This window comes from Mesoplodon densirostris, chromosome 9, assembly GCF_025265405.1.
Source record: "Mesoplodon densirostris isolate mMesDen1 chromosome 9, mMesDen1 primary haplotype, whole genome shotgun sequence".
NCBI classification, from domain to species: domain Eukaryota; kingdom Metazoa; phylum Chordata; class Mammalia; order Artiodactyla; family Ziphiidae; genus Mesoplodon; species Mesoplodon densirostris.
Genome location: NC_082669.1, coordinates 63,870,658 through 64,014,836, shown reverse-complemented (window position 1 = coordinate 64,014,836; position 144,179 = coordinate 63,870,658). Strand labels below are relative to the sequence as shown.

The following is a 144,179-nucleotide window of genomic DNA, read 5'->3' as shown; positions in this document are numbered from 1 at the left end:
AAGCAACTCTATGCCAATAAAATGGACAACCTGGAAGAAATGGACAAATTCTTAGAGAGGTATAACCTTCCAAGACTGAACGAGAAAGAAATAGAAAATATGAACAGACCAATCACAAGTAATTAAATTGAAACTGTGATTAAAAATCTTCTAACAAACAAAATCCAGGACCAGATGACTTCACAGGTGAATTCTATCAAACATTTAGAGAAGAGCTAACACCCATCCTTCTCAGACTCCTCCAAAAAATTGCACAGGAAGGAACACTGCCAAAATCATTCTACAAGGCCACCATCACCCTGATACCAAAACCAGACAAAGATACTACAAAAAAAGAAAACTACCAACCAATATCACTGATGAATATAGATGCAAAAATCCTCAACAAAATATTAGCAAACAGAATCCAACAACACATTACAAGGGTCATACACCATGATCAAGTGGGATTTATCCCAGGGATGCAAGGATTCTTCAATAAAGGCAAATCAATCAATGTGATACACCATATTAACAAACTGAAGAATAAAAACCATATGATCATCTCAATAGATGCAGAAAAAGCTTTTGACAAAGTTCAATGCCCATTTATGATAAAAACTCTCCAGAAAGTGGGCATAGAGGGAACCTGCCTCAACATAATAAAGGCCATATACGACAAACCCACAGCCAACATTATTCTCAATGGTGAAAAACTGAAAGCATTTCCTCTAAGGTCAGGAACAAGACAAGGATGTTCACTCTCACCACTGTTATTCAACATAGTTTTGGAAGTCCTAGCCACGGCCATCAGAGAAGAAAAAGAAATAAAAGGAATACAAATTGGAAAGGAAGAAGTAAAACTGTCACTGTTTGCAGATGACATGATACTATACATAGAGAATCCTAAAGATGTCACCAGAAAACTACTAGAGCTAATCAATGAATTTGGTAAAGTTGCAGGGCACAAAATTAATGCACAGAAATCTCTTGCATTCCTATATACTAATGATGAAAAATCTGAAAGAGAAATTAAGGAAACACTCCCATTTACCACTGCAACAAAAAGAATAAAATACCTAGGAATAAACCTACCTAAGGAGACAAAAGACCTGTATGCAGAAAACTATAAAACACTGATGAAAAAAATTAAAGATGATACTAACAGATGGAGAGATATACCATGTGCTTGGATTGGAAGAATCAATATTGTGAAAATGACTACACTACCCAAAGCAATCTACAGATTCAATGCAATCCCTATCAAATTACCAATGGCATTTTTTATGGAACTAGAACAAAAAATCTTAAAATCTGTATGGAGACAAAAGACCCCAAATAGCCAAAGCAGTCTTGAGGGGAAAAAACAGAGCTGGAGGAATCAGACTCCCTGACTTCAGACTATATTGCTAAGCTACAGTAATCAAGACAATATGGTACTGGCACAAAAACAGAAATATAGATCAGCGGAACAAGATAGAAAGCCCAGAGATAAACCCATGCACCTATGGTCAACTAATCTATGACAAAGGAGGCAAGGATATACAATGGAGAAAAGACAGTCTCTTCAGTAAGTGGTACTGGGAAAACTGGACAGCTACATGTAAAAGAATGAAATTAGAACACTCCCTAACACCATACATAAAAATAAACTCAAAATGGATTAGAGACCTAAATGTAAGACAGGACACTATAAAACTCTTACAGGAAAACATAGGAAGAACACTCTGACATAAATCACAGCAAGATCTTTTTTGATCCACCTCCTAGAGTAATGGAAATATAAACATATGGGACCTAATGAAACTTAGCTTTTGCACAGCAAAGGAAACTATAAACAAGACAAAAAGACAACCCTCAAAATGGGAGAAAATATTTGCAAACGAATCAATGGACAAAGGATTAATCTCCAAAATACATAAACAGCTCATGCAGCTCAATATTAAAAAAACAAAAACCCAATCCAAAAATGGGCAGAAGACCTAAACAGACATTTCTCCAAAGAAGACATACAGATGGCCAAGAAGCACATGAAATCTGCTCAACATCACTATTAGAGAAATGTAAATCAAAACTACAATGAGGTATCATCTCACACCAGTTAGAATGGGCATCATCAGAAAATCTACAAACAACAAATGCTGGAGAGGGTGTGGAGAAAAGGGAACCCTCTTGTACTGTTGTTGGGAATGTAAATTGATACAGCCACTGTGGAGAACAGTATGGAGTTTCCTTAAAAAAGTAAAAATAGGGGCTTCCCTGGTGGCGCAGTGGTTGAGAGTCCACCTGCCGATGCAGGGGACACGGGTTCGTGCCCCGGTCCGGGAGGATCCCACATGCCGTGTAGCAGCTGGGCCCGTGAGCCATGGCTGCTGAGCCTGCACGTCCGGAGCCTGTGCTCCGCAACGGGAGAGGCCACAACTGTGAGAGGCCCACATACTGCAAAAAAAAAAAAAAAAAAAAAAAAACTAAAAATAGAATTACTATATGATCCAGCAATCCCACTACTGGGCATATACCCAGAGAAAACCATAATTCAAAAAGACACATGCACCCCAATATTCATTGCAGCAGTATTTACAATAGCCAGGTCATGGAAGCAACCTAAATGCCCATCGACAGACGAATGGATAAAGAAGATGTGGTACATATATACAATGGAATATTACTTAGCCACAGAAAGGAACGAAATTGGGTCATTTGTTGAGATGTGGATGGATCTAGAGTCTGTCATACAGAGTGACGTAAGTCAGAAAGAGAAAAACAAATATTGTATATTAACGCATATATGTGGAATATAGAAAAATGGTACAGATGAACCAGTTTTGCAGGGCAGAAATTGAGACACAGATGTAGAGAACAAACGTATGGACACTAAGGGGGGAAAGCGGCGGGGGATGGGGTGGTGGTGGGATGAATTGGGCGATTGGGATTGACATGTATACACTGATGTGTATAAAACTGATGACTAATAAGGACCTGCTGTATAAAAAAATAAATAAAATTAAATTTAAAATTTTTAAAAATTATTTTATGTTCTGTTTAAAGCTACATCATAATGTTATAATTGAAGAGAATTCTACAATCCCTTAAGGAAAAAAGATTGGTAATAATTGTGCACACAAACTGAAATCATGCATTAAAAAAAAGTAAAATCCCTATAATTTAAAAAAGACAAATGAGAAACAGAAAAAATTTGCAACAAATACAACTTTTAGAGTTAATATCACTTATCTTAAAAGAGTGTATAAAATACTCTGTTTTCCAACATTGCTTAATTTATTACAATGAGCATACACCATTTTTTCTAGTGAAGAAAATAACAAAGCTATTTTTATTTTTAAAAGAAGTACTTGTTTAACCATGCCTATTTCCTCCATTGTATAACTTCCAATATTTAAAGGAACCACCCAATAACTTTAGATCACACCATTGCAACTCTAACCACAGGGGGTCTCAAAGCTGGATGTTCTTAAGAATCACCCAGGGGCTTCCCTGGTGGCGCAGTGGTTAAGAAGCTGCCTGCCAATGCAGGGGACATGGGTTCGATCCCTGGTCTGGGAAGATCCCACATGCCACGGAGCAACTAAGCCCATGTGCCACAACTACTGAGCCTGCGCTCTAGAGCCTGCAAGCCACACTACTGAGCCTGTGTGCCCGAACTACTGAAGCCCGTGCACCTAGAGTGCATGCTCCGCAACAAGAGAAGCCACTGCAATGAGAAGCCTGAGCACCGCAACAAAGAGTAGCCCCCACTCACTGCAACTATAGAAAGCCCGTGCGCAGCAACGAAGACCCAACGCAGCCAAAAATAAATAAATTAAATAAATAAATTTATTTTAAAAGAAAAAGAATCACCCAGGAAGGTTTTATTGCTGATTTCAGGGGTAGAGGAATTTGCCTTTAAAATTTAACAAGTATCTTAATGTGTCTCGCCTGCTAACCTCACTTTGAAAACTATAATAGCATATCCAGTCACACAACATTTTAACCTGAAAAAAAGTACACTGAGAGACTATCTCCATATTTACTAGGAGATGTAAAAATATCCAGAGCTTCTTAAAACAGCTACATTGGCCATTGAAGAATTGCTTTCTGTCTTGTAGCTTTGGTGGTCCCTTAAGACCTGATGTTAAAATGCTGGTGCCAAATGAAACTTATTGTCTAGGTTTTATCCTCAAGACAGCTTACATTTTATGCCAGGAAAACAATTCTGGGGTATGACACTAAATTCTCTGCAGCTCCATGGTGTGAAGTATGCGAGGTCTGTCTTCCCCCAGTTAAATGCCTCTTACAGGAATTCAATCTTCTGTGTGCAGTATGAATTTCACTTAGTGGAGATGCTACACATATTTTCTAAGGTGAAAAAATTCTGCTTCTTTATTGGAACTTTCCTGCTTCATCTTGACAATCCTATTTTTTCATAAACTTGGAATGACCTTTATAAGGTTCTATTGGCTCCTCTTTCCCTCCTCAGTTTTCACTTCAATATTAGGAGCTTCACAGGCTTGAAGTATTGAGACACTAGTACAGTTAGCTAGTTATGTGTGATTTATTCAAAACTATCTTGTTATATTAGAAACTTAAGATTTCAAGTCAATTGATGACATGTCTAGAATTAAATGTAGTCTACTTTGAGACAGCTTCCTGTAATTGGTTTTTCAAAGGATGTGAAGGCCTTAAAAATGGATTGTTTTTTCTAATTGTTTTTTCTCTTCTTTTAACTTTTAGTGAGAAGTAGTTGGGTCCTATAACCCACATGTTTAAGCTTGCAGTCATTTCTCTCCTCATACATACATATTATTGTACCAGATAAAAACAACTGTTACCGTTTTATTGTTTATCTAACATTAGATCATTCCTTCCTTCCTTCTTCAATCATTGTTTGATCAGTTCTTATTGAGCACCAAGATTCAGTCTAATTACCTTGCTAGATCATAAGCACATACGAATTTTGGAAACTAATTGTGAGTGATATAATTTTGTTCTTCCCTATGCTTCCCCAGAGAGCAGCCAAACTCCACAATCACAACATAGCTCCAGAAATATCAGCTCTACAACTACCATGAGGTTAGGCTCAATAATCCTGCTAAATGGCCATGAAAAAATTTTAGCGTGATGTCTTACCAGTCAGGGACTAACAACTAGCATTACTTTCATCTGGTGCTCATGGCCCCCAGTCGGGTACTTCTGGATCTCCTGGTCTTCACTGGTATAGAAATACCTAAGCATCCTACCACCCGATGATATATATGACATGCTCTGCCAGTTGCTCTCCTTCATACTGGTTGAGGGACATATTCTTTTACAATTACCATTCTTCCAAAACAATCTTTACCCGTTATCTTGAATCTGGGAGTGGATCATTGATAAAACACTGCTGTCTGAACAGGGACTGCTTGTCTCCAAAGTCCTGATAATGATTTGGGATTGGCACCTGCTCACCCAGGCAGTAAAAATTTCTCTCTTCATGTCTCAACAACCTTGTACTGCTGTTTGATTTCTGAGAAAATTAAAAATTTACTCTCAGTGCCCAGGCCTCGCTCCATGCCAAAGAAAGCATCAAATTGGGATCAGTCAGGAGTCTCCCTTGGAAGTCATTGCCATGGATTCCACACATAAGATGATCTCACAGGAAGCTATTTTGGAAATCCCCAATATCAACGTGTGGGGCAGAGGCTTTGACTCTGTGAGGTTTCAGCAAAGCCTCTCTGATCTCTTGCTTGCATTTGTAGAGTTCAAGACTCTGAACAGTGCCCAATAGGACTGGCAAAACATCCTTCTTTAATAATTCAATAATTTCACCAAACTCCCATATCTTAGACAAGCCACTGGTCACAAGAGTTGTTATCATGCCATGTGTTTGGTCCCATGGGCAGTCTGCTTGTGTTTATTTTATTTGCTTCTAGATAGCCTCCAATACAACTTGGAAAACCCTGAGCCTAAAAATTGGGGGAATTACGCAAAGTTCATCTGGAAGTCAGCACAGACTTTAAGCAAGTCCCTCGTTCTTTGGTGCAAGATGGGCTGGGTAATAATTCTCAAGGTGTCAGCTTGGAGGAAGGTCTCTAATCAATAGGTCACAGCGTTCTTTCTGTCCTTAGACATTGTCTCAATCAAAATGCTTCCCTCTGCCACAGACAAGGACATGGATGGCATGCTTATCAAATCCAATGAAATTCATGCAGCATATGAATCCCAAGAAACAGGACACTTGACATCTAATTCTGCAATACACTTCAGAGAAACCTTTTAAGCAGTGTCTGTTCAATTTTCAGTGAAGATAGGATTTAGTGGCATATGAAGAGTAATTATCAAAGGACTTATACTGCCTGCTATTGTTTTGTTTTCTTCTTCATTCTCATTAGTAACCCTTTTTTGGGGTGGGGGCAAAACTGTATGCAGACTTTGAGATCACGGTACGTGTCCATGGTAGTTAGTTCCAGCAAATTACAGCCAGCCATTTACTACCATCTTAAAGGAACACCCCAAGATATCACACACAGAAGATAAAAGTCCTTGCAGGCAAGTTCAAGTCCTATAGCTCAAAGGCCACTGGATTTTAGAGCTGATAAAAATATTAGAAATTATCTAGCCTGTATGTCCCATATTACAAATGAGGCACTTTAAAGCTACAGGATTCTCAGGACTTCCAAATGCCCCACTACAATTCAGAGATAAAGCCTGAATGAGAAGCCCACTCCCTCTCTCTATGTCATTCCCCTGATGCTCCAGGATGCCTGACTCAATGCTTCCTTGTAAGTAGGTGGTGCCTCCCTTCAGGTCCCCTTCTTCCCAACACATGCCCTGTGAGCCATTCACACCAGCAATCCCACAAAGCTCCATCCCTTTATTGTGACTTCCTCTGTCTAGAAGTCCTTCCTGGTTGGTCTGGAAACCATTGCCTAATCATCTTCCAGGACCCCGCTCAAATATCAGATTTCGGGGAAACTATTTACTCCACCACAGTTTGCTGCTCATGTTCACTTTGTCCATACTATGTGAATTTTCAGACTGGTTTACATCCCGCTGTCTCTTCCACTGTGAGCTGCTGGGAGCAAGGATAAAATGTCAGCCATCTTGAAAATCCAACTTCAGGTAGAGCAGGTATATGGTGACAATAAATGGCCAAATTAAAACAAGCAAATCAATAACAACAGCGATTTAAAAAAAATTTAGGCCCGGCCCCATTCCATAATTCTGTTGAAGCCACAGAGATTAAAAAGACAACAGTTTTGCTCTCAAGGGGCTTACAATCCAATGGAGAATTCACTTATAACTTCTCAACAAATATCTGCTGAATGATGAATTAACGTGATCTAATTCCAATTCTCCCATGTTGATAAGCTATTACCAAAATTCAACTGATCTCAGTGTGTTTTGTGGAGCCATCGTTTTTTATCTTGATTAACGAGACTTCCTACTTTGTGGTCCTGATTTCCTCACTTCATTGCATTTATCACAGTCCCCAATGCTGGGCTCTCACCATAAAGCTGTACAGAGAACACAGTGGGAAAATTCATTCACTAACATTAGAAGTGTCTCCCATGAAAAAACTATGCGTTGACCTGGAGTGGGGAAATAGGCACACATACTGCTAGTTTCAGTATAAAGCAGTACAATCATTCTGGTTATCGACTTGGTGATATTTATCACCATTTTAAATGTACATCTCTTAGTCCCAGCATTTCCACTGCTAAAGTATCCCGTGAACATGTTTCCACAAATCTGCAAATGTATAAGGATATTCACTGCAGTGATGGTTGAAGTAGCATAAATTTTTAAATTGTTACATCCATATCCTGGAATTCCATGCAATCATTACAAAGGATGCAACAGATCTAAAGGCACTGAGAAGGAGAGATGTTAAATATATTATTAGTTCAAAACAAGGCACTGGAGAGTTAAGGTTTGGTAATACCCCACTTGTGTAAACAAAGAATAGATACACTTATTTGTATATGTATAAAAATTACTAAAAAATATACAAAAATATTAACAGAGATTGTAACAGTGGATGGTATCGAAGAAAGGAAGGGAGAGGAGGACAATTTTTTTATCTGATACACTTCTGCAGTGTTTGAATTATTTTTCTATTGAATATATTTTATGATTTCTTCCATCTTCCATCGTCTGATCACCTCCTTGTTTTATCTATTTCAGTTTAAGCAACTAGGTTTTCTCAAGACTAGGTTATTTATTTCATATTAACCCTCTCAAACTCATACATATCTCCCAAACTTATTCTCTCTAAACTACTTTTTCTGCTTTAAATACGACCTTTCCAAGATCTTTAGCTTATGATTGACCAGGTGAAACCATCAGTACATGGACCCCCAATCCAGGTACTGAATTACAGAAAGTACTATTGGAAAAAAAAATGCTAACTCAATTGAGTCAGCTAAAACATCCGCAAACATTAGCAATGCCACAGTGTCATGACGCAGGAGGTCAAAGGTCCATGCACCTCACACAGAGAGTCACAGCAGGGCTTAACTGGGGCAGTTCTGGTTCTGCCATCAGGACCACGCACACTCCAATCTCAGTGAAAGTACGTAACACCGCAATTATCCCCGGATCATCGGCACGGTAGACCCAAACAACTCCAGTCTACCATGTCAATGTATATTCCGGGAGTCTTTAATGCACAGATCATTGGCAAGCTGCGCCATAAAAGCCCTGTAGGCGCCGTGGCCGTGTGTGGAGTCGATGCACACTGAGGGACTCCCCCAGGCCCGCATCACTGGCAGCGCACCGTGTCAATGCATACTTCGGAAGCCCTGTGCGTGCTGAGGAAAAATGTACACCAAAAATACTTATGAAATAGTTGTTACAGTGCATACACAGTATTCACTCTTCTAAATGTCATGTCAGCAAGTTTAGTGTGCGACAAATAACTCCTAAAAGGCACAAAGCACTCCTAGAGGCCCAACTTTGCACACGGATGGTTAGTCCAGGGAATCACGGTTAGTCCAGGGAATCGCGGCAAGACTGTGGCGGGAGCGTGGGTCTTTCTTTACAGTGAACAAAGGGAAAGGAACAGCCAGTTGATGCAACCTAAGCCACTGCTTCTACTCTGTGTTGTTAAGGTTTTCAATAATCTGATTACTTCCTAATTATCGGCCTGGGCATTTGATGCTTAAGATCCAAGAACCTTCTCTCTCTCCCTGCCCTGTTCCAAAGAACCTGAAGAGTAAGGTGAGAGGGTTAGAGGGAAAGGTCTTGGGTCTTAATTAAGCCTCTAGACCAGCACTGTCCAATAGAAATATAATGTGAGCCACGTATGTCATTTTAAGTGTTCTTTGTGGCCACATTTTTTAAAAGGTAAAAAGAAACAGACAATAGATTTTAATAATATATCTTATTTCACCCAATATATCCAAAACATTATCATTTCAATAACCCATCAATATTTTAAAATGATTAATGAGACAGTTTATATTCTTTTTTTCAGTCTTCGCAATCCAGTCTGTATTTCACACTTACAGCACATCTCCATTTGGATCAGCCAAATTTCAAGTGCTCAATAGCCACACGTGTCCAGTGGCTGCCCCAGGGGACCGCACAGCTGCAGAGGCCTAGGAAAACGAATCCCAGCAGCTTAAACATTCACTGTGCCCCGTCAACTACCTGTCTCAAAGCAGGCGTGTGTCTAGCTTGCCGTCTCATCTCCTGACAGCGCTGCACCTGCCGAACCGCCTTTTCTCAGCCGCCTCAGCCGGTAGATCTGTCTGGGGCTTTGTAATCCTAAAAAGGACCACAAATATGCCTTCAGAAAGGGAAGAGAACGACTTTAGGCCAAAGTGATACTGTCAGTGTCAAGTCCTCTTTCTTGGAGATGGAGTTGAAGAGGAGAGCGAGGGGCTGCTGGGGGGAGGGAAAAGGAGCGGGGACGGCGCCCAGTGTGAGGGTGGCGGCCTCCCTGCCACTAACCCCCCCCAAACGTGCTGTCAGCCGGGCTTGCGGGGTCACGGGGGGTCAGCCCAGGTGGGGTGGCTGGGGTCTGAGGCTGAGTCTTCCCAGGGACACAAAGGGGGCGGGGGTGCAATGAGAGGGAGAAGACAGGGAGAGTGAAAGCGGGCGCGGGTGCGGGCCGAGCCACAGACAAAGCCGGCGGCTGGCAGGGGAGACGCGGCGCCGCGCTCATCCGGGTACTCGCGGGACGCAGGGGGCGGAGGAAGGGCGAAGGCCGGGGCCCGGCTGGCCTATTTGAATATCAGGCTCTGCCACGCTCGGGGCGCCGCTGACAACTTCATTACCTCCGCGGATAAAAATGACTGCGGGCGAATGCAAACGGCTCATCCGTCTCGCCGCCTGCCTCCGCGGCAGCCGGCTTCAGGCGGGGCCCCGCCCAGCACCGCCTCCTCCGCACACCCCGCGCAGCGGCCCCCTTCCCCCGGGCACCGCGCAGTGCCGCCCCCTCTCCGCGCCGCCGCCGCCCCGCCGGCGAGCCCGGCTAGGGACGCCACGGGGTGTGGGCGACTGAGAATTGCTAATCTACTAAGATTTGCTCGTGAATGTTAAGAAAATGCCCTGCCTCTTAACTGTCATCGAATTAACGTATGGAAATGCCAGAAAAAGGGAGTACTCTGTGCGTAGGATTCCTAATCTTGAACCCTGATAGAAGAGGTTGGACCCCACTGGTTCCCAACTACCATTGCCCTGGTGATTAAGTTGGACGAAAGCATCCCCAGCGCCCCATCTTCACCCACTGAGCAAGCAGGTGAGGGGGTGTGCTACTCGCTGTTCCCCAGACCTTAGGGTCCTGCCACCACCAGGATGTTGCTGCGTAACCGTGCAGAACCCCTTCCCAAACCCCCGGCCTAGTTGAGCAGTCCATATGGGAATGGGGGCAAGTCGTGTGCAGAAGGAAAAGCTGTGTTTCCAGAGCCTCTCTCCTTCCTTTGGCATAAAGAAAAAGGGGAGGACTGACTCCTGGCAAGAAGTCACCTCCTGCCTTGCGACAGCTGCGGTTATTCCGTGTGGACTCCTTGTGAACTTCTGGGGAGCAGGAGCGAGGTCATTTTTATTAATGATAAAAACAGCAGCAGCAATAACAATAATAGTAAACATCTACTGAAGGCTTATTATGCACAAAACATTATGCCCACTGCTTTACCGAGATTATTTTATTTTTGCCACAATGACCCTAGTGCTCTCCTGGAAACCGGGGTTTAGCCAAGCCTTGCAAGGAGCCCAGGGTAAGCCAGCTAGGAAGGCGTGGAGCACAGGTGAGAAAGCAGGCCTCCCTCCCTCCAGAGCCTGTGTTCTCAACCACTGCGCAATTTTCTGGGCTTTTCTTGCAGCTCAGACTGCTGTCCCATGTCCTCTTCCTTCTCCCTTACGTCCCCCAGCCCCCCAAGCCATTCCTCCCTTGTGACTGAAGGGTGAATCCTAAATAGTATAAATCAATCAGATCAACCCAGGACTTTTTCTTTTGTCCAGGGCTTGGTTCAGAAAAGAGCACATGACCAGTCCTGGCCAACACCAGGTAGGGGGGACATCTGCGGGGGCATTCTGGGAAATGCTTCCTTGCCACATGGTATCTTAGAGCTGTGTGTATTTGGGCGGTGTCCACCACCTGGTAACCAGCAGCAAAGCTACTCTACGGAGACAGATTTGCAAGATTTAGTACGATTCATGCGAGGGCTGAAGTTTAGGAAAGTGGCTTTCTAGTCCCATCTCTACCAGCAGTGAAATCATGCTGCTTCATGATTATTCAGGATTATATTTAAGGTTGATTCCTTTTTGGAACAAGAGAAAATATAAAGAAGTTAACAAATGAAAACTTGAGAAATTTCGTTATGTCTCTTCCCCACTCTGTTTCCGTTTCTTCATTAGTAAAATGACTGAAGAGCTTCTGCTCCTGGGCAAAGGGAACCTCACAATTCCAACTTCTCTTACTGGGCACCAACCTCATTCAGTCTCAAGGCTCTAAGCAGCTTTTCCCCGACTCCCTTTTCCATCAAGACATCTCTTTGCCTACACAGGCAAGGCATCCCTTCCCTCCCAGAGCATCACACCCTCTATCTAACTGTCCTGCATGTGCACATCCAGGTGTCTGAGCTTGACTGCCTTTGAAATGTTGTTTACTGGCTTTCTAGTAGTCTCTCTGGAGAACTTGTGTCTGGTTTTGAACGTTTGGAAAACAATGGCTACTTAACCAGTCACTTACTTGTTTCCCTTGGCAATTGCTTTAAAACACAGAATCCAAATTAGAATGGAAAATTGACTTTTATTGTTTCATTAAAGTCATGCACACTTATTAAGATATGCCCAAAAACCTATGTAAAATATTAATATATACTATATGCTTTAACAATTCATCCAGAATCAATAAGTGGTGACCAGCTCAAACATCTCTAATGTTTCCCACCACCGAGGAAAGGAAACCCAAACTCCTTAGCAAGACATCCAGGACAACCCACAATCTGTACCTAACCAGCTCCAGCCTTACCTGTCTACCGTTATATACCCCCAAATCATACTGATGCACTTCCTCTCCCATGACATACAGTTCAGCAGGTTGGGGGCCCACATTGTCTAGAATGCCCTTGAACCTCACCTCCAACTTTTCCAAGTCCAGATTAAATACCACCTTTTGCAAGAAGCCTTTCCCATTCCTCACATTTAGTGACACAAAATATTGAGTTGTCTAGTATTTGTTCTCAGTAATATTTGGCATATGTTTTGTGTTTATTGATACCTGGTATTCTAGAAATAATGCACATGTCCAAATAGCAGAGGACTTAAATATTATTATTCAAACAAGTAAAATGGGTTATAAATATTATCAGCAGGGCTTCCCTGGTGGCGCAGTGGTTGAGAGTCCGCCTACCGATGCAGGGGACACGGGTTCGTGCCCCGGTCCGGGAAGATCCCACATGCCGTGGAGCGGCTAGGCCAGGCCCGTGAGCCATGGCCACTGAGCCTGCGCGTCCGGAGCCTGTGCTCCGCAATGGGAGAGGCCACAACAGTGAGAGACCCGCAAAAAAATATATATATATATATATTATCAGCAGAATGTATATACAGCTCACTCCCAGCTTAAGGATGAGCTGTTCTCTTAAAGGCAATAAAATAAAGCTTCTTTCACCTCTTGTTTTTGACAGAATAGCTTTGATGTAAATAAAATAGGAAACCTGTCTCTACTAGCTTAAACAACAAGGAAAATGTAATATCTCCTGTAGGAAGTCTCAGGTAGCAGGTACTGAGGTTGATTAATTCATGTTTAATATTGTCAAGGACCCAGGTTCTTCTCATCTTTCCACTCCTCCATCCTCAGCTTATTGACCTTGTCCTTAGCTAGTTCTCCTCAGGGTCTCAAAATGGCTGCCATAGTTCCAGGCATCACTTTAAGAAATGGTAAAGTCCAGCCAAAAAAGTGGGACTAGTCTTACTTTAAATTTCTTCTTAAGAGTGGGGAAGTTGGGGGCAGGGCAGTGGCAGGAGTGGGAGCAGCTGGGAGCCCAGGTGGCGACAAAGCCCCAGTCGGGCAGAGGATGAGGGCTAGTGCAGGGCTCAGTGCTGCCCCAGCTCCTGCACCACCCTCCTGCCCACCCTGCGGCCCGCAGCGGGCAGAGTCCACGAGAGTTTGCCCCGGAGCTCGGGGAAGTTTCCCACAGAAGCTCCCCTCACATGAAAGCAGTACCTGCTGGTGCCCTCCGTTACCCTGGCCACTGTTGAGAAGGTATTGTGGAGAGGGACCTTCAAGATGGTGAAGGAGTAAAACGTGGAGATCACCTTCCTTCCCACAAATACATCAAAAATACATCTACGTGTGGAACAACTCCTACAGAACACCTACTGAAGGCTGGCAGAAGACCTCAGACTTCCCAAAAGACACTCTCAGGTGACCTACACACAGTGGGGGGGGGGGGGCAAATCCAAAGCTGAACCCCAGGAACTGTGCGAACAAAGAAGAGAAAGGGAAATCTCTCCCAGCAGCCTCAGGAGCAGCGGATTAAATCTCCACAATCAACTTGATGTACCCTGCATCTGTGGAATACCTGAATAAACAACGAATCATCCCAAAACTGAGGTGGTGGACTTTGGGAGCAACTGTAGACTTGGGGTTTGCTTTCTGCATCTAATTTGTTTCTGGTTGTATGTTTATCTTAGTTTAGTATTTAGAGGTTATTATCATTGGTAGATTTGTTTATTGATTTGGTTGCTCTCTTGCTTTTTTATATATATATTTTTTCCTTTTTCTCTTTTTGTGAGTGTGTATGTATATGCTTCGTTGTGTGATTTTGTCTGTATAGCTTTGCTTTTACCATTTGTTCTAGGGTTTTCTCTGTCTGGGGTTTTTTTGGGGTTTTTTTTGATAGTTTTTAGTGCTTGTTTTCATTGGTGGATTTGTATTTTGGTTTGGTTGTTCTTTCTTTCCTTTTTTATTTTTAATAATATTTTTTTATTTTTTATTATAATAGCTTTTTATTTTATTTATTTTTTCTTTCTTTCTTTCTATTTTTTTCTCCCTTTTCTTCTGAGCTGAGTGACTGACAGGGTCTTGGTGCTCTGCCAGGTGTCCGGCCTGAGCCTCTGAGGTGGGAGAGCCAAGTTCAGGACATTAGTCCACCAGAGACCTCCCGGCCCCACATAATATCAAACGGCGAAAGCTCTCCCAGAGATCTCCATCTCAATGCTAAGACCCAGCTCCACTCAACGACCAGCAAGCTACAGTGCTGGACACCCTATACCAAACAAGTAGCAAGACAGGAACACAAACCCACCCATTAGCAGCGAGGCTGCCTAAAATCATCATAAGGTCACAGACACCCCAAAACACACCACTGGACGCAGTCATGCCCACCAGAAAGACAAGATCCAGTCTCATCCACCAGAACACAGGCACCAGTCCACTCCACCAGGAAGCCTACATAACCCACTGAACCAACCTTACCCACTGGGGCAGACACCAAAAACAACGGGAACTACGAACCTGCAGCCTGCAAAAAGAAGCCCCCAAACACAGTAAGTTAAACAAACTGAGAAGACAGAGAAATACACAGACGATAAGGGGCAAGGTAAAAACCCACCAGACCAAACAAATGAAGAGGAAATAGGCAGCGGACCTGAAAAAGAATTCAGAGTAATGATAGTAAAGATGATCCAAAATCTTGGAAATAGAATGCAGAAAATACAAGAAACGTTTAACAAGGACCTAGAAGAACTAAAGAGCAAACAAACAACAATGAACAACCCAATAAATGAAATAAAAATTCTCTAGAAGGAATCAATAGCAGAATAACTGAGGCAGAAGAACAGAAAAGTGACCTGGAAGATAAAATAGTGGAAATAACTACCACAGAGCACAATAAAGAAAAAAGAATGAAAAGAATTGAGGGTAGTCTCAGAGACCTCTGGGACAACATTAAGCGCACCAACATTCAAATTATAGGGGTCCCAGAAGAAGAAGAGAAAAAAAAAAGGGTCTGAGAAACTATTTAAAGAGATTATAGTTGAACACTTCCCTAATATGGGAAAGGAAATAGTCAATCAAGCCCAGGAAGCACAGAGAGTCCCATACAGGATAAATCCAAGGAGAAACACACCAAGACACACATTAATCAAACTATGAAAAATTAAATACAAAGGGAAAATATTAACAGCAACAAGGGAAAAGCAACAAATAACATACAAGGGAATCCCCATAAGGTTGACAGCTGATCTTTCAGTATAAACTCTGAAAGCCAGAAGGGAGTGGCAGGACACATTTAAAGTGATGAAAGGGAAAAACCTACAACCAAGATTACTCTACCCAGGAAGGATCTCATTCAGATTCAATGGAGAAATTAAAACCTTTACAGACAAGCAAAAGCTAAGAGAATTCAGCACCACCAAACCAGCTTTACAACAAGTGCTAAAGGAACTTCTTTAGGCAGGAAACACAAGAGAAGGAAAAGACCTACAATAACAAACCCAAAACAATTAAGAAAATGGTAATAGGAACATGCATATCTATAACTACCTTAAACGTAAATGCATTAAATGCTCCAACCAAAAGATATCGACTGGCTGAATGGATACAAAAACAAGACCCCTATATATGCTGTCTAAAAGAGACCCAAGTCAGACCTAGGGACACATACAGACTGAAAGTGAGGGGATGGAAAAAGATATTCCATGCAAATGGAAATCAAAAGAAAGCTGGTATAGCAATTCTCATATCAGACAAAATAGACTTTAAAATAAAGACTATTACAAGAGACAAAGAAGGACAGTACATAATGATCAAGGGATCAATCCAAGAAGAAGATATAACAATTGTAAATATTTATGCACCCAACATAGGAGCACCTCAACATATAAGGCAAATGTTAACAATCAAAAAAGGGGAAATCGACAGTAACACAATAATAGTAGGGGACTTTAACGCCCCACCTTCACCAATGGACAGATCATCCAAAATGAAAATAAATAAGGAAACACAAGCTTTAAATGATACATTAAGCAAGATGGACTTAAATGATATTTATAGGACATTCCAGCCAAACACAACAGAATACACTTTCTTCTCAAGTGCTCATGGAACGTCTCCACTATAGATCATATCTTGGGTCACAAATCAAGCCCTGGTAGATTTAAGAAAATTAAAATCATATCAAGTATCTTTTCTGACCACAATGCCATGGGACTAGATATCAATTACAGGAAAAAATCTGTCAAAACTACAAATACATGGAGGCTAAATAATACACTACTAAATAACCAAGAGATCACTGAAGAAATCAAAGAGGAAATCAAAACATACCTAGAAACAAATGACAATGAAAACACGATGACCCAAACCTATGGGATGCAGCAAAAGCAGTTCTAAGAGGGAAGTTTATAGCAATACAATCCTACCGCAAGAACAAGAAACATCTCAGACAAACAACCTAACCTTACACCTAAAGCAATTAGAGAAAGAATAACAAAAAATCCCCAAAGTTAGCAGAAGGAAAGTAATCATAAAGATCGGATCAGAAATAAATGAAAAACAAATGAAGGAAAAAATAGCAAAGATCAATAAAACTAAAAGCTGGTTCTTTGAGAAGATAAACAAAATTGATAAACCATTAGCCAGACTCATCAAGAAAAAAAGGGAGAAGACTCAAATCAATAGAATTAGAAATGAAAAAGGAGAAGGAACAACCAACACTGCAGAAATACAAAAGATCATGAGAGATTACTACAAACAACTCTATGCCAATAAAATGGACAACCTGGAAGAAATGGACAAATTCTTAGAAAAGCACAACCTTCCAAGACTGAACCAGGAAGAAATAGAAAATATAAACAGACCAATCACAAGTACTGAAATCGAAACTGTGATTAAAAATCTTCCAACAAACAAAAGCCCAGGACCAGAAGGCTTCACAGGCGAATTCTATCAAACATTTAGAGAAGAGCTAACACCTACCCTTCTCAAACTCTTCCAAAATATAGCAGAGGGAGGAACACTCCCCAACTCATTCTACGAGGCCACCATCACCCTGATACCAAAACCAGACAGTGATGTCACAAAAAAACTACAGGCCAATATCACTGATGAACATAGATGCAAAAATCCTCAAAAAAATACAAGCAAACAGAATCCAACAGCACATTAAAGGGATCATACACCATGATCAAGTGGGGTTTATCCCAGGAATGCAAGGTTTCTTCAATATATGCAAATCAAGCAATGTGATACACCATATTAACAAACTGAAGGATAAAAACCATATGATCATCTCAATAGATGCAGAAAAAGCTTTCAACAAAATTCAACACCCATTTATGATAAAAACCCTCCAGAAAGTAGGCATGGAGGGAACTTACCTCAACATAATAAAGGCCATATATGACAAACCCACAGCCAACATCATTCTCAATGGTGAATAACTGAAAGCATTTCCACGAAGATCAGGAACAAGACAAGGTTGCCCACTCTCACCACTATTACTCAACATAGTTTTGGAAGTTTTATCCACAGCAATCAGAGAAGAAAAAGTAATAAAAGGAATCCAAATCAGAAAAGAAAAAGTAAAACTGTCACTGTTTGCAGATATGATACCATACATAGAGAATCCTAAAGATGCTACCAGAAAACTACTAGAGCTAATCAATGAATTTGGTAAAGTAACAGGATACAAAGTTAATGCACAGAAGTCACTTGCATTCCTATACACTAATGATGAAAAATCTGAAAGAGAAATTAAGGAAACACTCCCATTTACCACTGCAACAAAAGAATAAAATACCCAGGAATAAACCTATCTAAGGAGACAAAAGACCTGTATGCAGAAAACTATAAGACACTGATGAAAGAAATTAAAGATGATACAAACAGATGGAGAGATATACCATGTTCTTGGATTGGAAGAATCAATATTGTGAAAATGACTATTATATCCCACCCCATTATATCCTCAGGGGCAGAGAGCTTGTCCTCTACCTCCAGCCCATAATATCCAGAGATCCCACCTAGCACTATGTACCATCAAGCCCCACTCACAGGTAAGATCTCCTCAAGATCTCCTAAGATCTCCTCAAATCTCTGTTTTATTACATGTCCCAGCAGCCCAGGCAAAACCAGGGTACAAGAAACGTACTTGATAAGGTGCTTCTCTCTTCCACGCCTGTTTAGCTAGTGAGGAAAGGGGAAAATGGAAGAATGCAGTTGATGATGCATTGCTCTCCATCTTCTCACCATCACAGTGAATTTAAAGCCAAATTTTAAGATTAGAATCTGACAGCTCAATCATATAATAGGTTTTTCGTTCTCAAATGTTAGTTGAATTTTCCCCCTTAAATAATTATCTGGATTTAGGAACCCTGGTGCCTGTATTTTTCCAATATGGAATTATTCCATTTGCATCATTTATTTAAACCCACAACTCATTTGTTCAAATCGTATACTTCTAAACAGGAGAAAGGAAAACGCGCTCTAGTTCTCTAATATCTTTAACAATTAAAGCACAACTAGAGGATGAAGCCTCTTCACCCCGCCTCCTTCTCCTCCTCTTCTTCTCTGACCAGCAGTTGCTAAAATCCACAGTAATGAGGTAGACTGTGCAAAGAATTTTCTTCACTTAACATTTCTCATTATTAATAAATTTTACACTGACAACTATAAAGTGAACACTTAGGATTTATGCACCTAACCTAATTACATATGCTATATGTACGCATTTCATTATTTACTTGACAGATTCATTCCTTGATATTATAAATAATTGAACAAGAATCAAATATTAACAATCAGATACATGTTAATTCTCCTCAAATCTGTAGAAACAAACTATATTTTTATTTTCAGTTCAACAAGCACTGATTAAAATGTCTTCATTAGGCAAATTTCATAAGCAAAATTCTTGATCTACTTTTCATACTTTCACTGAAAATTAAACCTGGACCAAATTATTCCAGGATTACTTCATGGGAAAAAAGGAATACAACAGTATTTCTAACAAGCCATTGGATTCATAATCTTTCTCAAGCACTGCTGTATCTTATATATGAAACTAAATCTGTGTGTTTTAAAAGAATTTGAAAAGGAATTTTCAAATATAGCTTTTATTATAAGCTAGGAACCAGCACCATATTGGTTCCTAGTAGTATATTACCAGAGCTTCTTGTCTTATGGGATGATGGGTTTAACCACACAATAATTATATAACTTGTTTAAAGAAAAATTTCTAGGCATTCCGGATAATAGTAGAACTAAATTTATTGTGGCTGAAAATTTACCCTGAGATCAAAGTATAGCTGTTATTTTTTCTGCTTTAATGAGCTAGGTTTAAATTTTTTAATTCATGTATATCAACATCTTCACTGATCAAACTATTCTCACATTTTATCAGATTTGCTTTGGTAGAGCATACCATACAGTTTCATCATTTAAAAAATATTAAAGATTCATAGATAGCCACATTATTCATAATACAAGATTAATGCCAGGCTGACAGGTTTTTGTAAAGATCTGACTCTTTTTTTCTAAGTGCATATACCATATCTGTGTGAAATGTACCTCTGATGTTGCATATTGATTACTCCCTTCTCTTTTCTTCTAATGCTAAAGAGAGAATATTATAGAATGATTGTCAGGGTTAGTGTGTCTCTGACCTACACATGTACTATTAATAATTTATGAGCTGACTTGAAATACAGCACCAAGAAACCAACTGAGGACCACTGCCGCTGCCTGGAATGATATATACTCGGTTTTGACAGCACGTGCACCCGGATTTTGAGGTTCTGTTGTTAAAATACATAGAGAGACACGAGTGCTCTAAGTGCCAGAGCTAACTGAATGGAAGGAAGCCATGCTTCTTTGTTAGAAATCTCAAGTAGCTACATTTATCTCTTTTCATCCTATCCTTTACATGCCATGAAATTTCTTTTTTAAATTATTTAATCAGATTTCCAAGTGAACTCATGGTGTCTATAAACATTAGAGAATCTACATTCAAGCAATATGGAGGTGTAGAAAGCAAAAGATCAAGTCTTCTTATTTCCCACATTCCTTCACACTCAGAGTTTGTCTGGTGTGGATCCTTCCAGACTGTGTTCTATGCTCACACAAAGATCATGGAGGTAGGGATAGAGTTTCCCCTACCCTCAAAAATGGTATCACACTCTACATACTGCACTGCAATTTGCTTTTTTCACTCAACAATATATCAAAGACATTCCCCATATCAGCACATACATCTGTAGTTCAGTTTTTAAACAACAATATAGTGTTCTATTTTATAGAGGTACCATGGCTCATTTATCCATCCCCTTATTAATAGATTGTTGATTTTTCACAATTAAAGAACAATGCCACATACATTGAACATACTATGCACTTGCTTAACTATTTCACTAAGACAGCGTCCTGGAAGTGGAATTGCTAGGTCAGTAACTGATTGTTTAAATCCCTTTAACCAGTCAGTTAGGAGAGAATCAATAACTATTACCATTTAGGATTTAAATATTATAACATTTCATTAATAGATGTGCTCATAATATTTAAGTGTATTTTTTAAAAACATACTTTTAAAACTTTAAGAATAGGGAGTAATTTAGGAAAAAGATTATGTAAGGTTTTAGTTACATTAATTTCATATGTGAGTAGCTTTCTACAAAAGCAGACTAAAGCCGAAGTTGTTTCTAATGGTTTAGCAATATGTCATCAAGCCACCTGTCTGTATATACTATTTTTAACATCCATGTCCAAAGCAGCCAGTCTTCATTCTAATAGTGCTACCCATAACTAAGGATGTTTATAGAGATTGACAACTGTTAAACCACTGAATGTTTTTCAAAATATATTCAAAGAATTTTATGTTTGAAAACATTTCATCTAGGAAATCTAATTAAAAACAAGGTTATAGTTATTTGAAACCACCACAAGTAAGTATAATTTATAAAATTTTCTGCTTTTCACCTAAAGTGTTTGAAGCCTTCTACAAACAGTGTAATGGTTACCTAGTGTGTCTGTCAAGTTCTATTATGTGAACTAGAATATGCTTTCAGAAAGATGCCTTGCATCCAATGACAGGCACTTCCTATCTGCTAGGATTCATAAAAAATGGAACATTGATCATTTCATGTAGAGATTTTCCTTAGGAAGAAGATAAAGGGAAAGTTTACTATGCTAAATGACTTACTAGTCAAAAGTAGCCAGGACACTGAAATCTAGAAACTAGTTAATGGTTTGTAACAAGTCAGAAATATAAAGATGTTCAACCAAGAAAATGACATCAAGCAGCACTGGCTACAAGAGAAAAGAGCAGCCTGTCAGAATCACGCGAGAAGACTGTGGTGACAGGTAGACAATAAGATGGGATGACACCGGTTCCTCTCACCGGGGGTGTTTTCAACAGCTTTCTCTTGCGAGTTTCCATGCACTTCCTTTGTAGGAAACCTTCCCTCTAAAAATGGCAGCAGACCCCTTGGAGGTCTTGTTAAAATTCTTGTTCTGTGTTATGAAGTGTGTTGTTTAAGGCAGGTGGCAGTACACGAACAGTTCATTCTTTGTTGTATAAAGGAAAGTGGGAACAACAGTCACACCAGTAAGGTAGCTCATGGCTGACATATCCCAGTAATATTGCACAGTAGGCATCGTGAAACAGGAAATGAGTCAAAGGGGAAAATCGGTCCACAATTCCACCTAAGATGGCAGACAGCATGAATCCAAACAGAAGCAATATGGTACATAATGAATATTTCATATTCAGATTGGTATCCATTATATCTGCAAACAAATTTCATACACCAGCTGAAACCTCCACATCACCATTAGGATGAACACTGCTTTTAGTTTTAAGAGAAATTTTCTTTCATTCCCTCTCCGCTACAAAACTGCAGCTATAACAGTGTACCTCTACCTACCTCATTATGGACTATAAAGGCTATGCCCCGAAAGAATTGAAAGAAAGCAAGGAGCCCAACTATTGCCCAATGACTTTTTTAATACCAGTAATTTTAAGGAATCCATCTACTTTATCTAAAATAATGCATCTCTGTTTTTTACTTAACCCTGTTCTAATGTAAAGTTATATCATTTCCTATATGTCTACTTAAAGTGTTATAATACCACTAAACTATTTCCAATAGGGTAATAGCTGTTAAAACAGTCTTCTAAACTATTTCTCTCTTTTTTATTTTATTCCCAACATATTTTAAGCTGTATGACAAAATAAACATTTCATAACCTTTTTCAGCTGAATTTTTTTTCTATTAATGTCATTTCAACCAGTGGGAGATCTATATTTTCCGCACTGCAGTTCTACATCTAAAATTATTTCTGATATAGATTAGCTGTCCCTTAGTGAGCCATGAAAGACAAAATCTTAGCCTCTTTAAGCCCATCTTGTTTGACAGCATGCAAGCATTTACATGAAATATAAAGCAAATATTTGTTCTTTTCATACAAGCTGTCAGCACAAACTTGGGTTGTTTAGAAACCTGTTCAGACAAACAGAATTGGCATTTACTACATGACATACAGTAAAAGGTCAACAATAGGTAAAATCAAAGATTACTGAAAAAGAAATAAAGAGTTGACATGCATTTGTGGAACAAAAGTTGATCACATTATGCCATAACTTATATAGTAAATTGACAATTAAAATTTCATTGTTTATTCATTTGATTGTTTAAGAAAATGTGGGGCTTGATTTTAGTTGCTTACTTACCAGATATTAACTTTTGGTTCACTGCAGGGATAGGTATAAGAAAAGTCTTATTACCCTGAAAAGTTCCCAATTAAAGTTGCTTTTTGGCTTTTTTCTCCATGGAACTTTCTAATAGCTAATAGGAATGTATTCTGGAGATTTCTTGATATTACTGCCACCTAATCAGGGCCACTGAGCCACCACCTCCAATTGCCCAGCAAAGTCAGGCTTCTGCTTTAAGGAACTTGTGATTCCTGAGTGTGCAGGAGCAGTGGTTTACCAAAAGATGCAAATTTGCTTTCCTCGTGCCTCTAGGATTTGCACTATAATGGCTTCCCTGGGGAGTACCTCCATCGTGGAGGCACATTTCATCTGCCCCTAGACCCGCTCTGTTCTGAAGCCACAAGCATGGAACTTGTCCTGCTTCCTGTGGACAGCGTCCCATCTGCTGAACACACATTTTAATAAGGAAACTCTATTTCCAGGGAAATACCTATTGGTATTAACAAGAAAATAGCATCTCTACAAGATTCTCTGAAAAGAAATCGTGTCAGTGCCACTCATTCTGCTTTCAAAGACAAGTCCCTGTAATTACTTTCTCCCCTTCATTTCCTTGTGTGGATAAAGCAACAAGATCAAGAGAATCTATCCATTTTCCCCAGATACCTTCCAAAATGTGCATCCACTTTGCAAGCTGGGATCAGAAATTTCATCATCTGTATTTGTATTAGTAATTCACTGCACAAAGAGAACAGGGGGCAGAGGAGGAGAGCAAGCATGCAAGCAAACATAAGAGAGACAATTGTATATATGCAAATGCTTGCAAATTTCTGCCTGCATCTCCCTATCTATAACTACGCAACATGGAAGCCTATTCATCCCTCAGCTTCTTCACTGCCAAATATGGTTGTGGATTTGGAGGAAGATACTCAGGAAACATTGAACTTTCAGCCACTGGGACTAAATCTAACTCAAAACCTACTATATAAAAAGCTAATGCATAAATATAATCAATGATTTTCTAGAAAGACACAAGATATGCAACCTCCTGGCTACAGAGGGCAGAAGAACAAGATGCCCTGCGAGCAGGCAAGGGAAGGGAACGGTTGCAAGCGGCTCTCCAGCCCAACTGACAGAGGACTGAAGGGTAGCCTCCTGGCTTCAGGGCGGTGCATGTGCATAAACAGCCTGGGCAAGAAGGGGCATGGGAAACCAGAAAGAGGCAGGATGCAGAAAATGCCCCAAATTCAAATTCGTAAATACAGAGTGTTCACTTTCAAATGAATATATACATGGTGATTGAAAATGACAGCAAAAATCATCCTATATTTTGTTTTGTCTTGAAATTAATTATTCCCAAACAATATCGGTAATAGAAAATTTCATGACTTTCTTTATTCTTATATATTTATTTTACTCACTGCAAATCAGAAATAATGGTAATAACTCATATATACATGCTTTTCACAGACAGTAATTCCATTCATCCTCAAAATTATGCTTCGAGGTAGGGTCAGTATACCCATTTTACAGGGTAAAGAAACCTGGACATGGAGGTTGAATCAGCTCCACTGTGAACTGAGAGTGAAAGGGGCAGCCCAAAGAAAACCAAGAGACTTGTGAGAAGAGAAGGGACAGTGGACAGGTGAAACAACGGATGTTTACTATGTCTACTAGTTGTCCCTCAGCTACCGCCCCTGATTCATTCTGTCTGGCGTTATGGTTAGATGTTTTCATGTGTATCTGCCCTCGGATTGAGAGCCCCTGAGAACTATGTATCTGGACTATGTATTTGTTATCATTGTATCTCCTGGAGGACCCAGGACAATCCTCCGAATATAGTATATGCTCAGTAAATATTTCTTGACATTATTGTTTCATTAAACTAGTTTAAACCAGTTCATCTTTTGCTCATTTTAAGTTCTGTGGTGCCTTGTTCTTTTTACTACATGGATATATATAAAATCTCACACACACATACACCTTTTAACACCATCAGAGACAGGATTTCAACAGCAGAAGCAAATATCCTATGTTCATAATTTACACATATATTGACTGTCCTGTAAAATCATTCCCTCAGCTAACTTTACACAGGTGAGAAAAAGCAAGCTTCTGTGGTGCCTTTCTAAATCATTTCATTTTGCTGTTCTGTTTTTGTTCAGCAAGTGCTGTATTTGCTGAAAATTCAAGTGCCTACAACTCTGTGTCCTTTCACAAGGTGTTAGTATGCAGTTGTCATCATTTGGATTTTACTGCGGTGTAGAAATGTCCTTACTCTTTCCTTGAGTCATTTAATTTCCATCTCTCTGGCCTTTCTCAAGGACTTCCCTCAAAGCCTATAATCTCAAGTACGGCCCTCTTTCCTTCTTCCTGGGTTTACAGCTGCCCAGCTAGAGACTCTGCCCAGCCTTGCTTGTAGCTAGACGTGGCCATGTGACTGAGTTCCTACCAAGTGATATAGCGATATGTACAACTTCCAGATCATCTGCTTAAAGATGTCTGGGATTTGATTTCAAATAATCCAGCAAAGGAGAACATATCTGGGGGATATAATGGTACAAGTCTGACCATGTGAAGATAACTTGAAGCTGAGTGATGGGCACATGGGGATGTATTATACTACATTATCCCTACCTTTATATGGATATGTTTGGAATTTTCTATTGAAAAATAAATTCAAAGGTGCTTGCACCAGATGTGTTGTCCCCTTTCCTTCTTACTGGCTGGAAATAGAAATGACTGTAGTGACCTTGGAAAGCACCTGTGGAGGATGGCAGAGCCACCCCACCAGACTGGGTCCCTGACTGACTTCCTGGAGCAGGGTTTACCCACCTGCCTTGGAGACTTACTGAAAGAGAAATTGATATCTCGCTCATTTGAGCCATTGCATTGTGGGGTCCCTTTGTTACAGCTACAGAGTTCTCTACATAACCCAGCTCCCTATTTACTTATATTCTGTTTCAAAAGTCTCCTTTACTCTAACAGAAAGTAGAATCTCACCTGCTTTCCCCATTCCTTTACTTTTCTCTGGCTTTCTTATAGGTTGGCAGAGTGTTAGAACTCAATCAACCTTTACTATGGTTACATTTTTTGTTCCTCTGGAGATCAGGCAGAACCACAAACACCTAGATTGCACTAAGACCAACTTAAATTAAATTGCTCACAATCCAACTCACTGTCGAAACCCTTACAAAAATATCACTTTTGAGTTTGAAAGTCTACTATTTAATATAGCTATTGACAAACTTTATTCAAAAAAAGAACCCTACATTATTACAGCAAAACTTAGGATGAAATAGTAATGTTGAAAACGTTTCAACTAGACAATAAAAGATTAAGAAAAAATTTAATTTTCTCCACACAAAATATGGTTGTATTCTAAGCCACCATTTAGGCTGCATCTGACCCATCAGTGTTTTGTCTCTCCCTCTCCAGGGCTGGCACAGTCCAGCACAGTGCTTTCAGGACTTTTAAATTTCAGTGTGTGTACAGGGAAGATGCTCTCCAGTCCAGAAGGGTTTCTGCCCTTCCCTGTGGCCTCACAGCAGCCTCTCCCACACTGACCCTGGCCATAGATTGGGCTTAACATGTAGCATGAGGCGTGTGGGTTAAAATAATTTTCTAAAAGGAGTCGTTAATCCTTGTAATAAATTGCCTAAGAAGGTCACAGACTCTTTCTCCAATAGTCCTTAGAAATAAGGTAGATTTTCACACAATGGCTTTTAGGGGAGGTCCTGTGAAGGTCAGAGGGTGAACTTCGTAGGCAAACCAACAAAGAGGAAAGCAAAAATGAGATGCAAACTAATGTTTGTTATTCACTGAAACTAAACAAAATGAGGAGTTTCGGGAAGTTCTCTTTGCAGGGCTAGACTGCAGGTTTCATTTTGCCCACTTTTGCTCACAGGAAAAAAAAAAAATCGGCTGTGAGTATAGCTGACCTGTTCCCACCCTCTGCCCCCCAGCACACTCCACACTCCACTCTCAGCCCTCCTGCCCCCACCCTTCAGGAGAATTCTGTCTTTGCCAGACTAGTTCCTGAGCTATGGCTGCACAGGTTGGAATTAGTGTGGGCAGGAATCGAGAGGATTGGGTTTATACCAAGGGCTACTGGGAGAAGTGCAAAGAAGGTTAGAGAAAAGGAGGAGAAAGACAAGAGCCAGTGTGGGCTGGGATCTGGAAGTTTGGGATCTACAGTTGTCAGGAGTTTGAAAAAAGCTGACAAGGAATGTGAGGTGTACATAGATAGATAGACCATCTATCTAGAGATAGAGAGGGAAGAGGGACTGGGGCTTTTAAGAAAGTTTTGGATGTTAAAATTAGAATCCTTCAGTGTTTTTTAAGGAGAACTTAGTAAAGCTTTAAATTATTTTTCAATTGCTTTTTGAAAGCCAGACTGGGTTTCAGCTTTATGGGCTTATATGACATAGCAGCATACATTTGGAGAACATGCTAGCCTGTCCATATAATCAAGTATTTCAACTTAATCATCAATCATTTATTGAACATCAATCTAGTATGTACACACTGCGCTAGGCACGATGCCTTAGAAACAAGGTGACCAAATGAAATATTTCACCAAAGTATTTCATCAAATGGTCTCTTTGATCAAAGAAAAGAGGAATCTTGAGCAAAGCATTGACTGACTGCCACGTAGACCTCATGAATGGACAACTACATCACCATTTCAAGGTCTACTGCTGGAGAGAAATGGAAATGAGGCACTGTAACAGAGGGTTCTCCTACACCCTCAGGACGACCAACATTTTCAAGTTCAAGGAGGCAGACATCTCTGAATTGCCTACTACCATTCCTGAAGTTCGTCTTCTACTACTTTTGCTCGTTCTGCCACAGGAAACGGGCTTTAAGAAGGGTCCTACGTAGAGGAGACCTTCAAGATGGTGGAGGAGTAAGATGTGGAGATCACCTTCCTCCCCACAGATACACCAGAAATACATCTACACGTGGAACAACTCCTACAGAACACCTACTGAACGCTGGCAGACCTCAGACCTCCCAAAAGGCAAGAAACTCCCCACGTACCTGGGTAGGGCAAAAGAAAAAAGAAAAAACAGAGACAAAAGAATAGGGACGGGACCTGCACCAGTGGGAGGGAGCTGTGAAGGAGGAAAGGTTTCCACACACTAGGAGCCCCTTCGCGGGCGGAGACTGCGGGTGGCGGAGGGGGGAGCTTCGAAGCCGCGGAGGAGAGCACAGCAACAGGGGTGCGGAGGGCAAAGCGGAGAGATTCCCGCACAGAGGGTCGGTGCCGACCGGCACTCACCAGCCCGAGAGGCTTGTCTGCTCACCCACCGGGACGGGTCGGGGCTGGGAACTGAGGCTCGGGCTTCAGAGGTCAGATCCCAGGGAGAGGACTGGGGTTGGCTGCATGAACACAGCCTGAAGGGGCTAATGCGCCACGGCTAGCCGGGAGGGAGTCCAGGAAAAAGTCTGCAGCTGCCTAGGAGGCAAGAGACCATTGTTTTCGGGTGCGCAAGGAGAGGGGATTCAGAGCACTGCCTAAACAAGCTACGGATATGGGCGCGAGCCGTGGCTATCAGTGCAGACACCAGAGACGGGCATGAAACGCTTAGGCTGCTGCTGCAGCCACCAATAGGCCTGTGTGCAAGCACAGGTCACCATCCACACCTCCCCTCCCAGGAGCCTGTGCAGCCTGCCACTGCCAGGGTCACGTGGTCCAGGGACAACTTACCCGGAAGAACACACGGCACGCCTCAGGCTGGTGCAACGTCATGCCAGCCTCTTCGCCCCGCATTCCGTACCCTACCCTCCACCCAGCCTGAGTGAGGCAGAGCCCCCTAATAAGCCGCTCCTTTAACCCCGTGCTGTCTGAGCGAAGAACAGACACACTTAGGTGACCTACACGCAGAGGCGGGGCCAAATGCAAAGCTGAACCCCAGGAGCTGTGCGAAAAAAGAAGAGAAAGGGAAATCACTCCCAGCAGCCTCAGGAGCAGCGGATTAAATCTCCACAATCAACTTGATGTACCCTGCATCTGTGGAATACCTGAATAGACAACGAATCATCCCAAAATTGAGGTAGTGGACTTTGGGAGCAGTTATAGACTTGGGGTTTGCTTTCTGTATCTAATTTGTTTCTGGTCTTATGTTTATCTTAGTTTAGTATGTAGAGTTTATTATCATTAGATTTGTTTATTGATTTGGTTGCTCTCTTCCTTTTTTATTTATATATATATAGATGGATATATTTTTTTCCTTTTTCTCTTTTTGTGAGTGTGTATGTGTATGCTTCTTTGTGTGATTTTGCCTGTATGGCTTAGCTTTTACCATTTGTTCTAGGGAACTGTCTGTCCTTTTTTTTTTTTTTAGTATAGTTTTTAGCACTTGTTATCATTGGTGCATTTGTTTTTCGGCTTGGTTGATATTTCTTTCTTTTTTCTTTTAGTATAGGTTTTAGCACTTGTTATCATTGGTGGATTTGTTTTTAGGTTTGGTTGCTCTCTACTTTATATTTTTTTCCTTTTTCTATTACTTTTTAAATTTTTAAATTTTTTATTTTAATAACTTTATTTTATTTCCTTCCTTCCTTCCTTTCTTTCTTTTTTTCTCGCTTTACTTCTGAGATGGGTGGCTGACAGGGTCTTTGTGCTCCAACCAGGTGCCAGGCCTGTACCTCTGAGGTGGGAGAGCCGAGTTCAGGACAATGGGCCACCAGAGACCTCCCGGCTCCATGTAATATCAAATAGCAAAAATCTCCCAGAGATCTCCATCTCAATGCTAAGACCCAGCTCCACTCAACGACCAGCAAGCTACAGTGCTGGACACCCTATGCCAAACAACTAGCAAGACAGGAACACAACCCCACACATTAGCAGAGAGGCTGCCTAAAATCATAATAAGGTCACAGACACCCCAAAACACACCACTGGATGCAGTCCTGCCCACCAGAAAACAAGATCCAGTCTCATCCACCAGAACACAGGCACCAGTCCACTCCACCAGGAAGCCTACACAATCCGCTGAACCAACCTTAGCCACTGGGGGCAGACACCAAAAACAACGGGAACTACCAACCTGCAGCCTGTGAAAAGGAGCCCCCAAACACAGTAAGTTAAGGAAAATGAAAAGGCAGAGAAAAACACAGCAGACGAAGGAGCAAGGTAAAAACCCACCAGATCAAACAAATGAAGAGGAAATAGGAAGGCTACCTGAAAAAGAATTCAGAGTAATGATAGTAAAGGTGATCCAGAATCTTGGAAATAGAATGGAGAAATACAAGAAACGTTTAACAAGGACCTAGAAGAACTAAAGAGCAAACAAATGATGAACAACCCAATAAATGAAATTAAAAACTCTCTAGAAAGAATCAATAACAGAATAACTGAGGCAGAAAAACAGTTAAGTGACCTGGAAGATAAAACAGTGGAAATAACTACCACAGAGCACAATAAAGAAAAAAGAACGAAAAGAATTGAGGGCAGTCTCAGAGACCTCTGGGACAACATTAAGCGCACCAACATTATAGGGGTCCCAGAAGAAGAAGAGAAAAAAAAGAGGACTGAGAAAATATTTGAAGAGCTTATAGTTGAACACTTCCCTAACATGGGAAAGGAAATAGTCAATCAAGTCCAGGAAGCACAGAGAGTCCCATACAGGATAAATCCAAGGAGAAACATGCCAAGACACATATTAATCAAACTATCAAAAATTAAATACAAAGAAAAAATATTAAAAGCAGCAAGGGAAAAACAACAAATAACATGTAAGGGAATCCCCATAAGGTTAACAGCTGATCTTTCAGCAGAAACTCTGAAAGCCAGAAGGGAGTGGCAGGACATATTTAAAGTGATGAAAGGGGAAAACCTACATCCAAGATTACTCTACCCAGCAAGGATCTCATTCAGATTCCACGGAGAAATTAAAACCTTTACAGATAAGCAAAAGCTAAGAGAGTTCAGCACCACCAAACCAGCTTTACAACAAATGCTAAAGGAACTTCTTTAGGCAGGAAACACAAGAGAAGGAAAAGACCTACAATAACAAACCCGAAACAATTAAGAAAATGGTAATAGGAATATACATATCGATTACTACCTTAAATGTAAATGGATTAAATACTCCAACCAAAGACATCAACTGGCTGAATGGATGCAAAAACAAGACCTGTATATATTCTGTCTACAAGAGATGCACTTCAGACCTAGGGACACATACAGACTGAAAGTGAGGGGATAGAAAAAGATACTCCATGCAAATGGAAATCGAAAGCTGGAATAGCAATTCTCATATCAGACAAAATACACTTTAAAATAAAGACTACTACAAGAGACAGAGAAGGACACTACATAATGATCAAGGGATCAATCCAAGAAGAAGATACAACAATTGTAAATATTTATATAACCAACAAAGGAGCACCTCAATACATAAGGCAAATGCTAACATCCATAAAAGGGGAAATCAACAGTAACACAATCATAGTAGAGGACTTTAACACCCCACTTTCACCAATGGACAGATCATCCAAAATGAAAATAAATAAGGAAACACAAGCTTTAAATGATACATTAAGCAGGACGGACTTAATGATATTTATAGGACATTCCAGCCAAACACAACAGAATACAGTTTCTTCTCAAGTGCTCATGGAACATTCTCCAGGATAGACCATATCTTGGGTCACAAATCAAGCCTTGGTAAATTTAAGAAGATTGAAATCATATCAAGTATCTTTTCTGACCACAATGCTATGAGACTAAATATCAATTACAGGAAAAAATCTGTAAAAAATACATATACATGGAGGCTAAACAATACACTACTAAATAACCAAGAGATCACTGAAGAAAACAAAAGAGGAAATCAAACAACACCTAAAAACAAATGACAATGAAAACACGATGACCAAAAACCTATGGGATGCAGCAAAAGCAGTTCTAAGAGGGAAGTTCATAGCAATAAAATCCTACCTCAAGAAACAAGAAATATCTCAAATAAACAACCTAACCTTACACCTAAAGCAATTAGAGAAAGAAGAATTAAAAAAAACCCAAAGTTAGCACAAGGAAAGAAATCATAAAGATCACATCAGAAATAAATGAAAAAGAAATGAAGGAAACAATAGCAAAGATCAATAAAACTAAAAACTAGTTCTTTGAGAAGATAAACAAAATTGATAAGCCATTAGCCAGACTCATCAAGAAAAAAAGGGAGAAGACTCAAATCAATAGAATTAGAAATGAAAAAGGAGAAGGAACGGGCCTCCCTGGTGGCGCAAGTGGTTGAGAGTCTGCCTGCCGATGCAGGGGATACGGGTTCGTGCCCCGGTCTGGGAGGATCCCATATGCCGTGGAGCGGCTGGGCCCGTGAGCCATGGCCGCTGAGCCTGCGCGTCCGGAGCCTGTGCTCCGCAACGGGGGAGGCCACAACAGTGAGAGGCCCGCATACCGCAAAAAAAAAAAAAAAAAAAAAAAAGGAGATGGAACAACCGACACTGCAGAAATACAAAGGATCATGAGAGATGACTACAAACAACTCTGTGCCAATAAAATGGACAACCTGGAAGAAATGGACAAATTCTTAGAAATGCACAACCTTCTGAGACTGAACCAGGAAGAAATAGAAAATATAAACAGACCAATCACAAGCACTGAAATTGAAACTGTGATTAAAAATCTTCCAACAAACAAAAGTCCCGGACCAGATGGCTTCACAGGCAAATTCTATAAAACATTAAGAGAAGAGCTAACAACTATCCTTCTAAAACTCTTCCAAAATATAGCAGAGGGAGGAACACTCCCAAACTCATTCTACGAGGCCACCATCACCCTGATACCAAACCAGACAAAGATGTCACAAAGAAAGAAAACTAGAGGCCAATATCACTGATGAACATAGATGCAAAAATCCTCAAAAAAATACTAGCAAACAGAATCCAAGAGCACATTAAAAGGATCATACACCATGATCAAGTGGGGTTTATCCCAGGAATGCAAGGATTCTTCAATATATGCAAATCAAGCAATGTGATAAAACATATTAACATATTGAAGGACAAAAACCATATGATCATCGCAATAGATTCAGAAAAAGCTTTTGACAAAATTCAACACCCATTTATGATGAAAACCCTCCAGAAAGTAGGAATGGAGGGAACTTACCTCAACATAATAAAGGCCATATATGACAAACCCACAGCCAACATTGTTCTCAATGGTGAAAAACTGAAACCATTTCCTCTAAGATCAGGAACAAGACAAGGCTGTCCACTCTCACCTCTATTATTCAACATAGTTTTGGAAGTTTTAGCCACAGCAATCAGAGAATAAAAAGAAATAAAAGGAATCCAAATCAGAAAAGAGAAAGTAAAATTGTCACTGTTTGCAGATGACATGATACCATACATAGAGAATCCTAAAGATGCTACCAGAAAACTACTAGAGCTAATCAATGAATTGGATAGAGTAGCAGGATACAAAATTAATGCACAGAAATCTCTTGAATTCCTATACACTAATGATGAAAACTCTGAAAGAGAAATTAAGGAAACACTCCCATTTACCATTGCAAGAAAAAGAAGTAAATACCTAGGAATAAACCTACCTTAGGAAACAAAAGACCTGTATGCAGAAAACTATAAAACACTAACGAAAGAAATTAAAGACAATACTAACAGATGGAGAGATATACCATGTTCTTGGATTGGAAGAATCAACATTGTGAAAATGACTATACTACCCAAGGCAATGTACAGATTCAGTGCAATCCTTATCAAACTACCAATGGCATTTTTCACAGATCTAGAAAAAAATTTCAATTTGTATGGAAACACAAAAGACCCCGAATAGACAAAGCAATATTGAGAAAGAAAAACAGAGCTGGAGAAATCAGGCTCCCTGACTTCAGACTATACTACGAAGCTACAGTAATCAAGACAGTATGGTACTGGCACAAAAACAGAAATACAGATCAATGGAACAGGATAGAAAGCCCAGAGATAAACCCACGCACGTATGGTCACCTTATTTTTGGTAAAGGAAGCAAGAATATAAAATTGAGAAAAGACAGCCTCTTCAATAAGTGGTGCTGGGAAAACTGGACAGCTACATGTAAAAGAATGAAATTAGAACACTCCCTAATGCCATACACAAAAATAAACTCAAAATGGATTAAAGACCTAAATGTAAGGCCAGACACTATAAAACTCTTAGAGGAAAACACAGGCAGAACACTCTGTGACATAAATCACAGCAAGATCCTTTTTGACCCACCTCCTAGAGAAATGGAAATAAAAACAAAAATAAACAAATGGGACCTAATGAAACTTAAAAGCTTTTGCACAGTAAAGGAAAACATAAACAAGATGAAAAGACAACCCTCAGAAAGGGAGAAAATATTTGCAAATGAAGCAACTGACAAAGAAGTAATCTCTAAAATTTACAAGCAGCTCATGAAGCTCAATATCAAAAAAAAAAAAAACCAACCCAATCCAAAAATGGGCAAAAGACTTAAGTAGACATTTCTCCAATGCAGATACACAGATTGCCAACAAACACATGAAAGGATGCTCAACATCACTAATCATTAGAGAAATGCAAATCAAAACTACAATCACCTCACACCAGTCAGAATGGCCATCATCAAAAAATCTACGAACAATAAATGCTGGAGAGGGTGTGGAGAAAAGGGAACCCTCGTGCACTGTTGGTGGGAATGTAAATCGATACAGCCACTATGGAGAACAGTATGAAGGTTCCTTAAAAAACTAAAAACAGAACTACCATACGACCCAGCAATCCCACTACTGGGCATATACCCTGAGAAAACCATAATTCAAAAAGAGTCATGTACCACAATGTTCACTGCAGCTCTATTTACAATAGCCAGGACATGGAAGCAACCTAAGTGTCCATGAACAGATGAATGGATAAAGAAGATGTGGCACATATACACAATGGAATATTGCTCAGCCAGAAAAAGAAACAAAACTGAGTTATTGTAGTGAGGTGGATGGTGGACCTAGAAACTGTCATACAGAGTGAAGTAAGTCATAAAGAGAAAAACAAATACCGTATGCAGAAAAAAAATGGTTCTGAAGAACCTAGGGGCAGGACAGGACAGGTATAAAGACGCAGACACAGAGAATGGACTTGAGGACATGGGGAGGGGGAAGGGTAAGCTGGGACGAAGTGAGAGAGTGGCATGGACATATATACACTACCAAATGTAAAACAGATAGCTAGTGGGAAGCAGCTGCATGGCACAGGGAGATCAGCTTGGTGCTTTGTGACCACCTAGAGGGGTGGGATAGGGAGGGTGGGAGGGAGGGAGACGCCAGAGGGAAGAGATATGGGAACATAGGTATATGTATAACTGATTCACTTTGTTATAAAGCAGAAACTAACACACCATTGTAAAGCAATTATACTCCAATAAAGATGTAATAAACAAATAAATAAATAAACTTAATTAAAAAAATAAAAGAAGAAGGGTCCTACGTAGGACAGTAATGCACCCCTGACTCTGGAAGTGCTTCTTATTAAACTGTGGCTGGCACTGGGAGGGCGGGGCGAGTCAGAGATAAAATGCAGTCCTCGCCCTCCGGGGGCTACTGCCTGAAGGGAAGATGAGTGAACAACGATGCAGCACAGGGGGATGGGTGCTGCCAGAAAGGCATGTGCGAATGTGAGGCAGGTCCTGCCCAGAAAACACTGCAAGCGTCCCTGCCCTGTAGAGGGTGTGGTCAGAGTGGGCATCTGCACCGGGAGGCATTTCATCAGAGTCCTGAAAAGGAGAAATTAGCCAAGCAAGAAGGCAAAGGAGGGGAAATGAAAAGACTCTTCCAAGTACCGGGGACACGCAGTGATTTCATCAGCACCTCACACCTGCCCTCAGGTTGTATTATTATCTTCATGTGGTAAATGAAGAAACAAACTCCAAAAGGTTGAGGGACCTGCCCCAAGTCACTCATCTTTAGGCAGTGAACCTAAGATTAAACTTAGCACCATACTCCCTGCCTCTTTACAGAACCTAGTCTCAGAACGGGATTCCTTCTCATTTGGTGATGTCCACACATCCCTCACACCTTGGCCTCAGGAACACTTAGGATGAACACAAGTGTCCCTTAACCATTCTGGGAAGGAATCCAAAGTATTATAGATTCAAAAGATCATAAAATTTTTATTGTCTTCTTGCATACGGTTTTTAAAAACAGTATCACACACACACACACACACACTCTCTCTCTCTCTCTCTCTCTCACTCACTCACTGTATATCAACATATGAAAGGCACTGAGAAGTCCTGCAGAAATAATGTAATAGACCATGAAAACCTCCACCCTCTCTCTTTCTTCCTTCCGTCCTTCTTCCCTCTTTCTTTTTTCTTTTCTTTCTTTCTTTCTTTCTTTCTTTCTATAACCCTTATTAACACCTTTAAAGACATTCTGTATTGTCTTCTTATTGTACTGATGAGGAAACCCCAGTCTACAGAGGGTGGGAGCTGCCTTTGGGTATATGTTAGTGGCAGAGCCAGAACCCCATTCACTAGACTTCCTTCCTGTCAACACCCTCTTGGCTAAATCACACTTCAAAGTGTCCATTCCATACCTCCAATATATAAACAGTACATACAGCACATGAGCTGATAACCTTGTAATTGTCAACTTACAAATTACCCTTTTAAAAAAATACAAAGAAATCCCTAGGTGAGAGCTGAGATGGTGTATACAAATTTGAAGTGTGTTTATATACACTATTAATCGCCCTTGTCCAGGTTTATACGAGTTATCCAAGTCTTGCTGATATCAATTGTTTATCTTCACAGACTTCCCACTGAAATAATAATACCAATAACAACTACTAGCTCTTTTTTTGCTCTCAACGTGAAGGATAACATTAATATGCTGATGCAAATTTCCAGTGTTTATGCATGCACTTAAATGGAACCAAAGCTGAAGAAACCACACCTTAACAAGATAATCACAAAACAAATCTTTGTACCAAGCACTTCATTGCTAAATCATATCCCATTATCACTAAATAAAAAAAAAAATTCTTTACTTTGGAATTTGGTTGGAATCAAGACAGCAAAAAAAGTGGGAGAGGAGATTGGAAATCCTTTCATTTTTGCAAAGATTCACATTGTAACAATATTTCTTATATTAAAATTAAAGTTGTTTGGAAAATTTTTTAAGTAATATACAAAGTTAAAAACATATTTCAAGAGCAGTCAGTATCCAACTTTGAAGAGTATTTATGAATATTCTAGTATGAATAACATACTAGAAAAGGTCAACTGGGCTTTATGTCTAAAAAGTTAAATATGCAGTGCTTGTATTCTGCATTAGCAGAAGGAGGCAAATGATACCCTGAAAATGTTTTAAACGTGCAACTTTGCTTATCTTCCTGTATTAATGATCCTTACGGCAGTTGTTATATTAACCTTATCACGTTGCACAGTAATTGGGGAAACCCATTGTGAAAGAAAGGAAAAGAAAAAGCATTTAGTTTAATCTTGGAACTTTTTCCCAACCTAGCATTTTTCTGATTATCAAAGAGGGTGAAAATGAAAGTTAGATTTTTACTGGATTTTCTTAAAATCTCAAAGAAGAAACTAGAGAGTTCCAAATGGGTGATTCATTAAACATCGTATTCTGTGAAAAGGACACAAATTAGATTATCGACGAACTGCTCATTATGTGAATTCTGGGTTTCATGAGGTCCACGAAGGAGCTCTGACTAGGAGACAGTCAGTGGCTCCTTAGAAAGCCAGTTTCTCCTTCAGGGCTCTGAATCGCTCATTTGTGGATATGATATTCAGAAAATGCCATTTGCCCCTCGTAAGACTTCTATGTCCTTCTTCATACATTTCTGTGTGCACATAGAGGAAATTCAAAGCCTCCATCTTTTAATCCCTTCTAACTTTGACAACTATACTAAACCTGACCCTGAGACCCTTCTACCTTCACGTGCTCTCAAGGTGCTTGAGAAACCAGCTAACTTTATGATTGAAATTAATGTTTTCAACTGCAGATGCTTGAGCTCAATACACATACCAGCAGTGTGAGCACCAGCCCCTTCCGCTCCTTTAGCCAGGTAATATGCTTTTTCCTTTTTTTTTCTTACTTTTTTTTCCCCCCCATTATCCTTTTAATACAGAGCAGGGCTACTGATTACAAAGAGGCAGTTTGACTCCAGCAATAGGTCTTCTTCACTAATCCTCACTGTCATGAAAATTCCAGCTGCTACAAGAATAAGAGGCTCAATCCATATTTGCCAGCTCTAATATGAAATCTGTCAGAACCCAAATTAATGAGTTCCAAATTCCTTACATCACGATAACAGGTTAAGACTGGTCAATTAATTACATAAATCCTTCCCGATTCATTGTGCATTTGCAGCCCAGATTGTGTCTTACATTACTCCATGACACAAGGCCTTTTGGCTCCTGTTGTTCTGCAGAAAGGCCCCATTTAAGTGGAGGCTGCCTGCCACAGCAAAATGTTAAATGTCACACGTTAAATTTGCACTTTTCTGTAATTGCTTTTGTTAAAAAAAAAAAAAAATTAAACTACAGCACAGGGCTCCCAGTACACCACTATGCAGAGGGCTGGGATTGTACTGAATGGATCCCAGGGCAGGCAAGCTATCTTTTATAGTTTACACAGGTCTGAGAGTTTACAGTCTCCTTTGTACCTGGTGCCCAGTAGGCAGCAGAGCCCAGAATGTGCACGTCTGTGAAAATAAACCAAGTTTCCCTAAGATCTGTGGCAACAAAAGCATATATTCAGAAGATTCTTTTCCTTATGAAAGGATTAAAATAGGATTCTTTAGCCAGTTTCCCTTTTGTTTACCAGTAAAAGTATTAGATATATAAAACACTGTTGATCTACTCACCTTTTCAGGACCATATATTGTACAAATATATGTTATACTTGTGCAGGTCTTTGTGTAGGCTTTGCTATTTGTATTTGTAACTGGCACACACCTACAGAGGGAGAATAATTGAGGATTAAGATCTCAAAGGACAAAGACACAGACCTACTAGAGAATGGACTTGAGGATATGGGGAGCGGGAAGGGTAAGCTGTGACAAAGCGAGAGAGTGGCATGGACATATATACACTACCAAATGTAAGGTAGATAGCTAGTGGGAAGCAGCCGCATAGCACAGGGAGATCAGCTCGGTGCTTTGTGACCGCCTGGAGGGGTAGGATAGGGAGGGTGGGAGGGAGGGAGACGCAAGAGGGAAGAGATATGGGAACATAGGTATATGTATAACTGATTCACTTTGTTATAAAGCAGAAACTAAAACACCATTGTAAAGCAATTATACTCCAATAAAGATGTAAAAAAAAAAAAAAAGAAAAAGAAAAAGAATCTCAAAGGACTTCAAAAATTATCCGGGCCTTATCCTTCTTAAAACATCAAAATGCACCTGGAATCACAACTAGTTAGATGTATACCTAGAACTATAGGCGTCCAGTGCCATCTCTCTTCACCACACTACATTTCCTGATGGAGTGGACTTTTTAAGTACCTAGGTACTCTGTATCCAATGGAACCTGTTCCGGTTGTTTCCTGCTTCATCCTTTTGAGGGCTGGGTGTTCTGCGAATACACAAGCGAGCAGATGATGCTCCCAAGCACCGACGGAAAGCTGTGTGAGGCGTGGGTTCTTTCCACTTGGGAGCCCTAACACCACGCCACCACACAGACAGCTGGCCAGACCCCAGGCGGCGCGTTCTGCCGCGGACCGCCGGGCCACCGCGCTGGCCCGGCAGCGCCCCCCTCTGTCCTCCCGCAGCCTTGCATCGGGTCGCCGCTGGCCGCGCGCTTTTTTCCAGGGTAAAGGAAGCTCGGCCTCTGGGCTCCGGGCCTGATGGGGTGAGGGACTTGTCCCTCCCTATACGTCCCCCACCCTCCCACATACACACATTAAACCCTGACCCAGGGCCGTTTCTGGACCCAGAGGCACGCGCTTCTTCCCCGGCGAGCCAGTCCCGCCACCAAGCGTCGTCGGTCCCCTCCCTTCCCAGACAGATTAACGGATTAACGCGACGGCGCGCTTACCCGCAGGTTTTATTTAGGGTTCTGGGGAGACTAGAAGAGAAAGGGGTCGACTAATGTGTGTGGTGCGTGCGCAGATAAAACTTTCGCAACGCCTGGGCTTGGCCCCAGCCCCGCCGCGACCCCGGGACGCTCCGGGGCCGCTCTAGGCCTGAACCACACCCGCGCCGGCGGCGCGTCGTCGCCCCTTCTCGGGCCGGGCGGCGGGGCGGAGGCCGCAGTGCCGCGCGAGCATCTGCAGAACAAAGACTCGGGTCCAGCCCTAGACTGAGAACGGCCGCCGCCGTCTCCCCGGCCCGGCCGTCCTGACCCAGCCAAGCCCGAAACCCACCCGAGCGGCGGGGGCCGGCTCCACGCGCGCTGCCAAACCAGCGGGGACCCGGAGACGACTGAACCAGGAGGCCCCAGGGGGTCATCGGTATTCAAAGCTCCCTCCTGCACCAAACCCACTACCCCAGGCCCCTCTGCATTATTTTATTTTTTTTTTCAAGCCGCCAAGCTGTCACTCTAACTCTGGGAAGGGGACCTCGCGGTGCCCACGTTCGAGGCAGGTGGGCAGGGGAGGGGGCGCTGCAGGTCGGTGCTGTAAATCCTGTCTCTTTGCGGTTGTTGTTCCCACTCACCACCCGCCGTCCCCCTCCACCCGGGTTTCTCCCCCCCTTTCTTTCCGCCGCGCAGTTGCTATGGGTTACCAGGGCGGTTGCCATGGGTTACCGGACCGAGGCCGACTGGCTCGCTACCTGCCACGCAGTCGCCGCCGCCGCCGGAGGCTGAGCGGCCAGGGCGGGAGGCAGCGGGAGCGCGCGTGTGCGGGCCGCAGCGCGGGGAGTGTGCGCGAGCCGGCCGGGCGCTGCAGCCAACAGGCGGCCCGGGTGCAGCCGCGGGAGCGCCGCCGCCGGTGGGGTGGGGGGCAGAGCTATAAAGAAGGCCCAGAGGTAAGAAACAAGCAAAAACAACCGCAAGTTATGCCCGTGCTGTGCCTCTAGCGGCAAAGACAAGCGGTGTGGGGCTTTGGATGGGTCTACACTTCTCGTCGGGGGAGAAAGGGTATTTTCCTCTTTAGCATAAACCATTTGCATAGTGTCTTTAGACCAGAGTTTAAATTCCTTAGAAAACTGTAGCTTAATTTTTTTTTCTCGTTTCCTATCTTTTGAAAACAAGTCTTTGGAATTTTGGAGAAAGAGAAAAGGGTCACTACCAGAGTTTGCGCAGCTAAAATAAATTAGTGTCCAATGCACTGTTCATAACAACGATCTAGAAAAGTTTCCAGCAAGAGTGAAGAGCAATTGTGCCTGACTTAAAGGAACAATGGTGACTCGTTTGTGAGCTGCATCATATGGCAAAGAATAGAGCCAAAATCCTTTGTAAATACTTCAAACTTAAAGAGATTGTTGCTTATTTACGTCCTAAACTTTTTGAACTCCATTCTACTAAAATGTATTAATTTTTTATGACCTTTATGTGCAAAGGAAACTGTATCTATGCTTTGACTGTCAAACTGCAATAACTAATTTCAGACAGCTTTGTGTATTTGAAAATATGTGTATATATATTATATATGTAATAAAGGTCTATATTCCAAACAAAAGCAGAAAATTGTATTGAAATAAATTGTTCCTACATTGAAAAGATGCTGCATTGTATTCATAGGATACCAACTAAGTGATTTAAATATTAAGAGGAAAACTATTTAGAAATAGAATAAACTTTTGTTATTTTTATCTTAAAATTTTAGAGGACTTTCATGGAAAAGGGTCTTCCTTTATAGCTGAAATACTGAAAACCTTATTTGTACCACAGTAGCTCAATAATGATGACTCCTTAAGGCACCAAAAAACATAAACTGAGTTCAAAACAACATTCAGTTTACTGTTGGGATATAATGGTAATTGTGGCTAGGATAAATGAATTTGTTTAGATTCTTAGTAGCCATAAAAGAAATTTTATTTTTTTTACCAGACTATAGTAAGGTTATTGCGTATCACTTGTTTGTATTTAATTACTTAGTAAAATGTGAACTAGGCTTAAAAAGCTCCTGCAATGTATTTAATATCTTAAGGGACATAACTACTTAAAGATTAACATTTCTGTTTTTCCTTAGTAATTTTTAAAACTTGAAATTTTGACTAGAATTTAAATCACTTTCTTCCAAGCGAGACTTTAAAAGAAGCCCTAAGTAACAGGTTATTGACTTTCATTGTTGACACCTTTGGGTTATATATAAAACCAGTTCTCAAACAGAACACATAAACTATCTTTATAGGTGAATAAGTGTGCCCTTTAAGAATTAGCCAGGGAAATACAGTTTTTCTGTATGTAAATCATAAAGCAACCAGGATTAGAATTCTTTAAATTTGTTACATTTAAAATAGTTTTAAATAAACATCTATGCTATTTAGTTATTTAAGTAATTGTTTTCTTTTTCTAAAGAAAGCTTTATAAAAATATGGCGGAGAAAAATAAGAGACTTGAACAAAACAAGAAAGCCATTGGGGGCTGAAGTGCATTTAAATATTTCAGCTGCAGGAAATCAGTTTAAAGAAGCCAGTGCTTAGATATCAAAACAACCAAACCAAGGCTAAACCTTAAATGTACACAACTACAGTGAATATGAAACCAAATTTTACCAAAATTATTCATTAAAAATTACTAATCATTCAGAAACACACTGAATTTAGATCTAAGACAGAAGAAATAATATTCTCGTATAAAATAAGCGATCCAACAAACTGGAGTTGATTTTTTCATGTTTAATGTGAAAATGAAGATCTCATGAAGTTTACATATCACAGTATTAGGCATTACTTAATATCAATTTTGATAGCTATAGTTACATCATCTAAAAATCACATGACGATTGATGGCACGTTATATGCTTTTCAAAATTGCAGTAAAACAGAAATAACGTGAATGCAAATACGTATTGCCAAGGACCTAGGGATCACACTCAAATGACTGGATGGCAAACATTACATGTTAGCAAGATAAAAAGAAATTGCTAAATCTTTTTTCCCCCTGTATTAAAATAATGAGTCTTAGATGACAAAGTAACAAGATCCAAGATACCTTAAATCAAAATATTTATGAAAAGTTCAATAATGTTTTAGAGCAAACAAAAAGGCGAAATTAAGGAGATCATTCATATTCTAAATTTAACTTTTTCTGTTGGTTCTTAGTTACAAGCATTTCAAAGACTCTTTAAATAATACTTTTAAACTCCTAGTTAAAATAAAATGAGGTGAGGTAATATTTAATTAAAGCAACAAGTTATACCAGTTATATAAAAATATCCTCCTGTTAATTTCAGAGATATTTTGTACCATTCAACAAGGAAGAAACTTGAACAATTATCTCAAGAAAATGCTGCTTTATCTGAAATTTGAAGTTCAGTATACTTTATCTAAGACATTTAATCTTTGGGCCACTAAAAAAAGAAAAAAAGACATTTAATTACTGCTTTATAAAATAAGCATTTATAGATGCTCAGGCAAATGCCTTAAAAGAAAGGACTTTTTAAAAATGAATAATTCTGAAATTAGCAAGTTCATATCCTTTTCTAAATTATGGGAATATTTATTGGCAAAATTTATTAACTTTCATAAGATCCTACTTTTAACTTAAAAAAGTAACAAGCAACTGTCACTGACACTGAAAGTTATCTAGTGATAAGAAATTGCACATAAAGTCAGAAAATAAATCATGAACCTATAATTCTAATTACACACAGATAATGAAAACAAATGGTTTGTTTCCAGAAACCATGTGTTAAAGCTGATTTTGGACAATGAAAATGTATTTCTGAATCTATATATTGCAAATATAAGCAAAATGACTAGTGCTATTTCTAGGCTTTTTCTCTAAGATGTAAACATTCTTTTAACATGTCTCTCTATTCATAAGATACATTTTCCATTTACGTGTGAAATAGAATACTGGAAAGGTTAAACACTCTTAAAACATTTCAATCAACCACCCCAAAAGTGTTTTCCCAGTGCAGGGGAGGTACCCACAGAATTCCAGCCTCCTGTCTGAGAGAGGCATTCTGGTCTGTGCCGAAAGCCTTCGTAGCGGCTATGACCATACCTGCTGTGTTTATGCTAACACTGCCCCAGTGATACAAGAAGGAATGCTCTATCTGGATTTCAAATGCTACCTATTTACCTATCTTTTAAAATACAATAAAGCCAACTAGTTTTTTTTAAACATATAAGTCATTTCATTTGAGGGCAGGATCTTGTTTTACCAATAGCGTGCGCCTATCAAGGAGAATACTGCATTCACTGGCTTTTAGCTTTTTACAGAAGCTTAGCCAAAACAGGACAACATAAAAAGACCACTAATAAACAACACAACATCTTTACGAATTTAAATACTTAATATGACAGTGAGCTTTAGGTAAGAATATATTATTAGCAAGCTTTCTGCTCTACGACTGGACACAGTTTGCTATTCCTAAAATGGTAACATTAGAATTATTTTTCAGGATTCCTGCAGAGCTGTGCTCATTTTACATCCGTGTGAACTGCTGTCATCACTACTATGTCCAAACCCAGAGGATGAACTGGAAAAGAAGAGAGGGGGAAAATAATAAAAAGAGGAAATTGGTTTTCACAACACACTCAAAGCCTGAGTAACAGAGGAGAACTTTAATTATCTCCAGTCACAGAGGGAGACAGGAAATTTGGACTTTTAATTAGCCATTTGGAGTGCAGTTGGATATTTTTTTAGCTAGATAATTTAAACGCGAATAATTCAAGTCTGACTAAATGAAAGTCACATAATCAGAATGCAGATAATTGAATTTCTACTGCATTCATTAATTCAGTGTGGAGGTGTGTGTGAAGACTACTATGATGAGCTGTCACAGCTCAATAAAATCTCAGTCAATTAATTTTTTCATTATCTTAGTATTACATCAACAAAAATGTGGAGTGTGTGTATATATCTATAGACACACATATGTGCACGATGTGTTATGTAAATACGTATACATTAAATCAAAATGCAAGGAAATACCTTTCTGAATCATAATCTATATCATTTTCTTTTTTTCCTTCTTCTTCTTCTTCAGGGAAACGTCTGTTCATCAAGGCAAACTTGTGAATTGCTTCTTCTACAGAGTACTTAGTCTGCCCGGAAACACATGCCTCGATGTCTTCTGAATTCAGATGGCTTTGCAGGAAGAGGTGAAGGCTGCTATCTGAAAGCAGAAGTGCATTCTGTAGGACCCTATGTAAAAGAAAAAAGGAGACATGACCAGTGGACGGGGATGGACAGTTATAGGGTGGGAAAGAAAAAAACATTAGAAATGTGCCACTGAAGTAATTTCTCTACTATGGCAAACTTGGCATCAATTACGACTCTGCCTATTAAAGGGATGAAAGCATATGTTAACTTTTATTCCATTATTTGGAGATTTAGGTGAGTAAAAACATGAAGCTAATAGTTAAGAACATCTGTTAAAAGAATAACTTCAAGGACATTTCTTCAATTTAACCATCTGTTATGACCATGTGGATTAATTATGGAAATATTTTGCTTAGATAGTCACAGAATTTTATTCTGCTTTTAAAAAATTTACTGCCAACCAGCATGTCAATTCTGTGATCTTTATTGGCTCGGCTGTCATAAAACATCAAAACTTTCAACAGCTATTAAAAACTATATTGAAAAGTCAATAGATTTCTCAGCATGTCTTACATTTTCAAACTTTACAAGGAGGCTTATATACGTGTTCACAAGGGCTCAGTTGAGAGGTGGCTTTTTTGAATACTTAAGATTGACTAGAAATTTCTACAAAATCTTCAGCAGCACTACTTATCTATTTTTAAATGAGTCCCTAAATAAAATTGCTCCCAGACAATTTTACCATATACGTAATTAAAGTATGATAATTTTGTAATAAGTACATACTAGCCTTCCCACATGCAAGATCAAAGTTTACAAAGAGAATACAAATTTCAGCAGGTGCATCAGAACTACATGGAGAATGAAAAACTGCCCTGTAGCAAAATCTGCACGTGCTCAAATTCATATTAGCAGTGAATGTGTCTTTTTCTGAAATGCATGTCAAAGAATACCCTTATATTTAAATAAAAACTGGTTTTCTCTTTTTAGCAAAGATTTTGATGTAGGATAATTTAGTCTCTATTAATAGCTTGATAATGATATAACACAGACACTAAGACCAGATATAGGGGACAAAACTGAAACACTGAAACCCAAGTATAATTCTGTCCAACATGGGATTTTTCATATGGAGATCTATGAAAAATAGAGTATGTATTTCATACCAAACGAAACTTACTTTATATTCTGCATTTTTAAAACAAGTAATTAGATAAGTAAATCTCTTTTGGCCATTCATATCAATTTACTTAAAATCCAGGGTCACTGGAATATTTCCTTCTCTTCCATATAAAACAATTATTTCTTCAAGAAGGCAAGCGTCTAAAAATGTACAGTATCAAAACCAAAATCTAGCTGTCCTCTTTGCTTCAAATAGGCTTACAAATGTAGTTTGAGAAATATTCTTTACTGACCTACTAAAAGGAAAAGGAAAACCTTTGTGCCTTTTTAAAAGGCAAAGTCTCAAGCAAAGCAGTTAAATATTTACACTCCCTCCATGTCCTCTGCCCTGGATGCCCTCAGAAGATGACCATATCACATGACAAAGATTAATTTACCAAGTATAAGGAGTAAAGTAGTAAATCCCTTTTACTACTCTTTGAGATTTATTTTCTACCTTTATAAATGTTTACCACTCTTGTTTTAAATGCTTCAAATCAAGAGAAGATTTATATAGCAACGACCCATTAATATTACCCTGCATTTGCTGTGAAGTTTGAACGGAGTGTTTCCTGTGTCCTTTGTCAGTGGTTTCCTGCCAGTGATGTTACAAGTAACTGTTCATAGGATTATACTTACTGCTTTGTTTCTGCTGGAAATGTATTTTCTTTATAAAATAATGGGTAATCTTTAAAACTGATTTTAGATGGTTTGAGGCATTACACCACAAAAGTAATGAGCACTAATGCCAATGATATTGGACACAAATTCATTTTAGCTTTATTTCATGTCTAAAGCAATTCTACTGAGCCTTGAACTGGTCACACACTGTTATTAACTTGCTAGTAACCTAACACGTGGGTACAGCAAACAAAAGTGATCAGAGTCCAGGTTGATCGGGACCTCAAGGCTACTGTCTTTTTTCTTGAGCTATAATTCAATTTCCAATTTTACTGTGCATTAGACTCATTTCCCAGTGTTTTCTTTTCTGCTTAATACTGCCATCTGGAGGACACACAGGTGAACAGCCAGAGGGAGCCCGGCACACCCAGCTCATGATCCTGAACTGGGAGAAGGATGTTCAGGGAACATCTGAACACCCACACAGGCCCTGAGTTCAAAAACATGTGCCAGGCACAGTTTAGGTTTTTTGAATTGCTTCTGTCTGATTGGCTAAATTTATGCCACCGTACTCCATGGGTATGAGTTTTAAATAAGCAAAAATACTTTTTTATTGTATTTAGGATTTTTATTTTCAGTCCAGTATTTCATTCCAAAATTAAAAATACAAAATTTTTAGAGTGTTTTCCCATCTGGTTCAGTGAGCATAATTAGTTCATTTTAAGTAATATCTGGTTTATTATATATCAGAGAGTGTTGTGACTGCCATAATATTAAACCTTATTTTTACCTTAGTCATACTTGTGCCACATTTTCCACCAACAAATCTAACAGCAGAAAATCAACTTCAAACTTAATATAAAGAGTACTTTGTAAAACAGGCAATAAAATGTCATCTTTATAAGCCTCCATAAAAATAAATGTAACAAGCCTTTATAAAAGGAACAAAAAATAGCCTCTAGAATTTTAAAGGAATTTCTGAAAGGATATTTACAACACAAGTAAAAAGTTATTCCTTTCTCCATACCAACTTTTAAATTAAACAAAGCAAAACCTGTTTTTCCTTGAATTAAACACAGCTGAAAATCTGGTTTTCCTCAACGTGATTTTATTAGGTGTATTATATATTGGTTCAGCTGAGAATATATATAGCTATGCAAAACCATGTAATCCTAACTAAGGATGCCCTGAGTCTACTGAACCCAATATAATGATATGTATACACATCTGTATAGCGTGTGGAAGGTTAGCAGTTTGATATAGGAAAAAAAATTAATTCAGCCTGTTTACCTCTTACCATGAGAAAAATAAAACCTACAAATCTTCATTGAAGACACTCATGATCTGTGCTGTGGTGCCCTCTATTGAACACAAAGACATAAAAATTGTGTGTGTGTGTGTGTGTGTGTGTATAAAACTAGCTGTAGTGTTTCCATGTTATCCTTTTGCAAAAAAAAATTTTTTATTCAATTCCTTAAATTTTTAAGAAATACAAAACTGTAATACAAAAGTCTACATTGTAAGATACATGTAGTTATATTAATGGGGGTGGATTCAGTAAAGAAGGAAAGCTGGCTCCCATTTGTGATAGCAATCAAATGTAAAAAATTAGTAGGAATGCCAATTTCATAGTTAGAAACTTACCAACAGAGTTTAGCATTTAGTCTATAACTTCTTTTTTCATAACTATTAGTAAAAGTGACTTACAATTTGAAAGTAACTGGGGGTGGGGGGAGACCCCAAAGGGAGAGTATAGCCAAGATTGAGGAAAAATGAATATATTTGAAAAATCTCACAATCATACTGACCAAATTTAGCTAGCATTTAAGAGTTCTAATTATACACCTGCCAGTTCCTGGGATTAATATAGTGCCTCTACCTTTCTTATAATTTCCTTGTCTATAAAACTGAGATGAAACCTGACTCCTAACGTTGTAAGTATTGAGATAAAACATGTAAAAAGCTAAACATAGCCAGTGTTCAATAAAATAGTATAAATTACTCTTATTTGATATCCTGGCAAAGAAACAACTTTCTAATTCCTCTATGAAGAGTGGCCTGGATATGTACTTTGCTATTAATTATGTATTACTTCACAAATGACCTTAAAATGGAAAATATATATATTTGTATTACAGACACACGCCTATGCACAGGGACAGCAGCATTTTGGTTTCAAAGGGCTTGAACATATATAGTGCTCTTAGTTCATAACTTCAAAACTTACCTAAAAACCAAGTTTTAAAAACACCTGCTAAAAATCTACAGCACAGGCATGTTTCACATTTTAATGCTGTGGTGTTTCCCTCTCAAGTTCCGAAAGTGCTCGACAAACAAGGTACAGACTGCTAACGGTGGCCCTACTTAATGGGTAACCAACAGGGCCTCAGAGGACAGCAAGGTGGGGTCAGGACACAGATGGCTGGCAGAGTTGCATGTCACATCCAGTTTCCCAAAGTGGGCTTAGGCTGGGGTGACAGAGGGGGTGTACCCGGGGCAAAGAGATGCGAGGTTGCTATTTCTACACAAACTAGACAAAGAACATGAAGGCTATGCATCAGAATCGGAGGGGCACAGGAAAGACGGTGGCGAGGATTGGAAGGGCCACAGTATTCAGGGCATTTAGGTCAGGACTGAATCCAACCATGTGGTATTAGACTCCTTACTTCCTTCAGGTTCAAACCACGTAGAAGCACCAGCTTTCATTTTTAATGTGAAACTCATCGCTTGGAGACTAATGTTCACAGACCATAATGGAACAAATAACATCACAAGAGAACTTGGTGTCCGTTTCATGATTTGACTTCTGGATGGTAATCCAGATCCAGTTTTAATGAATCTGGCCATCCCTGCTATGTATATAGTTGCTTCCCACTAGAATGGAAGCTTCAAGAGGTCAAGGATATGTGTCCATCTTGTGCAGTCCTATATCCCCAGTACCCAGCCTGGTCCAAAGCAGTCACTTAATAAATAGGTTTGCAGAGTCCTTTCCAAGCCATCCTCTGAATGACTTAACTACCCATGAGGTTGGCAATACATGTGTTACATTATTGCATTCTTTCTAGCAAACCAAGGCTCACAGGAATGAAGTGACTTTTCCAAGGTCGAAGAGCCAGAAAACAATCAGAAGCCAAGATTCACAGGAGACCTGGAACCCAGTTCCTCAAGCCCCTGACCCACGACACTTTCCATTATGACCTCTGCATCAAATTCAACCAGAAAACTGCCAAACGACACAGCATGCCCAAACAACCTCGAGTAACTAAGCACAACCCCTCTGCAGCCAGTGACCCTCACTCTGGCATGAATCTGGTTGACCAACTGTGCAAGGAAAGGTCATGTTTAAAACAATGAAGTGATTCCTGGTCGAAAAACACATGCCCTGCACTTAACCAGCAACATAAATATAGAGACACAGGCTGTCCTTTGATCTCAAATAAGGAGATTCCTCTACCAAAAACATGTAGCTCCCTGACGCTTGTGGGGACTGCAGGATTTGACTGGCTCTGTCCAGGCCTCACTGGCCATGGCCAGTCTGCAGCTTCCCTGAGCAGCATCTGGAGCGACAAGCCACTCTGCAAACTTGGCTGTGGGGACCACGTCTTAAGGGAGAGGCCATTAGCCACCTGGGTCCCATACAGACAATTAAAATTGGAGCTATCCCCAAAGGGAAAGGGCAGAAGAAACTTGACGGGGTCTTTGTCATGCCTATGATACCCCAAAGAACACCACTGTGAGGTTTTCCGAGAACCTGGCTCGGTTAATCAATTCTTCTGGTCTCTTGTCATTTTTATTCCTCTGCCTTCTTTTTCTCTACCAACCCTCCCTCAATTTATAATCTTGGATGTTTCTGTATGTCTCCATGACCCCCTCAAAGGAAAAGCATGATATCAATCTAATAGAAATAAATGTTAATATTCATGTGGATACTTAACACCCAAACCCTTGATGAGTGAGCCATATGGGGAGAGGGCAGTATATTATTTCAGGCTAGCTCAAAGTTACCGTGTAGGAAACTCAAAAGGGGACGGCTTCAGATCCCGAAGCTAGTAGAAAAAGACAGTTCAGGAGACTGGGCCCTGCCACTAACTAGGGGTCATAGGACTCATCCTATTTCCTTATCTACAAAACAGGAAGATAGAAAAATTAGCTCAAAGCTATTTCATTTAAGTGCATTAAAATAATGGCCAATACTTGGATAACACACATTATATGTCAGTCTGTTGTGAGTGCTTTACATTCGTTAACTGATTTAATCCTCTAGACAACCTTATGAAGTAGATACTATTATTACCCCATTTTATAGATGGGCAAACACAGGCACAGAGGAGGTAAAAGACTTGCCCAAGTCCCCAGCTAATAAGTAGCAGAAGCAGGATTTGAACCCAGGCAGTCTGGCCTTAGGGTCTGTGTGCAAACCACTGTGTTGTCCCGTGGGATAGGTAGGTATTCCAGCATTCCAGAGCGGAAAAAAAGGGGAATTATAGCAGTGTGAATTCAAGTCACTTTCACTGCAGTACCAACCATCACCAAGTACCCCAGAGTTAATAACCCACTGAGACTATTCAAACACCAATTAATACTCCCTTATAAACATTCTCTCCAAAGAGTATCACTAAGGTATTCACTTAGAGGAGCTCAGAAGGGTATTAGCAGCCCATCGTAGAGCTGATTTTGGTCTGTCGATCCTAAATGTTGTAAATAAAGAGAATTTCTAAGAAGTGCCTTTTTAATAAGGCACATTTGTTTCCTGGCAAATTTTACTTTTGTCAGCTAAACTCCCAAGCAATTTGGCTCTGCTTTATAGCTTAAGGGAGTATATATTTATTATCTGATTCAATTAGTTTATTGTTTTCTTTCTGGAAAGTTTGGTCCCGAATATGCACTGTGTGATGTGAGCCACAAGATGGCGCTCTAATATAGGAAATGAACTACTGAGAGTCCCTCCAGAGCAGATTACTAGTGTTTTAGAAACAGAAACATTCTCCCCGACTTGATCACAGGACGCTCAACTCTTGCAAAGCACTGTGCTCATATCTCCCATCTGGCTGCAAAAGTTTCTGCATACTTACTTTCTGAGGAAATCTTCCAAACCCTGACGGCGTTGATCTACATGCTGGCGATTGTTCATGTTGAAAAATAGGTTTTTAGATGGAAGTTCTGGCAGTTGTCTTATGAGAAAGAAAAAAAATGTTTTTAATCATCAAATTAAGGTGGTTTAGTTACAGAAATCCCTCAAAATGAAAGCAAATTGTGCATGATAATTATCACACAACTATTATATACATATTATATGGTTATATTATATAATAAGGGTGTGAGAAAATCAATTAACTTAAACCAAAAAAAACATTTAAAAACATTTTTGAGGACTTTCATGGTCAATACTCATACAAGTTGGTATAATCCAAGTGATAAATTTTGAATTCAGATGCAGTAGCCAAAAAAAACTAACTAAAGCTATATATTGCGATCAAGAAGAAAGCCTACAAAATCCTTCATATTTTATATATCTTAATACATGTCAATTTTTTTTTTTTTTTTTTTTTTGTGGTATGCGGGCCTCTCACTGCTGTGGCCTCCCCCGCTGCGGAGCACAGGCTCCGGATGCGCAGGCCCAGCGGCCATGGCTCACGGGCCCAGCCGCTCCGCGGCATATGGGATCCTCCCAGATCGGGGCACGAACCCGTATCCCCTGCATCGGCAGGCGGACTCTCAACCACTGCGCCACCAGGGAGGCCCATGTCAATTTTTTAATTGAAGTATAGTTGATTTACAATACTGTGTTAGTTTCAGGTGTTTTCTATTGTTTTTCAGATTGTCTTCCATTATAGGTTATTACAAGATATTGAATATAGTTCCCTGTGCTATACAGTAAATCACTGTTGTTTATTTTATATATAGTGGCATGTCAAATTTTAAAATATTGAATATAATAATAAGGTCTCCTCAATATACTCTTTAAATCACTTACACCAGTAATGCATTACTTTGGAGTCTCTGCCTCAGCCACACAAATTCTCTATATCTTCTTCGTACACAGGATGTTTTCATTGTAAAACACATGCTATTGGTCTGTTTAAAGAAAACAAAAAATATAAGCCTCACTTGAGGAAAAAATGCTTTTCTTATATCTATAACTCCCTATATGCCCCCAATATTCATCTAAAGTAGGATTTTAAAAATCAAAAATACATTTGCATTTATGCCAGACTCAAATAGTGCACATAACCCACCAATATAGCATCCATGAAGACAGCTGGGGTGACATAAATGAGCAGTGTTGTCCTGGGGCAAGGCATGACCCTGCACTTCCCTGAGTCCTGAAGTAGCTTCCCGCTCACCTATTAGTACTCCCTTCAGAGACAAATCATAAACATTAAATAAATCCTGAAGAATAAATGACCAATAAGAGCTCAGGGTCATCCACTGCATTCAACCCCATCCATCCATCTGTGGAGAAGCCTTTGGGGATTAGAAACACCTTCTCCTTGTCCTTCACATGACATCAAAGAAGCTGTTGTGTCCTTGATATGGCCATCGCCACAGATCACACAAATCACCCAGAATCCTGAAATCACTTTTAAACAAGAGATCAGCATTTCCCTTCTCTACTTAGATGTGCAAGGAAGCGTGATCAAGTAAAAAGAGACATGTGGTACACAGGATGAGTATGTGCATGGAGGACCCAAATTCCAGTCCTGGCTCTGCTGTAAGGCAAGTCACTTAAACTCCAGTTCCCTGAATGGTAAAATGGGGATGAAATAGTACATCCCAATTTCACAGGGTTGTTGTTATTAGGATTGATAATATGCACATGGCAAATGTTATCTCTTAATAGTATTATTAGTGACTAGACATTGGTTTCCTTCCAGCTACCTTAAGGCAAACTTAGAAAAAGCCACCCTCAGAGTCCCTACCCAAAGCAAAACAGCAATGCTTCTCCTCTGGGTAAACACAAGGCTGGTAAATATGTGTGTTCCTCCTTTCTGTAAAACAAGAGACTGGCTTATTTGTCTGTTGGTTTTGTAAGAAGATCTCTATTCTGCCTATTAATTTCAAAATTCTATTTCATAATCTTTACACTGCCAAATGGGAAATTTTTTTGCCCCCAAGATTTATATCATTTCAAAAACTGTTATCAACCTACCACTTAATAAGCACACAGCCGCTGTTTTCCTTGGAAAGTGTCAGGGATGGTGTACATTATTTCCTAACCGTTCCCATGAAATGTATGGCACAGTTCCTGGTATTCCTGAACTTCCTAAAATTCAAAGAACCTCAGGATACAGAGAGGTTAAGAGACTTGCCCCCAGAATACTTATTGGCCTAAATCCCGTCATGGACGATATGGCAGCAAACGCACTGGATGGAGTCTGTGGCACAATAATAACATTGTGGGACTTCCCTGGTTGCGCAGTGGTTGAGAATCCGCCTGCCAGTGCAGGGGACACGGGTTTGAGCCCTGGTCTGGGAAGATCCCACATGCTGCGGAGCAACTAAGCCCGTGCGCCACAACTACTGAGCCTGTGCTCTAGAGCCCACGAGCCACAACTACTGAGCCCACGTGCCACAACTACCAAAGCCCGCGTGCCTAGAGCCCATGCTCTGCAACAAGAGAAGCCACGGCAATGAGAAGCCCACGCACCGCAACGAAGAGTAGGCCCCGCTCCCCGCAACCAGGGAAAGCCTGTGCACAGCAACGAAGACCCAATGCAGCCATAAATAAATAAATAAAATAAATTTATATATATAAAAAAAATAATAATGTTGTGTGTGTGGATTTAAAAGCACACCAGGGTCTCCCTCTAACGTGACCCTTAGGGACTCAGGCAGCAGGCCGTTTACTCCAGAATTCATGCCCTAACAAGGGCTGGGTGAGTATCCTCTCAGTGCTCTCTCCCCAGAGAGAACCAGGCCACTGCAGGGCCTCTTGAACCTCAGGCAGAGGTGGAGTTCAGTTCAACTGCTTTTCATTTCTCTGCTCAGAATCACTGTGCATGCAATAACTGGAGATCCATCTGGTGCCTACACCAGACAAAGGTCTACTTATAAGTCGTTCATTTGCAGGACAAGCTCAGGAGAGGATATATGAAGGACTACCCACCTCGACAGTCCACTAGCTTAAAATTCCAAGTAAATGCTACAACTTCGGAGTTGCCTGGTATCATTTCCCCTGAGGTTAATTTAAGTGTGTTTAACACCAGCTTCTCTACCTGCAAAGCTCTATGGGTACAGCATCTAAGTGAGGGTAACAAGAACTCTCCAGTCTCCCCACCCATTCCTAATCGTACAACAATACGTAGAAGCCTCTTAAGGATCAGGCTACACTGAGATCACTAATTTATTAAGTTCCTCTAAATCTAGTTGCTTGTTTCTGCTATCTATCAAGCCAAGAACATTTATTCATTGTCAATTTATTAGCATCTCAGAGAAACACCAGAGCCGCCACCAAATAACATGTGTCGAACCCATTATGGTTCTGGTTTTAGATGGACATTTCTGAATTCAAGTCATGTTATTTATGTAGAAGAGAAGGATCTATACTTTCATTAACTCCCTGTAGATAATTAAATTTCATGCCTACTATAAAGTGTGTCATAAGGACCCACAAATTTTTTAGAGGAGGTCAAAAGGCAACTAAAGAATTTCATTTCATTTTCAAATGCTTAGTCTTACATACTTGTATTATAATTTTCCACACAGAATGCATATCTGGTGTGACCTCATGAGTAAAACCAAAACAAAATCTAAATACAAGGCATACCCTGGCAATGGGCTTCAACACAATCATCAAAAGAAGTAGTTCTGAGTTTTTACTTTATTTTCTAAGTTGGGGAACTTTGAAAGAAAAAAGGGAAGAAAGGAGAAAAAAGAGAAGTTTTGTGGGTGGTATCTGGTTACCCAATATACCAATGTAGCTATTAACAATGTGAAGATCAAAGGATGGCTAAATTTTATCTCACCTGTTTATACAGTCACAGATAAAATCTGAGCCCATTTCTATGCTCTCAAGAAAAGTCTGGACTAAATTAGACAAAAGAAGTGACTATCTTCATGATCAAGGGCCAATAAACTATAAACACCTGTGGGCCAAATCCAGCCGCCACCTGTCTTCACTAATAAATTTTTATTGGAACACAATTATACTCATTCATTTATATATTGTTTATGGCTACTTTCACCCTACAACAACAGAACTGAGTAATTTTGAGAGTCTGTATGGCCCCCAAAGCTAAAGGTATTTACTACCTGGCCTTTTACAGAAAAAGATTGCTGACCCTCATTCAAGATAATCAGAGGAGGCGACACACCACACAACACTGTTCAAGAGATGATGATACAGTACTATTTCCAAGTAAAGTAAATCATTTCTAGTTATTTACTTATCTTAATTACTCAGAATTGAGACTAAGGCAAAATAATTCCATATATTCATTTCCTACTTTCCTGTTCTACATATAAAACACTGCACATCTCTTTTCCAGAGAACTCTACATCCTCTCAAAACCTAAGATTTATCAGGCAATATAGTCTCCAGAAATATGCTATAACAGATCATAAAGAAATACCATTAATGAGCTATAAAAACTCTTTCTGAATTTTAGATGTATTCACATCTTCATACATGAAGGCAATAAACATTAAAATATTAACAAAGGTACAATAAGGAATTCAAATAAAGAACTTTAGGAACCATTGTACTACTTCATTTAAGAGACAAGCACTAATTGTAATCATTCAAATTCAGTTCTTTGAATTCGAAAAATTTTTATAAATTTCAATTATAAGTATATCATAGTATCCCATCAAATGTATGCTACCTAAAAATTACTATGATTTCTATGGACTATTGACAGCATACTTACATGAATACATATCTCATAGTCAATATAAGAATGCCAGAAGTCCTCCTTCTGAATCCTAGGATCTCGAACCCAAACACTTACAAATTCCTGTAAGGGCATCACAAGCAAAGAAATAGGTTTCAGAATTGCAAGTAGGGCTAAGAAGGGCTGAGAGAAATGACTGTACAAGAAGAAAACTGAAATGAGCTTTAACCGATGTGGTTGTAATCCTTTAAAAAACAAGAAGTTAATGAATCAAGCACCACAGGAAGTCTAAAAAACGCTGTTGCCACAGATGGAATTTTTACAATAACACAAAACCGAGCTGGGTGCACTTTTGGATAGTTTTACAGGTTATGTGAAGACAATAAGAACAGATACTCTAAAACTGACTTTTAATTTTGCATCATGAAAAATAGGTTCACATTTTTATCAAGTTTTAAAAGTGGTCATTTCTTACTTTCTTCATTTCTCTGAATTAAAACTATAGGCCCTGCCTGATAAATCACTTGCTAGAACCCAAGTAAGAAAGAGTGACAAAGGTCATGTGAAAAGCAAGCAAGGAGAGCTGAAAATGACTTTGTGTGTGCACCCCGACTTCCTGAGAATAAGCACTACTAACTTAGTAATAGAAAGATGAGCACCTTTGACACACTCTTCTATTTTTAAAATATACCTTCCCATGTAGTCAATCATTTCATCTTCATAACAACCTCATGTTATAGATAAGAGTTAGAAAAGTTAAAAAAAATACAAAGTAGATCATTTTGTTCCTTTTTAAAGATAGTAAGAACAGGAAATGGGGGTAAAATTTAAAATACAATATTTTTTTTAAAAAGTGCTCTTTATTAAATCAGCTTAATTTTAAAATATGAAAACATACAACAAAAAAAGTGTTATGTTTGGCACAACAATTCATTGCTAACTGAATTTCATTTTAAATATTTTAACTTTTTGTTTTGAAAAAAAGGACTTCAGGGCTGAAATTTTAGGCATTTCTTACTGCTTTGCTTTGGCACGTCTGAAAAGCGGGCCGTCAGCGCTCTAGAGCAGCAGAAGAAAAAAGGTTATGAGGTTTTCTGGACGGAGCACCTCCATTCTGTTATGCAGATAATAAGATGAGAATTTTTCAGGACAGAGGATTAAGAGAGGAGGAGAGAAATAGTCCACATTCCCTTAAATCGCTTTTGCCACCTATCAAGTTCACCATTTGGCCATTTTTTCTTAAAAGCATATTCTAAATTATAAGAGGGTCTATAAAGACAATTGTTAGTAAGAAGGCCTCTTACATATAGTGTGATTGGGTCAGGGTAAAGTAGATCCTGCCCAGAGGTGGAAATGAAACAGAACCCAGGCACCCTGCCCTTAGTGCATGTGTGTACGTGCGTGTGTGTGTGTGTGTAACTCATTTTCCCAGAGTGCTTTTCACACATCCATAGTTCTTAGAAGGAGTGAATCAATCACCAATGAATCAATGAACAGAAGGACAGACAGGTCAGGAATAGGAGAGAAGACCAGAATCCAGGGTAGACCACAGCTAACCCTCCAAATGCCCCCAACACACTCAGGGCAAGGCAGAATGTTGACAAGGGCTGACAAGGTTATCCTACCCCCGTGAAGCCAGCCTAAGGGAGAAGGCTGCTAGTCATCAGGTCACATGTAAGCCACACTCCCTCACAGGGTGCTGGCAGCTCCACTTTTCCACTGGAGAGGCAGAAGTTCTTGAATATCTCACAGGGGAAATTAAATATTTCCAACAGCTCAGTGTTCCATATTAACAGTAGAAGATATGCACCTGTTACTGAAATAGTGGGCCTCCACTCAGGTTAAACAAAAATGAAAAGACAAAGAAATGCATCTGTCAATTTTCTACAAACCTGTCATTTAAAAAAAGGTTTCTGAACTAAAATTATAAAATCCACAGTTACCACAGCATCACAGACCCCTTGAACACTCAACATGTTATTAATTGAAGAGGGTAGTAATGACAAATAGTTCTCAAAAAAATCCCTGTATTTGTTCACTACTGTCCAACTACTGACATCTACACTTTGAGTAACATGCCCCTTTTCATGGAAAGAGCACTGAAATTGTGGTCACAAGACCAGGGGTAAATTCTGGTTCACTTACTTCCTAAATTATGAACTTATTCACTGAGCCTCCATTTCTACATCAGGAAAATAGGAATGATGCCTGTCCGGCTTATCTCAGCTGTTGGTTAGGAGGATCATATAAAAAATACCTGTGAAAGCACTGGGAAAATTTTCATTAAGTGCTACATGACAGTCAACTATTATTATGTAGAAAGGAAAACGCTTATAAACCCAAAGCACAGAGGTCTTCCCATAGACCTTGGCAATAAGCAATTCAGAAAAGCTAATCCAGATATATATCTTTTTTTAAGTAAAAATTTATTAATTTAAGAATCGAGTTGCAAACACTTTAATACTGTAATTTTTCAGTGAAAGGCAGAGTGACCTAAAGATTTCACAGAAATTGCTTGGAGCAGGCCCCTCATAATATTTGTAAAAGGAATGAACATCATAATGAATACTGTAGATTCTAAAGTAAAGAATCTACTTTCCTCATCTTAGTGGATTGTAATTCTTGGATTGTACCATTATTATTACTCATTATGACTAATCTTTATGTAGGAAAGATATGTTGAAAACATATTCTAAAGTCATGCTGGAAAAAGAATCTCCTAAGAACATAGCAATGCACTTTAAATGAACACTCAAAATTAACTGTGGTGCTAAGGCTCCAAATGCTTTTTCAATCCTGAAAATCTTTAACTTGGTTGAAGTGCTAAATGGCGAACTTTCTTCCTTCTCGTTCCCTTCAACGTTGCTGTTGCCCTGAGAGCCATCCCAGGCTGCTGTTCTTCACACCCTGTTAGGACTCCAGGATGACTTCATCCAAACATATGGTTTCAAGTGCTCAGCGTGAGCTGATGATTCTCTCTCCATCCCAATCCAGGCATCTCCCCACATATCCAGCGTCCTGCCTAGACAGCTCACTGGGAAATCCCACGAGCACAGAGAGTCCACACCCTTCCCACATCCTCCTCCTCATCTCATCCCCAGCAACCCCAGCCAGAAACCCAGAGTCCCCGGACTTCTCTATTTGACTCACTGACCGCATCCTCCAGATTCACCCTTCTTGATCCACCCACAACTCTATTCCCTCTGTGAGTGCTTTGACCCAAGGACTGCTTGCCCAACATTAATGCAGGGGCTGCTAATTGATATCTGGGCCCGTAATTCATCCCCCACATTAAAACAAGAATGGTTCCAAAGCACACATCTAATGTCATTTTCCTGCTGAAAATCCTACAAAACCTGCCCCATAACCTTCAAGATCAAGTTCAAACTCTGTAGTTAGCACAATATAGCCTTTCATGATTTTCACTCTCCTTACCTCCAAAGGCGAAGCTTACATCCCCATACACAACATGCAATTTCACACCTGCATGCCTTTGAACATGCTGTTCTCTCTGCCTGCACTGCTGTCCTCACCCCAGTTTCTGCTTTTTCCTTCATCGCCATCATCTGGTCCTTTCTTTTATTTTCTGCTAACTCCAATCCATTTTCCAAATGCAACTCAGTCTCCAGAAATCCTTCTGGAATTCCTCTGGAAATCCTCAGATTCACCCAGTCTGACTCATTTGACTCTACTCCAAGCCCCTACCGCCTCTGGGCAGACCTTGGGCATCCTCCCTCTTCACCATGCCTTACTGCACTGTAATTACCTGCAGGCCTCCTCCGCTAGATGCTAAGCTCCTTTAGGGTAGTTTAGGCTGTCCAGCATGACTTGAGTGCCTGGCACACCCAATGCAGTCCATTAATATCATTTAATTAATAAATGCATGCCTGCAGGAATAAATGAACTGGCTTCAGGAAAAAAAAAAGATGAGATCAAACTTCAACTGAAATAAAAACCTCATCCACTTGGGTTCTTGGACTCCATGAATTAATGATAAGTTATTTAGCAGCTGGTCTAAAGTTTATCTTAATTTAACAAACCCCTTCCTCTAAGGGTGTGCCAATTTAACAGCACATGGCTACAAGAGCAATGTTTAAGGTCTATGAGAATCAACTGTTTTCAAGCACCCTAAAGAATTCCAGAAGCACCTATTTACATAGAAATAATTGAAAATCATTCTGAGAGCGCCAATAACTTGAGTCCCCTAAGACTTGTACCAGACAACAATTTGTTTGCATAGTTGGAGTTAAAATATGTACTTGAGGGCTTCCCTGGTGGCGCAGTGGTTGAGAGTCCGCCTGCCGATGCAGGGGACAGAGGTTCATGCCCCGGTCTGGGAAGATCCCACATGCCGCGGAGCGGCTGGGCCTGTGAGCCTGTGCGTCCGGAGCCTGTGCTCCGCAATGGGAGAGGCCACAACAGTGAGAGGCCCGCGTACAGCAAAAAAAAAAAAAAATGTACTTGAAAGTAATAAAAGTACATTTATTTTAAAATATTCTATAATTCAGATGGGCCCCCTCCCCCAATCTGCAATTAGTAGGAATTAGTGAAGTTTCACGATACTTCCAGCTATGAATAGCACACCCAGGAAGCCAAGGTTCACCTATAATCTCTTAATTAGACGCATCCCTCATGATGCTGCCCACCATCCTTCAAAGGAATGTTGACAGCCTGTCAGCCACAAAGGACAGCTCCAAGTTCCATAACTAGAATCATATGGATTTCCTATGAAAATTGCTTCAGTAGCAGCAGTTAGTCAATTTAATAACCTTATTAAACACTTTAATGACTTCTTGGGCCTAATGATTATATCCAGTATGAAGGAAGAAGTCAGGCAGAGTAGAATTAAAAATTTAAGCTAACTGATCCCTACTGTTCTCCATGTGAAAACAAATTTCTGAAGAAAGAGAACTGCACTCTTTGAAAGTCTAATTCCTGTGTTGTCTTATAATAATCACTCTTCAATTTCAGTGTACCCCCTTCCCTCCCCAACTCCCACCCCAGGTTCAACCTTTATCCATTTATCCATCTACCTCGTCTTTTCTTCCTTAGCCCTGATATATGAGAATAAATCAACAATAAAAATAACCATACTGAACAAGGCATGTGCATGTGTCAGGCACTGTGCTAAGTGTTTTATACATGTTTTCCTTTAATCTTTATGACAATCCTAAGAGGTCAGTAATATTATCACCCCCTTTTTACAGATAAGAAAAATAAGGCTTCTTAAGCTTAAGCAACTGGCCCAAAGTCAAATGGCAAACAGGCTGAGCTAGGTTTCAAACTCTGGTCTGCCTTGCTCCAAAGCCTGTGCTCTCAAACATGTTCTACTGGGTGCTTCTTCAACAATAAATAATAAATCTCCGATTTCACTATATTTCCAATTTCACAAAAGGGCATTATTTTGGAGGGGAAAAAATTATTTTCTTTGCTATTAGCTAAAACATCAGTTCAAACAACAAGTTCTTCTGAAACTCTGTCCCACTAGCTTCTCAAAGGCCTTGTATTTCATTTTTATATTTCTAGCACCAAGCACAGTATTGGCACTCATTAGTAAGTGCTCATGAAATGTTTGAGAATTAACCAACTGATTATAAAGAAGATTCAAAACCAAAGGATGTACAGGTTCTGTATGCTGAAGACTATAAGATGCTATTGAAAGAAATCGAAGAAGTATACACTTCTTTGTATATATCTGTGTAAGTATATTCTATACTGTGTTCATGTATTGGAAGAGTCAACATAGTAAAGAGATAAATTCTCCCCAAATTGATCTATAAGTTTAATGCAATCCCTGTAAAAATCCCAGCAAAATTTTTGAAGATACAGCTGACCTTATTCTAAAATTTACATGGAAAGGAAAAGACCCTAGAATAGTCAAAATAATTCTGAAAGAGAATAAAGTAGGAGGAATCCTTCTTCCTGATGTTAAGGCTTACTATACAGCTATAGTAATCAGGATAGTGTGGTACGGGTAGAGGGGCACAGGTCAATGGAACAGAATAGAAAACCCAGAAATAGACTTATGCAAATATGCCCAACTGATTTTAGACAAGGGTGTAAAAACAATTCAATGGAGGAGAGATAGCCTTTACAACAAGTGGTTCTGGACCAACTGGACATCCCCAGGCCAAAAGATGAACCTTGACCTGAACTTTGCCCCTTATGTAAAAATTAACTCAAAATGGATCGTAGATTTAAATGGAAACATAAAACCATAAAACTTTTAGAAAAAAACATAGGAGAAAATCTTTGCGACCTATGATTAGACAGAGTTCTTAGACTTGATACCAAAATGATAATCCACGTAAGGAAAGAGAGCTGAATTAGACCTCGCCAAACCTAAACTTTGCCCTGCACCTCCTGCAAAGAGGTTGAAAAGAAAAATTACAGGCTGGAAAATATCTGCAAATCACTCATCCCTCAAAGGACTTGTAGCTAGAATACATAAAGAACTCTCAAAACTCAACATGTAAAAAAACCAAAGAATTCAATTAGAAAATAGGCAAAACACACGAAAAGGCATTTCACTAAGGAAGACATACAGATGGCAAACAAGCACATGAAAAGATGTTCAAGATCATTAGCCACTAGGGAAATGCAAATTAACACCACAACGATATGTCACTACATACCTATCACAGTTTCTACTATTTTTATAGTACAGTAAACATAACTGTGTGCTAACTGTAAAAATATTTATTCTTATTACAAAAAGATGAGTACAGACAAAAGCTAACAAAGAATCTCTAGGTGTTAGTATTAGTTTTTCATAGCCTTGATGAGAATCTTCTACCACAAAAATGAAAACTTGTTTCATTTTATGCTCACTTTCTCAGGCCATTTTTATCCTATTCCAAAGAATATACCCATTTTATATGTTTATGTATTTGAACTGGAGACTCATTCATTCAATTAAAATGTATTGAGTCCCGGTTCTGTGCGAGGCACTGACATTTAACCAATGTCTTATTCACCAGGGTTCTATCCAGGACTCCCACATAACAATCTCAAAACTAAAATCTAGCCCCTTTCACACACACTACATTCTCTATAAATAACATGCTTGAAAGGCACAAGGAATGTATCAAGTAACCTTCCTTTATTTCCTAATAATATTTATGACAAATAACCTAAAAGACATCCTCCAAGGAATGTTACTTGTCACTTTATAGCTTGGAGTGTGTTTAAATGCCGTTCTCTGGCAGTTTTGAACGATGACTTTTAAGAAAGCTTTTATTACGTCGGGATAAATAGCTGTGAATGAAATTCAACTAGGCCTGCCTTTTACATGACTTATAATGATTCATGATGTTACGAGTTTCTTTACATAAGCAGCGTCCAGAATTGAGGAGAGCTACCTTTTTGTATTTCATAATACATTAGTGGAAAAAACTCATCTTTTACAACAAGAAATAATTGCCAACCTGTGTTAAACTACACCACAAGGACACGATCAGCAAAATCCAGAATGTGAAAACATCTATAGGTCAAAAGACGCAGTTTCTTCAACAAATAAATGGCACAAGGGGGAAAATGGGCAGAATGAGAGGTTTTAAGCAATATATTAACCAAATGCAATGTGTAGTTCTTATTTGGATCATGATTAGACCAACCAAATATACAATTTTTTTTTCAGCATAATCAGGGAGACTTGAACACTGACTATTTGATGATATGAAGGAATTAATGTTAATTTTTTAAGGTATGATAATGTGGTTTGTTTCTAAGAAGGGTCATTTGTTATAAATGCATACTAAAATATTGACAGATGAAATTACACTGTGCCTAAAATTCGTTTCAGATAATTCACTGTGTGGTAGCAGGAGGGAATGGGTGGCGGTGGGGCGATAGCTTGGTCATGAATTAATAACGTGTTAACTCTTGAACCCTCAGGTACATAAGGGCTCATTATATTAGTCTCTCTACTTTGTGTGTTTAAAATTTATAATGAAAAGTTAAAACCAGTAAAGGAAGAGAAGGAAGGGAGGAAGGGAAGAAGGGAAGAGGTCATCTCAAGGGGACTGCTTTATGAAAAGAGATACATGTGGCACTTGAAAGCGAAAGTAAGTCAGAAACATGAATCTGAAAGCGTTAACCATGAGCCCAGCAGGTACTGACACTGGTAACATAATGACATCCTAATGCTTATCTACCTTTGAAAAATAAGATTTTTTCATTATTATAAAAATAAAATATGTATGTGGTTAAAGAAAGAGAGAGAGATCATTTCAAGTACAGATGAGAACACCATGAAAATGAAGTCCCCTCCTACTGGACTTCCAGTTTCTTGTCAGCCTATCTAGGACTTTTATCTACTTCTTCTATTATACACATAATTGGCGCATATATGTATATATGTGTGTGTGTATATACATGTATATATAATTTTTAATGCAAATGGGAGCACACTGTAAATACTGTTTTGTACCTTGGTTTATTCATTGCACCGTCTTTTAGAAATCTTTATGTGTGAGCACGTATAATTCAATGTTGTCTGTTTTAAAACTAACTGTTTTAGAGCAGTTTTAAATATACAGAAAAACTGTTCAAAGACAGTAGAGAATTCCCATATATCCCATGCCCAGTTTTCCCTATTATTACATCACGCCACATAGGCAGGGAGGAAAGGAGGAAGGAAGAACAAATTGAGTTTTGGGGATTGGGAAAGGGTCTGGTCTTGTCACTTCCCTTCAAAGTCTCCAGCACCGCAGGACACCAGGTGGAGGTCTTGCTTATGGGATATCCTTTAACGTTACTCACTGGTCCCAGCTCAGTCAGTTTCCAATCAGAAATCAATATTAAAACCATGCTTTCCTAGAGCAAGCCCAAATGTTACCATCAATCAGTGTAAGTATATCTTGAACACTTAAATGTTAAGCTTAGAGCCAACACATCCAAAACAGCAGCACATCCTTCCCATCTCTCCCTGTAGGGCCCTGTGTGGCAGGGTCCTCATGGCACCTGGAACTGTCCCGGGCCCACTTGGTTCTGCTCCACTCAAGGTATCTCCTGCCATGGAGCTGTAGATTTACTGTCACTCAAGTGTCAATAAATGCTAATTACCATTATATCCAATATAAAGTATGTACCTTTTGAAGGAGAAAAAAGTCTTATACAAAAGGTATGAATCTCTAAAGGTAGAATTCAGCCATCATGATCCAGGAGAGTTGGGGAGATACACACACACACACACAGAAAAGAGGTTTCAGCCCACCCTTCCAGTCACATCACATATATAGGACTATCCCACTTACACCAAGCAAGCCCTGGGCAGAGACACAAACACAGTTCCTTGGAGGGGCCAGAATGTCAGACTCCATGAAAGAGTGTAAACTGCTTATTTACATATCACATAAGATGAGCTCAATGTGGCTGAAGCCAAAGGTCCTTAGTGATGCAGGAAGATCAACCTATTCATTCTGGGTGTTAGAATATAAAGAGAACGAAAACGCCTGGCTCCACACAAGACGCCGTCTGAAACTCCTGTCACAGCCACCTACCTTTTCATTAGGGTTCTGGGTTCTGTCTCATTAAACAGAAGAGTTGATTCAGTTGGGTCCACCTAATTATTCTTATTAAAATATGTAACCATAATATTTTAATTGTAAATTAAAGCTGCATGCATGAATGAATCTGAATTCATTTTAATTTTACAATGGCCCGATGCCAAGGCCTTTTTACGGGGAAGATCCATCAGCACGGATACTGCTCTCGTGGGAATTCAAACCAATGTGCAAATGGAACATGTTTAGCTAACAAGGGAGCCTCTCCCTCCCTGTTCTCCTCTCTCTAGATTTATTGTGATAATAAAGCTATTTTAACAAGAGAGACTGCAATCGACTCCCCATTCTACCTGCCCCATCTTTAAAAAAAAAATTTTACCAAACTTCTAAGCTGGCACTACCAGCTTAGGTAGAACCAAGATGTCAGTCCTGGGCCGTTTGCATCTTGAACAAGGATGGTAACTAGGTCTCAGTTCACATGTCAACCTTACGATTAATTAGCAATGTCTCCTGTGGGCACCAAGTACAAAGGGCTTACACACACACTGCCCCCCTGGTCTAGATTCTAGAACAATCAGTGATATTGCATTCAGCCCTTATATATGCAGTTAGGTGGGACTTGAATTATTTTCCGCTAAACAACCACCAGCCACTAGGATATTTAAAGGCTCAACCAAAACCTCCTCCACTTCTAACTGGCATTAACTACAGGGTGCTGATGGGGTAGCTGCTGAGATAAAAATATCTTGATAATTGAGGCTTGAGGAAAGCCTCTCCTTGACTTCTAAGCTGAGGCCTGAAAGATAAGGAGTCATCAGCCTGTCAAGGTGGTGTGAAGGCTGGGGAGAGAGATTATTCCAGGCAGTGGGAAAAACATCTGTGAAAGCCCAGGGGCCCAGGGCACACAGAGCAATCCAGTTTCCAGAATAAGGCGTGAGAAGGGCACTGGGTGGTGAGAAGGGCACTGGGTGGAGCGAGAAGGAGGAGACAGCCTGGGGAAAGAAGCAGGGTCAGATCATACAGGGCCTTGGAAACCACAGAGGAGTTTGGACTTTGTTCTAAGAGCAACGTGAGAGAAACCAAGAAATTCTGGCCACACAAAGAAAATGAATTGATACGTGATGAACAGTAGTATGTCACAGCACATTCAGAATTTCGTCTTGCTGTGCTCATTTCTTGCTGACAGAGGCTCAGGTAAATTTCTGGGCATTATACCTCTTTCTCCTTAACGGTATTTTCCTTTTCAATGGAAGGACTTTCCAGTTTAAAACTGCTTAATGTCATAATATTATTATATAATTAGTTATTATAAAGGACTTTGTAAGGTCAATATAATGCTTTCTTTATGCAGTTGGTTAAAGTTTGTGTCTAGTTTTTATTAACTGAAATGAACTTTAAAAAGCGTGATTAAACCAGCCAAGCAAAAAAAAAAAAAAAAAAAAAGCTTCTCATTGGACAAAAGTCTTTGTTGCTTTCATGGGTAGCCTTTGGCATAGTGCCGGCTGTCAGCACAGCTCTGCTCTCAGGCCAATACAGGTGTGTAGCTTACCTGAAAGGAGGTCTGGCCTCTGCCCTTGGCTTCTGGGAGGTGATCTCTAGGCCCCTGGAATGTCTTGCCTGACAAGAGTATCTTTGTTTGCCTGGGCTTTGGCCACTGGACAGTCTTAACAATGTGAATATGATGGAGGCTTAGGGCCACGCTGTATCAGCTGTGACCTCTGGAGGAACTAGAGACTAAAGGTATTAGTCTGATCCCGGGAGGAGCGGACAAAAAGGTCGGCCATGCAGGCAGGATGAGCCCCAATAAAAACTCTGGACACCAAAGGCACAGGGGAGCTTCCCTGTGGAAATTATCACACACTGACTCCTTGTGGAGAGAAGAAGCAGTAGCTCTGCATTTGGGCCCCTTCCCAACTTGGCCCTCTGCATCTCTTCCTTCAGCTGGTTCTAACTGGTATCCTTTCCCTGTAATAAACCATAACAGTGAGTATAACTGCTCTCAGTGAGTTCTGAGTCTTTCTTGTGAATTATCAAAACTGAAGATGGTCTGGGGAGCCTCCAAATTTGAAATTGGTATCAGAAGTGAGGGCAGTGTGGAGACTTGCAGTTTGGCCACCTTCACAGAGAAGGTATTTCCTGAAGCAAGCACCTTGGTCCCAGTACTGTTTAACACAGGGACAAGGAAGAAGCATGCTTGGTCTTCGTACTGGGTAGGGCCAAGAAGGCTGCACTGATGCTGGGGAGTGGGGGTCAGCAGGTTCAGGAGGGCAGCTGTTTTGTTCTTTCATTAGCCCCCTTCTATGACATCCTGTGGTATCTTGACTCTCCTCTACAGATTTATGGTTAGAGAATGAAGAACTAACCTGTAGTGAGTCAAAGCACATGGATTATCTATTTTGGGATTTCTGATGACATACCTCTTTCTGCTGTTCTGGAAACATCTTCAACACAGGACACGATCGACCTGAAAAATAAGATACCAACACTCAGTGATTTGGAACCTCCATACAGGAGCAGATATGCCTCTCAGGGCCTCCCACCCAGATCCCCCCTGAGAGCCTGCCCTCCCACAGTCTCTGAAAAGTATACCTGTGCTTCTCCCCCACCCTGTCTCCTGCTGACCCAACCAAGGGGAACATCGGTCCACCTGGGAATTGGGAGTTTAGGACGTGGCAAGGCCAAGACAGCCAGATGATGACCGGCCCTCACACTGAAGGCCAGGCAGGGTCAGGCTGGAGTTGGAGCCTTGGGGAAATCAGAGGAGGCTGGAGATGCTGGGGAGCAGAGGGCCATGAGGGGCAGCAGGGGATGCTGGTTGGCAGTGAGGTGAAGAGAATGGAAAAGGTGCCCGGAGGTCCACCACCGAGAACAGCCCTGACGGTTTCACCAGCAACCCAAGCTTTCAAGGGACAGGTCACTCCTGTGACATTTAAACTACTCCAGAGTTCAGATAAGAGATGGTGTGGCCCCAAGAGGGATGAAGATGGGCACCTTGATTCCAAGACTCCAGTCAGTGCAGTCAGCCTCTCGGCTGATTCCAGGCCCTGCCTGTTCCTAAGATTGTCTACTGTTCCTTAAAACCCCACTTAGCTAGTTGGACTTAACACCTACTCCCTGCCAAAAAAAAAAAAAATTGAATCCTCTCACTATATGCATGCACAGGTATTTTACAACAGAAAGGTGGCTACGGCTGCATGGTCACGATTTGCCTTTATTTTGATAATGTAAGTCTGACCCCACTTTCCAGATGATTATTATCATCCACAAGTATTTCCTGAGTCTCCACGAACATCCCGGGCACTGCAGGGAATACGAGGAAGCAAGTGGGCGCTTCCCACGTGGTGAGTGTCGGGGAGGAGAACCCAGAGCAGGCAGAGGAAAGAGCTCCCGAAGGAGGTGGGTGAGCCACACCGTGAGCAGTGGCTGTGCTTCCAAGGGGAAGGAAGCTCCTTTCAGCCAGAGTGAGTGAGCGAGCAAGGGGACCCCCAGGGGAATTTCAGTGTTCACGGAAAGAGGAGGAAGAGGTGTGACAGTGACATACACAGAGGATGGGGGAAAAGCGTGATGGACAATCCAGAGATGGGGGCCAGGCCAGTTCAGCTGAGGGAAAGGGCTCATGGAAGGTGGGAAGCTGCCAAAAAGGTAGGTCTGCATCCTAACCTCTGGAACCTGTGAAGGTGATCTTATTTGGAAAAGGTGTCTTTGCAGGTGGGTGGGCCCCAAATCCAATGACAAGTGTCCTTCTTGTAAGAGACAGAAGAGAAGAAATCATCCACACACAGAGGAGAAGGCCATGTGAAGATGGAGGCAGAGACTGGAGTGATGCAGCCACAAGCCAAGGACACCTGGAGTCACCAGAAGCTGGAAGAGCAAGAAGGCCTTCTCTCCTAGAGCCTACAGGGGCAGCACAGTCCTGCCAACGCCTTGATTTCAAAGTTCTGGCCTCAGGAATGGCGAAGAGAATAAACTTCTGTTGTTGTAAGCCACAAAGTTGGTGGTAATTTCTTATGGCAGCCACAGGAAACTAATACGGAGAGGCTCTCCGGGGATTAGGCTAGAAAGGTAGGCTGGGAACGTAGCTGGGGAAGGGGGAATTCATTCATTGACTCACTCACTCACTCAGTATTTATGTGCCATGTGCTGGAGTAGGAGTAGAACATACAGTGGAGGGCAGAGCAGACTCAGAGCTTACGAGATGACTTCATAAATATAGTGTAGAAATGATAGGAAAGGAAAGGAAAGGACAGCCTCTTGAAAGAACGGAAAGACTAAATGGGGAGGTGGGGGAATGTCGCCTGGGAAGGCTGTACTGAGAAAGTGGCACTTAAGCTGAGGCCTAACGGGTGGTGTGATTTAGCCAGGAAGGCTACAGGAGAAAGGCATTTTAAGCAGAGGGACTGGCGTGTGCAAAGGGCCGGAGGCTGGAAGGAGGAGCAGCTCAAGAGTTCAGGTTATTGAAGGAATCCCTGCATCGGCTGAAGGCTAGGCCATGGGTTACCTCCATCTTGGGATTCTGCCGAAACACTGATCGGGTGGGTCCTTGACCCCATGCCTCCACCCCTTCCAGATCGTCCTGCCAACTCCCACCCCTCTTCCCCGCTCCTGCCCCAGCTCTTCACCCTCATTACACAGCGTGTTGTGCAAGTCCCTGCTGGCATGAACCTCACTTGCATCATAATGTTTGTATATCCTCTTTCTCCCAGTTGACTGGATGTCTCCAACAAAGCACATCTGCGTTTTCTTGTGTAAACTGCACAACCATTCTGTGAGGGAGATTTGAGTGTCCTCGCTTTTCAGGTAAGAAAACAGAAGGTTGGAGGGAGCAGGTTGCCCCAGGTCACACAGGGAGGGAGAGAGCTCAATTAGTCCAGTGTGAACTCAAGCCAGTCTGCTTCCCAACACAGGTCTTCCCATTGCCTGAGGCTGCCTCCATGACTGTGTGGCTGGACAAACGGTTCAAATTTGGGGTCTTTAATTTAATTCTCCCCAAAGGACTTGAGCTTTTCACCCACCCCCACCCAAGGCAGGAGGATTCAACAGTTCTCACAGGGCCACCTGAGATGCTAGAGACCAAGTCAAACTGTACAAATAGGAAGCTGAAAGTTTAAACTGGCTCCAAAACATCACAGAGAACACACAGTCAAGCTTTAATATTTTAAAGCTGGATAGAGGGATGGGGGTGGGGTTAGAGGGGAGAAGACTTTCATTTTCCACTCCATCCACTTCCACATTGTTTGAATTTTTCCAGTGAACACAAATTAATTTTACACTTTTTCAGGTAACAATCATTTAAAAATAAACACAATAATTCTATCAGAAGTATTAAAAAAGAAATGACAGGCCCAAAATGGAGACACCTGTGCTAAAACCAAGACTTAATACCTAACCAAGCTGCCATTACAACCTTCCCCAGGAATGTAATCCCAACTAGAAAATGTGAAATTTTCTAGTCAGCACCAATTAGGTCACCCTTTGGATCCCCCCAAAGGAAGATGAGGTAACTCCTTCTGTCCCCCATAGGGAGGTTACCTAAGCCAGAAATAATCTTTTTGTTTGTTTATGGCCTGTCTTGCCTTTGAAAACCTCTCCCTCTCTGCAGCCCTCTGGAGCTCCCCTCTACTTGCTAGACGGGATGCTGCCCAATTCATGAATCGTTCAATAATGTTAATTAGATCTTTAAATCTACTTGGTTGAATTTTTGTTATTCAACAGAAGAAATAGTGACTCAAACATAAATTATGGAAGATTTTTACCTCATGTAAAATAAACAGCGGATTCAAACGCAGGAAAAGATGCTACCTTTATAACGCAATAGGAAATGTCATCTGGTACTGGACCTTGCCATGGCATTTACTGATGGGGAGAAGGAAATTAAATGATAGCACGATAGAATGGTTTGAGAGAAAAGGTTAGATGTCTATAATTTAGCAAACCGAAGCCGCTAGTCAGAAACTGCCCCCTGATAGACTATGCCCTCCTGGTGGGTTGTAAAATTTTTCATTTGTTTAGATTTCCAAATTCCCCAGGCTAGCCCCTATGCCTGTCAAAATAATGGATATGGAGAATTCTTGCCTCACTGAAAGACTAAACAGGAACCAGTGTGGAGATCTGACCCCAGGTGACCATCAACAAGGCTGTCCTTGGAGCGTTTTCTCTCCCCACCACAACCAGGAAACCACAGCACACGTCCATAGTCACCCACCGCAATCCATTCTCCCTCCCGCTTAACTTCCTCACAAGAACTGGTCAGTCTCACAGCCATTCCAAACAACAGGGATGATTTCTCAAACCTGTTATTCAGGTTAGAGTTGGGGACACACAGATGACAGAGCTACATGGTGACCCCCTACTGGGAAATATGGCAGCTACGGAGAATCCTCTGAGAGACTCAACATGTGTCTTCATGACTGCATCATCACCTTGACAGTAGGATTTGCCAAAACCAGAAACTCCAGGAGAAACCTGCCTCCACTTTTCACCCTGGAATATTTCTTCTATAAAACAGAAAATGTTTGTGAAACAAACAGAATTCTCTAGAGCAGAGGTCAGTACTATTTTTCTATGAAGGGCCAAATGGTAAACATTTGAGGCTTTGCAGGCCACATGGACTCTGCTGCAACTATTCAAATCTGCCATTTGTAGTAAGAAAGTCCCCGCAGATGGTAAGTAATCAAATGAACCCGGCAGTGTTCCAGTAAAACTTTATCCACAAAAACAGGTGACGGTAGTCTGCCGACCCCTGCTGCAGAGCAGTCGAGTAGTGTGCTTTCAGTTCTATACCTTAAAAGCCCTTTCTTAAATCACCAGAGGACAACCTTTGTATCGCTAAGCTTGGTCTGTATACCTAATGGTGGTCTCCTCTCCGCCAAGCAAACTACCGACCAAAACTAGGCTCTATATGTGAGTGGAGTGAAAAAGGGTTACACATGTTCTCCACCGGTGAAATAAGGAATAACAAGCACGGTTTATAGATTTCTTTAAACTGAAAATAGAAGGGGGTGAGGTTCAAGTAGCACAGTTTTGGTTTTTCCTACCATCCCGTGTCCAAACAACAAACTTGTTAATCACGAAACAAGATCTGAAGTTACATCAAAGTCGCAAGGATATCCTGAACAGAATGAAACTGGTTTTATCAAAAATATACAGTTTTTGACCCACCATAACAATATACAATTTCATAAACCAAATAGACACGTTTTCCTGTACTTCCAATACAGAAACCAAGAGGAACCTCATGTGTTTCCAGAATAAAGTGCAGGTGGATTCATAACTAACCTCACGGTGGACAAGGCCTAAGAGTAAGGGGAGATGAGTGTATTTTTACAAGGAAACGACTTTGTTATCTTGCTTTTCTTTGCTGTGTTAGGAGTAGTCGTCAGCCCTCAAACAAAATATACTTAACCTCTTCTCCCTTCGGGAAGTGTGGCCAGGTTCCAAGAGTGGGGGGCTTCAGGCTGGGGACAGGCCTGTAAGTTGGGTGTGGAGAAGGCAAAAAACTAAAAAAGATACCATCTGATTATTATTTCCCTCCATGTCTCACCATCTTGCTTTGACACTGCTTCCTGCCTAGTCTTAGAGAAGAGACTCCACTACGGGACACCCATGCTTGGGGAATACCTGGTTCCTTTCCTATTACAATTCTGCCTCCAGAGAGGGTTATTTTATAAGACAGTTAGACAAGAGCCTTGGTACTGAGAGGGGCGGAAAGGGTGTGAGATAGGAACCCCAGGGAGCACTTGAGAGGGTCCAAGGGGAGTTGGCTGAATAGCCTGGGTCAGTCTCAGAGGTATCTAAGAAGTGGGGGGCAGGGGGTGGCTACTTCCAGGGGCATCCAGTAGCTGTGTTGATCTGGGGTTCTCAAAAGCTTTGTGCCCACCCTTCAAAGGGAGAACTTCCTCCCACTGCACCCTGTCCTGTGCCTGAGGCTCCTCAAGTGTGCACAGAGGAGCGAGCCGTGTTGTGCCATGCCTGTGTCTCACCAGCTCACTGCCTCACAGGGGAAAGGCTGGCCATGCCAGGGAGTTTATGTTGTGGCCATCATGCTCCCTAGGGCACTGAAGTCCCCAAGGAGTCCTCTAGGACACCGAGAGGAATTGGTCCTAGTAGTATGGTTAGTAAACATCTCCCTACCCTCACATAAACATAAAAACAATACAAAGAACTTGAGAAAACAGTGATAGACATGACCATATGAAAATTAAACCTGCTGTATGTTTGAAAAGGGATTTAAAGACAAATGTCACATAATAATAATATTTATAATATGTATGACAAAGTATTAATATTTCTTAATTTGTGGAAAGCTCTTACAAATCTATAGCAAAGAATATTCCTGTAGAAACATGAACAAAGGTTACTAACAATCAATTCACAAAACAACAACAATAAAGGTCAAACTCAACAAGAAAACAACCTGATTTTTAAAATGGGCAAAGGACCTGAATAGATATTTCTCCAAAGGTAATGTACAAATGACCAAAAAGCTTGTGAAGTATACTCAATATCACCTCACATCCATAAGGATGGCTACTACCAAAAAAACAGAAAACAAGTATTGGTGAGGATATAGAGAAATTGGAAACTTTGTGCTGGTGGGAATGTAAAATGGTGTAGCTGCTATAGAAAATAGTATGGAGGTTCCTAAAAAAATTAAAGTAGAATTACCTTATGATCCAGTAATCCCACTTCTGGGTATATATCTAAAAGAGTGGAAAGCAGGATCTCAAAGAGACATTTGCACACCCATGTTCATAGCAGCATTATTCATAACAGCCAAGAGGTGGAAGCAAATCAAGTGTCCATCAACAAACGAGGGATAAGTAAAATGTGGTGTGTGTATACACAATGGAATATCATTCAGCCTTTAAAAGGAAGGAAATTCTGACACACTCTACAACATGGATGAACCTTGAGGACATTATGCTAAGTGAAATAACCCAGACACAAAAAGACAAATATTTTATGATTACACTTACTTTATGAGGTTTCTAAAGTAGTCAAATTCATAGAAACAGAAAGTAGAATGGTGGTTGCCAGGGCTGGGAGGAAGGGGAAATGGTGAGTTCTTGTTTAATGGGTATAGGGTTTCAGTTTTGCCAGATGAGAAAGGTCTGGAGATTTGTTACACAACAATGTGAATATACTCAACACTATTGAACTGTGCGCTTAAAACAGGCAAGATGGTAAATTTTATGTTTCTTACCACAATTAAAAGTAACATTTTTTTCATAAAAAGGTCAATAATCTATTTTGAATGTTTAACCTTGCTATAAGTGCAAATAAAAATGAGATGCCATATTTCTGTCTATCAAATTAGAATGTTTCTTCAATGATATCCATTGCTGGCAAGCATCATGGGAAATGGGACTGAATGCTGCTGGTAGGAATGTGAGTTATTTCAATATTTCTCAAAGACAATTTGGCCATATGTTTCAAAAGCATTTTTAAACTGCTTATGTTCTTTGACTCAATTATTCCACATCTGGAATCTCAACCTAAAAAAACTGGCCAGACGTGCAATTAATTTTTATATGAATGTTCACAATGCAGTATTTTTCATTTAAAAAATCAAATAAAATAGAAACCTAAACGTCCATAAGTAGTACACTAGGAAAAGTGAATTATGGTAGGGCTGCAGAAGAGACCACCTTGTAGCCATTCCAAATTATGTTACAGAAGAATATTAAATAGGGCTTCCCTGGTGGCGCAGTGGTTGAGAGTCCGCCTGCCGATGCAGGGGACACGGGTTCATGCCCCAGTCCGGGAAGATCCCACATGCCGCGGAGCGGCTGGGCCCGTGAGCCATGGCCACTGGGCCTGCACGTCCGGAGCCTGCGCTCCGCAACGGGAGAGGCCACAACAGTGAGAGGCCCACGTACCACAAAAAAAAAAAAAAAAAAAAAAAAAGAATATTAAATGGTAGGGACTGTTCAAGAAGTATTAAGTGATCTTTTTACGTATGTTTTTATTTCTTATTTATTTAAGAACCGAAGCCTACATGTGACAAGTCAACAGTGGTCATTTCTGTTTTATTTCCTTCTTTTCTGTATTTTTCCTGAAGTTTACAATGCATTTGTTAAAGTAAGAAAACCATGATGATATCACTTATATTCAGAATCTTAAAAGATGATACAAACGAACTTATTTACAAAACAGAAATAGACTCACAGACATAGAAAGCAAACTTACAGTTACCAAAGGCGGGGGAGGGATAAATTGGGAATTTGGTATTAACAGGTACACACTACTATATATGAAATAGGTAGACAACAAGGATACTGTATAGCACAGGAAACTATATCAATATCTTGTAATAACCTATAATGGAAAAGAATCTGAAAAAGTCTGTGTGTGTGTATATGTGTGTGTGTGTACATATATATATGACTGAATCACTTTGTACACCTGAAACATTGTAAATCAACTACAGTCCAATAAGAAAGTGGGAAAAGAAAAAGGAAACTATATATATATGGTTTTTTTGCCATATGGCTCGGCATGCAGGATCTTAGTTCCCCAACCAGGCCTACGGCAGTGGAAGCACCAAGTCCTAACCACTGGACCACCAGGGAACTCCCAGAAAACCATATATTTTTTAAAAGATAGTAAACAATGTATTCAATTACTTTTATTATTCCCCCCTCCAAAAAAAAAAAACAAATAGCTAATTTCACTTTCAGTGTTTGTTTCATTTCCTCCTAAATGTTCAGCAATTTTTCTACTTAAATTAAAAAAATCACTGGCTTCTTACTTTCATCTGTACAAGGATATGCCATCAGTGGGGTTATTTAAAATTCAAAGTTTAATTTAGTGCCAGTTTTTTCCAGACCTGCTCTCGGTGCTACCTATGTCCTTTGCAGGTCTGTAGTGGGGATAGGGGCAGGGGGTGGGGGCCGGTATAGCCCTCCCAAATCTCCCCTAGGGGGAAGTTCTTGGCCAGGGTCTTGCTGGAGGGGTAGTTCTACAGGTAGCCCTGTTTTCTATCACCTGGGGGGCCCTCCTCGGACACAGGAAACAGCGTCAGTGATGGGCATCAGACTCCAGGGAAGCCCATGCACAGGTTAGCCAGGTGCCTGAGGCATGGCCTGGCATGGAAAGCAGGGAGGGCTGGGCACCAGCTCCCTCCCAGCATTTAGACTAGGAAACACTAAGACTTGGCAGTTCTCTGGGTCCTGAAGCTAGGAAATGATGATGAGAAAAGGGAGAGATAATGATGTCTTAACTGGAGTTCTAAGGGACCAGAGCTTATGCTTAAACAGAAGCCATGACGTAAATAAAAGATCTCTTGAGATATTAAAGAAACCAGCCACCAGAAAAGTTGAATTACAGAAGCCGACTTCAGCTGCTGATGTCCACAGGGCTGCCTGGTGCCAGCACCGTAACCCAGAGTTCTTACTTCCCCAGTGGCTTAAGTGCCCAGCGTCTCCTGGGTTCCCATGCACAGTGTCCTTACAATAAGCAGCACCGTACTCGAGGTAGCTTGAGGGAGATCCCAATTTGTGCAATCAAAAGAGCTCAACCAAAAAGAAAAAGAAAAAAGAGCTACACCAAAACATGAGAACGGACTGAAGTGGGGCAGCCGTGCACTTTGGAGGAGGGCGGCAAGGTGTGCAGAACCATGTGTAAATCAGGCCCAAGCTGTTCTTCCTCAGTCTAATCTTAGAACTTTCAAAAGGCAAGACCAAAATGGAAAAAAAAGCAGAAATCTGAAATTCAGTTAATGTTGGAAAGACAAACAAAATAACCATTCAATTTTTCCAGCATTGATCACACATACACAAAAATATATTAAAGAGGGTTAGCAGTCTAAAAAAATACTGGTTCATAACACATAAAATAATGAAACCACTAACTTGCTTATCTCTATGATATAATCTCTACAATGGGTTCCATTTGTGGTCATGAATATGATGCTAGGACAAATTTAGGGTTTGAAATCCAGAGACAAGAAAAAGAAAAAAAAAGTGTATATATATATATATATATATATATATATATATATATATATATATATATATATAATTTTAGCCTCACAACCATTTTGGTGGCATTTAGGAAAAGTGCTACCTTAGACTTACAGATGCTCCGGACACAGGCATGTGCATGTTGGGCCTGACCTCCACCTCCCTTCATACACATGCTAAGGAGAGCCACTGAGGGGAGAGCAAAACACAACTAGGATAAACAGAGGAAGGAAAAAAGCCATAAAAAGCAGATGTAGGAGAGAGAAGCAGACCGCTAGAGCAGACAGGCAGGTAACAATGGACTTCCTAACTTGTGCCGTGACATCCTCTTTCCTCACAAGAACCTTAACCTCCCAGATCAAATCCAAAAATATTTTTCACACTTCCCAAACGTCTCCTTCCTTTTTTATGCTACTAAATTTCTCCTATTACTGATTCATCTGGGCTACTCATTTTCCCCTTTTAGAAAAGCAGACAGGGCTTCCCTGGTGGCGCAGTGGTTGAGAGTCCGCCTGCCAATGCAGGGGACACGGGTTCATGCCCCGGTCCAGGAAGATCCCACATGCCACAGAGCAGCTGGGCCTGTGAGCCATGGCCGCTGAGCCTGCGCGTCTGGAGCCTGTGCTCCGCAACGGGAGAGGCCACAACAGTGAGAGGCCCGCGTACCGCAAAAAAAAAAAAAAAAAAAAAAGAAAAAAAAAAGAAAAGCAGACAAATCTCAGAAGTTGGGGGAGGGGTATTAGTAACTTAAATATTAATGTGAATTAGTCCAATCGGATTGCATTCCTATTAACCAAGAGTGATCGGGCTTCCCTGGTGGCGCAGTGGTTGAGAGTCCGCCTGCCGATGCAGGGGACACGGGTTCGTGCCCCGATCCCGGAAGATCCCACATGCCGCGGAGCGGCTGGGCCCGCGAGCCATGGCCGCGGAGCCTGTGTGTCCGGAGCCTGTGCTCCGCAACGGGAGAGGCCACAGCAGTGAGAGGCCCGCGTACAGCAAAAAAAAAAAAAAAAAAAAAAAAAAAAAAAAAAAAAAGAGTGATCAATCTTCAGCTACTCACTTTCCTCCCCCACCACACAAAACCATCGGCTTTTGGGTTTATGGAGTTCTTCGCAGGCTGATGTATCCCTCAGTGGCCTGCCATAGGACCATGAAAGACTTAAACACACAGCCTCCTAAAGAATGACAGAAAATGCCCTGCTCCTCTCTCCAGCCAACAGTTGGAGAGACATTTTTTTTAACTCTCCACTCACCCTACCCCTTCACCTGATAAGAAGACTTTGCAAAAGTATTACCACAAAAGTTCCCATCAAAACACTACCTGAAGAATAGCATCAAAAGAATAAAATACCTAGGATTAAATTTACCAAAAGTGCAAAACATATACTCTGAAAACTACAAAACACTGTTGAAAGAAATTAAAGAAGATCTAAATAAATGGAAAAACATCCCGTGTTCATGGATTGGAAAACTTAACATTATTAAGATGGCAATTCTCCCCAAAATGATCTATAGATTCAGTGCAATCGATCAGAATCCCAGCTGAATTCTTTGTACAAATTGACAAACCGATTCTAAAATTCACATCTAATTGCAAGGGACCCAAAACAGCCAAAACAACCCTGAAAAAGAAGAACAAAGTAGGAGGACTCTCACTTCCTGATTTTAAAACTCACTACAAAGCAACAGTACTCAAGACAGTGTGGGACTGGCACAAGGATAAACAAATAGACCAACAGAACAGAAATGAAAGTCCAGAAATAAACCCATATTTCTATGATCAACTGTTTTCATCAAGGGTACCAAAGCCATTCAACGGGGAAAGAACAGTCTTTTTAATAAATGGTGCTGGGACAAGAGGATAGCCAAGAATAAAGTTGGACCCCTACATTATACCATATATAAAAATTAACTCAGGGCTTCCCTGGTGGCGCAGTGGTTGAGAGTCCGCCTGCCGATGCAGGGGACGTGGGTTCGTGCCCCGGTCTGGGAAGATCCCACATGCCACAGAGCGGCTGGGCCCGTGAGCAATGGCCGCTGAGCCTGCGCGTTCGGAGCCTGTGCTCCGCAGCGGGAGAGGCCACAACAGTGAGAGGCCCGCGTACCAAAAAAAAAAAAAAAAAAAAAAAAATTAACTCAAAATGGATCAAAGATGTTAAGAGCAAATGTTAACTAATGAAAACTAAATGTTAAGAGCAAAAACTATGAAGACTTAGGAGAAAACAGGTAAATCTTCATGGCCTTGGATTTGGCAAAGGATTCTTAGATATAATAAAAGCATGAGCAATAAAAGAAAAAATAGATAAATTAGACTTCACAAAAATTAAAAACTTTTGCGCTTCAAAGGATGCCATCAAGAAAGTGAAAAGTCAACGCACAGAATGGGAGAAAATATCTGCAAATCATTTATCTGATAAGGAACTTGTACTATCCAAAATATATAAAGAACTCTTACAACTCAGTAATAAAAAGACTTAAGGGGCCTCCCTGGTGGCGCAGTGGTTAAGAGTCCGCCTGCCGATGCAGGGGATACGGGTTCGTGCCCCGGTCTGGGAGGATCCCATATGCCGCGGAGCGGCTGGGCCCGTGAGCCATGGCCGCTGGGCCTGCGCATCCGGAGCCTGTGCTCCGCAACGGGAGAGGCCACAACAGTGAGAGGCCCACATACTGCAAAAAAAGAAAAAAAAAAAAAAAAAAAGACTTAAGGATCTAATGTATAACATGGTGACTACAGTTGATAACACTGTATTGTATAACTGAAATTTTCTAAGAGAGTAGAATTTAAATGTTCTCTCCAAAAAAGAAAAAAAAAAGGTAAATAAGTGAGGTGGTGGATGTGTTAATCAACTCAGTGAGGGAATCCTTTCACAACGTATACACATATTATCACGTTGTACACTTTAAATATCTCACAAATTTGTCAACTGTACCTCAGTAAAGCTGGAAAAAATAATAAAAAGACTAACAACTCAATTCAAAAATGGGCAAAGGATCCTGAATAGACATTCTTCCAAGGAAGATATACAAATGGACAATAGGCACATAAAAAGATGCGTGATGTCATTAGTCATTGGGAAAGCAAATCAAAACCACAATGAGATACCACTTCACTCCCACTAGGCTGGCTAGAATCAAAAAGTCAGATAATAACAAATGTTGACAAGAATGTAGAGAAATTGGAACTGTCATATATTGCTGGTGGATATATAAAATGGTGCAGCCACTTTGGAAAACACTCGCATTTTCTCAAACAATTAAACATAGTTTACCATTTGACCCGGCAATTCTATTTTAGGTATATACACATATGTCCACAGAGAAACTGGTATATAAATAGCAGCATTATTCATAATAGTCAAAAAGTGGAAACAACCCAAATGTCCAGTAATGGGCGAATGGATAGACAAAGTGTGGTATATCTATACAATGGAGTATTATCCGACAATAAAAAAGAATGAAATACTGACACATCCTACAACAGAGATAAACCTTGAAAACACCATGGTAAGTGAGAGAAGCCAGTCACAAAAGTCCACATATTATATGACTTCCATTCACATGAAAGTCCAGAATAGGGAACTCTATAGAGACAGAAAAGAGATTCCAGGTTGCTTGGGGCCTGGGTGGAGTGGGTGGAAGGGTGGAGATTGGGGGTACAGAGGGTGATAGCTAAAGGACAGTGAAAATGAGGTAGTGAAGTATTCTAAAATTGGTTGTGATGACAGTTGCACGTATCTGTGAATATGCTAAAAACCACTGAATTGTACACTGCAATTGGGAAATTGTATAGTATGCAGATATCACAACAAAGCCACTTAAAAAAAAAGTACTATCTGAAACCCTTCATTCGTGGCTCTAGTGTCACTCATCCTGCGAACCACAACGTCTGCCAAGCTGAAGGCCCTCCAGGCATCATCCCTCCCCTGGGGTTCTCTCATCCCTACCTGGCTCCTGTCCCTCCTCCATCTCTCCTAACCCTGCCTTCCAATATGCCCCTGGAACCCTCAATCCAGAGCCAGCAAATGTCCCACATTTGCACTTATCTCAGCAGCTTTATCTTAGCTGGGTCCTGGTTCTTCCACCCTCTCCTTCCATGGTAACCCTCCCAAGTCAAAGCTACTCATTTCCTCAGCACTCCTGTTTTTCAGGACCAGGAGAAACCAAATTTCCCTGGTCACTGTTATCTCCAGACAAAACCTACCAAGAAGTACCCAGAACCTAGGCATGGGACCAACTAACTCTCTTCTCCTCACTTCCTAGCATCAATTCCTTCTCTCCAGGCTCCTGCTCTTCCTTTCTACATTTTTAGGGACCTCCTCTGTGTGCTCCTCCCCACTTTTTCCTGATCCTTCCAAGGAGGACCTCATTCACAGAATGACCTAACATTCCCTGGTCTCACCTTAGCCTGTTCTCCTTCATTCCTGTGACCTAACACTTTGTTTACCAACAATGTATTTACCATGTGGCTACATCCCAACCAGGAACTGTTCTTTGAAATGGAAAACTAAAAAGTCCCCTCTGACCACCACCTGCCCACCCTTCCTTTACTCACTTCCTCATTCTCACCCAATTTGCTCTTCCACTTGAATGAAAAGCCACCAGAACTTTTGATCCTACCCTTCTTATTCTCCCTCTGGACTTCACTTCCTTCTACCATTCAAATATTCTCCCCCCTCCAGCATCCTTTTTTTCCTGCTCCATTGACACATAGCTCCTTCTACCTGCCAGTCCCCCAAACATGGATCAACATAGCCTCTGCCTCCTCCACTTTCTCTCTTGTCCTGTCCAATACTGAAGAAAAATCCAGTTGTTCTGTGACAGGCTCCATCACCGGGTTCTGAGTTCCAGCCTAAGTGCGGCCCTCCAGGGTTCAGGAGTCTTTCCACTCATCCAGCAGTTTCAGACCATTATCTCTCATACCCAGCCTCCTTCCTCCTCCCAGTCTACTCCTCCTCTATCATCTGATAACTGTATCTCCCACTTCATCAGATAGTAAGACCATCAGGTTTACACTCTTCATCTTGATCCTCAGCTGCCTTGAAATCTACCCATATATTCACCCACTTCTCTTAGTCTCAAAGAAAAGCATCAAACTCTCTCCTGTCTTCATGATCTTATCTCCCTAACCTCCTCCAAGACCTCAGCCCATCAATTATTCCACCCCCTTAATAACTACAGCTTCTTTCTTTTCTTAAGTCCCTTCTCCTTCCCCAGCAAGCAAGCTCAGGTTCTACTCATCCCAGTGTAGATGAGCAGCCCTGCCTAATTCATCAACCTATGAAAGACCAGGTGCTGCTGCAGACATTGTAGATGGGGCAAAAAAAAAACAACCCCAGGTCCCGGGTTTCACTTAGGAGGAGGAGGAAAGGAAAGGAGGAGGAGGAGGAGGAGGAAAGTTCTCCAATAAATGTACAACTCAGCCATAAAAAAAGAATGAAATTTTGCCATTTGTAATAACATGGATGGACTCGGAAGGTATTATGCTTAGTGAAATAAGTCAGACGGAGAGAGACAAATACTATATGATATCACTTATACGTGGAATCGAAAAAATACAACAAAACTAGTGAATATAACAAAAAAGAAACAGAATCACAGATATAAAGAACAAATTAGTGGTTACCATTGGGGAGAGGGAAGGGAGAGGGGCAATATAGGGGTAGGGGATTAAGAGGTACAAACTATTAGGTATAAAATAAATAAGGTATAAGGATATATTGTATAACACAGGCAATATAATCAATGTTTTAAAATAACTATAAATGGAGCATAACCTTTAAAAATTGTGAATCACTATATTGTACACCTGTAACATATAATACTGTACATCAACAGTACTTCAATTTTTAAAAAGATAATAAACAAGCTTAATGACGAAAATGGAACAGGATGATGTGATCAAGAGTCATTATGGGGACTTGGTGGGGACGACTTTACATTCGGGTCATCAGGGAAGGCTTCTCTGAGGAGGTGACATTTGAGCCGAAACCTGAAAGGCAGGAGGGAGCCAGTGCAAGGCAGTCTGGGGAAAGAGCACTCCAGGAGGAGCAATCACCTCATGCCAAAGCCCCAAGGCAGAACAAGCTTGGCGTACCTGGGGAGCCAAGGAAGCCATGTGGTCAGACGGAGTGTGGTGGGTGAGACAGAGGAGCTCAGAGAGGGAGGCAGGTGCCCTGTGGACCACAGTGAAGAATCTGGAAGCCATGGGAGCATTTCCAGCAGGTGAGTGACATAGTCTGACTTATGCGTTAGCAGGATCCCTCTGGCTGCTGGGTGGGGAATAGATTATCAGGGGCCAGAGCCGAAGCAGGGAGGCCCGTTGGGAGGCTACTGACATGGTGCAGACCAGAGGTGATAGTGGCTCAGACACAGGAGTAGCAGCAGAGGTGTGTATGAGGGGAAATAGCTATTGGTGTGCTTCCTCATCTGTGCATATCCAATTGGACAAGAGAGAAAGTGATGAGCCACAGTTGCTAAGAGAGAGGGACCACAGCATCTATTCAAGAAGGGTTCTATGAGACATGCTGCAGGGGAAGGAGACAGACACTCGCTGCAGCTTAGGGCCTGCAGGTGATGCAGTGAGTTCCCCGTGGGGAAGAGGGCATTTTTCTCCCCACCTCCGCACTGACACCCCAAAGGCTGGTCTTGACCTGCAGACAGTGAGCGGTGTGTGGTTGGCAGAGGACATGAGTGGTTTCTGTGGTGAGGAACCACACATGGCTTCCCAGGAGAAGCCACAGACTCACTGTCACCTTCCACTTTAATCAGGGCAATGCCCCAAAGGGCCACTGGCAGCCCTCTTCTCTTCCACTCTATACTCGTTCTCCGTCTTGGCCACCACCCCCATCTCACATGCAAAGGAGTCCACAATCAGACCTCCTAGTAGACATCCCGGTCCAGACATCCTTCAGGCACCTCAAACTGACTGTGTCCAATCCAGGCTGGTTGTCACATGACACCTCTTCCTGGCCCTTCCAAAACGCAGCCAATTTACCACCTCCTATGCCATCCAGTTTTAGTTAGTGGTGTCAATATCCACACATTGACTCAAGTGAGATCCCAGAGGCTGTCTTTTTTTTTTTTTTTTTTTTTTTGCGGTATGCAGGCCTCTCACTGTTGTGGCCTCTCCCGTTGTGGAGCACAGGCTCCGGACGCGCAGGCTCAGCGGCCATGGCTCACGGGCCCAGCCACTCCGCGGCATGTGGGATCTTCCCGGACCAGGGCACGAACCCGCGTCTCCTGCATCAGCAGGCGGACTCTCAACCACTGTGCCACCAGGGAAGCCCCAGAGACTGTCTTTGATTGCTTCCTTTCCCTTACTTTCCAAATTCAGCTGGTCAGCAAGCCCTGACCATCCTCTCTCTAACTGCCTGCTAAGTCCATTCCCTTCTCACAGCCCCCAGTGTCACTGGCCTAATTCAGGCTCTTGTCATTTTTCTCCTGGACCCGAGCTGGAACAATGGTAGATTCCTGGGCCCAACACACTTAGCAACTGCTCATAAATGATTTTTTAACAAATGAGAGAGAATGCATGAATAAAGAAAATGACTGAGTGGACAGATGAATGAGGAAATCAAACAAAAGAATCAATGAATGCTGTGTAGAAACAAAGAAAACTAAGGAATATATAGTCTAATGGAGGAGATGCAACCAAGCAGGTACAAGGCATCAGGTGATAAACAGAGTGCTATGTGGGGAGGGGAACGGAAAATAACACATACAGATTGTCTTCCAGTTGTCAAGTACTAAGCCAGGCACTTCACACATGGTTCACACATGACTCACCCAGAAACCATGTGATTTATTGTACTCCAGATGGGGAAACCGACATTCAAAGAAGTTAAGTAACCATCCAAGGCCACCCAACACAAGGGGCAGTGTTCAGATTCAAACTTAGGTCCTCAGTCCCTAAATCCCACGTTGGTTAGTGGACACAGGCTTATAGGACAGGCCAGACTTCAAAAGATAATAATAATAACCAACACCCAGAGAGTCCTTCTGACCAACAGTCACTGTGCTAAGCACTTTACATATATCCACATAAAAATCCTGTGAAGCAGATATGAATATTATCCCCCTTTTAGAGTTAGGAAAACAGAAGTACCAAGAAGGTAACAAGTCATTTGTCAAAGGTCATAAAGCTACTAAGCGACAGAACTGAGATTTGAGCCCAGGCGGTCTTGCTGCAGTGCCCATGCTGGTCATCCCTATAAGCTTCTGTTGTGTTGCCCTAAGGATGGAGGTAAGATGGCAGAGGTGGGTTCCAGGTGAAGGGGACAGTCTGCTTACCCCCAGGGAGGCAAGAAGTTGCAAGCCACTTTGGGGAACAGGAAGTGGCTCGCTGTGGCTGGGCTCCAGGGAGTGGTGGAAAGTGAGACTCCAGGCAAAGGTGGGATCAGACATGGGGCTTCCTGTCACCTGGCCCAGGTCCTTGGCCTGTCGTGTTTGATATATAAAGTTCCTCCCTCTTTCACAAGGTAGTGAACAGTTGGAGGAGCACGTTTGTTCTGTTTTCTTAACCAAAGTATTTTGTTCTCTTGCATCTGAAGGTGGAAAAGCTAAAAGGCAAAGGAATCACTGATTTGTTGGTCTTACCGTTAACTAGACGGTACGACCTTCTCCCCACAGTCCATGCAGATAAATATCAGGGCCATGATCCCTTGGCACTGATCCATTTTTTTTTGGCTGCATTGGGTCTTCATTGCTGCGCACGGGCTTCTCATTGCGGTGGCTTCTCTTGTGGCGGATCATGGGCTCTAGGCGCGCAGGCTTCAGTAGCTATGGCACGCGGGCTCAGTAGTTGTGGCTCGCGGACTCTAGAGCACAGGCTCAGTAGTTGTGGCTCACGGGCTTAGTTGCTCCACGGCATGTGGGAACTTCCCAGACCAGGGCTTGAACCCGTGTCCCCTGCATTGGCGGGCAGACTCCTATCCACTACGCCACGAGGGAAGTCCCGGCACTGATTCTTGCTACAGATTTAGTTTGAAAAGATTACACATACTTTAAAAATCTGTCTCTGATTTTATTTCCTGGCACTATAAGTGTGAGCCAATACATTGCATCTTTACAGCTCACTACTACAAAGTTATATAAAAGTCAGTCAAATATAAATTTATATTAGGAACACTTTAGTAGAAGAAATTAAAAGGCAGATCCCCAAAACTAACATTTAATTTGAAAACTGCTTTGGGAAATTAAAAAGAAAAAGAAAAGAAAAGAAGAAGAAGACCAGGTCTGCCAAGTAATCTAAGCAAGCCCTTGGGTCATTTGGAACCTACTGGGGTCATAATCTCATCAGTCACAGGAAAAGGGCATCTTGGAATCTGCAAGTGCTATTCTAGTTCCTTCCTGCATGACAATCTAGGGGGAAAAAATGATCACAACTGGAAAGCCTCCCAGCTTGAAGGAGACCAACATAGTCATTCCGCATGGTCAGGAGGACAGACTAAGTATAAGAGCCCAAAGAAATGTTCTCTGACCTCCGAGAGTAAATATTCTAAAGCAAAATGATTATTTTTACATATTTTAGTTCAAATTAAATTTAAAGTAGTATAATTCAGGAAGTTTGAAAAACAGAGGAGTAAAATTACCACCCGTAATTAGGGTGACCACATACCCTGGGTGAGTCAGGACAGTCCTGGTTTATACTCATCACACTGTAGTTACTAATAGTGCACACACACATACACACACATTTTAAGAGTGCTCAAAAGTACTGTGGTTTAAATGGTAAGTTATTTCTGGTCACCCTAGCATAATCCACTGTTATAAACAATTGTCACCACAGTTTTGGTATATTTCTTTGCTGTCTTTTTCTCACACGCATATTTTTTTATCATCATAATCAAGTGTTTCAACAAACCTATATATTCTTTTCTTCAATTTTCATTACAACAAAAATAGCATTCTAGGTTCCTAGATAATAGGTCATAGCATTCCACTGGGTAGATGCTACCTTTCCTCTATTGCTGAACATGTAGGTGGCTTCAAGATAGTTTTAAAGGAAATGAATTTGTGGGGTACTTACAAAGTGTATAGGTGAGGAAGAGTCAAAAGAAATAGTAATTAGGAGGAAATTTCACAAATTCTATTTTTTATGAACAGGGGAGTCCCCTGTTCCCTTCTAGACCAATGAATTTCTTCATTCTTCCCTGATCAAGGGTTCCCAGACCCATTCCAGTGTGTGTGTGTGGCCTTTGCATTCTTGCCCCTACAATCCATGCGCCACACATGCAGTGATCCTCTCAATACAAAATTCAGATCAAATGCCTCTCCTGCCTGAAGTCCCCCCATGGCTTCCCACTGCAATAAGAATAAACTCCAAAGCCTTTGCCATGTCTTATACGCCCCATGTGGTCTGATCTCAGCCTACATTCCTGCTTCCCCTGCTTCCCCTATCTTCTTTACTCTCTGCCCCTCTGGCCTTCTCTCCATCTCTCATATAAACCAACTTCATTCCATCCCAGGGCCTCTGCACTTACTAGTCCCTCTTTCTAGAATGTTATTCTCTATATCTTCTCTGACTATGTCCTCAACTCAGATGTCACCAGAGGCATCTTTGCTGCAAAACCTTAACTAAAATTTCCTCCCAAAGTCATTCTCTTTCCAGTTACACTATTTTATTTTCCTTATGGCACTCAACACAATCTGAATCTATAGTATTTGTTTATATGTATTTTTTTTTCCCCTGTGATGTGGACTCCAAGAGGGCAGAGACTCTGCCCAGTTCACTGCTGCACCCAGTGCCCAGCCCGTAATAGCAGATGGAAAGCAAGTAACTAGAATGAGTGAACGACAGTGGATGGGAGAGTTGCCGTGAGAACAGATCCTTATTCAATCAGCAAAGTACTACAAACCCCTTTTTGTTATTCTGCAAAATGATCAACCAGTACTATTATGTGGAAATAATGAAATTAATGAAACAAAATATTCATCCAAGAACACATCATCAACACCAATAAACAATATCATCTGGATTAAAGGAATTAAAGTTTTGCTTTGTAGGACCCCCCCACTAAAATATAAAGAAAAAACTTCTAGCAGTCTGAAATATATAACAGGGGTCCCTATATGGCATTTAGGTCCATGACCAAGTTTTTAACAGTCCAGAGTAAAATGGGAAAAAGAAAACAATGCATTGAATTTTTAGAAAGCTAAAATCTTTCAATTTAAAGGACTCTCCATTATTCTTAGATTATGCCTTTCTTACTTTTGGGGTATCAAAATATTTTTTTCTACGATAACAGGGATTGTATCCGATAGGTTGTGAGGAGGTTTTTATGCCCTTTATATGGAAAGCAAAAAGTTAGCGATCCTGGGGCTTCCCTGATGGTGCAGTGGTTAAGAATCTGCCTGCCAATGCAGGGAACACGGGTTCGAGCCCTTGTCCAGGAAGATCCCACATGCCGCGGAGCAACTAAGCCTGTGCGCCACAGCTACTGAGCCTGCATGCCGCAACTACTGAAGCCCGCATGCCTAGAGCCCGTGCTCCGCAACAAAAGAAGCCACTGCAATAAGAAGCCCGCGCACTGCAATGGAGTGGGAAAGAAAACCAAAACCAGCCTTGTTCTAGGAGCAGACCTGGCATACCGGAGTTCTCTGTGAATTCATCTGGAGTCAAGCAAAAGTCAAGATTTGAAACTTGTTACCTTCATAAATTGGAAAAGGGTGAAACAGCTGGGACAAGCATCATGCCCATTAACTAGCTCTGTCCAGGCCCAGGGCTCCGGGTGCTGCTGCTTTGCCCGCCTCATGGAAACCAAGACAGGATTCCATCCAAGTCAGGCCAGAGCTCGCACTTCCACCCTGACCGGAACACAGGGTCACTGGCTCCGAAGTCTAGAGCTCACACACCCTTCGACCTGGCAGCCCCACCTCTGGGAAGGGATCCTCGAGAGAGACCAGCACCCAGGCGCCAAGCCACACATGTGAGGCTGCTCACTGTGGCTGTGTTTATAACTAAAAAAGTTGAGACAACCGAATGCCCATTCCTAAGGGAGTGATTAAATAAAGTGAGCTGCATTCACGGAATACCTTGCCGTTGTTCAAAAAAGAGGGAAATCTGTAAGTGCTGAGGTGGGGGGATGTCCAGGATGCACTAAGTGGAAACAACAAATTGCAGAACAACATGCAGTGTGATCCCATTGTTTCAGTGTGTACGTACACTTGTATACACTGATATGCTTGGAGATGCATAGAAAAAGATTCCAGAAGAATTAAAAAAGACACATGCACCCCAATGTTCATTGCAGCACTATTTACAATAGCCAGGACATGGAAGCAACCTAAATGTCCATCAACAGAGGAATGGATAAAGAAGATGTGGTACACAGTTAGACTGGGCATCATCAGAAAATCTACAGACAACAAATGATGGAGGGGGTGTGGAGAAAAGGGAACCCTCTTGCACTGTTGGTGGGAATGTAAATTGATACAGCCACTATGGAGAACAGTATGGAGGTCCCTTAAAAACTAAAAATAGAATTATCATATGACCCAGCAATCCCACTACTGGGCATATACCCTGAGAAAACCATAATTCAAAAAGATACATGCACCCCAATGTTCATTGCAGCACTATTTACAATAGCCAGGTCATGGAAGCAACCTAAATGCCCATCGACAGACGAATGCATAAAGAAGATGTGGTACATATATACAATGGAATATTACTCAGCCATAAAAAGGAACAAAATTGGGTCATTTGTAGAGACGTGGATGAATCTAGAGACTGTCATACAGAGTGAAGTAAGTCAGAAAAAGAAAAACAAATATCATATATTAATGCATATATGTGGAACCTAGAAAAATGGTACAGATGAACTGGTTTGCAGGACAGAAACTGAGACACAGATGTAGAGAACAAACATATGGACATTAAGGGGTGGTGGGGGTGGGGGTGAGATGAACTGGGCGACTGGGATTGACATGTATACATTGATGTGTATAAAATTGATGACTAGTAAGAACCTGCTGTATAAAAAAATAAATTAAATTAAATTCAAAAAATAAAGTATTTTAGAATTTAAATTCAAAAAAATAAAAGATGTGGTACATATATACAATGGAATATTACTCAGCCATAAAAAGGAATGAAATTGGGTCATTTGTAGAGACATGGATAGACCCGGAGACTGACATACAGAGTGAAGTAAGTCAGAAAGAGAAAAATAAATATTGTATATTAATGCATACATGTGGAACCTAGAAAAATAGTACAGATGAACCGGTTTTCAGGGCAGAAATAGAGACACAGATGTAGAGAACAAACATATGGACACCAAGGGGGGAAAGTGGCAGGGGGTGGGTGGTGGTGTGATGAATTGGGAGATTGAGATTGACATATATACACTAATATGTATAAAATGGATAACTGGACTTCCCTGGTGGCGCAGTGGTTAAGAATCCGCCTGCCAATGCAGGGGACACAGGTTTGAGCCCTGGTCCAGGAAGATCCCACATGCCGCAGAGCAACTAAGCCCGTGTGCCACAACTACTGAGCCCGCATGCCGCAACTACTGAAGCCCGTGCGCCTAGAGCCCATGCTCCACAAGAGAAGCCACCGCAATGAGAATCCTGTGCACCGCAACAAAGAGTAGCCCCCACTCGCCGCAACTAGAGAAAGCCCACACGCAGCAACAAAGACCCAACACAGCCAAAATAAATGAATAAAATTTAAAAAATAAAAATAAATAAAATAAAATTAAATGGATAACTAATAAGAACCTGCTGTATAAAAAAATAAATAAAATAAAATTCAAAAATTCAAAAAAATAAAAGATGTGGTACATATATACAATGGAATATTACACAGCCATAAAAGGAACGAAATTGGGTCATTTGTAGAGACATGGATGGACCTAGAGACTGCCATACAGAGTGAAGTAAGTCAGAAAGAGAAAAACAAATATCATGTAATAACACATATATGTGGAATTTGAAAAAACTGGTATAGATGACCTTATTTACAAAGCAGAAATACAGACACAGACATCGAGAACAAATGTGTGAATACCAAGGGGGAAGGGGGGGGTAGGATGAATTGGGAGATTGGGATTGACACATATATGCTATTGATACTATGTATAAGATAGATAACTAATGAGAACCTACTGTATGGCACAGGGAACTCTACTCAGTGCTCTGTGATGACCTAAATGGGAAGGAAATCCAAAAAGGAGGGGATATATGTATACATATATATACGTATAGCTGATTCACTTTGTTGTACAGTATAAATTAACACAATATTGTAAAGCAACTATATACTCCAATAAAAAAAAATCTTTAACTTAAAAAAAATGAATGCAATTGGAGCAGGGGAGGGGAACTTCCTTTTTTTTTTTTTTTTTTACTTTATACACTCCTGGATTGTTAACTTCTTTTTCTTTTAATATATTACCTTTGTGATTTGAAAATACAGATCAAATAAATATGTAAGTACATATATATAAAATAAACAAGAGCCCCCCCCCAAGGCATCTTTATTCCTCTTGCTGAATCAGGAAAAACCAATTACTAGGACAGAAAGCAAAGCTGGAGAAGGGACCACTCAAGCCCTCTCTCCAGCAACTGTTTGATATTTCTCCCTCCCTTAGCTGACATGTCAGGTTGGATTTTTATTTAGTTCTGATCAAGAACACTTACTTTTTTTTTTTTTTGCGGTTCGCGGGCCTCTCACTGTTGTGGCCTCTCCCGTTGCGGAGCACAGGCTCCGGACGCGCAGGCTCAGCGACCATGGCTCACGGGCCCAGCCGCTCCACTGCATGTGGGATCTTCCCGGACCGGGGCACGAACCTGTGTCCCCTGCATCGGCAGGCAGGCTCTCAACCACTGCGCCACCAGGGAAGCCCAAGAACACTTACTTTTTGAAGCAGGATTTGAATTAGCAGAAAACAAAACAAGAAGTGCAGGGCAAATTGGTTTAGAAGTGAGCTCTGCCAGTCTGCAGCGGTATCAGGCACTGATAGTCAACAGTTTTTTTGGCCGAAGGTCTCATTGATATACCTTTCCAACTCCACCCACAGAGCCTGCATCCATCTCTGAATATACTATTTATTTATAATGCATCCTCCCCTTGCTTCCAGATGAATGTGAAGTAGTTCCCCAATAGATTTAAGGCAGCGAACAATGGTTGACCTGAAGATGGTAAAGCTATTAATATAGGAATTGAGGTAAGAATAAGGAAAAAACTAAAATGTTATTTTAAGTATAAACCCTTAATACACATAAGCATATTTAATTTTTGCTTGATATACACTAATGCTCCTTAAGGTCTGTACTGCAAAACCAAGGTTTATAACAATCAGGAAAATCATCTAGAAGACATTGCTACAGTGTCCACTTCTGATTCACTGAATAAATCTAAATTCCATAAGCTTCCTCATGCTCTTCAGAGGCATCAACATTTTTCATAAGCCTTTCTCATGACCATATAAAAGTATAATAGACCTTTGGACACATAGCTACCTTGCTGACACAGGGGTTTGATAATCTTCAAAAACTAGCTTGAAAGGCAGCATCAGAGTGTTTGGAGCTCAGGTTTGGAGCCACTCACACCTGGGTTCAACCCCAACTATGCCACTCATGGCTGTGTGACCTTGAACAAGTTATTTAACCTCTCTGAGCTTCCATTTTCTTGTAGGGGAGGGAAAAGCATCCTTAATAGTGCCTATTCCATAAGGTTACTGTGAGAACTAAATCAGGTAAGTAATTAAAGCACTTAGCAAGCATGAAATAAAAATTAAGTTTGACCACTGGCTGAATTCTTGGTACCTTTCTTTTCAAAATGTAAGAACAATGGAAAATGCATAAAATTACATATCCAATCCGGTAAAAAGCTGGACTGGATATATGCATATACATGTATATCTCCACAGATCAAAGAGAGAAAAGCAAGACTTGCCTTTCCCAAAGGATGCACAGGGACCCCTGCACATTTAGCTATAAGAAATATCCATACATAACTACAAACACTGCAGCAAAAATCACTGGGCAAATAGAACATGGTGTTAGAACAGAAAATATACATTAGCCTAGCTATGTATGATTGACTGCCATGAGAAATGTAGGAGATGTGATCTAATAATACTCGTGTCTTAAAATCCTAGTATATTCCAATTGCTTCCAAGGCAGCCCCATCATGAATGTGACTTCACACCAAAGGCTCTAAAAGAACCTTTCCCACATCTTAGATGCTGAGGACACTTGGCCTATTTGAAGACCATCGTTAAATCTCCCTTTAGCTTCCATTTTCCAAGTAAACTATTCTCAGTTATTTAGTGGCTCCTGCTACCAGAACAAGGAAAGATTTAAGTAAGTATCTTTTCAAAGTGTCCAGCAAAATAAACAGAAAGCACAGACAGTAATAAAAACAGCTACCATTTACAAGCATCAACTGTATGCTGGCACCATGCTGAGTATATGCTGTGCACTGTGTCATTTAATTCTCACAACCATCCAGTTCACAGATGAAGACACTAAGGCTTAGAGAGGGGAAGTAACTTGCTCAAGGTCACCGCCACAAGGTCACCAACTTGCTCAAGGGCAATGCTGGGATTCAAACCCATCTGTCACTAGATAACTGCTACTCACTTTTCAGATCTCGGTTCCATTCTCACTAACTCAGGGGGGCTCGCCCTAACTTCCTCCAGCACAGCCAAATCCCCTTCATTACACTTCCGCTGCACCATGGTCTAACTCTGTAGTTCTGATCTCAGCGATAGTCTTACCCTTATTCATTTAAGTATTGAATTAATGTCTGTCTCCCCACCAAACTGTAGGCTTGGGGACAACACAACTCTCACTGTTCTTTATTTAGGGCCTCTGGCCTCTGTCACAGCACCAGGCACTTAATGGGTCCTCTGCACACATTTACACTGATTGAACAAATAAATGGGAAAAAACAGTGCTCAGAAATCACCCAGACACTTGGGCAACGCACCAAGGAAGTACAGGCAGCCCAGTGTTCGTCAATGTGCAGGCACCACACGCCAGCTGCTCACTCGGAGGGTCAAGATAATGCTGAGGCAGAGGTCTTTTTCGGAACGAGAAAAGGATCTCAGGTACAAAGCGCTGTAGTGGTGAGACGGGCACAGCAGCATCTTCGCATTTGAACGAGGGCAGTGCGAGGTATGGACTCTTCATCAATCCAATTAATACACTGTTAACAATAAATTGCTTTTCTGATTCATTTTGGTTGATTCTTTTCACTACGTATGGTTCATTTCTGTTTTGATTACTTTTCCCACTATTGTAATCTGCTTTCTAGTCCCTTCCTTGAATATCTTTTTTCTTAAAATATTTTAAGCAGAATCACATGCCATTCACAGGCTAGGTTCTTAACACTCAACTAGAAAACTGAAATCAACTGAAATAAAGGAAGCTATATACACAACAAAAAAACAGTTATCAAGGGGACTTCCCTGGTGGTGCAATGGTTAGGAATAAGCCTGCCAATGTAGGGGACACAGGTTCGATCCCTGGTCCAGGAAGATCCCACGTGCCATGGAGCAACTAAGCCCATGCGCCACAACAACTGAGCCAACCTGCTGCAACTACTGAAGCCTGCGCGCCTACAGCCCGTGCTCCATAAGAGAAGCCACTGCAATGAGAAGCCCGCGCACCACAAGGAAAACTCAACGCAGCAAAAACAAAAACAAAAACCATTATCAAATCTCAGCACTTCTTCACAAGTCACTGTTATAAGGAAAAGCCCAAGGGTTTCAGAACACTATATTTTAAGCAAGTCACATAGCACAATCCCACATTATACTCACTCCTAGTATAAAAATATTAAACCAGAAGAAGGATTAAGTCCTTTATGAGAATAGACTACCCTTTGAAAACACATCCACAGGCAACTTATTTTAGTCTAAAAAGATTTTTTTAAAAAAAGGAAAAAGAAAATTATATGTGTTGCCTGTCAAAAAGTGAGGTTCTTAGGGTCTCAGGATTTGATTAGCACGATGACAGGCTCGATTTCATAATGTTTTTATTTTTATGCCACAAGTGAACAACAAACTTTAAGAGGAGAGAGAAAGTAGAGACAAGCAGGAGGTGGGGCTTTGCTACATGAATGTTCAGGACAAACAGGGAAATAACAAACTTAGCTGCACTGGTTTGGCAGAGCCTCAAACTCACATAAGGCCTAAACTATTTGCCCCTTTTTAATAGGTAGATAATTCCTCTGCATAGTCTTTTCAGAGAGCTACGGATAAAGCAGGTCCCACCAGACAAGCAAAACCATCTTGAAAAGCCCAGTTAAGCAACTTCCTGACCAAGAAAAGTGCCTCAGGTGAGTGAAACTTTGGGGAGGCCTTGGGGAGGAAAGAATTCCATTTATAGGTTCTAACAAGATCAAGTATCTGCTAGATGAATACATTTAAAGATCTGCTATACAACCTTGTACCTATCGTTAACGATACTGTATTGTTCACTTAAAAGCTTACTAAGAGGGTAGATCTCGTGCTAAATGTTTTTAGCACGATAAACTTAATTATTTTTTTTAATAATCAGGTATCTGCTAAGTGGTTTTCTAGTGAGCCCTCCAGGAAGGACTAAGGGAGAGAAACACCAACATCCCTAAAACGCTGCTGACACAAACACCCCTTCGTGCCTCTTTGACACACACACACACACCCTAGCTTCTCTCTCCTTTTCCTTGCTAACTTCACGTTTTTGTTTCATGTGACCCCTCGGTTCTTTCCTGAGAGGCACCTCGGTGCAGGATGTGCCTGCGGTGCAGGATGTACCATGTGATATCTTGTGCTTCAGGTGGGGAAACCGGCTGAGGGAAAGGAAAAGCACAGCGTTCTCAGCCATCTCCCCACCACCGCCCAGGACCAAGCAGACCACCAGCCAGGCCGCTGCTTCACGGGGAGGCCTTGGTCCTGGTCAACCAAAGGCCACCATTTCAAATCACAACTCGGCCCTGTCATAGACATTACTGTGTACCTGTAAGCCGACATCCCATAATGCTTTTATTTGCTGTTTGTTATCTGTCCCCACAAGAGCAGGGCAGGCGCTGTGTCTGTCTCATCACTAGCTGTTACCAGCTGCTTGGCACAGAACCGGCCACTAGGTAGGTGCCTTATTTCGGGACGGATCCCTGACTTCTGGGCCCTGGGCAGCCCAGAGTCAGCAAGAAGAATCTGAGCAGTGGTGGCGGAAGAGGAATTTCCACAAGGCAGAGGGAGAACACACAGGGAAGAGGCCCTGGGTCTGGGAAATCCAGATTCCCATTTCTGCTTAAAGTGCCGTTCTCTCCAAGAACCCCGAAGAGCCTGGTGGCTCAGCAGCTCTACGTGCTGAGAGGCAAAGCCCAGAATGGCCGAGGCCGGAAGGAAGCCAGCTTCTGAAAGACAACACGGCAGGCCCAGCCGTCAGCCCCTGGGGAACTGCCAAAGCCACAGGGCTGGGGTTTCTGCTCCTCTCTCTGCGGGGACACAGCAGAGGCAGAAAACTGGCTTTGAAGAAGCAGGTAACCATGAGTGTCCATGCAGGAGAGCCATTATAGACCCCAGAGTGTTCTCTCTCTAGAAACACTGAGCCCTGGGGTCTAGTACCAGGTACTAGGTGGTGGCCCCTGATCCAGACATACCTCCAGGGTGGCTCGGGGGGCAGAGAGGCAGGATGAGATGTGATCATCTTGGTTAGAGGTCAGGCCACTCAGGGTAAGGAGACAGAGAAGACAAGGGGAGGGGGAAGCAGATTCTGGAGGCAGGGCTCAGAAACTAAGCCTGCCTCCCCACTTAAAGAAACCTGATCAGCACCCTAACTGCACTCATTGTCAGCCTACCTGCTGAACCCGCTCAAGCACAAAGTGGACGCGCCTCAGCCCAGCTTCCAAGGCCACCATCATCTGGCTCCATGCTCCTTACCAGTGCTCCCACCACTGAGGTGAGTGCCCCCCTCCTCCTCTCCCAGGCAGGAGGCCCGGCATCCCCGGATGCCCCCCCTCCCCTCTCTGCCTACCCCTGCCTTACCCACCCCAGTTGAGGGCAAAACATCAACTGCAAACACTCCCACATCCCTTAGGAAGGCCAGGAACTACTCCGAGCACTGTACACACATCCACTCCTTTCCTCTGCACAACAGCCCCTTCAGGAGGCATCATTAGTATCCCCACTTTACAGATTAGAAAACTGAGGCACAGAGATTACGTGACTGTCTCAAGGCCCCATAGCTAGCAGGAGGCAGAGTCAGCAGGCAGCACCAGAGTCCCTGCCCCCAAGCAGGGAGCTGCAGTGCCTCTCACAGCACAACTCAACTGCCACCTTCTCACCAGGCCTCCCCTGACCCCTTGCAAATCTCCATGCCACTTTCCACACTGGCTGGGTGTGAGGACTGGTTAGGTTCTTGTCTTCTCTCCCCTTCTAGATTAGAAAGCTCACGAGTAAAGCTTCGGGGTATTTCTACATCATCTTCGTATTAGTTTCCGGTTGCTGCTGTAACAAATTGCCATTGACTTAGTGTCTTAAAACCACACAAATCTATGATCTTACAGTTTCGTAGGTCAGAAATCCAACACAGATCTCTTTTGATTAAAATCAAGGCATCTGCTGCGTTGTGTTCTTTCTGGAAACTTTAAGGGAGAATCTGTTTCCTGGCTTTTTCTAGGTTCCAGAGGCTTGGCTCATGGTCCCTTCCTCCATCTTCAAAGCCAGCAACACATCATCTCTTTGACCCTTCTGTGGTCACATCTCCCTGAGCACAGCCAGGAAAGGTTCTCTGCTTTTAAGGACTCTCGTGATCAGACTGGGCTCAACTGCATAACCCAGAATAATCTCCCCATTAATCAAGGTCCTCAACTTAATTACACTTGCAAAGTTTCTTTTGCCATGCAAGGAAAAATATTCACAGGTTCCAGGGGTTAGGACGTGGACATCTTTGGAGGCTGTTATTCTACCTACCACAATTGTTGTACATAAACCTTGAACACCATGGTCCCCATCATACTTCAGCTGCACCAGCCCCTGAAGGCTTGATTATATGGTCCTCTCACTGGCCTCTGATTGAGGTGGACATTAGCTCTGTGCCCCCAAGTCAACTGAGAACTCTTTGAAGGAGTATCCCCAAATAGTGATAGTGATAGTACATGGTGGACACATAAAGATGTTTGATAATCTGAGGATCAAATACAATGCTAATGAATCTACTGCATTCAGTTCAATTCCTACCTCATCACTACTTTCTGTTTTTTGCTTTGTATTTTACTTTTATTATTTTTGAAAACAACATTTATTTCAAAATGTAAAAAAATGCAAAAGGGTCAAGAATAAACATTCTCACCCTCTCTCTTCTGCCTCTTAGTCATCTTTGGTATCCTTCCAGGGAAATTTTATGCAGCTGCAAGTAGAATATACTCCTATTTATTACCTCCCCCACCTTCTTTTCTGTAAATGGTAGCATCACATACAGTCCTTCCCATGCCTCCCTCTTTACTTAACAACATAGACTGCTCCACAGCTATCCACAGAGCATCCTGGTTCTCTTTTTGTATACTATTCCACTGTGCAGCCACAGCATAATTCATTTCACCAGCCCCCACTGATAGATACTCTTTTGCTATTAGAAACAGTGCTCAGCGAAAACCTGTGAATTTGTCTGAGCGATTAATTTCTATAAGTGGAATGTCTGAGTCAAGCAAGGCCATGTGAATTATTAACTCTGATACTGGCAACATGCCCTCTGCGGGGAACTAATACACATTCGCCAAGTGTGTATGTATGAGTTCTGTTTTCCCACATCTTCCCTAACACGGATGGTTATCAAAATCTTTTATTTTTGCCAACCCCAGATAGGTGAAATGTAATATATTTCAATGTACTTCAATCGGTATTTTAAAAATTATGTGTGAGGTCAAGCATTCTTCATGTGTTTAGGAGCCACTAATTTATTTTATATGGATTATTTGTTCATATCCTTTGACCATTTTCCTATAGAGTTCTGTTCTTTTCCTTATTGATTCATAATTCTTTACATATTAGGGAAATTAATCCCTAATGCATAACATGAAGCACAAATATATTCTTCCATTTGTAACCTGTCTTTTGTTTTGCTTACAGGGGTTTTGCTATGCCAACTGTTTTTAAGCAATGAATTTTATCAATCTTTTCCTTATGTCTTCTAAGTTTTGTACCATACTTAGAAAGCCCATTCCTAATGCAAAGTTATAAAAATATGTTCCTTTGGATTATTCTAGAGACCAGTCATCTATGAGCAGTGAAAAGTTATTTTCTATGGTCTTGGATTACATCCTGGTTATAATGTGCTACTGGCCATAACATATGCAAACAGATTTTAATTTTTATACAGAAACTTTTATTTTCTGATACTTTGTGGTTTATAAAACATTGTCCCATGACAATCAGTGAGACAGGCAGCACAGGACTTATCTGTCTTACTTTACAGAAGAGAACTTCCCAAGCCAATACCCAGAGAGGGTAAACGACCACCCAAAGCCACACTGTGTGGTCCAGACTCACACTGAGGACTCCTGAAGCTGTTCTCTCCTCTCTGCTCCACCGCCTCTCTCCACAAAAGGACAACATCCATATGCATTAAAATCTTAAAGGGCATATCCAAAGGCATTTCCGAATAATGTCCAAAGAACGTGAATAACTTTTCTTTTCAAAAAACAGTATTTATTTATTTAAATGGGCCACACAGTGATCCAATTAAACAGTGACTCATCCTCAAACGTCTGTGCCAATGTTCTCAGCAACAGACAGAATTCTACAGTGTGCCTATATAACCCTGCAAAATTTAATTGAGAAGTAAGAGATGTAAATGTCTCCAGATCCCAAGGCTTCTGAGTGGGTCATCAAGAGCAGTGCTTCTCAATTTGTGGAGGGGGAGAAGGTGAGTTATATTTAAATTATGGAGGGTTCTTTTCAAATCACACATACCCCAGCATTCCCCATCACCCACCCCCCAACAGTGCCACCCCACGAGCGCATAGCATGCCCCTTCAAGTGTATTGATGGTAGAAAATTTTTGAAAATCACTGTCCAGAGGACAGGGTCTGTGTCTGCACAATCCCTGTACACACACCCTTTCTCTTCTGTACCCCCAACTCTTCTGCACCATCACAGTTTCCATTCACCCTAACCAGGTAATTTCTGAAACTCCCCCCTCACGCCCTTTGCACCTCTTGTTCCCTCTGACATCCCCCCACCTCCCCGGCCCAACCCACCAAGGTGGCTCCTTGGTTTAAATGACACCTCCTCCGAGGAGCCTTGCCTGAACACCCACTAAAGCAAATTCCCCCAGTAATGCCCTATCCTTTTAATTTTTTTTCCTTAGAATGTATCACAGTCTGTATTATTTTCATCTATTAATTTACCTTCTTGTTTATTGCCTGTCCTCTCAAAAGTGCCATGAGGTCAGGGACTTGTCTAAATCATTCACACTTTATAACCTTAGCACTAAGCAGAATGATTGGCATAGAGTAAGTGCCCAATAAAAAATGGGTCAATTGAGAATCACAACTAGCTGCTGGACAATCATTGACAGGAAGACACTGGAACTCACCAAAAAAGATACCCCACATCCAAAGACAAAGGAAAAGCCACAATGAGATGGTAGGAGGGGCACAATCACAGTAAAATCAAATCCCATAACCACTGGGTGGGTGACTCACAATGTGGAGAACACTTTTACCACAGAAGTCCACTCACTGGAGTGAAGGTTCTGAGCCCCACATCAGGCTTCCCAACCTGGGGTCCGGCAACGGGAGGAGGAATTCCTAGAGAATCAGACTTTAAAGCTTACTGGGATTTGACTGAAGGACTTTGAAAGAACTGGGGGAAACAGAGACTCCACTCTTGGAGGGCACACACAAAGTAGGGTGCACACCAGGACCCAGGGGGAAGGACCACTGACCCCATAGGAGACTGAACCAGACCTACTTGCTAGTGTTGGAGGGTCTACTGCAGAGGCGAGGGGTGGCTGTGTCTCATCGTGGGGACAAGGACACAGGCAGCAGAAGTTCTGGGAATTACTCCTTGGCATGAGCCCTCGCAGAGTCCCCCATTAGCCCCACCAAAGAGCCCAGGTAGGCTCCACTGTTGTGTTACCTCAGGCCAAACAACCAAAAGGGAGGGAATCCAGCTCCACCCATCAGCAGTCAAGTGGATTAAAGTTTTACTGAGCTCTGCCCACCAGAGCAACAAGTCACCTCTACCCACCACCAGTCCCTCCCATCAGGAAACCTGCACAAGCCTCTTAGGTAGCCTCATCCACCAGAGGGCACACAGGAGAAGCAAGAAGAACTATAATCCTGCAGCCTGTGGAACAAAAACCACATTCACAGAGAGACAAGATGAAAAGGCAGAGGGCTATGTACCAGATGAAGGAACAAGATAAAACCCCAGAAAACCAACTAAATGAAGTGGAGATAGGCAAGCTTCCAGAAAAAGAATTCAGAATAATGATAGTGAAGATGATCCAGGACCTCAGAAAAAGAATGGAGGCAAAGATCGAGAAGATGCAAGAAATGTTTAACAAAGACCTAGAAGAATTAAAGAACAAACAAACAGAGATGAATAATACAATAACTGAAATGAAAACTCCACTAGAAGGAATCAATAGCAGAATAACTGAGGCAGAAGACCAGATAAGTGACCTGGAAGACAGAATGGTAGAATTCACTCCTGCGGAACAGACTAAAGAAAAAAGAATGAAAAGAAATGAAGACAGCCCTAAGAGACCTCTGGACAACATTAAACGCAACAACATTCGCATTATAGGGGTCCCAGAAGGAGAACAGAGAGAGAAAGGACCCAAGAAAATATTTGAAGAGATTATAGTCGAAAACATCCCTAACATGGGAGAGGAAATAGCCACCCAAGTCCAGGAAGCGCAGAGAGTCCCATACAGGATAAACACAAGGAGAAACACGCCAAGACACATAGTAAGCAAATTGGCAAAAATTAAAGACAAAGAAATATTATTAAAAGCAGCAAGGGAAAAATGACAAATACAAGGGAACTCCCATAAGGTTAACAACTGACTTCTCAGCAGAAACTCTACAAGCCAGAAGGGAGTGGTATGATATACTTAAAGTGATGAAAGGGAAGTACCTAGAACAAAGATTACTCTATCCGGCAAGGATAGCATTCAGATTCGATGGAGAAATCAAAAGCTTTACAGACAAGCAAAAGCTACAAAAATTCAGCACCACCAAACCAGCTCTACAACAAATGCTAAAGGAACTTCTCTAAATGGGAAACACAAGAGAAGAAAAGGACCTACAAAACCAAACCCAAAACAATTTAAAAAATGGTCATAGGAACATACATATGGATAATTACCTTAAACGTGAATGGATTAAATGCTCCAACCAAAAGACACAGGCTTGCTGAATGGATACAAAAACAAGATCCATATATATGCTGTCTACAAGAGACCCACTTCAGACCTAGGGACACATTCAGACTGAAAGTGAGGGGATGGAAAAAGATATTCCATGCAAATGGAAATCAAAAGAAAGCTGGAACAGCAATACTCATATCAGATAAAATAGACTTTAAAATAAAGAATGTTACAAGAGACAAGGAAGGACACTACATCATGATCAAGGGATCAATCCAAGAAGAAGATATAACAATTATAAATATAGATGCACCCAACATAGGAGCACCTCAATACATAAGGCAACTGCTAACAGTTTTATAGCTGCTAACAGCTATAAAAGAGGAAATCAACAGTAACACAATAATACAGGGGGACTTTAACACCTCACTTACACCAATGGACAGATCATCCAAACAGAAAATTAATAAGGAAACATAAGCTTTAAATGAGACAATAGACCAGATAGATTTAATTGATACTTATAGGACATTCCATCCAAAAACAGCAGATTACACTTTCTTCTCAAGTGTGCAAGGAACATTCTCCAGGACAGATCACATCTTGGGTCACAAATCAAGCCTCAGTAAACTTAAGAAAATCGAAATCATATCAAGCATCTTTTCTGACTACAACGCTATGAGATTAGAAATGAATTACAGGGAAGAAAACATAACAAACACAAACACATGGAGGTTAAACAATACATTACCAAATAAGCAAGAGATCACTGAAGAACTCAAAGAGGAAATTTAAAAAAACCACAGACAAATGATAATGAAAACACGACGATCCAAAACCTATGGGATGCCGCAAAAGCAGTTCTAAGAGGGAAGTTTATAGCTATACAAGCCTACCTCAAGAAACAAAAAAAATCTCAAATAAACACTCTAACCTTACACCTAAAGGAACTAGAGAAAGAAGAAAAAGCAAAACAAAAAGTTAGCAAAAGGAAAGAAATCATAAAGATCGGAGCAGAAATAAATGAAATAGAAACAAAGAAAACAATAGCAAAGATCAATAAAACTAAAAGCTGGTTCTTTGAGAAGATAAACAAAATTGATAAAGCATTAGTCAGACTCATCAAGAAAAAGAGGGAGAGGACTCAAATCAATAAAATTAGAAACGAAAAAGGAGAAGTTACGACACCGCAGAAATACAAAGCATCCTAAGAGACTACTACAAGCAACTGTATGACAATAATATGGACAACCTGGAAGAAATGGACAAATTCTTAGAAAGGTATAATCTTCCAAGACTGAACCAGGAAGAAACAGAAAATATGAACAGACTAATCACAAGTAATGAAATTGAAACTGTGATTAAAAATCGTCCAAGAAACAAAAGTCCAGGACCAGATGGCTTCACAGGTAATTCTATCAAACTTTTAGAGAACAGCTAACACCCATCTTTCTCAAGCTCTTCCAAAAAATTGCAGAGGAAGCAACACTCCCAAGCTCATTCTATAAGGCCACCATCACCCTGATACCAAAACCAGACAAAGATACTACAAAAAAAGAAAATTACAGACCAATATCACTGATGAATATAGATGCAAAAATCCACAACAAAATACTAGGCAACAGAATCCAGCAACATGTTAAAAGCATCATACACCATGATCAAGTGGGATTTATCCCAGGGATGCAAGGATTCTTCAATATACGCAAATCAATCAATGTGAAAAACCATATTGACAAATTGAAGAATAAAAACCATATGATCACCTCAATAGATGCAGAAAAAGCTTTTGACAAAATTCAATGCCCATTTATGATAAAAACTCTCCAGAAAGTGGGCATAGAGGGAAACTGCCACAACATAATAAAGGCCATATATGACAAACCCACAGCAAACATCGTTCTCAATGGTGAAAAACTGAAAGCATTTCCTCTAAGGTCAGGAACAAGATGCTCTCGCCACTATTATTCAACATAGTTTTGGAAGTCCTAGCCACGGCAATCAGAGAAGAAAAAGAAATTAAAGGAATACAAATTGGAAAAGAAGAAGTAAAACTGTCACTGTTTGCAGATGACATGATACCATACATAGAGAATCCTAAAGGTGCCACCAGAAAACTACTAGAGTTAATCAATGAATTTAGTAAAGTTGTAGGATACAAAATTAATGCACAGAAATCTCTTGCATTCTTATACATTAATGATGAAAACTCTGAAAGAGAAATTAAGGAAACATTCCCATTTACCACTGCAACAAAAAGAATAAAATACCTAGGAATAAACCTACCTAGGGAGACAAAAGACCTGTATGCAGAAAACTATAAGACACTGATGAAAGAAATTAAAGAGGATACCAACAGATGGAGAGATATACCATGTTCTTGGATTCGAAGAATCAATATTGTGAAAATGACTATACTACCCAAAGCAATCTACAGATTCAATGCAATCCCTATCAAATTACCAATGGCATTTTTTACAGAAGTAGAACAAAAAATCTTAAAATTTGTAAGGAGACACAAAAGACCCCGAATAGGCAAAGCATTCTTGAGGGAAAAAAACGGAGCTGGAGGAATCAGACTCCCTGACTTCAGACTATACTATATAGCTACAGTAATCAAGACAATATGATACTGGCACAAAAACAGAAACATAGATCAATGGAACAAGATAGAAAGCCCAGAGAGAAACCCATGCACCTATGGTCAACTAATCTATGACAAAGGAGGCAAGGATATACAATGGAGAAAAGACAGTGTCTTCGACAAGTGGTGCTGGGAAAACTGGACAGCTACATGTAAAAGAATGAAATTAGAACACTCCCTAACACCATACACAAAATACACCATACACAAAAATAAACTCAAAATGGATTAGAGGGCTTCCCTGGTGGCGCAGTGGTTGAGAGTTCGCCTGCTGATGCAGGGGACGTGGGTTCGTGCCCGGGTCCGGGAAGATCCCACATTTCGCGGAGCGGCTGGGCCCATGAGCCATGGCCGCTGAGCCTGCACGTCCAGAGCCTGTGCTCTGCAGCGGGAGAGGCCACAACGGTGAGAGGCCCGCGTACCGCCAAAAAAAAAAAATGGATTAGAGACCTAAATGTAAGACCAGACACTATAAAACCCTTAGAGGAAAACATAGGAAGAACACACTCTTTGACATAAATCACAGCAAGATCTTTTTTGACCCACCTCCTAGAGTCATGGAAATAAAAACAAAAATAAACAAATGGGACCTAATGAAACTTCAAAGCTTTTGCACAGCAAAGGAAACCATTAACAAGATGAAAAGACAACCCTCAGAATGGGAGAAAATATTTGCAAACAAATCAATGGACAAAGGATTAATCTCCAAAATATATAAATAGCTCATGCAGCTGAATATTAAAAAAACAAGCAACCCAATCCAAAAATGGGCAGAAGACCTAAATAGACATTTCTCCAAAGAAGACATACAGATGGCCAAGAAGCACATGAAGAGCTGTTCAACATCACTAATTATTAGAGAAATGCAAGTCAAAACTACACAATGAGGTATCACCTCATACCAGTTAGAATGGGCATCTTCAGAATATCTACAAACAAGAAATGCTAGAAAGGGTGTAGAGAAAAGGGAGCCCTCTTGCACTGTTGGTGGGAATGTAAATTGATACAGCCACCATGGAGAACAGTATGGAGGTTCCTTAAAAACCTAAAAATAGAATTACCATATGACCCAGCAATCCCACTACTGGGCATATACCCTGAGAAAACCATAATTCAAAAAGACACATGCACCCCAATGTTCACTGAAGCACTATTTACAATAGCCAGGTCATGGAAGCAACCTAAATGCCCATCGACAGACGAATGGATAAAGAAGATGTGGTACATATATACAATGGAATATTACTCAGTCATAAAAAGGAACGAAATTGGGTCATTTGCTGAGACGTGGGTGGACCCAGAGACTGTCATACAGAGTGAAGTAAGTCAGAAAGAGAAAAACAAATACCGTATATTAACGCATATATGTGGAATCTAGAAAAATGGTACAGATGAACCGGTTTGCCAGGCAGAAATAGAGACACAGATGTAGAGAACAAACGTATGGACACTAAGGGGGGAAAGCGGCAGAGTGGTGGGGGTGGTGGGATGAATTGGGAGATTGGGATTGACATGTATACACTCATGTGTATAAAATTGATAATGAATAAGAACCTGCTGTATAAAAAAATTAAATTAAAAAATAGGGTCAATTAAGTTTGACTGAATTAGTCCCAGCTAATTCTCTCCATTTCTACATCACCATCAAGTTTCTAAGCAGTCCAACCACGTGGGCTGGGAGGATGGACAGAGAACACATTCCCGGCCCCTCCCGCAGCCCACCTCTGCTCATGGTTACTCATTCATCTTGGGAGAAAATAAAGCATTTTATCCAGCAACAATCCAGGATGGAATGTTCTGAAGGCCATGTGCCTTCCTCTATTGTCTTCTCTCTTTTCTCCTGACCTAACTCCACTAGACTGTGGAGGATGAGACTGGAGAATGATGTTAAAGACACACCATTCATAATCAAAAACAGCAACCCAACAAAAAAATAACTTAACTATGGCGCCAGACACTGTACAAAGACTATAACATGAAAGATCTCATCTCATCCTCAAGATAGCCCCACGGGCAAGTCTTATTATCCCAATTTTACAAATAAGGAAATAGCGTCCAAGGTCATGCAGCTAGTAAGTGAAGGAGCCAGGGTCCAAACCCAGCTAGGTACCACACGGTACCTGCCTACATCTAACATGGCATCCAAGCTACATGCTTAGAGAGAAATGCTTAAAAGATAGCAATAAGTGGAGAATATCAACCAATACATTGAGTTATTAATGTCTCAAATGCTTTAGGGATGTCAGGTTGGGGGCAGAGTTCTGTCTATACATGAACTGGGAAAGCCAACAACCAAACATCTGGAAATGACTTTTTCATCCTCAGAAAGGAGGTAATGTTGAGAGAAGTGTAGCGCCTTCATATGACCTCTTTAGGGTCATTAGCTATAAAGGAGGACCCCCAAGAATAACTAGAGGACAACAACAATCCAATTCAATGGGCAATCACTGAGAGCCCACTGTGTGATGGTTCTAGGATTGGTCCTGGCGAGGGTTAAGTCACACTCTCTGAGTTCTAAGACCTAAAGATGTCCAGACACAGATATGAAACAGTTTGCTTCTAATACAAAGTTCACTGTATGTGCCAAAAAAAATAGCACTGGTAACAGGATTACAGGAAGGAGGCCAGTGGAGAGAGAGAAGCTTCACGAAGAATGTAGCACTTGATGAGGCCTCGATGCTTGCATGAGGACAAGCAGAGAAAACAAGACCAGCCTGGGGTGATTAAGAAGCAGCACCACATGGGACTTCCCTGGCGGTCTGGTGGTTAGGACGCCGAGCTTCCATTGCAGGGGGCACGGGTTCAATCCCTGGTTGGGGAACTAAGATCCCGCAAGCCACATGGCATGGCCAAAAATAAAATTTAAAAAAAAGCAGCAGCAGCACCACTTTCAGTATACCTAGGGGTCCAGTCAACCAAGAGTGAAGGGACTGTGTTGGCAGAATATCACAAGGAGGTAAGTCTGGAAGAGCTTCAGTGGGCATCCTAGGATGGGGAAGTCCTGAATGACAAGAGGAGAAATGCTGACTTCTGTTAGAAGGCAGGGATGTAGTACACGGAAGCCTGCCACGATGGTGATGACTCATATGGGGATGTGGTAGAGGATGGATTGATAGGCCGTGAGCTTCATCACAGGGCTGCTGGAATGCACCGGCCAGCAGAAGAGATCATGAACTCAAGGTGGGAGGGGGGATGGCCAAGCGCATTTGAAAATAACAAGAAGCAGAGCCCAGAGGATTTGGGGGGCAGTGAAATCATTCTGTGTGATACTATAATGGTGGACACATCATATACTTGTGAAAATCCAGAGTGTACAACACTATGAGTTAAATGAACCTCAATGTAAAGTGTGGACTTTGGGTGACAATGATGTGTCAGTACAGGTTCATTGACTGTAATGACATATGTACACTCTGATGCTGAGGTTGATAATGGGAGAGGGGAAGCAGGCAGGACATAGGATGTCTCTGTATTTTCCCTCAGTTTTGCTGTGAACTTAAAACTGCTCTCAAAAATCAAGTCTAGGGACTTCCCTGGTGGCTCAGTGGTTAAGAATCCACCTGCCAATGCAGGGGACTTGGGCTCGAGCCCTGGTCCAGGAAGATCCCACATGCCGCGGAACAGCTAAGCCCATGTGCCACAACTACTGACCCTGTGCTCAAGAGCCCACGGGCCGCAACTACTGAGCCCACATGCCACAACTTCTGAAGCCCGTGCACCTAGAGCCCATGCTCCACAACAAGAGAAGCCACCACAATGAGAAGCCCGTGCACTGCAACGAAGACCCAACGCAGCCAAAAATAAATAAATAAATAAATACGAAATGGTCATTTAAAAATAAATAAATAAATAGCAACAACACCAAAAAATCAAGTCTATTAGGGACTTCCCTGGTGGCCCAGTGGTTAGGACTCTGTGCTTCCACTGCAGGGGGCCCCAGTTCAATCCCTGGTCGGGGAACCAAGATCCCACAAGCTGTGCAGCCAAAAAAAAATCAAGTTTATTAAAAAAGATGTACGTAACAAGAATAACTTGAAGACAGAGCATGATGGAAGAAAGGGAGTCAAGGATGACTCACCAGCCGGTGACAGGAAGAAGGCTGGGGTCATAGGCAATGGGGAAGTTGGAAAGGAGGTCTGTTTTTAGAGGTAAGAGAGAAAGAAGCTGAGTTCAGTTGGGAACAAGCTAGGATGATGATGGACATCCACATGGAACAGTCTTCAGGCACCTGGAGAACAGTTTGGGGCTGAGATAAGAAAAGGGTACAGGCATGCAAATTGGAGACAAAAGTCAGCATTAAATGTTCCCCTTTTAAACGGAGTGATAAATTCTCTTTCAAAAAGGAACTCACTGCAACACACTGGAAATAGTCTTCCCACCAAGCTCGCCACCTCTGTCCAAAGCACTGCCACTGGGGAGGCAAGTTCAATTACATGGGAAGACAGCAGCACCAGGGGTAGTCCGGATAGGAAGAACCGGCAAGTCATCTGAGGCGCCAGCAAGAAGGGAGATTTCACTTTTGAGCAAGGAGTGTCCCCCTAACAGGAGTAGGAAGGGCACAGTGAACGCCAAAAAGCCTGGCTGCGAATTCTTATTCTGCCCCTTGCCCAGGGGAATTCTTTCACGTCTCTGTGCCTTAGCTTCCTCGTCTGTAAAATGAGGATAAGAGCCTGCTTCATGGATCCACTGTAAAGACAGATCCCATGAGCGAATGTGGAGGTACGCACCTGGAGCTCACTGTGTCAGCTACTGTCACTGCTCATTATTGTCTAGATTTTTCCAAGACCCTTGAAGGGGGAAATGCTGAGGTCTGTTCCTGATGATCACAGAGCACTGTGCCTTTTAAACATGGGCCTTTTTAAAAATGTCCCCTTCAAGTATCTGATTTGTCAGGTGGGACAGTAATATTTACAGGAGCAGAATATTTTAAATCTATATGCTCTGAAACAGCCCACGCGGTGAAGCACACACCTTGGCCATTCCCTGCGGCACATACTCACCCAGGGGTGTCCAATGCCTGGCCTTGACCCAAGAAGGCTGAGAAAAGACATAGAGAAAGTCCTTTTAAAAGTGAGTAAAATGCCAAACTTATTATTCCTTAAACTATCTCCCCGAAGCACTGACTGCAATCCAAGGCATCTGACTCATATCTGTCCACAGACTCAGTTTGGTAAAGTTCTCAAAACAGAGGTCACATTTTTTCAAGGTCTCCCAACCGTCAGGGAAATGAGCTGGCTACAAAAAGCCAGCGACCAGTCTGTGCCTCCCTGTAAAAGGTTAAGTTGATTTCCTGGTGTAGGAATTTTCACGTGCACCTGGGCAGAAGGAGTCCTGATTCTCGGGGTCTGATTACCCAGAGATAGCCCACAGAAAGGCTCCACGTCTCCTGCTCTGAGACACCAGAACCCAGGGCTGTGGGAACACCTGCATTCTCCTCAGCTGTCCACTCTACAGCGAACAGAGCCACTGTGTCAGTGAGAAAGGGGAGGATAATTATCAGTAATAGAAACCTCCTTCCCGTGTATTGTGTTTATAATTTCTAAGAAGCATAGGTTCCCTACGTACAATGCCCCCTGCTCTGTTCCGCACTTGGAACCATTTGGGTTTGTAAGTCTGAGAGGAACTGGGGAGCATCCACAGTCATCAAAATAAAGAGAAAAGACCCTGGAGCTCATGGGAAAGGGAGGAGGGGGAGGGGCAGGGCTGAAAGACTGAGAGAGGGACCCAGGAGAAAGTGGAAGGTCAGAAGCCCCGCAAGGTGACTGCTCCACTAGCTTAGCAAAGTCTTCTGAACCAGCAAAGCACGTGGTGGGGTGGATTTCTCCATCAACATGTCAGGGCTGTCACCAAGGTAAACCAGGAAGAACACGTGAGCCCTCCCCCAGCGCACAGCCCAGGGAATTAGCAGCAAACCTGGGAGGCCTTTGGAATTCCCTGGGCCATGGGCTCGTGGGTTCTCACCAAGGTTAATTGGTTCTCTAAGGAACAAGGACTGGCAGGCCCCCAGATGACACCTAGGTTAGAAGAGAATGTGTCTTTCTTCTCCAAAACTAAAGATAGTCTAATATTACTATTTAACATCTAAACACCAGAGGAATGCATTGAAGGGACGTCCACCCCAGCTTGCTTGGTTCAGCAGGGACAGGTACCCTACACTGATGACAGCCCTTTAAGGTTCTGGGCCCCCGAGGCTTGAGTTGCGTGTGTCCTTCCATGTTTTCTATGATGCTCAGGGAACTTTGGCCAAATGCTGCAGGAGCCTCAGCGGAATCAGGGAAGCATATAAAGGCACAAAGAAGGAAAATGCACACCTGCGATGGAAAATGGGAAAGGGGGGTGGAAAAAAGGAGAAGAAAATAACTTTCCACCACTGATTTCAAAGCTAAAATGCTCTTAAGTGTTAAATCTACCTCACGGTTGGTAAATAATTAGGACAAAACCCTGGCTGCCTATGATATCACTGAAAATCTTTATGATAACGCAGCCCTCAAATTACAGCCTTTTATAATCTGCATGGAGAATGTCTGAGGATCAGAAATGGAAACCTCAGAGTCCTATAGCTAATAATGCACCCAGTATGGCTTTCAAAATTTTCCCGTAATCCTTTAGTCAGAGAGCATGCCATCTTGGCCCTAAAAGTAAACACAATGGTGGGAATTTTAAAATAGAGCACGGAAGAAAAATAAAAATCAGGCATGGAAGCAGCTGTGGGTTCAATTCCTGCCTTATCTACTTGGTCAAGTCATGAAATATCTCTGCACAGTATAAAATGGCTATAATAATTCCTATTTCACAGGGGTCAATGACATAATGTAAATCAAAGTGCCCAAGGCCGTGCATGGTGTGTGGTGAATTCTGCATAGGTGTTGGTCCCCATCTCTCTCCTAAACCTGTCATCATGCCAAACATATAAAAAAATTTTTCTGGAAACAAGTCAGAAAGCTTTATCACATGCCTGGACACAGAACTAGGACTAGATGAAGTCTGTCTTGTCCTCTGGTGCCCCCTTTTAGTCCCCTCCCCGCTTCCCTCTTTCTGTTTTTCCATCTCCAGGAATCCAGCGCTCCCTAGAGGAGGGCACCAGCTATTAGGAATTAAATTAGGAATTTCCAGTCTGAATCCGAAAGGGGTTCGAGATTTCCTTTTCTTATCTTCCTAAGCGTATCCAGGCTGTCGGGGCGGTGGGCGGCGGGGGGGGGATGGCAGACATCAAAGATATCTACATATGTAGTTCATTATAATTTCCACTATTTTTTTTCTTTTTTTTTTTTTTTTGCGGTATGCGGGCCTCTCACTGCTGTGGCCTCTCCCGTTGCGGAGCACAGGCTCCGGACACGCAGGCTCCAGACGCGCAGGCCCAGCGGCCATGGCTCACGGGCCCAGCCGCTCCGCAGCATGTGGGATCTTCCCGGACCGGAGCACGAACCCGTGTCCCCTGCATCGGCAGGCGGACTCTCAACCACTGCGCCACCAGGGAAGCCCAATTTCCACTATTAATGAGCCAGATTTGTTGAGTAAGAGAGAATATTCTTCCCTTATATTCTCTTCTGCAGGAGAATATGTTCTCAAGAGAATATATTTCTTGAGTGCAGTTTTTAACTGCATAGGTGGATAATATGCAATCTGGACTCTCAAAGTCAGAAAGCCCAGGTTAGACGTTTACCGGGGTCGGGGTGGAGGGAGGATGCTGAGAAAATACCATGAAAGGGTAACAGAACTAGTTTTGCGCTATACCCAGGAAACAAAAACTAAATTGAGAGACGAATGCTGATATTTTTTTAAATGCTTAAAGACTACATAATCTAGGGCCAATGTACTTCGGAACTGAGCAACTTCCTTGCTACATACAACTCCTGCCTTCAGGAGTGGGGGCTGGGGCACATCTTTGGAATGAGTAGCAGAAAGGGCAGCTGGGGAGAGGACAGCTCACCTGGAAATCCAGAGGACTGGCTCCTCCACGCATGGGAAACCATACCCTACCCAGGCATTTATATCATGTTATGTCCTTTTTTTATCAGAAGCATTCTTAAGAATTATTTTTTTATTTTCAGTACTATATACTCATTATTTTTAAAAGTAAAAGATTTATTACTTTTGGTCATTGTTCTGTAAGGTTAAAATCAATTCAAAATTTAGAAGATTTTTAAAAATAGGAATCTACTAATGAAATCCTCCATACTACCAACCCCTTTCAATTCCACTGCCCAAACATAATCACTGTCTACAGATTAGGGGCATATCCTTACAGACTATTTTTTCCCCAAAAAAATGAGATCATAATATACCTACTGCTCTGTACTTTGCTTTCATTACTTAATATATAATAGACATTCTCCATATCAGCTCATTTATAGCGATTTCCTCCTTTGTTCAAGGAGGCAAGTATTTCTGAGGGATAAAGTCCTGGAAGGGGAACTGATACATCAGAAAGTATGCAAAGTTTTAAATGTTATAAATACTGCCAAAGTGCCTTTCCAAAAAGTTGTACCAATTTACACTCCCCAGAGAAGTATATGGTGACAATCTATTTTCCCATGCCCTCACCATGGTTGCTTTTTTCTTTCTTTTTTTAAAAAATTTTAAAAATTTATTTGGCTGAGCCAGATCTTAGTTGCGGCACATGGGATATTCATTGCCACGTGTGGATCTTTAGTTGTGGCATGCAGGATCTAGTTCCCTAACCAGGGATTGAACCCAGGCCCCTGCACTGGAAGTGTGGAGTCTTAACTTCTGCGCCACCAGGGAAGTCCCACCATGGTTGCTTTTAATCCACACTTACCTGATATTAATGAGGTTTAGGACTAAACCTTTCTAATAAGACTAAATATTAGTCCTATTTAGTCACAGGGGCATCAAGCTTTGGCTAAGAGGTGGGCTGGCTTCCCGGTGATTCACACCCTACCCTTAATCTCAGACTTACTGGAATTTTGCTTGAACTTACAAATTTCTCAGCAAAAACTTTCCAATACTACAATTCTACCAAGAGGCCTAAACAGCCTCCTTGTGCCTCAACCAATGCATGTTCTCACTCTTTCCAAGTCTTTTCCCCAAATTTTATCCTCTTGGCTTGTATTTCTCAGCATTGTAGATTCCCATCCTAAATCACTGTAGAGTGGTTCAGCTAACAAGATGGCATGCCAAGGATGATATATTTTGATAGAGCTTCCAGGAAGCTTTGCTGGTCTCTCCCACAGTGGGGAAGCCTAGTGGGAGAGTCGGGCGTCTGTTGGCATTTCATAATTTATTCACCTGGCACCACTCATTCCAAAAGGAGGTATTGGGGTGTGATGGAAATAATATGAGACTGGAAGTCAGGAGACCTGAGTTTTAGTCCCCTTTCTACTTCTAATTAGCTGCATAGTTCAGATTAAACTATACTGCCTCTCCACTGGGCCTCGGCTGCCTCATTTGTAAAACAAGATTATTGGACTAGAATAACCTTTCTTTCTACCATGGGTGACACTTTAAGAATCTAGAGTAAGTTGTACATTCTCACCCCCAGAATAATATACTCTTGCACAAGAGTATGAAATCATACATTTTCAGGGAGTTCACAGACTCCCTAAAGCCTATCTCTGTATTCCCAGGGTCAAGATCACTGAGACCTACCATAAGCTTTTAAAAAATAACAGAGAATACAACAGAAATGTATGCAGAATCACAAAACCTTAAGTGAAGTTGAATCATTTCCAGAACTAAAAGCATCTCCTCCCCAGAGACTGGGAGGAGGAAGTGGTTACTTAGAGAAAAATAAATGAAAATGCCAATTAAGAGCTGCCCTTGATTGAGGTCTGGCTAAGCCCTTTACCTACATTCACAGAGAAGTGGCTGAGGGAGAGTACCCATTCCAGAGCCAGGCTGCCTCATTCAAATCATGGCTCCATCATTTACTAATTGACTTAGGCTCTGTGCCTGTTCCTTCTGTTATTTAAAAAAAAAAAAAAAAAAAAGGAAAGAAAAGAAAAGAAAAAAGGAGGCGAGGATTAAAACAATACCTATCTGAAGGATTGTTAATATACATATGGTATTTGAAACCAGGCCTGGCACACACTAAGCCCTAAATAACTATTCCATATTATAGAAATCTGGGACACATTTGCTGGGTGGTTAAGATTGTGAGCTGAAGAGTTTAGGAAAGCCATAGATATCTTGATAACTCATTTTCTCCCAGATGTAAACAGAATCTGCTTCAGAAGTTTGTCATAAGGATTCAAATGTATGGACACCAAGCGGGGAGAGCGGCGTGGTGGTGGTGGGGGGGATGAATTGGGAGATTGGGATTGACATGTATACACTAATATGTATAAAATAGATAACTAATAAGAACCTGCTGTATATGGGCTTCCCTGGTGGCGCAGTGGTTGAGAGTCCACCTGCCGATGCAGGGGACACGGGTTCGTGCCCCGGTCCAGGAAGATCCCACATGCCATGGAGCAGCTGGGCCCGTGAGCCATGGCCGCTGAGCCTGCACGTCCAGAGCCTGTGCTCCACAATGGGAGGGGCCACAACAGTGAGAGGCCCGCGTACCGCAAAAAAAAAAAAAAAAAAAAAAGAACCTGCTGTATAAAAAAATAAATACATTTCAAACATTCAAAAAAAAAAAAGAAGTTTGTTGTAAGAATTAATGAGCCTGCCACATAAAAACTCTTTTCACAATGCCTAGCACATAATCAGTGCTCATTAAATGTCAACTAATGTTATGAACAGTTCTGGGAGGCAAGGATTATCAGTTCCTTTTTTTATCTCTGAATAAAGGATAAATCAGACTTTGAGAGTGAAGTGCCCTGCTAACAGTACCTCAGTTAGCAAATGATAATCCCAGATTTCAACACTAATGAGTCTGAAACCAGAAGTTGTAACCACTACCACATATAACCTCTTAGTTTGAACAGGGCTTAGAGAACATAAAAGCTGATTCATACCTACTAGATTCTAAGAGAAAAAAAAAAAAAAGACGGTGATAGCAGTTCAAAATGCAGGCTATTCTCCATGGAGGTCAACCATGACTTTGGCCAAAAGCCCTCCTTTGCCACTCTTAGAAATGGAAGACTGCAAAGGCTGGACCCTGGTCTCAGTCAGTTCTAAACCCCTCACAAGTGGTTCTTAAACCACAGCCCTGACACCAAAAGAGGAAAAGGAAGCCATTTCCCATAATAGCTGAACTAACAAACTGAGCCCTCTAAAATGAAAGTAGAGACCCTAAGGCTGAGAAAAGCTATTATTAAGAATGTTCCAAGGGAGGGTGGGAGGGAGACGCAAGAGGTAGGAGATATGGGGATATATGCATATGTATAGCTGATTCACTTTGTTATAAAGCAGAAACTAACACACCATTGTAAAGCAATTATACTCCAATAAAGATGTTAAAAAAAAGAAAAAAGAATGCTCCAAAATCAAGTAGAAATGCTGCAGTAGAACACGTTAGTCTTTAAACAACAAACTTTTATGTGGGAAAGAATGAAGGTGTTTATTTCTACGTTTTGGATACCAAGATCCGGGAGGCCTTCCCCTAAGTAAAATAAAAGGAAGTTACCACAGCCCAGGATGGTGGGGAGAGAAGCAGAATGCCAGTCAGTCAAGAGACATCTGGTGAGGAGCAGTGTCACCTGGGCAAGAAGTCCCCACTCTCAACACCAATTTCCTCCCTAGTGAAATAGTCACCTCGGAAATGAAAATGAAATAGACCGGCAGGCGAAACAGGGTGATCCAGTGAAATACAGGTCAGTGCTAATCAACTTACTTCACATCTTATATATATTTACTTCTGGATGTATTTTATTTTGTATCTTTATTCAAAACAGTCCCATTAGGCAACCTTAAATCTCCCATGCCTTAAAAAAAAAAAAGGTATCACTGGAAGGGATGGTAGAAGCAGGAGAAGCACCTCACTCACCTCCATTCTCAGACTGAGGCACCCCAGCTGAGTTTGGTCCAAGGATGGAGCAGCCAGTTCTCCCCAGTGGCTTCACTCACCCAGCCCACTCCCAGGGGAGAAGAGGTTGTTTATGTATTCCAAGCCTACACCCACCCCAGGCCCCTAGGGGTGGGGAGAACGCTGGAGTCAGAAGTCCGCCAGAATCTAGGCCTGTTTCTTCTCCCACCCTGCTGAACCGCTGAACGACTCTCCTCCCTGGGGCCTTAGTTTCCCATCCCTCAAATGAAAGGTTTGAAGGAGATCACATGAAAGCCTCCTTCCTGCTCTAAATTTCTAATTCCATTATTCTTACACATAAACGTGCCTTGCAGAAATAGAAGCCCTTCCTTTCGAGCAGGACATGTGGCTCTACGTCCTCGTGACCATTCCCCTCAATCACCCACAGACCATCTTACAGAAGTATAATGCATCAGAGAACAAACGTATGGGCACCAAGGGGGGAAAGCGGCGGAGTGGGGTCGTGGGATGAATTGGAAGATTTTGATTGACATATATACAGTAATATGTGTAAAATAGATAACGAACAAGAATCTGTTGTATAAAAATTAATTAAATTAAATTTTAAAAAAAAGAAGTATGATGCATCAGAACTGAAAAACAGGCTGTTGCTTTCCCGTGGCACCAGACCTAGTAATCAGTCAACGTGGATTTTCTCTCGGGCCTTTTCCCGCAATCCCACAATCCCACGAAAACCCCCTGCCTACCCCTCCCAATTTCTAAACTCAAAGCTACCCTTTCGTGAATTAAAAAATACCCACCCACAACCCGGCCTGGTGTAAGGTGCCTCAGCACTTTTCCTGGCATCCAGGATTCCACCTCTGCTCCACCCTCTCCCCGGGGTGTCTTTTTAGCCGGATCGATCCGATCCTTGCCCTCCCCTGGCAAACAGGCCGACCAGTTTCTCCTCCCCAGCAGGAAAGAAGGCAGCGCCCGGCTCCAATCCCAGGAGACCCAAACCTCTTCCCAGCCCGCAGGGAGTGGCTCCTGGGCGCAGCAGGAAGGGCCCCCACGCCTCGGGAAAGGAAAGGAAAGGGCGGCCGGCTCGCTCCCAGCCGCGGTCCTCCCCGCGGCGCCGCGGGGGAGGCCTACCCAGCAGGTCTCCTGTCACTTACGGGCTGCACCTCCGGGCAGAGCCTGGCACAGCAGGACCGGCGGGCCGGCGGGCAGGCGGGCTGCGGACTTGCTGACTCAAAGGCGCGTCGGAGGCGGCGACGAGCGCACACGAGCGCAGCCCCGCGCTCCCAGCGCACGTAGCGGCCCCGCGCCCGCGCTCCGCGCCCGCCTCCCGCTTCCCCGGCCACCGCACCGCCCAGCCCAGGTGCTGCCCGGCGCCGGCCCGCCCCGCCCCCTGCCGCGGACCTGGAGGCGGCCCCTCGGCCCCAGGGGCTAGGGAGAGCCGAGCGGCCGCCGGGGTGCGCAGCGCGCTCGGAGCCCCCTTCCCCCTCCCGCGTCCGCGAAATGGGGCTGCGGAGGAGGCACCCGTGTTTGGCCCCAAGCTGAGTCTGAAGGGGTGCAAGTCGCGCCCTTGGAATCGCCACTGGAAAGCCACCTTGAGCTTGCTAACTCCGCCCCGCCCCCTTAGTTAAGGGGAGGATTGATGAATGGGGAAGAGGGATGGTAGATAACGGTAGACTGTCAATGATAGAACGTAGGTGGTGGGCATATGGGTGTTTACTGAAAATTTCTTTCAACTTTTCTGTATGTTTGAAATTTTTCACCAGGAAACTTTGGGGGGAAAGAAATGAGGTCTGCCAAAGAGCCTGAATCAGTAAACCATTTTCCAGGTGGCACCTTGGGCTGCATCTGACCCACCTGTTTGCATGGAAAACCGCAATAATCACTTAAACCGCTAATGGGTGACTACATGGCAGAATAATAAACGTAATTTTTAAAAACAATAAAATTGGGGCTTCCCTGGTGGCTCAGTGGTTGAGAGTCCGCCTGCCGATGCAGGGGACACGGGTTCGTGCCCCAGTCCGGGAAGATCCCACATGCCGCGGAGCGGCTGGGCCCGTGAGCCATGGCCGCTGAGCCTGCGCGTCCAGAGCCTGTGCTCCGCAACGGGAGAGGCCACAACAGTGAGAGGCCCGCGTACCGCAAAAACAAAAAAACAAAACAAAACAAAACAAACAAAAACAATAAAATTCCACTGAGTACATTTTAAAGATTTTATTGGCTTTATTCAGTGATTCATGATTGGGCAGCATCCAATCCAGCAGATAGGAGGGAGCTCTAAGGAGCTGTACAAAATGAAAGTCTTTTCAGACATAAGGAGGCAAGACAAGGAACTTATCACAGCAAAAAGCAGATTGGTCATGGCAAGGTCATGTCTTTTCTCTAGGAAGAGACAGGGGTCTATCAAGGAGATTCACCTCGCCAGAGCTGACCAGGTAATTGCAGATTGACTGCGTTCCTTTACTGGGAGAGGCTGAAACTACTATTAAGTTAGGTACTAAGTTCCCACTTGGTGATGTCTCAGCATAAGTGCTTAGCATAAGTGACTCCATTTGGGGCCTATTGTCTCTTTTTTAAACAGGAGCCCAACATTTCATTATTTAAGCATGAATTTTCCCATTAGACACAGCCAGCTCTGATGATCATTCAGTGCCATTACAGGCCCACCTGAAAATATACACGTCTATCCTCCATACCCAAACTGGCTTAACATAACAAAACTTCTAAATCTACAATGTTGTGTCTTAATATCTTGGATCCTGACATTGCATCGCTGAATCTTGACTCACCTGTATTTAACTTCCTAAAATTGCACCCCAGTTATAACACACAAGTGACTGTAAACATGATCACTTCTGAAAATCGAATTAAAGTGTATTTTTCAAATTCTTTTCCCTATGCTCCACAAAGAAAAGCATTGACTGGAAAACAAAATGCAATATGTATCTAAGATCCTAAGAGCTTCTGCAAAATTAAAATCTATCTGGATTAGTATCATCAAGAGCACACCCTTACAAATGTGGGCAGAGCAGCAAAAAAAAAAAAAAACTTTTAGAGAATCTATAGGAGGTCATTTAAATATCTGTTAGAATTATGGCCCTAAAAGAAAGGAAGAATATGAAAAGGATTCAGAATAGAATGACGCAATGGATTTTAATCCACTCCATCAGGTTAGCTGATAGGTGGTATTTCTAGTTTAAGAATTGTACTGTGCAACCTGAATCCAGGGGACTGAGCTAAATGACCACCAATTTTTTTAGGTTGTGACTTTTTGTTATACTATCAGTGGGCAGGTAAAAAACTGGGACTCTCTTGTGCTTAAGAAATCCTGAATGCTAATAAAACCACCATAAAATTGCTTTTAAGAAGAAATTCCCTTACCTGCCCCAATCCTGCCTCTGCAGTAGCTCCTAGAGTCAGGTTAACTGATTCAAACCCCAGCTTTACTACCTCTCACTATGTGATCCTGGGAAAATAACTTTGTGGACCTCATTTTACCATCTGAAAAGGGGAGATAATAATAATAGTAATAGATGATAATAAAGGGGAGATGATAATAATGATGATAATAGAAGCACCCTCATAGGGTTGTTGTGAGGGTTGAGTGAAATAATCCGGTAAAGCTCCTGAACTGTGCTAGATACATTGTAAGTGCTCAATAAATTTTATTTGTTATTATTGAAACCAAGTGGGGCCCTATGGGGCTCCCAGGCATGGAGGCTTTTTTGTCCCCCATTTCTTGTAGGCAAGACTCCAGCCTCCATGATCTTCCCTGAGGTCCAAAGGGCAGATTCAACAGTTGCAAATCAAGGGAGGAGCAGCCAGGAAACCACCTGAGACAAGATCAAAGGGACCAGAGAAGCTCATGAAGATTAGGAGACTGGGACTTCCCTGGTGACACAGTGCTTAAGAATCCACCTGCCAGGGCTTCCCTGGTGGAGCAGTGGTTGAGAGTCTGCCTGCCGATGCAGGGGACACGGGTTCATGCCCCAGTCTGGGAAGATCCCACATGCTGCGGAGCGGCTGGGCCCGTGAGCCATGGCCGCTGAGCCTGCGTGTCCGGAGCCTGTGCTCCGCAACGGGAGAGGCCACAACAGTGAGAGGCCCGCGTACCACAAAAAAAAAAAAAAAAGAAGAATCCACCTGCCAATGCAGGAGACATGGGTTCGAGCCCTAGTCCCCTGGTCCGGGAAGATCCCACAGACTGTGGAGCAACTAAGCCTGTGTGCCACAACTACTGAAGCCTGCGCCCCTAGAGCCCGTGCTCCGCAGCAAGAGAAGCCACCACAATGAGAAGTCCGCACACTGCATGGAAGAGTAGCCACCGCTCGCTGCAACTAGAGAAAACCCGGGCACAGCAACGAAGACCCAATGCAGCCAAAATTAACTAATTAATTAATTAATTAATTTTAAAAAAAAGATTAGGAGACCACCTGAGACCCTGCACACACCCTAATCTTGTTAGCAACTCCACCCTTTTGAAACTCTGCAGAAGAAAGAAGAATGCAGGACTGTTACTGCCTTGATCCTTATCCCATACCCCTGACCACAAGCCCTGACTATAAGACCTCTCCCTATTCCCCAGGGAGGGGAGCACAGTTCTTGACGTGCCAGCCTGCTGTGTTCCCCTCTTTGCCTGGCAAAGAATGAGGCCACCGTTTCTTTCTCCTCCAAAACTCTGTCTCCATATCTCATTTCGGCATCTGTGTACAGGGAGCCAAGATTCTGACAGCATTATAATGCTCTTATTATAACGTAATCCTCTTCTTGAATCTCTTCCATCTCCAGGTAAAGTGCCCTTAGTTAGACCTTTAGGGAAAGCCAGCTTTGTGCCCTTCCTCTAACTCCAGAGTCAATAAAAAGACACTGAGTCCTTCGTCCACCTCCTGGGAAAACTGCAAAATGCACAGACAATAAAAATGGAAGCTGCCTGAACTTGGTGTTCAGAAGTTATAATTAACTGATACTATACTATCCAGAACTCTATCTTTAAATTTACATGATTGTCCTGCCTTCTTGAGAAACACTGTCATGGTACATATGCATACTGTACAAAAGTTGGTTTTATCGTCAAACAACTAATAACGGGATGGGGGCAAAAATTTTAAACAAATAATTTGGATTTTGATTTCTCATTTTACATCATAATCTTTTTTCAATAGTATGTAGACATATAGATTAATGTGAATAAAAATAATCACTTTTGACTATTGTTGATGAGAAATTAATCAGTCAATCTAAGAAAGAAATGGAAAATTTTACTCATGCCAAATTGAGGATTATAACCCACGAACAGCCTCTCAGAAAGCTCAGAGAACTGTTCTGCCCATTAGAGGTCAAAGCACTGTTATATAGGTTTTTGAGACAGAGGGCTGTATATTAAATGACATAGTTTTCACCATCCGGATCTGCAGGTACACAGAGGTGGGTCACTGTGACTCCTTACGAAATCAAGAAGGAATGTTATCTTTAAGGAGTTGTCTTGTTGGTGCTAGGAGAATGTTGTTCTTTATGGTTGAGCAGGCATTTCTGCCGGTGGGTAGGTCTGGTAGATGCATAATGCAGATACACAATGCACAGTAGAGCAGGGAGAGGAGGCCAAGGGGCAGACAAAGATTTTTATGTTTAAATTTTCCTTGACTTACCTTAGAATATGAACATTATGCATATCATCATATTCTTCCTCTCCTGCTCCAACAATCCCATATTACTGTCCACTGCCCATAAATCTACTTCAAGGAATTTCCCCTTGGTTGCTGTGATGGAGGCAAATTGGGAGAGAAACTTTGTCTCTTTCCTCTCGTGTGAACTTTAACCCTGACCTTGCCCAGATGTTCTCCCACATTGCTCTCCAGTGCATGAGACAGACCACCCCAATCAAGTCCACCTATTGCTATGTCACTGCACAGGAGAAGACATTTAGCTCTTTCCTCAAGGCAAGGCAGCTTTGAGGAGCATTTCAGGGACTCAGACAACCTGACAACCTCAGAATGGTTTCCTGCCAGCTATGGTTTCCCTTGCTACCCTGGCTGGCACTGGCTCTACTTTACAAGCCTCCCAGCAGCAGCTGGTCTCTGTCTCCATGGCAACAGACAGGCCTGAAGGAGCACACTCTCCAGCTTCCCTCCACAGGACAAAATTAGGGTGCCCACAAGTAGTTCATTAACGAAACAAAGACAGTGGATTAAGACAAAATGCGAGAAATAAAGGAGCAACTGATCTGAACAATGAACAAAATAAAAGAATAAAATGAACATATGGACCTAGAGATTACCATACTAAGTGAAGTAAGTCAGGCAGAGAAAGACAAATACCATATGATATCAGTATATGTGAAATCTAAACAAACGGTACAAAAAAGCTTTTTTACAAAACAGAAACATACTCACAGACATAGGAAACAAACTTATGGTTACCAAAGGGGAAAGGGGGGGGAGGGGTAAATTAGGAGTTTGGGATTAGCAGATACAAACTACTATATATAAAATAGATAAACATCAAGGACCTACTGTATAGCACAAAGAACTATATTCAATATCTTGTAATAACCTATAATGGAAAAGAATCTGAAAAAGAATATATATATCTGAATTGCTTTGCTATACACCAGAAACTAACACAACATTGTAAGTCAACTATATTTCAATTTTAAAAAGTTAACAAAAGCAAGAGAAAATACGTAAGGATGGAAAGAAGCAGTGGAAAATGGCAGGTTATAAAAGGTGTGTAAATTACCCTTTCATTTTTGTTTTCTTAGAGAAGGCACATATAATAAGTACAAAGTGGTAACCATAATCTCATTTTTTCAGCATATGACCCATTTCTCTATTTTGTTTATGAAAATAAATCAGACTCTAAACCCTACTGCACTGGATTAGTGGGAAAGTCAATCTCAGGCGTTACTAAAGTCCTCTTAATGCCTTCCCCCACAATCCAATTCCTGCTTCCGTGCCCCGCTAAAAAAGGAGCCAGAGATTTTACTCAGAGCTAAATATCTGAAGAAGTTTCAGATCTCTAGTCTCCACTGGTTCTCACTGAGATGCCCATTGTCCAAAGTCTCATGGTCCTTTTTTGTTGTTGTTGTTGTTGTTTGTTTGTTTTATTTTTTATTTTCATGTTTTATTTTCATGGTCCTTTTATGTTATTTCTGTGCCATGGCATTTGATGAAGCTGCATTGGAAAAAAAAAAAAAAAAACACTGAATGTTCTAAGGATGTTAAAAGAGACAAATAAATGAGCAATTCCATTAAAGAAAAAAGAAATTATAAATCCATAATAGGCAGAAGAAAAACAAGAATAATTGGATATAAAAAATTGCCAACTAGGGGTTTCCCTGGTGGCGCAGTGGTTGAGGGTCCGCCTGCCGATGCGGGGGACGCGGGTTCGTGCCCCGGTCCGGGAGGGTACCGCATGACGCAGAGCGGCTGGGCCCGTGAGCCATGGCCGCTGAGCCTGCGCATCCGGAACCTGTGCTCCGCGGCTGGAGGGGCCACAGCGGTGAGAGGCCCGCATACCACAAAAGACAAAACAAAACAAAACAAAAATTGCCAACTAAAACTCTGAGGAAAACTGTAGTCAATGAAATTTAGAAGTTAATGCATGAGATAAACTCTAGGCTGGACACAGGTGAAGAAAGAATTATTAAACTGGAAAACATAACTGCAGCATTTGCCCAGAATGTATCACAGAGACAGTTAAGAGATGTGGATAATAACATTGAGAGAATCCAAAATAAATACAAGTAGTGCTCAAAAAGAAGACACTGGATTAAATGGTAGTGAAGTGATGTTTAAGGTGATGACAGTTGAGAATTATCCAGAATTGTTAAAAGGCATGATTCTTCAGATAGAAAATTCACTCTAAAATCCAAGAAGGAAAAATAAGAATAAAACTACACTTAGAGCAATAAAAGTGCTATTCTAGAACATCAGGGATAAACGGGTATCCATGAAGCTACCAGAGAGAAAAAGCAGATTATAAAAATTATTTACACTGGCCATAGAATTCTCAGCAGTAGCAAGATATCAGAAATGCTTAGCAAAAACAACTGACAACCTAGAACTTTTTATCCAGCTAAGTGATCATGCAAGAGTGAAATCAAAATTTGAGATACACATAGATGAAGGGAATTTCCTACCCACAAACAAACAAAATCAGGGCTCTTGAAGCAGCCACAGCTCTGGCCCACAGTGAGATCAGGTGTTGCCGAGAAAATGCACTGGCTCTGAAAACGGTTGCCATGAATTGGTGTCCCATGTGCCAGGCATTCTTATGCACCATCTTACTTTATACTTCAATGCCCCTGCCAAGGGAGTGGTCAAAGTACATAAATGTCAAATGGGGGAAATACAGGTATTCCCTGTTATGCGTTACTTTGTCTCTGCCATAACTCATTTGTTTGACATCCTTGGGGAATAGTGTTACACATTTTCCAGATGAGATGAAACAGAAAATAATACCTCCACTCACTAGAGGATTGTGGCCAAAACAATTGCTTGCAACAAAACTCCACGATTATTACAAAGAAGGTACAAGCCCCATTCCTAAGGCCCAACATCTCACAGGTAGGAGACCCTTAAAAGTCAGCCAGACCTCTCTTCCTTTTATTTACTGCAATTCTTCACTATCAGGTAGCCCAGAAAGCAGAAGTGGACAGGGAATATTAGAGGTAGACACGACAACACCAGCAAAGAGGGGGAAAAACTTTTTGAAAGCAAGTCTGAAAAGATTCTTGAAGTTCCAACCCCACCACAAGGCTGATGTCCACCCTCCCCACAAGACTATGAGCTTCCTGAGGGCAAGAACTGTGCCTGCAGACATCTGTAGCTCCAGACACAGTGCCTGACACACAGACAGTAGGGCCTCAATAAATAGTCACTAGGATGGAACGGGGAGGAGATGAGGGAAGGAAAGGAAAGGAAAAAGGAAGAGAGCTAAAAGGAACACTCTGAAAAAAAAACCTAAACAAACCCGCTGAGAAAGCCTCAGTCAGCTTATCCTAAGGTGTATTGACTTGTTTTCTCTATATTTGATGCTCTGGTATTTGGGGTCTTGATCCTGGAGAGACTGTTCCCCACCCCATCCCCAGGGCCAGCCAACTCCTAGAAAAAACAAACGACTCCCCTGCAAGTACGCTTTTGATATACAAACGAACCAACCAATCCAGACAATCCAGCACTCTCACCCCAACCCTCTCCTTATCAAACTGTCACACATCAAGCCAGTATTCTCCCTGCCCTAAAATGCCCCAAGGCCAGGTGCTGGCAATTAGGGACCACCCAAAGAGCCCAGAACCTGCTGAAATTATTCAAACCATCCAGTCCTAAATCTCTTCAGTGTACCTACTCTGCCTGGCCAATCCTTTCCGAAAGAAAGAATCTTGATAAGGCTCTGGGCCATGCTCTGCGCTCTCCCACTCTTGTGCCTCCTGCCTGTCCCTGGTCCTTCCCCATGTGGCCCTGTGTGGATGGCGTGGTATGCCTCCTGTATCTAGGGTTTAGGGAGAATAAACATCTTCCTTCGTGACAATCACGTCCACGTCTATGGTCTTACCACATCTGATTAAAACAAATTCTAGGTGCATTTTTAACACATAAAGGTAACCTTTCTTTCCTTAGAAATACATTTCCAACTAAATAACAGAATTGTGTGGAGAATAGAGAAAGCGTTTGTGAATTTTTCCTGTAATATCTATTTCACAAAGCAAAGGGAACCTTGAAAAAAACCCCACAAATTTTCTGAGAGGAAAACAAACAGCCCATATCTTTTCATCAAGCCAAAGATATGAGTTATTTAAAGAGGTCTCTTCTAACTCACATTACACCTTGGTCAAGCCCTAAAAAGATTACAGCTTGGTTCTGGAATTTTTTTAAGTGTTACTATCTAGAAAGCCTATTTCAATTTCCAGTTGAGAGAAAATGAAATTAACAATAGAAATGTTCAGTTCCTTTTGTAATCAGTACAAGTAGCATTGAATTGCGTGAGGCAGCATTGAGACAAAGCTAATCACAGTCTGTCCTTTTCCAGTGCCTTATTTGGAATATTTCTCTTTCTTCAGTTTCACTGTGATTCACTTTTCCTGGAAATTAGTGTGGACCAGATGAAGCCAGTCACAGGCTGTTCTGGAGTATTTTTCCTGTACAGAAATTAATATACTTCAGCTGTATATCAATGCCCTAGTTAGAAAACATCACCTCCATACCTACTTATTTTTTAAAAAATATTGAAATTTCTGTTCTCCACAATTCCCTCTGTGTAAGAAAGGCCATCAAAGTAAACTCAGAATCATAGATGATTGCCACCCTTTCCTTTGCCCCTGCTTTGGTTTATATTTATCTTCTTAAAGTTTATTCATTCATTCAATATGTATTTATTGAGCACCCACTAGGTGTCAGTCCACAAGCTAGTTGGTTCACTAGATATTGTCCCTCTCCTCATGGAGCTAACAGTCTAATAAGAGAGACAGATGTTAATCTAATAACCAAAAAGTTAATAATTAAGTATCATCTGTATTAAGTGCTATGAAGAAAAAGTATTGAATGTTATGAAAGTAAAACCCAAAAGACCTGACCTGGGGGAATCAAGCGAAGTTTCACTGAGAAAATGGGATTTGACACAAGATCTGGAAGGATGGGGAAAGAACACAGGAGAGTGTTTGAGGCATTTGGAACAGCATGTGCAAAGGTCCTGTGGCTGAAGCACAGAGCTGGGGGATGACAGCAGGAGATGAAGCTGCTAAGGTGGTTATAGGATAGATAATTGCCAAGTTAGAGATTTGCGGCTAAATTCTAAAACATCATGAAGCCGGTGATGCATTTTACATAGGACAGGAATATGATCAGCTTTCTTTTGGAAGAAGATCACTCTGGATTGTGTGGAAATGCGGAAGGGAGTGGGATGGAGAAGAGTGAATACAAGGCGACTAGTTAGGAAGTAACATATGAGTAAATCTAGCTAAAGTTCTGACATGTTGTCATTACCCTTCCCTTAAGATTCTGGAAAGGTGATAAGTTTGGAAAAAAAAAAAAACATGAAAAGAAAATGTTCAAGACAGAACAGTACACTGAAGATAGTATCTAGAAGGGTAGAAGGCAGTTATAAATCTGCCAGCCTCGGCTGAACACGGTGGCCATATGGACACAGTACTGTGGGACATAACCACAAGAAGCAAGGGAATAGGATCCTGTTAAGGCTGAGGTTAATTTCTACCAGTCACTGAAGGAGCAGTTTTTTTGTTTTTGTTTTTGTTTTTTGCGGTACGCGGACCTCTCACTGTTGTGACCTCTCTCGTTGCAGAGCACAGGTTCCGGACGCGGCTCACGGGCCCAGCCACTCCACGCATGTGGGATCTTCCCGGACCGGGGCACGAACCCGCGTCCCCTTCATTGGCAGGCGGACTCTCAACCACTGCGCCACCAGGGAAGCCCATGAAGGAGCAGCTTTTAAAAGAGGAAGTTCAGGCACCGAATGCAGGCAACCATAAGGTTAATCCTGACAGAGAAACACAAGAGGCCAAGATAGCATAAGGAAGAAGGGTAGGCTGTGTAATTTCTCCCCAGAAAGTATCACTCTTTCCTTGTGACTCTAAGTAGTCTCTTTCCACACTCCAATATCCGGTCAGATTTTTCTCCACATCAGTTTAAACCCAACATGTATGGTCAGGGAAACAAATTACATACTTAGGTTGTTCTCAGACTTTTTCAGAATTGTTTTGAATTCTTGATGTTCTTAGTCAGTTCTCAGGTCTCTACCTGAGAGTGGGACAAAGAACTGCAAGGGACAAGCGGACTACACACTGAGGTGAGAGCTGGGCCTGGGGTGTTAACCTAGATAGAGGTCTGGCCTCCACATGCTAAGCTCTAGCCATCATGAACCACTGTGGCAGGATAATATTTTAAAGATATTATCTCATATTCTTCCTTCTCCTCTCCCCACCTCTTGCTCATCCACAGTGCTTTCCTTTTTTTTTTTCTCTCCATTCAAGCAAAAACCAGAAATATCATTAAGTCTCCTGGCTGGTTTCCAAAATCCTAACCCCACTGAGATTAACCTAAGTGTCCCTGCGTGACACATCAAGAAAAATCAGTATGACTATTAAGAATGCATTTAATCCAACAAGCAGTGGTTTAATAAAGAGGAGTTTCTTTTTTCCTTATACAACAGATAGTCCTGAGGTAGGGCTTTGCTCTTTGGGTTCAGAAACTCTTCCATACCAGAGTTCTGGGTCCACATCTCTTGAGTTCTATCTACCTTCCCATCATGGCTGCAAGATGGCTACAGTGGCTCTCACAACCATTTCAACAGGGCAAGCAAGGTGTGTGTAGCAGATGCGATCACCCCATATTCCTATGGCCTGTTCCATTTTCAGGGGTGCTGGCCCAGCTTCCAACTGCCAGCATCCCACCACCCCACTTCCAACTGCCAGCATCCCTCACCCTGCTGAGGTCTCTCTCTGGCCACCAAAACCTGCTTGAGCAGCACTCAAGCAAGAGTTGATGAGAGTTGGTGAGTAAATCCTGCTCCTTCGCCCCTGGAAGCGGGGATCACATTAAAGTTATGTTCTACATTGCTCCCCCCAGGGGGAATATGTCTCAGTTAGCCACACTGGGTGACTTGCCTTGATAACTCATCTTTTATTGGCTTCTTGACCTTCCCGGTATCTCTTCCCCACTTCCCTACCAATGTTTCCTGGGAACATCTTCCAAATAAACCACTGATGCTCAAATCCTTGCTTCAGAGTTTGCTTATAAGGGGACAGGAAGCGAGTGACAGCAGCAGCAGAAGCCCTATTGCCCTGGGGCCTGGTGCTCTCCCCTTTGGGGGGAGGGGGAATTTCCCAGAAGCCCTCCAAGGACTCCTCTTACAGCCTATTGGTCAAACTGGGTCACGTGGGCTCCCTCAGCTGTTGAGAGGCTGGGAGAACAGCTCTGGTGGAAGATGGAGGAGAGAGCAGGGCTTGGTCGTGGCGCTTGAATTGGCCAGTATATTAGTTAGGATAAAGCTCAGGGGTAAGGGACGGAAAACCCCAAACAAGAGAGACTTAAGATAGAAGTGTATTTCTAACATAAGAACTGAGAGGCGGGTACACATTGGTTAGGGAATACGCTTTTACTTGGTTGCTCCACAACGCCTGGCTTCGACCCCAAGTTCACCATGTGTTCTGGAAGTTTTCCTACGTGACAGGTACTGTTCTAAACTTCTCATATGCATTACTACATGTAATCCTCTTAACCTTATGACGTAAGTGCTATTATTACGGAGATAGGAGGGCTTAAGTAACTTGCCTGCTGCAAAGTGGCAAAGCCAAAGGCAATCTGCATCCAGAGTTTATGCTCTTGAGCCGCGTTTCAAAGATAATATCTTCCCGTCCAGGAACATGGATATATCTGCGTTTAAGTGTTCTTTAATGTCTTGTATACTTTTACTAAATTTATTACCAAGTCCAAGACCTGGGTTCTTGGACTCTTTAATCAATAGCAATTGATAAGAGGCCGGATGAGGAATTCAGGCAAGGCTTTATTGGGACTGGTGGAGCAGGAGTGAGTGGGAGAGAGAACAAGTAACAGGTGCCCTTGCTTGTTCCCTGGGGGGGAGGCGGGGGTGGGGAGCTGGTCCTTTAAATGCAACGAGGGTTGGGGGCGGACCTGTGGGTTGGGCGGGAGGGGCGGCTTAGGGTGTCTGCCCACCCCTCTTGGTGGTGCTGTGTGCAGGGATCATGTGGAAGTACCTTGCTTTTGCTCCCTGCACCTCAGAAGTGGCAGTTGAGTTTTGGCCTTTGTGTATCTCTTTCATAATGTGCCCCAACTGTACATGCCTGCAGTTATATTTTTATTAATTAATTTATTTATTTTTGCTGTGTTGGGTCTTCGTTTCTGTGCGAGGGCTTTCTCTGGTTGCGGCAAGCGGGGGGCCACTCTTCATCGCGATGCGCGGGCCTCTCACTATCGCGGCCTCTCTTGTTGCGGAGCACACGCTCCAGACGCGCAGGCTCAGTAGTTGTGGCTCACGGGCCTAGTTGCTCCGCGGCGTGTGGGATCTTCCCGGACCAGGGCTCGAACCCGTGTCCCCTGCATTAGCAGGCAGATTCTCAACCACTGTGCCACCAGGGAAGCCCTGCAGTTATTTTTAGTCTCTTATAGTTTCTTTGTATTCTGCTGCTGGAGGAGACGTGTGTCCAGGTGCAAGCAGGGCACTAAAAGGCCCCAGGTCCCAGCCTGTCTCATTACTAGGGTCTTTATTTTGCTATTGTTAATGGTATTTTGGAAATTAAGTTATCTTTGTGGCTGGTGAATCTAAATATAATGGATTTTGTGTATATTGGCTTTATATCCAGTCATCTTACTAAATTTATTAATTTGTCTGAATAATCTTGGGTTTTCTGTGTAGATATTTATCATCTGTGAATAAAACCAATTTTGTTTCTTCATTTCTGACCCTAATGTTTGCCTGTCTTTCTTCCCTCCTTCCTTCCTACCTTCCCTTCCTCCCTCCTTCTTCCTTCTTTCCCTTACTTAATGCACTGGCTAAAACTCTAGTACAGTGTAGAATAGAAGTGATAATAGTGAGCATCTTTTTCTTTTTCCTGGTTTTTAAGGAGAAAGTTTCTAATGTTTTATTACTAAGAATTATTTTGATTGTAGGTTTTTTGTAGATACTCTTTACCTGGCTAAAGAAAGTTCACTATTTCCTGGTTTGCCAAGGTTTTTTCCACAAATGCTTTCTCAACAACTATTGAGAATATAGGGTTTTTCTTCTTTAATCTATTAATGCAGTCAATTGCATTTATAAAACTTTTAATGCTAGATTAGACTTGTATTCCAGGAATACAGTGAATTTGGTATAGGTGTATTATCTTTTCTGAACATTGCTGGGTTCAGTTTACTGATATTTTGTTTAGGGTTTCTCAACTATGTTCATGTATGAGATAGGTCTGTAATTTCCCCTTCTTCCAGAATGAATTGAGGAGTGTTTCTTCCTTTTGTTTTTTTGTTTTGGTTTGGTTTCTGGCCACACCTCTCGGCTTGTGGTATCTTAGTTCCCTGACCAGGTACTGAACCCATGCCCCCTGCAGTGGAAGTGCAGATTCTTAACCACTGGACCGCCAGGAAAGTTCCCCTTTTGTATTCTTCGGAAGGCTTTTACTAAATTGGAAATGGTCTATTCCTTGAAAGCTCAGCAGAATTTTCTTGTAGGCATGGTGATTTGTTTTATTTTTTGAACATTGTCTTAACGTTTTGTTTTTAAATAATTTCAGCTTACTGAAAATTTGCAAGTACACTACAAAGAATTCCCGTATATCCTTTACCCAGATTCCCCCAATTGTTAACATCTGATCATATTTGCCTTATTTTTATCTTTATGTTGCATATGTATTTTTCTGAGAGATTTAAGAATAAGTTGCAGACATGAAGTTTTATTACCTCTTAATTCCTCAGGGTGTATTTCCTAAAAACAAAAAAGCTCTTCTACATAACCACATAACCAACAAAATTAACATAGATATTATATGTCCATCTATCCACAGACCCCATTCAGATTTCGCTGTTAGTTCCAATAATGTCCTTTAAGGTCTGAGATCCAGACCAAGGTCAAAATTGCACTTATTGTTATGCTTCTGTAGTCTTTTCATTCTGGAACAGTTTGTCTTTCATGACCTTCACATATTTTAAAAGAACAGTTCGGTTACTTTGTAGATCACACTGAAATTTGGGTTTGCCCGATGGTTCCTCGTGATTATGTTCAAGCTATGCACTGTTGGCAAAAAAAAAAAACACACAAGTGATGCTGTGTTCTTCTCAGTGTAACATATCAGAAGGCACATCATGTCTATTTGTTCCACTACTGGTGATGTTAACTCTTATCACTTGGTTAAGTTAACGTCTCCCATGTTTTCCCACTGTAAAGTTAATTAGTAAGTATTTTGTACTATTAATAAGTAATCAATGACTATTTTTGTGAAGAGATACTTTATATAAATATCCTGTTTCTCATCCAGCTTTCAACCATAAACTTTAGGATTTATTGATGATTCTTTAGGATTTGTTGATGATTCATTTATTACTATTACAGTGGTTGCCAATTGGTGTTTTTCTAATTTTGTCATTCCTTCTACATTTATTTGTTGGTGTATTACTAAAAGGTAGAAATGTACTTTCTCCATTTGTTTATTCATTTATTTTTGTGACAACTGACTCAAGGATTCCTATTTTATTCAATAGATTATAAGAATCAAAATTATTTTTATAGCAGAAATTATTACATATTGTACAGTGGGAGCCCCTCAGTACTGGTTTTATGTCCTTTTGACATGCCCCCATAATTCTTTGAGCACTTCCTTACATTTCAGCACAATAAGACATTCCAGGCCCATTTGTAGTTTCTCTGCCCTGGCCCTGAATCAGTCATTTCTCACGGAGCATTGATTCCTTTTCAGGGAGAATTATGTTTAGTTAATGTAGAAATGAAGACCTGGGTGCTAGGTGTGCTCATTGCTTCTAGTGTGTCTTGCTTCTAGTCCCTCTCAATGGACAGAGCCGGGAAATGTAAGTATGTATACACATATATACACTTATATCTATCTCAGTTTCTAATATATGTATATGTATTCAAAATCGTGAGATACATCAGTGCCTCCAATTAGATACCACAAGGTTTATTCTTGTCTGCCTGCATTTCCCCAAGGGAAATCAGAGAGGTTTAAAATAACTCACAAGGTATTGGGCATCTGGGAGATTCCCAAGAGATTTACAACTCGAGGCTTGATTAGGACTATTAGGGCAATAAATAGTAAGTGCTCAATAGCATATATTCTACAACATATATAATACCTGCTCAAGCAGTGGTCATGGATATTAATATACGCAGGGTTGAGGATGGGATAGTAGGAATTTTTCTTCCATCTGTTATTAGTCCCAGTAGCGTAGTCTAACTGTCTTATGCATTTCTTGTAGATGAAATAGGCAATTCTGGCCCTAGTGCCAAACAGCTGGCTGATAAATGAACTATTAGAAAATAGCCTCTTCATAAGTTAAAGGCTGCTGGTGCATTTTTACTTGTTATTGTCAATTTTGATTACCAGATACCTCAAATTTCAAGTGTATATATAGTCCAGATTGGTGAGAAATGGGAATTTTCTCTTCATTTTATAGTCAGAAACAGAATATAATTGTTCCTTTGTTAGCTCACCAGCAAGTGAGAATGACTGGAAGAGGACTTTGCTTCTCAGTGACTGCCTGCTCGTCAGAGGCGTGCTCCATAAGGTGCATCCCAGAACCAAAAGAAGCCAACAGTAATTAAGCAAAATTTCAAAGAGATTGTGTCTTTGCATGACCAAGATATCATTCCCTTTTCACTCTAAGACAGGTGCAAATAAGACTTGTTACTGTAGATTGAGTTAAGCTGCCTTTAAATTCTCTGTACTGGATTTTAAATGACCTGAAGCCAGACTGGAGCTACCAACCTAAGCAGTGCTGTTTCTTCATAACAACAACAATAATAAGTAATATGTAATATATAATATGTGATAAATCGCAACAATAGTGATATAATATGTATATTGTAAATGTAAAATAGTAGTAAAATGTCATCTGTCAAGCCTTTTCACAGGTGCCCTAATACTCTTAAAATACAAACTAATTCTTCTGGACAGATTTTTAAAAAGACACCTCTCTGAGTTTCAGATGTCTCTTCTTTAAAATGGGAATTGGGGCTTCCCTGCTGGCGCAGTGGTTAAGAATCCGCCTGCCAATGCAGGGGACATGGGTTTGAGCCCTGGTCCGGGAAGATCCCACATGCCGTGGAGAGCTAAGCCCATGCGCCACGACTACTGACCCTGTGCTGTAGAGCCCACGGGCTGCAACTACTGAGCACACGTGCCACAACTACTGAAGCCTTTGCGCCTAGAGCCCATGCTCCACAACAAGAGAAGCCACAGCAATGAGAAGCCCATGCACTGAAACGAAGAGTAGACCCCTCTCGCAGCAACTAGAGAAAGCCCGCACATGGCAACGAAGACCCAACGCAGCCAAAATTAAATAATAAATTTATAAAAAATAATAAAAAATAAAATGGGAATCAGAAGTCCTTATCTGCCCATTGCAAAGCTTTGTTTAAAGAACCAAATGAAATCATGCATGCGGAAGAAGCTTGTAAATAGTAACAGTTGTACAGATATAAAGCTTTGGTTTTGACTTAAGAAATATTTCCAGATCCATCGGCATTCATCTCTATAGCCATGACGAGCTCCCACCAGCTATTTGTGTCAAGCCAAAAATTAATGTTTTGGTTATAATAAGAATTATAATGACTTAAGTAAAGAATAATAATAGCAACAAACACTACATACAGACATTATTTTGAGTGCTTTGTATATATTAACTTATTTAATTTTTATAAAACTATAAGGTAGTACCATTATTTTCCCCATTTTATTAATGAGAATTTTGAATCATAGAGTGTTTAAGTAACTTGCTCAAGGTGACACAGCTAGACCCTTGTGTAAACAGAATTAAAATAAGGGGATCTCCTGATGTGATGCAATCAGAAATACACAATATCACCTATGCAGTGTTCTTGCTAAAGGATATGAACAAAGTATTGCCTTTCTTTATTTTCTCTAAGTCAATCTAATTATTATTGAGTCTTCATCCCACCACACTGGTGAGAAATTCAATCTCAGTCATTATTGGGGCTCCCTTACCTTCCACACAAGAGACTGGAGGGCTCCAGGGCATCTAGAAAACAACAGAGGACCTCAGATTTCTAGCTCATATCCATTCCATCAGTCACCACTCATATAATCATTTCCAAGCCACATTCCCTGTTAAGTCTGGCCACCCTGCGAAGTGGGAGTGGCGGACCAGGAATCCCTGCAGAGGCTAAGATCCCTTTGTCTGGGTCTAGCTTGCCTGCCCCCTGCTGGGGACACTACCAAGTTTGCGGCCTGTTGCCCACCTCCTCCGGGATCTATTCCCGATCCATTGTCCTCCATGCCCACTCCTGGATTCCTAGCATAATCTCTTCACAAAAGGCAGGAATAGCCATTTTCAAGAAGTTTCTTTCTTCAAGTCCTGTAAAAAAGACATAAGACAAGGATATTTAAAGAGTCTAACTACCTCTTTGGAGTGCAGAAATCAAGGAGAACAAAGCATAGAAAGTATCCAACCGCAAATCTAAGTGGTCCCGCTGATATCTGAAGACCGGATCCTTGCTGGTCCTAACAGAACAGTGGTGAAATTCCCTGTAAGGTGATGCATTGTCCCTATCTGCTTATGTAGAGCAGATCCAGCCACAGCCACGCCATATAACTTAAGCACCAAATCTAAAAGATGATACTGCATATAAAATCTTGATTGATTTATTTTCTGACTTGAAAGAACAAATAAGTAGAGGGCTTCTAAATGTGACACCAACTAACCAAGTTCTCACAAAACCCCTTTGGAGGACAGGGAGAAAAGGATAATTCTACTGCATTTTTTCCCCTTAAAGATCCTCCTCTGATGGCAATCCTTCAATAGTTTCCCACTACAGAGTAAAAGCCAAAGTCCTTTCAGTGATCTACAAGGTTCTACATGTTCTACCCCCTCTACCCCCAGTAATGTTAACTTTAAAACTTATTATCAAGAGACTTCCTTGGTGTCACAGTGGTTAAGACTTTGCGCTCCCAATGTAGGGGGTCCGGGTTCAGTCCCTGGTCTGGGAACTAGATCCTCTATGCATGCTGCAACTAAGAGTTTGCATGCTACAACTAAGGAGCTGGTGAGCCGCAACTAAGGAGCCTGCCTGCTGCAACTAAGACCCGATGCAACCAAATAAATAAATAAATATTTTTTAAAAAAAGACAACTGGAGTCATATCTGACTTAAAAAAAAAAAAAAAAAACTTATCATCGAAAGCATAAGGCCCCACCTGTGATGACCAGTGCCTTGATGTTGTCACAGCATTTTGGGGTCTCATGCATAGATTTGTGGCTCTAGAAATTTGCTTTTGTCCGTAAGCCAGAGTTAAGCAGACAGACTTAGGTTAACCATACCATGTCTATTTGTTAATTTTACAATGAAGAGCACATAAGTATCCAGTGAAGGGAATAGGCATGTCCTCTATCAACTGTATTCCTCTTCTGCCCAGGGGGCAGAATTACTGACCAAAAGGCTTCCTGGAAGCATGGAATCAGCGTATGGATTTCTGGAGGTGAGGGTGGGGACGGTCAGACAGAGGTATATTTACCTTGAACCACAAGGGTTTGAACTGTGCTGTCTACTTATACCAGATTTTTTTCCCACTAAATACCTACTATAGTTCTACATGATCCACATTTCTTTGAATCCCAGGATGCAGAACCACTTATATGGGGGGCCAACTGTAAAGTTATATGTGCATTTTGACTTTGTGGAAGTTGGCGCCCCTAACCTCCGAGTTGTTCAAGGGTCAACTGTATTTAATCCACGAAGTGGATGCTCTCATACACTTTGATGTCAATGCAGATTGGTATACCGTGGGGGGCAATTAAGTACAATCTATTAAACTTTAAAATGCATATACCTTTTGGTATAATGATTTCACAACTAGGAATATAGTGTGGCTTTCACTTATGGAAAGGACTTCTACCCAAAGATATTCATTGCGGCATTGTTTAGAAACAATCTAAATATTACCAGAGGATTGGTTAAATAAGGAAATGGAATATCAGCTGATAAAAAAGAATAAGTTAGGGGGCTTCCCTGGTGGCGCAGTGGTTGAGAGTCTGCCTGCTGATGCAGGGGACACGGGTTCGTGCCCCGGTCCGGGAAGACCCCACATGCCGCGGAGCAGCTTGGCCCGTGCGCCATGGCCGCTGAGCCTGCACGTCCGGAGCCTGTGCTCTGCAACGGGAGAGGCCCGCTACCGCAAAAAAAAAAAAAAAAAGAATAAATTAGTTATGGATTGAAAAATAATAATGTCCAAGGTGAATTTGTAACCACTTTGTTAAAAGTTATGTAGAGACACTATCCCTATACTTATATAACCCAGGAAGGACAGATGAGAAATGGTAATAATGTGCAGCTATGGACAAACCACTTGGGTCCACCCCTACCAGTCAGGGGGCCACACCAGCTCTGAAGTCAGGTAGATGAAATCTGCTTAGCATCCCTGTGATAGGAAATAATGTAAAGACCTTTTAGTGGCCCTTGTCTCTTTGTGTCCAGAAATGTCCATCCCTCCATCTTGAAAAGAACTTTAGGCAGTGTGATTATAAGCAAACGGGCTGTGAAGCCAGACCATCTGGGTTTGAATTCCAGCTCCACGGCTCATAAGTCCTGAGACCTTGCTCAAGTTACTGAACTCTCTGTGATACAGTGTTCTCAGCTGAAAAATGAGATCATAAACTGAACATATTCTGAGAGTTGGGGGGGTGTTGAATGAGTTAATATATGTAGGAAGTTTAGTTTCTGGCACGTAGTAACCACTAAAAAAAATGTGAGCTATTATCATTACTATACCTAGAGAGGGAAGGAAAGCAGTGTCTGACTCTGGCAATCTTAAGTCAAGGACACTTGCTTTTTGCTGTATAAATATTAGTAATGTTTGATTTTTTTTCCCTTGTGAGCATGATTTCCTTCAGGAGAAAAAAATTATTCTGCTAAATTGAAAAAAAAATCCAGGTCATGGTAGGTTTGAATGAACTATCTAGCTCTTCCCCCAGGGTACACTGGGGCAGGTCATTTATTCATTCATGAGCATTAGGGTCAGGTTCCCTCTCCCCTCCATGCAACTGGCTAAATGCACCCAAATTTGTCATGCATATCATCCTCTTTTTGTTAATTCTTTCTTAAAGGACAATATAAATGATTCAGTTTGATCTTTCTTAGTCATAACCACATCAGTCCACACTGTCCTGATATTTCATCCAGATGATTTTAATTGGATTTTGACTACCCTGAAGCGCCAATCCCACCTTCACAGCCTGCTTCACACCTCAGTACTTCACATCAGGTCTCCCTGCCTCTAGGCCTCCTCCTGAAACTCCAGCCCTCACACTGATGAGCAAAGTCCTTCCTTCCCTGCTCAGAAGTTTCATTGGTTCTCTCAACTGCATATAGAAATAAGTACTAATTAAAACCAAAATAGAATAGCAAGCTGAGGTTTTTGTTTGTTTGACTATTGGTTGGCAAAAATTGAGAAGACAAGGAGTGCCCATTTTGGTAAAGATGTTGAGAATCAAGAATTCTCATACCCTATTGGTGAGGTTAACCATCTCTTAGGATAAATCTGGGAATATGTATTAACATTTTTAATGTGCATGATTGCCTCAGCATTTCCCCTTCTGGAAATTTAATTTAAGAAAATAATCCAAAAATACAAAGGTGGTTGTACAAGAATTAAATGTAGCTTTAAATGATAATAGTAGAGAATTTGTTAATTACTTATGGTGTATTATAGCATGGAATACTATGCTCCCATTGAAATGATTATACAGATTTATATTTATTGACATGGAAAAATAGTATATAAAACAATGTTTTATATAGTGTTGTAGATATTCAGTAATATTAGATGAATCCGTTTATAATATATTAGGTTTAAAAAGTTATAAAACAATATATATGTTTCCATTTTTTGTTTTTTAAAAACATATATATCTCTGTGTTACATTATATTATATATATTATATATGTCTCTGTCTCTCTGTCTGTCTCTGTCTCTCTGGCCCCCCCTTTCTCTATCTATCATCTATCTATCTCTACCTTACTATCTGAAAAAATCCTGGAAAGATATTGATAAAACAGTGGAGAGTAGAGTTGGGAGAAGCAGGGTTTTCACTTTCTGCTGATTGGTCTTCAGTACTGCTTAATTTTTTTAATTAACATATATCAATTTTATGATTTATTTCAATTCTGAAAGATCAAAACCATATTGTGTGGAATGTACAAGTAAATAGAAATTCATATTATGTTGGAAGGGTAAATTCCTACAATCAAGGATAATTTGACATTTTGTTTCAAAATCCTTAAACATTAGCATATCACATGATGCAGCAATCTCAGTTGAAGGAATTTGTGCTAAGGAAGCAAATAAAATTCCCACTAAAATATCTAATAATAGAAGGTAGTTAAATAAATTATAATATCCATATGAGGGAATAAGTTGCAGTTGAACAAAATGTAATTATGTTTTGGGGAGATTAAGAAAGGATCCCCCACATTTCCTAGAAACATTTGCTCTCTCCCCGTTCAATATGTGGTAGTGATCATCTCAGTGGAAGAGGTGATTTTTTTTTTTTTTCCCCTGCAGTTCGCGGGCCTCTCACTGTTGTGGCCTCTCCCGTTGCGGAGCACAGGCTCCGGACGCGCAGGCTCAGCGGCCATGGCTCACGGGCCCAGCCGCTCCGCGGCATGTGGGATCTTCCCGGACCGGGGCACGAACCCGTGTCCCCTGCATCGGCAGGCGGACTCTCAACCACTGTGCCACCAGGGAAGCCCGAGATGAAGATTTTTAAGATTCAAAAGTTGAAGAAGCCAGTGTAGATAGATGAAAATGAGCTCAGACCTGACATTAGCCTTCTCTTCCCTCCCCCCAGCCTTGGGCAGAGAAAGGGGAGGGATATTAAATCTACTGAGAGTCAATTTCTACTCCTAGATGGAAGGGGGCTTGAAAAAAATATTAAGTTCATTTATATAGAAGTTTCAAAAGTTACAGTCCTTGCACAGCTGAGTTTATATCTGATTCTAAGATTTTTTAAAGTATGCATGAAAAAGATTGAAGAATATATATCAAAATACATAGTGAATTTTTCTCAATTTTAGCATTTCTTTTTTAGAATGAATAAGAATTACCTTTGGAATTGAAAAATAAAACAATGCTATTAGAAATGCTTCTAAGCACAACTTCTCCTGCTTTGCCTTTAATAATATACTGTAAATACTCAGTTTCCACTTTGCTCTTACCATCCAGGTATTTTACTAATAGTTCTTGCTTTGCCAAGCTTGCCTTTTTTACTTTGTATTAAATCCAGTTTGGGGATTTTTCTCTCAATTATGCTTGTGTTTTTCCATGTTCCCATGGTGAAGGCAGAAGTAGGCACTGGAAGCTGTTGTCATGGATATAGATGACACCATGTTGTCTTAGAAGTATGTGATGACATGGAAGCAAAGTAAATGCCCATCGACAGATGAATGGATAAAGAAGATGTGGTACATATATACAATGGGTTATTAGTCAGAACGAAATTGGGTCATTTGTTGAGATATGGATAGATCTAGAGACTGTCATACAGAGTGAAGTTAGTCAGAAATAGAAAAACAAGTATTGTATATTAACGCATATATGTGGAACCTAGAAAAATGGTACAGATGAACCGGTTTGCCGGGCAGAAATAGAGACACAGATGTAGAGGACAAACGTATGGTCACCAAGAGGGGAAAGCCGCGGTGGGGTGGTGGTGTGATGAACTGGGAGATTGGGATTGACATGTATTCACTGATGTGTATAAAATGGATAACTAATAAAAACCTGCTGTATAAAAAAATAAATAAAATAAAATTCAAAAAAAAAGCGCAAGAAAAGATGGTGAGCATAGAAAGTAGCTGACTTTTAGGTAAATCCAAACAAATATTTCCTTATAAAAAGAATACTGTTTAGGGACAAGGGTACTACTTCGCAGCTTTTTCAGTTTCATCACTGGAAATAAGAGATCACGGAGCTGTATATATTTTTTGTCAACCACCACCTCCCACACCAGAATGTATGCTCCATGAGAATAGGGTCTCTGTCTGGTTTGTTCATTGCTTGTGTCCAGTGCCCAGAACGGTGCCTGGCACATAGAAGGACTCAATAAGCATGGATTAACTAGATGAATTATATATATAAAAAAAAAGAAGTATGTGATGACAAGATAACAAAATGTAATTATGTAGTCTCTGAGACAAAACAGTCCTGTTTTAAAAAAAATTGTCAGTGAAAGAAAATTTGACAGTGGTTTCCCTAGAGTATTTTATGCTTTCGTTGTTCTTTTTAAATTATATGGCTATGAAGAGAGATGTCTAGTGGTGTGAAGGTCAAACCTGGACATGACACAAAGCTGATCTTACTTCCGTCACTAATCCACTGTGTTCAAGGTCCTCTGAGCCCATTTCCAAAAGGGTTTAAAAAAATAACCTGGGAAAGCTTCACAGTGTTCAGAATAGTGCCCTAGCTCCAGCTTTCAAAATCTTTTTGCATGCAGATTCTTGTGCCTTTCTCTGCACGTTGTATATTCTGAAAATAGAATAGGTATTTAATTTACAGATGATGAAATTGCAAAAGAGATAGATTAAAAGTTGACCGAGGTCGCTCAGCTGGGTTGGGAGACAACAGAGATCCAAAGCCAGGACTTCAGCCCCTGGAACACTAATCACTACAGGAAAAATACACAAGCAACAAACGTTTGTGAAGTACATCCCGTGAGCAGACACTGCAACAGGACTCACTCATGGTACTTTAAATTTCCCCACAGCCACGAAGGCCATGGGAGAATTATCATTCCCATTAAACAGATGAGGAATGGGAGGCACAAAAAGCATTTATGACTTCCCCATAGGAAAGGGCAGATCTCAGGCATGAACCCAGGACTTAAGGTTCCATGTCAAATGACCTTGAATGGAGTTTTGAATAACTTTTTTCCCCGCGGCTTGTGGGATCTTAGTTCCCTTACCAGGGACTGAACCTGGACCCTCAGCCGTGAGAGCACAGAGTCCCTGGACTGCCAGGAAATTCCTGAGCAACCTTTAAATATTAACATTATGGTTAAAATGAAGGTCAGATTACCTCTGGGGTGGGGGTGAGGATTGACTGGAAATGACCGTGAATGAACTCTGTGGGAAGAAGGAAACGTTCTCTACCTCGATCTGGATGATTGTCCAATAGTTGTATACCTATGAAAAAAGTCATTGAGCTGTAAACTTAAGATTTAGGCATTTTATTGTATGTAAATTATGTCTCAA

General features: G+C 41.5%; 1 protein-coding gene across 3 annotated transcripts; it reads right to left on the bottom strand.

Moving 5' to 3' along the window:
• Positions 1 to 42,912: 42,912 nt before the first annotated feature.
• Positions 42,913 to 119,545, bottom strand: SNX10 (sorting nexin 10). 3 transcript variants are annotated; one of them, XM_060107990.1, is made up of 8 exons: positions 119,382 to 119,545; positions 111,335 to 111,371; positions 68,828 to 68,874; positions 56,941 to 57,027; positions 53,046 to 53,146; positions 52,144 to 52,242; positions 45,179 to 45,391; positions 42,913 to 44,723 (listed from the first exon to the last, which is right to left on the bottom strand). In XM_060107990.1, exons 3-8 carry the CDS (start codon positions 68,849 to 68,851, stop codon positions 44,642 to 44,644), a joined length of 606 nt encoding a protein of 201 aa, XP_059963973.1. In that variant the 5' UTR covers positions 68,852 to 68,874; positions 111,335 to 111,371; positions 119,382 to 119,545; the 3' UTR covers positions 42,913 to 44,641. The 3 variants fall into 3 exon arrangements, with proteins under 3 accessions (XP_059963973.1, XP_059963975.1, XP_059963972.1); XM_060107992.1 differs by lacking the exon at positions 119,382 to 119,545 and adding an exon at positions 119,227 to 119,268; XM_060107989.1 differs by lacking the exon at positions 111,335 to 111,371.
• Between the last annotated feature and the right edge of the window lie 24,634 nt (positions 119,546 to 144,179).

Bases quoted from the DNA above. Each gene is read 5' to 3' on its own strand.
- SNX10 (XM_060107990.1), bottom strand. From the start codon at position 68,851: ATGTTTCCAGAACAGCAGAAAGAG. The intron at 57,028-68,827 runs GTATGTCATCAG...ATGCCCTTACAG, and splicing joins TTCCAGAACAGCAGAAAGAG to GAATTTGTAAGTGTTTGGGT. The intron at 45,392-52,143 runs GTAAGTATGCAG...TCTTTTACATAG, and splicing joins TTGGAAGATTTCCTCAGAAA to GGTCCTACAGAATGCACTTC.